The sequence below is a fragment of the Helianthus annuus genome, chromosome 6 (genome assembly GCF_002127325.2).
Source record: "Helianthus annuus cultivar XRQ/B chromosome 6, HanXRQr2.0-SUNRISE, whole genome shotgun sequence".
NCBI lineage: Eukaryota > Viridiplantae > Streptophyta > Magnoliopsida > Asterales > Asteraceae > Helianthus > Helianthus annuus.
Window position 1 is genome coordinate 139,397,376 of NC_035438.2, and position 144,179 is coordinate 139,541,554.

General features: G+C 37.7%; 1 protein-coding gene and 2 long non-coding RNA genes across 8 annotated transcripts; 2 read left to right on the forward strand and 1 right to left on the reverse strand.

Moving 5' to 3' along the window:
• The first annotated feature begins 9,175 nt into the window (after window positions 1-9,175).
• Window positions 9,176-76,174, forward strand: LOC110865905 (GDSL esterase/lipase EXL3). The gene is made up of 5 exons (XM_022115239.2): window positions 9,176-9,531; window positions 72,485-72,615; window positions 75,126-75,359; window positions 75,480-75,735; window positions 75,831-76,174. The coding sequence occupies exons 1-5, from the start codon at window positions 9,228-9,230 to the stop codon at window positions 76,019-76,021; spliced, it is 1,116 nt and encodes a 371-aa protein (XP_021970931.1). The 5' UTR covers window positions 9,176-9,227; the 3' UTR covers window positions 76,022-76,174.
• A 44,895-nt stretch (window positions 76,175-121,069) lies between these two features.
• LOC110865903 lies at window positions 121,070-123,706 on the reverse strand. Of its 6 annotated transcripts, none has more exons than XR_002551055.2 (7): window positions 122,965-123,706; window positions 122,696-122,884; window positions 122,442-122,517; window positions 122,254-122,331; window positions 122,054-122,149; window positions 121,505-121,637; window positions 121,070-121,378 (listed from the first exon to the last, which is right to left on the reverse strand). It is a non-coding gene; the product is annotated as an uncharacterized LOC110865903 (long non-coding RNA). The 6 variants fall into 6 exon arrangements; XR_002551057.2 differs by lacking the exon at window positions 121,505-121,637 and having other exon boundaries at window positions 122,965-123,206; window positions 123,281-123,705; XR_002551056.2 differs by lacking the exon at window positions 121,505-121,637 and having other exon boundaries at window positions 122,965-123,027; window positions 123,099-123,703.
• A 19,021-nt stretch (window positions 123,707-142,727) lies between these two features.
• Window positions 142,728-143,424, forward strand: LOC118479801. The gene is made up of 3 exons (XR_004860859.1): window positions 142,728-142,820; window positions 142,900-142,995; window positions 143,095-143,424. It is a non-coding gene; the product is annotated as an uncharacterized LOC118479801 (long non-coding RNA).
• The last annotated feature ends 755 nt before the right edge of the window (window positions 143,425-144,179 follow it).

Consider the following 144,179-nt stretch of genomic DNA (forward strand, 5'->3'; position numbering starts at 1 on the left):
GTATCATTCCTAAAACTAACCGGTCAAAGCTTAAGCTTAAATAAAAGGCCGTTAGGAATCTAATAGGTTAATTATAAACCTTTGTTCCAGATTAGGAAGCCCGGTAAAAGCTATCACCACTTATCGTTTGTGACTTATACTTGCTCAGGTAAATACATTTTGACTTATTTTCCCTATACGGGCTTGGGGTACGGTATTTAAAATACCGCTTGATCGGGCGCATAAGTCCTGCTCCCTATGGGTGTTCAGTCTTGAATAGCTTGTGTGATTTCGTTTAAACAGTCTTGTCTTACTTAAAGGCTTTGGGGGGTTATTGACCATGTCCCGGATATCCTTGGCATTATCTTACGAGATGGCCACGACCAGAGCACGGGGTGTAGGCGTACACCCGTCGTGTATAACTCTTTGATGTGGTGTGTCAATTAAATCTCTAGCCCGGACAGTAGATCCCGGGCCACCAGAGATATAAGTGCATGTAAATCGTTCACAAGTTTATATTATATAATTATCCCAAGTTAATAAAATATTTATGCCTTGTGCATTTAAATAAATTTTAAATCATTTTCAAAATGAGTCGGTTGATTTGTATTTACCAGTGTAAACTGACGTATTTTTCCCAAAAGATTAAGTGCAGGTACTATACGGAAATAGGCTGGCTGTTTCCTAGAGAGCGTCCACAATAGTCTCGCAAACTCGGACGACATTTATCTGTTGAACTATTTATTTCTATTTTTATTTGATCCGCCTGTGGATCCATTTCAACTACTGTGATATTATTATTACACTTTATTTAAAAGTTGAAATGTTTCTATTCTGCTTCCGCTGTGCATTATTATATTGTGTTGATTGTCTATGACGATGCCAACTACGTCACTGTACCCCACACCGGGCCCACCGGTGACACGTGGAAATCGGGGGTGTGACACGGACACTTATTATAACAGACACCCTGTTTCTTACCAGTATCCTTCTTCTTCTTTGAATTTGTTTCTTCATCTTTAAACGCCTCGAAACCTTCAACTGTTGGATAAATTCTATCCATTACATAGTCACAACCTTTGTAACTTTGCAGCAATCTTCTGATTCTTTCATTCTCAGCTGCTTCATTCTCCAACTCTTTCTTCAACTTTGCACATTCTTCTATGTAAATGTTGATCTCTTTTTGCTTTGTCATCATGGTAGCATTCAACATCTTCATAGCTTTCTCTCTTTCTGAGTTAGTCTTCTCCAGACCATTCACATGCCTGTTCAATACATCATACGACTTTTTCAAATTCTTTACATCAAATAACAATTGTTCTTTCAACTTTTCTAACTCACTAAACCTCTCATATTTTTCTATACATTGTTTACAAGACTCTAAACATTTAAGACAGGGTTTTGTGACTTCAACGATCTTCTCGACTTCAACTCTCTTTTCAACTTCCACAATCTTCTCAACTTCAATGATTTTATCAACTTCAATAACTTTCTCAGCTTCAGTCACCTTTTCTGCTTCAATAATCTTCTCATTAACACTACTATTATCAATTGGTGATTGGTCAAACTCTACTGATTTGTCAGAACTATCATCTGAAGAACCAGAGTTAGATGATGTTTGATCAAAAACGAATGCTCTTTCGGAATTTTCATCTGAAGAACCAGAATCAGTTAATGTTTGATCAACAACAATTGATTCTTCTGAACTTTCATCGGATGAAACGGATTTTTCTTCTTGATTCTTCTTATTCACATCATTGTTCTCCATTTGTTCTTCAAGCTTCTTAATGAATTGACAAATTGACAATCTAGAGTATTCTCCATTTCTTTTTAACTCCAACAGATATGTACCCCATTCTTGTTGAGGTATGGAATTGGCTAATCTCTTAACCCATTCATTTGGTTTTTTCTGAATACCCTTCTCAGACATTAAGCGAACAAGATGAATATACCTCTCAATTATACGCTTTGTACTTTCTCCTTGATATCCTGAAAACAAATCAAATTCTTCCTTTAATACATTTATTCTATTAACTGTTTCACTAGTCATATTAATGAATTTTAAGTCCATGATTTGGAAACACGTTTATCGAGACAGTCACTTAAAATGAAATATCAAATTCAAACTAGATCCCCTTTCAAATGAAATGATTCACCTCGTGAAACACCTGAAACAAACAAACAAAACACAATCAGTTTAAAACACTTATTAAAGCAACTGAATCAAACTGATACTCTGTGCGAACTGATATGACTCGAACTGATGAATATTCCGTGCGGACTGAAGCTTGACAAACTGTGCGGACTGCTATGACTCGAATAAAGTTTCAACGAACAGACTCAGTACGTGCGAACTGATGGACTTTCGGACAATGTAATAGACCTTTGACAATTTTGAACTCCAAAGCGTACGAACTGAGACAGACTTTCAATTGAATGAGACCTTTTCGCGTGATTTGATCACACTAAACTACCTTGATCGGGTTTGAATTCAAGCGTACTGAAACACCTCTCTTGTGAACTGATTCAATATGATCTTTCACTTGAACTTTGAACTGAGCAATTTTTGAGATCACACAAACTTGTTTATAAGACCAATTCTTAAAGACAAAGCCTCTAAAATGCACTTATCCGACAAATGATTGGATCGTCAAATTTAAATCTCACAACTCAATATACCATCTCGTTGATCTTATTAATACTTGTCAACAACAATCACATTCACTACATTGATTGAATACACACTAACCGACAACACTGCTTGTAATATAAGAATTATTGAACCGAAGACATAGGCCAATCACATGTAACTTCTTATTTTAACAAAGCCCACTTTTAAGTCTGAATCATTGATTGGGCCTCCGTTGACACATACATTATCACTTGGCCTAACTATCATTACAATTTTGACCGGTAACTTTTTAACATAAAAATTTCTATTGGGCCACTAATTTGAATGTCGAATTGTGCTAGGGCCGCATACAAACACTAGTGGGTCGGTCAATTTTTTTAAAATCTTCAACTAACTGACACATGCAAGCTTAAACGATTTAACACTTTTTGATTTAACATGGGCCGTTGATTTATTGGGCCGTTGATTTAACAAACATATGTGATTTGGCCACAAAAGATTCTATTATCTGATTGGACCTCAACATATAATGGCTAACAATTGCTATTCCCAATTAACACTTATCCCAAACACATGCAATCTCTTTAAAAAAAACTATAATGATTTTCACATGCCAACTGACAAACATCATATGCACTTATAACAATGGCCGACAATAACATTGATCATATCAAAAGTTCAAACGGTCATGCAATTTCAAACGGTAATGATTTTCAAACGATAAGTTCATTTTTCAAACGGTCAGGGTCAAACGGTGTGTTAACTTCAAACGATGATGCATTTTCAAACGATAGGACATAGGTTTCAAACGATCACTTTTGTTTCAAACGATAGAACACGATGACGTCATCATTTCACGAAAATTTCAAACGGTCATGTATAATTCTATCAGTTTTAGATCGAATTTTAGTGTAAAATTTCTAAGGCTTTGTTAATTGATAAATCTGAACACAGTGTGAAACTTTAAGCCGATTTTAACTGTAAAATTTATCGATTTTGAACAGAAGGTGTAGAAAAACAGATTTTCAAGCTGAATATGGCAAGAACTCCTCGTCCTGAGCTCTGATACCAATTGTAGGATCGTGTAGCGACCTAAACGAGTCGTTCGGAAGAGCTCAAATCCGTTTCAGAGGCGGAAACAAAGAAACGGACGTGAATACAGCTTGAATCACACTTTAAACCTCTTGTATATTGATATTACAGCTTTTACAGTTACAAGGAACACCGGCAATACCTCGGTATCAAATCTGGAATCGTTACAAATGCTAACAGTTTGAAATCTATTTATAGTAGTTATCCTATCGTTTGAACCAATCTCAAACGGCTACAACTTCAAACGAGAGGGCCTCAAACGGCCACCTATTCAAACGATGGGAACATCCTCTCAAACGGTCAAACTCCTTTGCATATAATTCAAACGGTTAGCTATATTCTCATTGGACCTTCATTTGGTGTGCTCCCATTGGACCACCCTTGATTTTGTCTTCATTAATATTGTGAAATATGATGTAGACGGCCAATTTCACTAAATCATTTATCATGATGTCACATGTGATGTCACCTAGGTGATGTCACATGTGATGTCATGCCTGATCGGATCCGCAACGAGACCGAGACTCGATATTAAAACGTAGACGACAGATGACTGCACCAACATATCATCTGTGGTATACTCACCTGTAAGACTGAATATTGGGATCTGGATACGGGAGTATATACTGAGGTGGCACACATGTAAATGTTTAAGTTCTAAAATACTAATTCAGTATCCGAACAGATTGAAAGTTTTGTGAGAATTTAAGTGGATCAATATATCGGCAATCTACACGAATTGTTTAAAAGCTTAAAATGAATTAACAGCTTAACGGTGCTAGTGTTTAGTCGGCAGCTGATATGATCTTCTTGCACAAACTCATAAAAATAATATTTGTATATATTTCATTTCTGCATTTAATTTTTGATATTGCTTTTATGCTTCATATTTTGAAAAATCCAAAAATATTTTCGACAACTGATGTTGAAGAGCTGATATTCAAAATCTCAAAGGCTAAACAAGATGAACAGTTGGTTTGGTTAAATTGGTTTGAAATGTTTAATCAAATTTAGAAATGGTTTAACGTTTGATAAGTTTTAAATGTGAGAAATTTTTGAATGTTTAGTTGATTTATTAAGTTGAATCACAATGTTGTTTGGTTATAATAGAATGTTTTGAGTTATGTAGGTTTCTGATCCTGTTGCTATGGAAAGCCAGGAGATATATCAGAACCTGAGAAGAGCTTAAACTGATAAAGCCAGGATTTGATTTCAATGGTGATAACAAATTCCAGACGGCAATCCCAGCTTCATGATAGGGGGAGTCTGACGAGAGTTAGAGCCAGAGAAAGATCCGGGTACATGATTCCAGGAAGAGTTCCTGAAGAAGACCGATCAAGATTGAAGAGCTGTCATGTTTGAAGACTCTCACTGAAGATTCCGTCAACATTCAAGGGGGAGTCTGTTGGTGTAGTTGTCTGTCGACTACATCTTAGTTCGAGTCTTAGGTTAGGGCAGATTGTATCATACACGGAAATCGAGAAATCATGTTTTAGACATAGTTTCGCTCATATGACACTAAGATAGTTTTGCTTATGTGTCATTAGGATTAGTTTCGCTTATTTGTCAATGTAATGGTTTCGCTCTTGTGAGCATGTATGCATAAGCGAAACCATGTACCCTATATATAGGGGTCACATGAGCGAAACTAAGTGGCAGTTGTGTGGTGGTCTTGTAGGGTACGGCGAAGTCCTGCCAAATCGTCTCCAGAGCTTGTAACTTGTTAATAAGCACAATAAACAGAGACAAATTAGTGAAATCAAGCTAAACAAAGACTGAATCAATGAATTCCGCCTCTGATTCAGTCTGAGCACTCTTCTGATCGACTCGTCAGGTCGTATAACGTTCCTACACACCCATTTGCTGTTGGATTAGACCTTGGTTAACACAAACACTCACAACTCTCGTACAATAAAAAGAAAATCAAAAGGTTTGCTGCTTTTGTATATTAAAGAAAATAAGTATATGAATGAAACAGAAAAGCTGGTTTTTTTATTAAAGAACTCAATATAGCCTTATATAGGGCTTACATGCAACGTACACAAATACTCATTCAAAATATCAAACTAACTACAGCAACACGTGTTAACACCTATTCAAAAGGAAACTTCCTAAAGAATCGTGAGACTCCAACTACAGCCCAAACGTTCACTTTGACTAACTTATTTAAACTTATTTTAATACTTAATTAAAAAATAAACCACTAAATAACTAACTGACCCAGTTGACCCGTACCCGTTGACCCGTCATGTCAAGATTATCCAACAATCACCCTCATAATCTTGACATCAACCCGTTTCTTCAAAGTAGGGTGGTTCATCTTCGTGGATCAAGTTGGCTTCTTCGTTCTTGTGTTTCCACTTCGTGCACTCAGTCGCGAAGTGCCTGAATGCTCCACACTCGTAGCATCTAAATCCACTCTTATCACCTTGACCCGAGCCTCTTCCTCGACCCCTTTCACCTCTACCATAGCCTCTTCCACGACCTCTTCCTCTTCCATCATGTTCACTATACTTTTGTTCGGCCATCAAAAGTTTGCCTTGCTCTTCTTCCTTTTCATCATGGCTTTTTCGTCTTTCTTAATACGCCTTAAGCCTTCCAACCGCTTCATCAAAGAGCATTGAGTCCAAATTGAAGCATTGCTTAATTGAAGTTACAATTTGAAGATAGGATTTGGCGTTGCATCAAGTAGCCTTCTCACCATTTCTTCTTCTTCAATTTCTTGCCCGAGACCCCTCAACTTTTAAACCAATCCGCTCACCTTAGAAGCACCATCATCAACGAGTTCTCCTTCCTTCAACCACAAACCCTCAAGCTCTCTTCTCAATGTTGCAATTCGAGCCACCCTCACTCGATCGACACCCAAGTATCGTGTTTTTAAGCCATCCCACACTTCCTTCGGGTCTGTGTGACTCGACATTTGCAACATCATTTCCTCTGGTATAGCTTGAAATAGGAAGGTGAGTGCTTGTGTTGATTTCTTCGAGTCTGGTTCTACACCTAATGCCCTCGGTTTGATCGTCTCCAAAAGACCAGGTGCATCCAAGATGGATTTAACCTTGTTTTGCCCATACCAGATACTTAGTTGCGGTCAAAGTCGGAACTTAGTAAGACATCGACCCAGCATCTTTTGCTTGTACCATCGCCATTCTTCACTTTCTTTTTTTCTTCTTTGAATCTTGCTTTTTCTTTCTTGCTACCTACTGCAATTTGCTTTTCTTTCTATTTCCTTGTCGTTTCTTGCTTCTATATCTTGTTGTCTTGTTCTTTAACTTGCTGCCTTCTTGCTTCAATATCTTGCTCAATCAAAACTTGCTTACATGCGACTGACTTGCTGCTGATCACTCAAGATCCAGCTCTTTCTTTCTCTTTCAATGAACCAGGTTTGAGCCTAGGCTCTGATACCAAATGTTGGATCAGACCTTGGTTAACACAAACACTCACAACTCTCGTACAATAAAAAGAAAATTAAAAGGGCTGCTGCTTTTGTATATTAAAGAAAAGAAGTATATGAATGAAATAGAAAAGCCGCTTATTTTATTAAAGAACTCAATGTAGCCTTATATAGGGCTTACATGCAACGTACACAAAGACTCATTCAAAACAGTAAACTAACTACAGCAACACGTGCTAGCACCGACTCAAAAGGAAACTTCCTAAAGAATCGTGAGACTCCAACTACAAACCAAACGTTCACTTTGACTAACTTATTCAAACTTATTTTAATACTTAATTAATAAATAAACCACTAAATAACCAGCTGACCCAGTTGATCCGTAACCCACGACCCGTACCCGTCGACCCGTCATGTCAAGATTATCCAACATTTGCTACGCCTAGGACATACTATGCACCGATGATGCAATGTTTAAATTCCAAGACCACCAATTCCAAGAAAGTTGCTAACAAGGATCTACACGACATAGATATTAACTATTCTCACAAACGACAACCAAACAATGATCTTTGAAATACATGGAGGTTGCCATTTTTAAGCTTGGAATAGCCAACTGTGGAAACACAAGGATTCAATTGCCATCCGTAGATAGAAAGATTACCAACAAAAAAAGCCCTTTATTTAAGGGCCCGACACTGACAATTGCCTGAAAAGCCTGAGCATGAATAGGATTGTTAACGTTTACCAACAAGTTTTCGATGCAAAGCCCATTGGTAGTGGCCTCACTCCGATAAACGCTTGAAAAGCCTAGGTGGTTGTCTCATTGGAAATCATATCCTCATTTACAGATGGATTACATGGGTTTCCACCAAAACTGATGAAATATAGGCTAATAGCGATCCTTATTTAAAAACTTGTACCGAGTGATGGACGTTGTTGGTGATACCAATTTGTTTAGTAGTGCAACAAATGTGAAAATATGTGGAAGAAAATAAAAATATCTCAGAGGTTAAATTTAAAATTGTCAGGGATGAATCGATAGAAAATTAATTCTGTTTTAGTATGCATATGTACGAATTCTTTAAAGGTTCATAAATATACCTTTAGAGAGCAGAAATATAACTTCATAATCAATATATCTTTTTAGAGTAAATTACGAAAATCGTCCTTTATGTATGTCACTTATTGCAAAATGTGTATTTTGTCTTCAATAATTACAGAAAACGTACTCGATGTTTGCAAACCTTTGCAAGTTATGTCCTTTAGCCCTAACTCAGTTAATTTTTTGTAGTTAAATCCGACCAAATGGACCCCACATGAGGGTATTTTGGTCATTTTACTATGATGTGGGGTCCATTTGGTCAGATTTAACCACAAAAATACCCTCATGTGGGGTTCATTTGGTCAGATTTAACTGCAAAAATTAACTAAGTTAGGGTTAAAGAACATAACTTGCAAGAGTTTGCAAACATCGAGTACGTTTTCTGTAATTGTTGAAGACAAAAGACATAGTTTGCAATAAGTGACATACATAAAGGACGATTTTTGTAATTTACTCATCCTTTTATTAACACACTTTAAGTTAAGTCAGTGATCAAGTCTGTTTACCTATCAGAAATTATGGTTTAGGATCAAATGCAAAGGTTTTTAAAAATAAGAAGTCGTACAAAGGGTATCAAATGGACTCCGATTGACTTCATTCAAGCGGCATTAGAACCATCTTATCGAACTCTATGATCTGAGACTTTAAGTTTCACTTTTGGATTTATAGGTTGTAGATTTTAGAAATTTTGTTTATTATCATTGTGTCTTTAATTTATTATTGTGTATTTTCTATAATTGCGACATTGTGTCATTTTTGTGACTCATTGTGTATTGTCATAAATTAATATTTAATTTTGGTCATAATTTATATCTTGTTCAGCATTCATTATCAAAGTTTTTCAATATTAATCTATTTAACAATTTTTTAATATAACAGTTTTCATTAAATGTTACATGTACAGGACAAAGATGGAAGTATATGTGTATATATATGTCATATATTCTAGTGTAGATGGATCGCTAGCTCAACTCCCACTTCTTTGAACTTATACAAGTTTCTTTCTAGGCAACTGTTTCCTTGACATGTACTCGTCATACATGATGCAGCCTCTTATTCCTATCAAGCTTTCTTACTCTTCGTTTTCACTAATTATTTTCTTGTCCTCTCCTCTTTTGCTTGGTCATCATGGCCAAGCACGAATTATTCTACCCGAAGGTGTGACTGTGCCCGCAATTATAGCGTTTGGGGACTCCATTGTAGATCAAGGGGCCAACAACAATCTAAAAACTGTAGTTAAAGCAAATTTTCCTCCCTATGGACAAGATTTCCCTGCTGGAATACCAACCGGAAGATTTAGCAACAATAAGACACCTGCAGACATGATCGGTAAATATGTGCTTTCAACATCTTTTTTTTAAACATCTTAATTGAGTTAGCATTGCATGGATGCAGTTACCTTTTCAATGTACGTGGTAAATTTATGCCTATTTGTCTCACGTAGGTGATGGGTATGTCTGTTTTAGTTTCTACTTTAATTCATAACATTATGTTTACCCTTTTGAAGTGCCTTTTAGGTGATGGGGCATTTCTCTTTTAACTTCCCTCATAAAAACACTACGTACGTTTGAACAAGTTTAGGCAAAGAAAACTGAAACATATTTGTTAAGTCTTGTAATTTTTTCCAAATTTATGTTTCTTTCTCTTGTAACTTGCAATTCATACAATCTTTATACATATGTTTTCCTTAAAACTTTTAATTTAGTAACGGTCACCAATGACGGACCTAACTCTTTTCCACTATGGTCGGTTCTTTCAGTGTTTGGGATGTCTCTAACTCAACGTCCGAATTTCAAGTTTGGGTTGGGTCACATACATAAAGCTAACATGTCATTGCATATGAAAAAAAAAACTAATAGTTACAATGAGATTTTGAGTTTAATCATAATCAGGAAAATGTAATTTTTTTTTTCCAATAACCATTTACAAAGAATATATGAGATGCTTATTCGAATTCCATACTCAATTCTATTTTGCTTTTCAATGTGTATCTTAGATGTAACATGATTATGATTGATTTATTTTTTCTAAATAAAATTAAAAAAAATACTGGGGTCGACCTTCAAAAATCTCATAATTTTGTCAAGTAATCGTAATATATATTACATATAAAAATAAAAATAAAAACACCGGTGTCGAAGTAACCCCCCACACACACATGATAACTAAAATTATATATAGTATCAAAATTTATACCTATGAAGTTGTTAAAGTTAAATGTGTTTGTTTAAGTTTAATTAAAAGGGTGAAAGATATTGGTGTAACTAAGTATTTTGATATAAGCAGATAATGCATTTATAAGATTAAAAATGTAATTGGGTATACAATTTTGCAAACAATGGAAATTCTAGTTCAACTACTTTTCATGGGAAAATAACTAGTCTTTTGGCAATGCGACTACTCAGCAGCGATATCTTTTTTTTCGGTATTTATTAGTATAAAAATAGTCAATACGTAGATTGAGATACAAACAAAGTTCATAAACAGTATGAAAAAAATAATATGTAACATATTTGTCAAACATCAAATGTGGTAACATCTTTGAAGGCTAAAGCCATGTGTATCATTCTCATATAACATTAATACGAGCTACTGATTATTAAATTTGAATCTCGTAGGCTTACCTAATATTTGTAGATCTAAGAAAATGTTAGCTGATAATATCTCTTGATATTATTATCTTGACATTATTGGTATATGATTTGTAACTCAATTTGTAATTATTGTGATTATTGGTAATTATTAGATTAGGTGTAGATATATCCTTTCCTTTATTATCTCCTCAATTCCCTCTATAATGTTCGTATATATTGGCTGTTTAGCCTCAATAATAATTCAAGGAATTATACCAATGTACATGGCATCAAGTCAGTTGGCCTGATCTCGATCTTGTCGCCATCCCTTCACTTTTTTTTCCTGTTTGCTTCGTTTCTGTTCATTCCCTTGTTCTGTTTGCATCATGGGCGACAAGGTTGAAGTCAAACCCCCCCCCCCCCACTCCCCCATAGACAAGACAACACTTCATCCCGTCTATACCGTCACCAACATTCAAAACAAGGTGCGTGTATTAGACGGTATTAAAGTCTCTTATCCGTCGTGGGTTAAACTCTTTTTGCCTCATGACAAAGGGTACGAAGTCCTCAATCACATTGACGGTTCGCCGGCACCCGATAAAACATCGGAGGAATTTGCATCATCAGAGAAGATAGACGCGGTCCTTTTGCAATGGATCTACGGAACTTTTCTGATGATCTCCTGGTTCGGGTCTTGGATGTTGAATCTACGGCCCAAGCGGCTTGGGAACGGGTCAAGAAATTGTTCCTAAACAATAAAGGATCTCGCGCACAAACACTTCAACACGAGCTCACAAATCTGACTTTAGTCGACACACCATCTATAGAAGCATATTGTCAACGTATTCGGGAAATCTTGGATTAACTTGCAGCCATTGGGACCCCATTAAACGATAACCAACGTGTCCTCCATCTCGTCCGCGGTTTACCACGTGAGTACGACACCATTGCATCTATTTTGAATCAATCACTGCCTTCATGCGACGATGCTTGTGAAACCCTTCAGTCAGAGGCAAGACGTATTGCGGCACGGGAATCTCGTCCTCCAACCCCAGTGGTCGCTGCCCTCACCACACCTCCTACCAATTCAAACAACCCACCTACTACCAACCGTGACTACCCTTCACATAGGCCCAATGGCCCAAGGCGTGACTCCGGCCCACGCCATGATAACAATCGACCAGCCAAGCCCAACAACAACAACAGCAGTAACCGCGGCCCACCTCCCAACAACCAGGCCTAATGGGCTTATGAGGCCTAACCATCCACTTACGGTATGCACTCCTATGGCCCACCGGCTTTTTGGGCTGCACCTCCTCCCTACTGCCCCCCCCCCCCCCACCTTATCCTTACCCAAAACAAGGATGAGCTCAACCATGGGGCGCAAGGCAGCCAACTCCCTGCACGAAAGCAACCATTTAAATCAATATGGGCCTCGTTCAGCCCAAGCCTATTTAACAGAAGTGGACCCTCTCCAACCAACCCAACACATTGATGCAGTCCACGCTCTTTCCCTCGACACTACTGAAAATGATCCATGGAATTTTGACACTGGTGCTGAGGCTCATGTCACTAATGATCAAGGTAAATTAACTACTTTTTCCTCTAATTCACCGGTTGCGTCAATACTAGTGGGAAATGGCAATAAACTTCCGGTTATTGGTTCGGGCTCCACCATCATCAATACACCTTCAAAACTTTTACACCTTAAATCTGTTTTGTTCAATCCTAAAATCATCAAAAATCTCATTTCTATGCGAAAATTTAATACTGATAATTACACTTCCATCGAATTTGACCCTTTTAGATTCTCTGTGAAGGATTTCAAGGATGGCATGATCTTGAGTCGCCACAATAGTACGAGTAATCTCTACCCGCTCACAACAAATGCTCCCGCAACCGCGTGTTTTTTCTCAACTCAAGAATCATCCTCTTGACACAACCAACTTGGACACCCCGGTCAACATGTCATGGACTTTCTTCGAGCAAAGCATTTTATTTCTTGCAATAAAAATAAAACCTCGTTTGTTTGTCAGTTATCTACACATAAACGTTTACCTTTTTCTGATTCAATGACTCGTACTTTGTTACCTTTTGTAATAATACATTGTGATTTGTGGACTTCACCTATCTTAAGTCATGCAGGGTACAAATATTATATGGTTTTAATCGATGACTTCACTCAATACACATGGGTCTATCCCTAAAGTATAAATCTGAAACATTTGCTAGATTTACCGATTCTCATAAATATATTGCTACACGATTTAAAATGAAAATCCAAACTTTTAAGTGTGATATAGGCGGATAATTTGATAACACAAATTTCAAGAATTTTGCAACCACACATGGCATGCATTTTCGATTTTCTTGCTCTCACCATTCAAAATCTCCACAAACCGACCAAAATCCACCTCTACCACACCACCCGATGACTGTCGAATGGGTAATGCAAAAACCTAATTAACCTAGGTAGCTAGGGTGAGCAGTGTATCGAATCCAGAGGAGTCTGGTGGAAAGGGTTACGCATTAAGTAATGATTAACTAATTGCAATAATGTAAACTTTGTTTGAGAGTTTGATTAAATTAAGAAATACTAAATTAAGTTTTAAATAATTGGAGAAAACAATGGTTCCTCTGGATTTTAAATTCAAAGCCAACTTCAATTATGTGTTTAATCGTGACAATCACATAAACATGATTATTAATTCAATTAATTGGTTATGATTACCTAAGACTGCTTACTTCGATTGTAAAGCAACGGAAAGTTATCATGTAATCAATCAATTGAAATAACCAACCCTAGTCCCTATAAAATATATCATAATTACTAGAAATCTCGGGAATTGAATGAATCGGAAATAAAGTTCAAATAAAATCAATCCATTACAATCAATCAATCAAATCCAAAGGTAACAAGCATCGAATGCTTAGATTAGCGTATCCAAGAATAAGTTTAAACACATAAAATTCAGTTAACTTACAAGAATCCTCCACCCGGAGGAAACCATAAAAAGATTACTCGTTCATCTCGTTCGATTGATCGACAAAAACTTGATATGCGGTTGAAATCATCAACTTCATTATTGATGTAGTGAAAGATATGATCAATGATGGTAAAAAGATCCCAAAATATGTGTTTGGTGTCTCCTACAATCGTCCCAAGAAGTGTGTTATACTGAATGATGTGGTGATCATATATATTGGTGCCCACTATTGTTTTATTCCCTCCTAAAAATCATTCAGCATGTGCGTGTATATGAGAATGATGATGTCTTCTGATAAGATGTGCAAGATATATTATTATATCCCAAAAATTGGTCCTACCGTTGTCTGCGTATCCACTATTCACATTTATTACGAGAATTAGGGTTTAAACCCTTTTAAATCTTTCCCCAAGAAACACATGTGCGATGCTGACTTCCTTCCGCCGTAGGCTACGGTCTACGGACCGTAGCTTACGATCCACAATGGCTGGAATTACATGTGCTCTTTACCGTATGCTATGCATGATGAATAGTAGGTTACGTTTTGAATCTACTGGACACCTTTTTGTCTACATACATCAACCGTAGGCTATGGTTTTACAATAGTAGCTTACGACGCGAACATTGGCTTCATATTTGTTGCGTTTCACTTTCAACTAATGACATACAAGCCCCTAGACTTCGTTGTTTCACATTTCTTGCACATTCACGCTATCACTTCGACCTCGAAATATCTACCGGATGATATCTTTCGCATTGTTTATCATCATCGATAGTTCCTCTTCGTTACCATGTGCTCTAACTTCACCGGTTTACGCATTTTACCTATAAAACCACAAACTTCGTAGTTAACGCATTCAAAGCACATAATCGCCTAAAGCGCACTAAAACACATAAGATAAGCACTTTAACACTCGGGTTTCATCATCTACATCACATCCCCACAATTATCTTTTTTCGTCCTGAAAAATAATTTGCAATGGAATCACAATCAAATCATTAGCTTCCAAGTTATTCGATTATTTTATTAACAGGTCTAATCAAACATTAACTAAGATTGTAGATATACGGTCTTCTTAAACCCAAACGCCGGTCTCCACGCCCTAAATCATGATTCTTTAAGTTCAATTATATTACTCGTCTATGGGTCTCACACTTAAAAACCTTACCGCCACCTAATCCCGTTTCAATCTTTTGAGATTACTTTCTTATATAACAAGCTTTTATATATTTCCAATTAAATTTATTTATTTTCATAAAAAGAAACACATGTGCCATTTAATCGAAATGCTTAGGGTGAAGGGGGTGCTCACCTAATAGGTGAGTCCCCTCTCTTACGCCAAACCAATCCCCGTGTGCCACGTCAACTCCCCTCTTAAACTCCCCTAACACCCCCATTTGATGGCGCCACTCCCCTCTTAGGTTAATTGTTTTTTTTAAAAAAAAAAAAAAAAAAAAAGAAAGAAAAGATGTGATTGGACCTGCACCTTCTCTCTCCTCCCTCTCTCTCGGTGAGCCGCCACCGGTTTCATCCCCCTCTCTCACTCACCGAATGAACGGCGGCACATTGCCTATCGGCAAAATCCCTCCCCGAATGAGGTTACCGACTGCACCCCGTGCAGCCTTATAAGCTTTTTATTTATAACAGGATCCCTTATACTCTCTGCAGTTGAGTTTTACTTTCAACATCTTTTTTTTAAACATCTTTATTGAGTTAGCATTGCATGGATGCAGTTACCTTTTCAATGTACGTGGTAAATTTATGCCTATTTGTCTCACATAGGTGATGGGTATGTCTCTATTAGTTTCTACTTTAATTCTGAACATTTTCTTAAAGTGCATTTTAGGTGATGGGGCATTTCTCTTTTAACTTCCCTCATAAAAACACTACGTACGTTTGAACAAGTTTAGGCAAAGAAAACTGACATATATATTTGTTAAGTCTGGTAAAGAAAACATGTCATTGCATATGATAAAACTAACAGTTACAATGAGATTTTGAGTTAATCATAATCCGGAAAATGTAATGTTTTTTTTAATTTCCCAATAACCATTATAAAGAATATATGAGATGCTTATTCGAAATCCATACTCATTTCTATTTTGCTTTTCAATGTGTATCTTAGATGTAACATGATTGATTAATTTTTTCTAAATAAAATTAAAAGATCCTTGGGTCGATGTTCAAAAATCTCATAATTTTGTCGAGTAATTGTAATATATATTACATATAAAAATAAAAATAAAACAAAAACACCAGTGTCGAATTAACAACCCCCCACACACACGATAACTAAAATCATATATAGCATCAAAATCTATACCTATGAAGTTGTTAAAGTTAAATGTGTTTGTTCAAGTTTAATTAAAAGGGAGAAAGATATTGTAAAGTATTTTGATACAAGCAGATAGTGCATTTATAAGATTAAAAAATGTAATGGGGTATACAGTTTTGCAAACAATGGAAATTCTAGTTCAATTACTTTTCATGGGAAAATAACTAGCCTTTTGGTAATGTGACTACTCAGCAGCGATATCTGATTTTTTTCGGTATTTATTAGTATTAAAATATTCAATACGTAGATTGAGATACAAACAAAGTTCAAAAACAGTACGAAAAAATAATATGTAACATATTTGTCAAACATCAAATGTGGTAACATCTTTGAAGGCTAAAGCCATGTGTATCATTCTCATATAACATTAATACGAGCTACTGATTATTAAATTTGAATCTCGTAGGCTTACCTAATATTTGTAGATCTAAGAAAATGTTAGCTGATAATATCTCTTGATATTATTATCTTGACATTATTGGTATATGCTTTGTAAATCAATTTGTAATTATTGTGATTATTGGTAATTATTAGATTAGGTGTAGATATATCCTTTCCTTTATTATCTCCTCAATTCCCTCTATAATGTTCGTATATATTGGCTGTTTAAGCCTCAATAATAATTCAAGGAATTATACCAATGTACATTGCATCAAGTCAGTTGGCCTGATCTCGATCTTGCCGCCATCCCTTCACTTTTTTTCCTGTTTGCTTCGTTTCTGTTCATTCCCTTGTTCTGTTTGCATCATGGGCGACAAGGTTGAAGTCAACCCCCCACCCCCAGACAAGACAACACTTCATCCCGTCTATACCGTCACCAACATTCAAAACAAGGTGCGTGTATTAGACGGTATTAAAGTCTCTTATCCGTCGTGGGTTAAACTCTTTTTACCTCATGACAATGGGTACAAAGTCCTCAATCACATTGACGGTTCGCCGGCACCGGTAAAACATCGGAGGAATTTGCATCATCGGAGAAGATAGACACGGTCCTTTTGCAATGGATCTACGAAACTCTTTCTGATGATCTCCTGGTTCGGGTCTTGGATGTTGAATCTACGGCCCAAGCGGCTTGGGAACGGGTCAAGAAATTGTTCCTAAACAATAAAGGATCTCGCGCACAAACTCTTCAACACGAGCTCACAAATCTGACTTTAGTCGACACACCATCTATAGAAGCATATTGTCAACGTATTCGGGAAATCTTGGATTAACTTGCAGCCATTGGGTCCCCATTAAACGATAACCAATGTGTCCTCCATCTCATCCGCGGTTTACCACGTGAGTACGACACCATTGCATCTATTTTGAATCAATCCCTGCCTTCATGCGACGATGCTTGTGAAACCCTTCAGTCAGAGGCAAGCCGTATTGCGGCACGGGAATCTCGTCCTCCAACCCCAGTGGTCGCTACCCTCACCACACCTTCTGCCAATTCAAACAACCCACCTACTACCAACCGTGACTACCCTTCACACAGGCCCAATGGCCCAAGGCGTGACTCCGGCCCACGCCATGATAACAATCGACCAGCCAGGCCCAACAACAACAGCAGCGGTAACCGCGGCCCACCTCCGAAACAACCAGGCCTAATGGGCTTATCAGGCCTAACCATCCCGTTATGGTATGCACTCCTATGGCCCACCGGCTTATTGGGCTGCACTTCCTCCCTACTAGGCTCCCCATCCTTATCCTTACCCAACACAAGGATGGGCTCAACCATGGGACGCAAGGCAGCCAACTCCCGGCCCGAAAGCACTCATTTAAATCAGTATGTGCCTCGTTCAGCCCAAGCCTATTTAACAGAAGTGGACCCTCTCCAACCAACCCAACATGCTGATGCAGTCCACACTCTTTCCCTCGACACTACTGACAATGATCCATGGAATTTTGACACTGGTGCTGAGGCTCATGTCACTAATGATCAAGGTAAATTAACTACTTTTTCCTCTAATTCACCAGTTGCGTCAATACTAGTGGGAAATGGCAATAAACTTCCGGTTATTGGTTCGGGCTCCACCATCATCAATACACCTTCAAAACTTTTACACATTAAATCTGTTTTGTTCAATCCTAAAATCATCAAAAATCTCATTTCTATGCGAAAATTTAATACTGATAATTACACTTCCATCGAATTTGACCCTTTTGGATTCTCTGTGAAGGATTTCAAGGATGGCATGATCTTGAGTCGCCACAATAGTACGAGTAATCTCTACCCGCTCACAACAGCAGCGGTAACCGCGTGTTTTGTCTCAACTCAAGAATCATCCTCTTGACACAACCAACTTGGACACCCCGGTCAACATGTCATGGACTTTCTTCGAGCAAAGCATTTTATTTCTTGCAATAAAAATAAAACCTCGTTTGTTTGTCAGTCTTGTCAGTTATCTAAACATAAACGTTTACCTTTTTCTGATTCAATGACTCGTACTTTGTTACCTTTTGTAATAATACATTGTGATTTGTGGACTTCACCTATCTTAAGTCATGCAGGGTACAAATATTATATGGTTTTAATCGATGACTTCACTCAATACACATGGGTCTATCCCTAAAATATAAATCTGAAACATTTGCTAGATTTACCGATTCTCATAAATATATTGCAACACAATTTAAAATGAAAATCCAAACTTTTAAGTGTGATATAGGCGGAGAATTTGATAACACAAATTTCAAGAATTTTGCAACCACACATGGCATGCATTTTCGATTTTCTTGCTCTCACCATCCAATATCTCCACAAACCGACCAAAATCCACCTCTACCCACACCACCTGATGACTGTCGAATGGGTCATACAAAAACCTAACTAACCTAGGTAGCTAGGGTAAGTAGGGTATCGAATACAGAGGAGTCTGGTGGAAAGTGTTATGCATTAAGTACCGATTAACTAATTGCAATAATGTAAACTTTGTTTGTTTGAGAGTTTGATTAAACTAAGAAATACTAAATCAAGTTGTAAATAATTGGAGAAAACAATGGTTCCTCTGGATTTTAAATTCAAAGCCAACTTCAATTATATGTTTAATCGTGACAATCACATAAACATGATTATTAATTCAATTAATTGGTTTTGATTACCTAAAGACTGCTTACTTCGATTGTAAAGCAACGGAAAGTTATCATATAATCAATCAATTGAAATTACCAACCCTAGTCCCTATAAAATATATTCTAATTACTAGAAATCTCGGGAATTGAATGAATTGGAAATAAAGTTCAAATAAAATCAATCCATTACAATCAATCAATCAAATCCAAAGGTAACAAGCATCGAATGCTTAGATTACCGTATCCACGAATAAGTTTAAACACATAAAATTCAGTTAACTTACAAGAATCCTCCACCCGGAGGAAACCATAAAAAGATTACTCGCTCATCTTGTTCTCGTTCGATTGATCGACAAAAACTTGATATGCGGTTGAAATCATCAACTTCGTTATTGATGTAGTGAAAGATATGATCAATGGTGGTGAAAAGATCCCAAAATATGTGTTTGGTGTCTCCTACATTCGTCCCAAGAAGTGTGTTAAACTGAATGATGTGGTGATCATAAATATTGGTGCCCACTATTGTTTTGTTCCCTCCTAAAAATCATTCAGCATGTGCGTGTATATGAGAATGATGATGTCTTCTGATAAGATGTGCAAGATATATTATTATATCCGAAAAATTCGTCCAACCATTGTCTGCGTATCCACTGTTCACATTTATTATGAGAATTAGGGTTTAAACCATTTTAAATCTTTCCCTAAGAAACACATGTGTGATGCTGACTTCCTTCTGCCGTAGGCTACGGTCTACGGACTGTAGCTTATGATCCACAATGGCTGGAATTACATGTGCTCTTTACCGTATGCTATGCATGATGTATAGTAGGTTACGTTTTGAATCTACTGGACACCTTTTTGTCTACATACATCAACCGTAGGCTATGGTTTTACAATCGTAGCTTACTACGCGAATATTGGCTTCATATTTGTTGCGTTTCACTTTCAACTAATGACATACAAGCCCCTAGACTTCGTTGTTTCACGTTTCTTGCACATTCACGCTATCTCTTCGACCCCGAAACATCTACCAAATGATATCTTTCGCATTGTTTATCATCCTCGATAGTTCCTCTTTGTTACCATGTGCTCTAACTTCACCGGTTTACGTAATTTACCTATAAAACCACAAACTTCGTAGTTAACACATTCAAAGCACATAATCGCCTAAAACGTACTAAAACACATAAGATAATCACTTTAACACTCGGGTTTCATCATCTACATCACATCCCCACAATTATCTTTTTTCGTCCTGAAAAATAATTTGCAATGGAATCACAATCAAATCATTAGCTTCCAAGTAATTCGGTTATCTTATTAACAGGTCTAATCACACATTAACTAAGATTGTAGATATACGGTCCTCTTAAACCCAACCGCCGGTCTCCACGCCCTAAATCATGATTCTTTAAGTTCAATTATATTACTCGTGTCACACCCCAACCGATGGCGGAATCATCGGGGCGCGGCACTAGGCGAATCAGATTGCTCAAGAGAATCCATAACAACTATAATGCGATAATAATTATCACATTTGTTATCCTATATTAACAACATTACAATCACATAAGTTATCACAGATTTCTTGTCCTCTTGAACAATACAAATCCGACGACCTAGATTTTATGTGGGTTTCTAGACTTCCTAGCTTGATTTGATGTAGACTTCGACTTATATACCTGCAACATACGTTGAAAATAACGTCAGTACGAAGGGTACTAGCGAGTATACAAGTTTTAACTAGTAAACACAACTTGGTTGGATTGAGGGGTGCACGTCCGAAATTACCCTGATTACATTTCGATAGCGTAAGCGTTGGATAGCGTGTTAAGAAGTTGGGCAGTAATCTGGTAGGAAAGGCTACTGTTCGATCGGATGGGCTGTCCGATCGACTAGCATGTCCGATCGGCTAGCCTATCCGATCAGCTTGCATGTCCGATCGGCTAGCATGTTCGATCGGCTAGCCTGTCCGATCGGCTAGACTGTCCGATTGAATGGGCTGTCCGCTCGGCTTGCATGACCGATCGACTAGCCTGTTCGGTCGGCTAGCCTATTCGACCAGTTAGCCTGTTCGTTCAGCAAGTTTTTGACTAAGTTTCGAAAGTTTTTTAGGTGGTTTTCACTGAGACGGTGTGCTTTCGTGCTAAACAACTGAAATTCCAACATTTCCGACTTGTTCTGATGGCCGGGAATCACCCCGTTCCATCAGGTTTGGCCGGTTTTTTGATGGTTTTCCCTTGTAAATCCCGAAAATCACCCGTTCTTGATTAGAAATCAGATCTTGAACCAACTCAACACTAAGAATGAGTAGAAAAGTCAGTTCAACTCTGATTCGTTCGGTTTTTAAGTTCATTGAGTGTAAAAGAGTTGAAGGAAGGTTGGAAATCCATCTTTCAGTCCTTTCACACATGATTGAATGCAGATTTGTACAAAAAAAACATTCTTAAATCTTGTGGAAATCCTCCAGATCTGAGTTGTTCTTGGTGAAATGAGGCCAAAACATGAAGTTCATAAGAACACCATGATGACATCATCTTAGAACACCTCAAATCCGCTGATTTCACGGTTAAAAATTAGAATTTGAAAGATAGAAAGATGTAGGATTGCGTTTTGATCAAGAAAGAACAAGATTTGGGTTGAAAACTTACAAGAATCGCGAGGAATCGAGAGAAAAAGAGGCAAAAACGTCCTGGCCGGTCGAGAGCTGCCACTTCACTGTTCAAGTGAAGTGAATGGCTATTTATAGGCAAGGAGGATGAAAGGGAGGGAAAGGAAGGCCGTTCGATCGGCTGGCCCAGCCATTCGGCTGGCCTGTCCGATCGGCTGGCCCAGCCATTCGGCTGGCCCACCGATCGGCTGGCCTGGCCGTTCGGCCGGCCCAGCCTATCGACTGGTCCTTCGTCGTTTCGTTTTGGCGTTGCGATAGTTTTGCCCGTACATAAACTTGTATTTATTTATTATCATCATTATTATTATACATCAGTACACGTTAACACTTTTCGATTTCGATTTGAATTGATTTGATTCGATTCGATTAACTTCACCAACACCACAGCTATTATCATTATTTATTATTATTATTATAGATATATATATAGGTCCATACGTAATTATTCATATTTCGATTCACCTTGCGATAATCGGGTTGCGCGTGACCTCGAGTGCGCTTTCGAATATTGCGACGCATCACGGCCATCAAGGAGGGTAGTATCGGTCCTCTCTTGATATCATCGCGAGCGTTGGTATGTTTGATGTGATTTGATATTGAAAATACTGAGATATAGCATTATAATAGATATTGATACATTACGATCTGAATCTCCGGTGCTTGGCGTAACGAGTATAGCGAGTAGTAACAACGCACAAAAGTGCGGGTTGTTACAGTCTCCCCTACTTTAGGAAATTTCGTCCCGAAATTAATCCACCAGTATGGTCGAAAGTGATTGAATACGAATGGAAGTCTCGGTAATAGCGACAAGAGAGCGAGCGTTCGATTTTTTTTTTGAGTTCACATACGAGAGCATTTCGAAAACTGGCGCGAATTGACAACACATAACCAAGGCGATAGTACACACACACAAGTAGAAATAGTTCCATGACACACACATAAGAGTCGTTGGATCGGTCAGCTGGTTGATCGGTCAGTAGTCCGATCAGCCGGCTGTCCGTGGAAGTTACAATCCGCTTGGTCGGCTTGGTCGTCCGAGTGGATGGTTTCTTTCTTGAGGACGCATGATGACTTGACTTTTGAAGTTTTAGTTGCAGCATTTGAAAACATTGAAGTATCCTTACCCCTTCAGTCGGTCAATCGGTCAATCGTTCGATCGGCTAACAACCCGACTGATTGGTACTTCAGCAAGACAAGTTCCCAGCAGGATGTCACGCGTTCGGACTACAGTTCGATCGGATGACATTCCTAACGTGTCGAACATGTTGAAAATCGATTAAGCTTTGAAGTTCAAGTATCCCACGATACGAAGAGTAATCCGATCGGCTGGTAGTCCGATCGGTTAGCACTTCTTTCAATACTTAAGCTTCAGGTAGGTTGGCTGAGTGGGACCCAAGTGCTAGCCGTTTGGCTGACTGGTCGTTCGACTGGATGCCCGATCGGCTAACTATTCGATCGGTCGGCACCTTGACCAGGTCGGCCTATTCGTCTCACACTTGGTCGTTTCGATTGTTTTGTAGCTTTATCGAGGTATTTTGATGACGAGTTAAACCATGGAAACTCGGTCCTTACTTGGTTCTCCTGATCGAACAGGAATCACCCAAATCCGATCAGTGAACGGTTCGGACGGTGTTTCTGGTCTACCCGAAATCGGTGAACCTCGTAGGTAGAATACGGATCTTGAGCTAACACAACTACTGATTGGGTAGTAGTTCGGCACATACGTACACACATACGAATCTTGAAAAGCTAACTAATTGGTATTGTTTGTTTATGAAAATCTTCTCATGGCGCGGTGTTGACTGTATCGATGTCCACATCAGCGCTATGAGAAGGGTTACTTTTAAAAGATCTTGGGGCGAAAAACTCATTTTACGAAATTTTCTCGTCACCTGGTGTTAATCTTGAGTCGATTGTTACACCAGCGTTACCAGAAATCTCATTTTGGTTAAAAATTTCCAGAAAATTTTATAAGAAAAGTCCTCGTTTTCACAAGGGTTTTTAATAGTTGTTAAAACTTTAAATCCTGAGGTCGGCCCTGCATGGCACCTTTCTACGAAAGTTCGACAATATGGGTAAAACACTTGTATATAGGAGACACCAGCGGTGCATCCATCATGTTCTATCCATATGGTTTCCGTTTCGCGGGTCAGTGTCATGCGTGTCGACATAGCATAATTGCGATGACTCGACCCAAACAAGGATGGGTCGACTCAAGTCTCGGTAGATGTATTGGGTAGACTGAATGATGAACTCGTCTTTCGAACTTAGCTTGGCAATATAAGCAAGGGCGATAAACGACAGTTGATGCATTGCGAACGATGGAGACATGCGATTTGATTAGATTGAATACCACAAACGTTAACCCCACGTGGCCCCTTTTCCACGAAATTCTGCTAGTAGGGTTGAAACATCACCATGTTCCAGCCTTATTAGTTTTGTTTCGTGAAGCGAGGTCACACGAGTTATCCTAACACTGATAACACGAATAATAATGAGCGATAGGAGTATCGTTTCGATGAGCTTTGCGCGAAAAACGTTTAAGCATAGAGCGATGAGCGGTTTGCGACACTTGTCTAGCGATCCGCGATAAACGATTCGCAGCAAGCGATAAGCGATAGGCTAATAGCGATTAGACAAAGGTTGATTCGATTCCTCAACATCATAGAATTCTGACTAACATTGAGCCCCACACGGCCTTTTTCCATGAAGGTCCATTGATACGGTTAAAGCGTTGCCGTTTTAAACATATAAGTTTCACCTCGTGAAGCGGGGTCGTGTGTGCTACTTAACTTGATAACACCAAAAGATTAGGAGTGATAGCAATGATTGATGAGCGATAGGATGATTCACACAGTAGAGATCACGATTCACACAATATAATTGATATCGATTTGCGAGATAGATTCAGAGATAGGCACAAAGAGTTATGTGTGCGATGCTTGATAGATTCAGGCAGAACTGCGATTGGGTTTCGATATGGAATTACGACTAGTCTTGCATTGCTTCAATTGCTCTTCGGGGTGAACTTATTCAAGTTCATCGATGTGGCAATTGTGTTGCGTTCGCCGACTTACGAAAGTCTCGCAGCGATGCGATTTAGTTTTGTTACGCCTTGCGATCGATTTGTAGTGTGTCAAAATAATCCACATAATAATAATTATTAGTATAATAATAACAAAAATAGTATAATAGGGCTACGTTCCAACTCCACATGGCACTTTCTTCACAAGACTTCGGTTAGTATGGCGAAACACCGTCATGTTTCCACCATACGCCTCCGTCCCGTGAATAGGTGTCACACTTTGTCAGACATGGTCAAGACGCTTATATATAGGAAGTACCAGCGGCGTATCCACCACGCTTAACCATGCCCTGAACGTAAAGGCATCATTGAAATTTACTACGATCTCCGTGCACTAACCAAGATAATCTCGTGTGCACCCGTGATTAGTTGATTCTTGCACGTATATTGTACCTTATCTCAAGAACGCATAGTAGGGTTGAAATGCATTATATAGTACATAGTGCTAGCATACAGATTCGTGCGCGAATACGAGGATGAAATAGCATCCATATTGCGTCAATTTGATGCATAAGGTTCCACACAAATGTAACGGCGATAAGACGTACGATTACAACAACATTAGAAACAAAGTAACGTTGTTGTGGAAAACTCATGCGGTTGCTGCTAAAGTTCTTCAATGCTGCAGCCCTGAGTGACAGTTCCAGGTATGATGACCATACTTGTTGCAAGTTACGCAGTACTGGCAGCCTGTTCCAGGTGGATGATGATACGTACACCGGAGGCACTGGGGATGGCTTCCAGTGTATGCGCATTCCGCAAGAACTGGAGCAGATCGTAGCGGCTCAGGTTTCGGAATCTCTTCCACGCTGGGTTCCTTTCGCTTGCGGTTGGGCTGAACTTCTTGAGATGATGCAGTGTCGTCGGAGGCTTCGTCTGATGATTCACTTGAGGCGTCGTCGGAAGAATCCTTCGAAGAGTTCTCAGAGGAATCGTCGGAAGGATCTTTAGAAGAGTTCGCATGGGAGTTGTCAGATGAACCGTTGGTAGATTCGCCAGAGGAATCAATGACAATTGCTTGATGAGCCTGTTTGACTGGATTCTGGGAGAAGAATCCACTCAAGACTCGTTTGTCGTTAATCTCTGCAGCCAGTTGATAGGCTTCTTCGATGGTAGCAGGTCTTGCAGCTTCGACGAAATCACCCACACACTCCGGCAAACCGCGAATATACTTCGCGATGGCTTTCATTGGAGTGTCAACTTGACTTGGGCAGATTACACTAAGTTGTTTGAACTTTGTAGTGTAGCCAGCATTGTCACCTTTTTCTTGCTTGATTTTCCAAAATTCGTCTTCGAGCTTCTGAAGTTCGTGAGGAGGGCAGTTCTCTTCCTTCATGAGTTTCTTCAACTCATCCCAGGAGAGAGCATAAGCTGCGACGATCCCACATTTGTTACGTTCGGCGGTCCACCAGTCGAGTGCTCGTGATTGAAATACTCCGGTAGCGCAAGTAGTTTGGAAATCCTCAGGGCACCTACTCTGACGAAGGGTAACCTCGATGGCATCAAACCACTGGAGTAGTTGAGAAACACCTCCTTCACCCGTGAAAGGCATTGGATCACAGGCCTTGAAGTGTTTGTAGAGGAATGCAGGTTCCGTCTTAACGTCTTTCGGGGTTCGAGAGTTGCTGATAGAGTGCACTCGTGTGACAATTTGAGGGATAACCTTAGCCATTTCCTTGGCTATAAGGGAAGCAATCCTCTTATTGTCACTTTGTTTGGCGCGTCTCCTGGCTGTCCTTCTCGAGGTAGAGTTGTTGGAAGGCATCTAGACAGAAGGATTTGGAGTGAGATTCGATCATAATGATTTTTGAGTTCTTGATGCGATTCGATTCGATCAAAACTTGATATAGTATTATATAAACACATAGGAGCCACATAGGAGGCACAAGGTTCCTAAGTTCTCACACAATTGATTTGTTTTATATATATATATATATATATATATATATATATATATATATATATATATATATATATAACTGTAGATTATACCTTTACACATAGATATCGATGCAGAATTCGTGAGGACGTGATGGAGAGAGAAATAGCGAGAGCGAATTCGAGTAATTAGACATCAGTTTTGTTGTGATTATTCGGTCGTTGTTTTAGATTGCGATGGCTGTGCGAGTTGTGCGTTTCGTAAAACAAGGAGCGAAAACTGTTAAATCGAGAAATCGGCAATTCGCAATGTTTAAATTCGTAAACACATAAGCGTAATTGATACCATAGGCGCAAAATAGGTAGAATGCCTTGGATGTTTAGGCGTCGACTACCCAAGTAACCCAACTATACCCAACAAGTTCGTGCACATGCGTTGACCTAGAAGACTTATGCTTCCACTGGGATGCAGCTCCTGGCATTCGTCCTCCTAGTCGTCACGTAGCTCGAGTCGTCGTTATGGTCGAGTCCTTGGTGAGAGCTTTTATAAACCATTTTATAGAGTGGAACAATTGGTTAAGGTATGGGTTTCACCCCTGACTTAACAACTTCGTTCCTAATTGTGATTGTGCTCTTCGAATAAATCCGAGAGTTCCACTAGAATTTCGAAATGGAGACCTTTCGTCGAGATGCGGATGTCACTCCTGGCTCAACGAAGAGTTCTCGTGCTAGAAAGATACGCTGAGTGAGTGATCTTATCGAGAGTTCTTGGTTTTCACACCTGGTCTCAACTGGATCACTCGGTTTTGTTAGGCGAGTATTTTTTAAAATATGTGATTTGTGTATGCCTTAGGAAAGGCTAAGTAACATTCCAGCCTTAGGAAAGGCTCTTCGTGTGATACTGTAGTATGCGGTGTTCACACAAAGTTGTAACTTTTAACAAATTCGATCGAGAGTATCAACTTGGCCCAAACAAACCCTAACGAGTTCGTATGAGTCGGCCTGTTGGTACTTAGACTATAGACTAGGTCAATCCCAAGACATCAACCCGGACTAGGTCGAGTCAGAAAACTTCACCTAATTCCCTATAGTTATGGCTCTGATACCAATCTGTCACACCCCAACCGATGGCGGAATCATCAGGGCGCGGCACTAGGCGAATCAGATTGCTCAAGAGAATCCATGACAACTATATTGCGATAATAATTATTACATTTGTTATCCCATACTAACAACATTACAATCACATAAGTTATCACAGATTTCTTGTCCTCTCGAACAATACAAATCCGACGACCTAGATTTTATGTCGGTTTCTAGACTTCCTAGCTTGATTTGATGTAGACTTCGACTTATATACCTGTAACATACGTTGAAAATAACGTCAGTACGAAGGGTACTGGCGAGTATACAAGTTTTGATAGTAGCATAATAGATAAAAATAAGTGCTGCGAATTCCTATATACATAACGAGATACACAACATACGCACTACAAGACTAATGCTCCAGCTTTGTCTCTACGGCTTAGATTCTCGATTGCTCGAACACCTAAGCTAGACCCCATCGGGTGCTACAGATCCATACTAGTTAAGGCGGGACTCCGCGAGTAAAAGTCCTAGCGCATACATACTAGCATCACGTGTAACTATGCATAAGTCATTCGCAAGTGATAGATTGATTGATTGATTGAACACATTCGATTTGCTTGATTGATTAAACACATTCGATTTGCTTGATTCATTGTAAACGTATGTTACACCGAAAATATGATTAAAAAGGGATTCGAGTATACTCACAGTCGGTGTTTAACTAGTAAACACAACTTGGTTGGATTGAGGGGTGCACGTCCGAAATTACCCTGATTACAGTTCGATAGCGTAAGCGTTGGATAGCGTGTTAAGAAGTTGGGCAGTAATCTGGTAGGAAAGGCTGCTGTTCGATCGGATGGGATGTCCGATCGACTAGCATGTCCGATCGGCTAGCCTATCCGATCGGCTAGCATGTCCGATCGGCTAGCATGTTCGATCGGCTAGCCTGTCCGATCGGCTAGCCTGTCCGATCGAAGGGGCTGTCCGATCGGCTTGCATGACCGATCGACTAGCCTGTTCGGTCGGCTAGCCTGTTCGACCAGTTAGCCTGTTCGTTCAACAAGTTTTTGACTAAGTTTCGAAGGTTTTTCGGTGGTTTTGACTGAGACGGTGTGCTTTCGTGCTAAACAACTGAAATTCCAACATTTCCGACTTGTTCTGATGGCCGGGAATCACCCCGTTCCATCAGGTTTGGCCGGTTTTTGACGGTTTTCCCTTGTAAATCCCGAAAATCACCCGTTCTTGATTAGAAATCAGATCTTGAACCAACTCAACAATAAGAATGAGTAGAAAAGTCGGTTCAACTCTGATTCCTTCGGTTTTTAAGTGCATTGAGTGTAAAAGAGTTGAAGGAAGGTTGGAAATCCATCTTTCAGTCCTTTCACACATGATTGAATGCAGATTTGTACAAAAAAAACATTGTTAAATCTTGTGGAAATCCTCCAGATCTGAGTTGTTCTTGGTGAAATGAGGCCAAAACATGAAGTTCATAAGAACACCATGATGACATCATCTTAGAACACCTCAAATCCGTTGATTTCACGGTTAAAAATTAGAATTTGAAAGATAGAAAGATGTAGGATTGCGTTTTGATCAAGAAAGTACAAGATTTGGGTTGAAAACTTACAAGAATCGCGAAGAATCGAGAGAAAAAGAGGCAAAAACGTCCTGGCTGGTCGAGAGCTGTCACTTCACTGTTCAAGTGAAGTGAATGGCTATTTATAGGCAGGGAGGAAGAAAGGGAGGGAAAGGAAGGCCGTGCGATCGGCTGGCCCAGCCGTTCGGCTGGCCCAACCGATCGGCTGGCCTGGCCGTTCGGCCGGCCCAGCTATCGACTGGTCCTTCGTCGTTTTGTTTCGGTGTTGCGATAGTTTTGTCGGTACATAAACTTGTATTTATTTATTATCATCATTATTATTATACATCAGTACACGTTAACACTTTTCGATTTCGATTTGAATTGATTCGATTCGATTAACTTCACCAACACCACAGCTATTATCATTATTTATTATTATTATAGATATATATAGGTCCATACATAATTATCCATATTTCGATTCACCTTGCGATAATCGGGTTGCACGTGACCTCCAGTGCGCTTTCGAATATTGCGACGCATCACGGCCATCAAGGAGGGTAGTATCGGTCCTCTCTTGATGTCATCGCGAGCGTTGGTATGTTTGATGTGATTTGATATTGAAAATACTGAGATATAGCATTATAATAGATATTGATACATTATGATCTGAATCTCCGGTGCTTGGCGTAACGATTATAGCGAGTAGTAACAACGCACAAAAGTGCAGGTTGTTACAACTCGTCTATGGGTCTCACACTTAAAAACCTTACCGCCACCTAATCTCGTTTCAATCTTATGAGATTACTTTCTTATATAACAAGCTTTTATATATTTCCGATTAAATTTATATATTTTCATAAAAAGAAACATATGTGCCATTTAATCGAAATGCTTATAAGCTTTTTATTTATAACAGAATCCCTTATACTCTCTATAGTTTCAGTTTTGCTATAGTTCCTAAGGCAAGAACCCAAAAGATTCCTAATATTTACGTATATTATATTAATCCTAAGGAACCTTTCAACTGGATGGGCCTACCCACATATCCTATATTAGACGCGTCTTCAACCGTTTTATTATCCCATATATATAATAATTGAAAACCAACAATTTGATTATACCTATGATTTTCCACTTTGTGCAAAAATCGTTACGAAATATTTTCAAATTTTTCAATATTTTTTCAATTTTTTTTTTCCAATTTTAACCAATTAAAGTATTTGTAATCATCAATCCTACCAACCCTCTCTCGAGTTACCGCATCGCGCACTTGGGATACATTGTCCCCAATGTATTGTGCAACTTATAATCCTAAATCGAAAGATACCACCTACACACCATAAACGAATAACAACTTAATCGACTCAACACATAAAAACCACTCCCAACACAAAGGTTCACACCACCAAATAGACAAATAAAAAATAAAATGCAGGATAGAGAGACACATGGACTTGATCAGTAAATCAACAAGTGTTGATAATGGTGCAGCTCCTGTGATTTGGCAAGGACATAAGCATCTCTTGGATTCTTTGATATCTCACCAGGGATGTTGCCAGACATCCCCACACTTGAATCTTTGCATCCATGAGGATTGAACGTAGTAACCTGCCAAAACACAACACACACCAAAACAAAACAAACGATACCATACTCTATATCCCGAGAGCCTACGTTTATAGGTCTTCAGCCAGACCGTACTTGATGTGTTCAAGGTGGTTCAGATGCCCGCTTGCCACCCCACTTCTCTACATATAACCGCATCCAATTACTCGGGAGGTTTGCGGATTCATGCCAATTGGGGTCAAATTTAGCTTCATTACCCTATCCAATTCCACCATCGGGTGGTTTTCCTTCATCCACCCTCTTTCTCACATCCGCCTTCTTCAACCAGCTTCCATTCATCTTAGCAGACTTGTCAAACTCAACACCAATTTCATCCAACCTGCCTTTGCTCACACATGAAAAATACTCATTAGTAGCAACTGTTCTACTCAAATTATCAGTAATATCGTAAGTAATTATTTTTGAAAACACATCAAAGAAGAGCTTACGATTCTTGTAACACATCGTGACCAAGCCCTTCTTGCAATCAATTTGGGCATTCCCTGTATGCAAGAACGGATGACCCAATACTACCTACAGCTGCTCATATGTTCTAGATGGTGCATAGTCTATCACCATAAAGTCTACCGGGTTGTGGAATTCGCCAAGTTAGATCATCATATCCTTCACAATCCCTCGGGGTTGTTTCCAACTCGCGTCAGCTGCGTGTAGAGGACCAAAGTCGTACTGATCATACAGGCTACCGGGAAGCACACTCATCCCCGATCCATAATCCAACAACGCCTTGTGGATTTTGAATTTCTCGACTCGAATCGGGATGACAGGTTCCCCTGAGTCACTTCCACCTCTCTCCTCACTCGTTTCAGTCACACCTGCAATCATTTGAAAAATAGAAGAAGTTAAGAATTTATCATTTAAATCATTTTTAGGAACGAAGCTTACCCCGTTGATTGGTATATTCTTCACACTCTTGGGGTTGGTTTGAGTGTCACTTGGCAGCCTCCCATTCTGTTGCTTCAATGTAGCTACTTCACTAGCCAGTTGCCCCATCTACGTTGTCAGTGATTGGATGGCTTTATCACAACTTTCATCTTTTTGGGCCCTTGCATCATCCAATTGATTTCTCCTTTGCATTTCTTGCTGCATAGCTTTTAGTATTTCCATAACCTCACCATTTCCTTGACTATTACCCTGCTGATAAGTCCTTTGATAGCCAAAGGTGTTTCCCCCTGATAATTAGTCTGATTATGGGGCTGGAAAGATTGGTTTCTACCTTGGAAACCCGAATACCTGATTCCATTTCCTTGCAGCATATGCACCTCATCATACACATATACAATGCTTGGGCACTGATCAGCTATGTGTCCCAGATCTCCAATGTAAGTCCTAGAAAACCTCACATTCAGATATCACGACACCTAAACGAGTTGCGAAAAAACAAGAATAGATGTAGAATATTTAAACAAGATCTATTATATTGATTCAAAGAGCACACGACTTTAGAGAGTTGTCTGTTACTCGCACAATAAGAAAAGTTTACCAATGAATCAAAAACCAAAATAAGCTAAGGAATACCCTATTTATAGTTGATAGGATACCCTAATACAATGGGCTAAGCCTTAACCAATCGACCACATATAAACTAACCAAGCCTACTATTCTAGTTTAACTTGCCCAAAATAAGTAAATCAAGACAAACGTAAACCTATACAAGTTTATGCCCTTACAATATCCCGCTAGGTTTGTGTTGTCTTGGCCGTTCATTCTTTACTTGTGTCTCTTCTTTTGCTTCTTCTGTAGATTAGGTAGCATTCTTCCAACATACGGACCAAAGAGCTGGGTCTCAACACTTGTGTGCTGAGCTGACCATAACTTGAACAGCATAATATGAGAAACTGAACCTGTGAAGCTTTTAGCACAAACTTCATATTAAGGATCACTTCTGATCAGAGTTTTTGCCAGAATCTTGAAATCATTCTCCCCAAAGCGCATCAAATCTTTAGCATCCGTAATCCGGTACTCAGTGTTTTCACATACAATCACAGCCTAACTAGTAACAGGATCATACATCCAAAACTACAGATCCTGTAGGTTGTTGTTGGGAAGTTCTTTAAGCAATGGGACAGTCTTTTTTTGCTTTGTCGCAGGCCACATCACTGTCGTAAAGGGCTTGTTCGTAGCAGGATCTTAAACATCGTCTTGTTCTAGAAGAATGGATTGAGCTAGCTTCATATCTTAAAATACATCCAATTTTGCAGTTGAGGCTTGTAGTTTGATCATGATACGAGGCACGACTCAATTCCCTTAGATCCACAGCCGTCCAAGACTCAAAAGCCTCAGAATGATCATAGTACTCAACCTCTCCATTACCTCTTTTCACTATGAACATTCCCTTTTCCTCATTATATGCCCATATTAGACCAGACCTGTTCCCATACTCGTCCAACCTATCTTTTTCAGTGGTTATGACGTACCTGTATGGTTGATCACCAAATTCTAAGTTCCTTTCTGTACCCACATTCCTCATTACAACCATCTTCTGCTTCTTTTTCTGATTCGCTGTTCGAGGAGGATTCGGAATATAACGATCTATTGCCTCCTCGTGTTCCTTTTGTTCCTGAGCTCTTTCTTCAGCAGTAGATTCCTTAGGAGGATCATCAAACTCCTTAGGGAATTTTCCTTCTAACTTCTGTTTCAAGTCCATAACCATAGCTGTGAGTGATCCCAGATTAGTCTCGAGCTCCTGAATCTTCTGATTCTTATGGGTGATCTCTTCCATCAAGCTGGCAGTTTGAACATCCTTAAATATCTTGTCTTCTTCAAGTGCAGTGATTCTTTTCATCAGGATTGTTGTTTCGTTATCTTCAAGCAACTCTTCACTGTCAAGGCTTCTTGAAGCTTTTTGAGTTCTGTCTTGATTAGGCTCAGCAGCTGCTTCAGATTCTCTAGCAGCTTGTTATAGCAATTCGACAGCTCTAAGTACATTGGCATTAGACGGTCCGTTGCTTGAACCTTCACCTATCTTTCGAGCCGGCATATACATCGCCGCTCTTGGATTCAAGATGAAACTAACTATTGCATCACTAACAGGTATTCTAGTGGGTGGTCGCTTAGAAATCACTGGCATAGTCGATTCTTGACTTGATCTTGTTTCAGTGTTAACCTCACGGCTAATCCTAGGATCTCTTCTGCTACATTTCCTAGGAGGAAGATCAGCCGAGGGATCTTTAGTAATGTTCTCAGTTCAGTAGAAACTATCACAACCAGTTCAGTGTGAGGAGGATTCACACTTGTCGGTTCTTCAGCATTTTGCACTTCTGTTGTGAGGCTTTCAACATTAACCTCTGTCTCAACATCTTCTACGTTCTCATTCACCTCTTCATCATCCATTATGCTTTCCTCAATCACATCCTCTTCACTCTCAATCCCTGTCATATCCACATTTTCAACCGGTTCACTCGACCCATGAGGAGCATCTATGATCACAATGTCAAGCTCATTAGCAACTGTAGCATTCACCGGTTCCTGTACTTCTTTAATAACTTCAGAGAATGCACCAAACTTGACCAATGGCTTCTTGTTCTGATAAGTTACTTGAACGTCAGCTCTTGGTTTCTGATTTGACATTGGGAAGACCATGTGATTCATTATTTTAGTGTCATATATGCTCACAGTTGGCTGTAGCTGAGGGTACTTAGCTTCCAAAATCATCTGAAGAAATCTAAGAAACTTGAACCAGTACTTTTTGTTCAGAGTCTTGACATTCGCCATCATGTCATCGAATACACATTTGGAGTAATTAAACTTCCATCCTTCCACCAATGACACTAACCCCAAAGTCTGCCTGATTGTTAACGTATCAATACAACTCTTGTTCCCACTAATGCACACCAAATACACATGAGCCAAATACCTCCAGTACGGGTGCAATAATTTCTTAGTAGTAGGAGGATATCACCCTTCATAGCTCATCTTGCTTAAGACTTCACTAACTTTCTCTTTTACATGCTCAACCGAATCATCAGCAACATCTCCAAATAGTAACACTTCTCGAATAACTTGCTTGGTAATTACAATCTCCTTGTTTTGAATTTTTTATCTGATCACGTTGTCTCCATTTTTCGTTGTTGCATTGTTCCAAAAGTCGCGTATCCAATCTTCACGTATAATTGGATTCTCTCTAAACGCATGAGCTAGTTGGCAAGTATTCAATCCTATCATCAGCGACTTGTATATCTTGTGTCCTTTTGGAGGCTCAATTATATAACACGTCACTTTTATGCTCTTTTCCCACGTCGGAACATGATTGTCTGCAGCTTGTTTTCTAGTATCTGCACCAAACAGATCAAATTAGACGAGTGTGACAAATATTGAAACTCGAGATTCCCGAGTTTGACCATTAACTTGGTCAAACTAGGTCAACATGTTTAAAAATAATTTTGAGTTTTTCAAAAATATAAATGTTTTTTACAAATACATTTATTAATAAAACGCTCTAAATTATAATTCAACAGAATAGAGTCTAATACTGTTTTTAACATCGGCCCAAATATGAAACAGGCCCAAGTAATATGGAGTGTGCGATCCAGCACATGGGTGTGCGGCCCACACTCCAGTGTGCGAGGATACTTTGGGTATTCCACAGTAAAAACGAGGGGCGGTTTGGTAAACTTAAACAGGTCGCACACTTGGTTTGGTTAACAAAAGTCAATTGCACAACTGATTTGGTCAAAAGGTCAACCGTACATCTTGACTCGTGCACTGGTAATAATCCAATGTGCGAGGGGCATTTTGGACTTTTCACAAACTGTACGAGGGGTATAATCGTCCAAACATGTCACATCTTTCACCCCGCACACTCTCTAAGGGTAGATTGGTCATTTCATAGAGGTGTGCGGGGGCAATTCGGTCATCTTCCACTGTACGGTTCATGTTTCCAGCGCGTACGAGCCACGCGCCGTCTTTGATCATCATCTCTGGCGATGTACAAAAAAATCCGGCACAATTTTAGGGTTTCCAACATCTACAACTTATAAAGGATCCTAAAATTCTTCTAATCTAGGTCCAAAACATCATCGATTTCAATCACAAACCCTAATCAGTATCTAATTTTACCAACTTCAATTATTCATCACATTGATTCTTCATACCATTTGTCGATTCAATGGTCTTCACAATGTTCATTCCTTGCACTCAAGTTCAGAATCAATTTAGAGCATTAACATACTAACCTTTTGATTTTCCTTTCTGAATCGACATATTGAAAAAGACGATTAGAGTTCTTGATAATGAGATCAGTTGAAGAAGACAAAGATGAAGAGAATAGTGTGCGATGTGTTTGATTGTGCGATGAGATTTTTGAAAATCAATTGAGTATTGTGCAGCCGTCAAACAATTAATACCTTACACCTTTTTTCAAACAAATAGGCCCACCAAGTGTGAGGTGAGCTATAACAGACTCTTTAAACCAGTTTTGGATTGTGTGGGACCCACCAAGTGTGCGGTGGGTCAGGCTCGAATCCCAAGACCAAGCATTTCAAAGTTCGTGCAAGATAGTTTTTCAAGAAAACACATTCTTTCTCGATTTTCGAACAGGGTCACATTTTAAGAAAGATATAATATACACACTACACTATTAATTAACCTAAAAACAATATATTCACATATAAAATATCAAACAAACACCCACAATTGTTTGCAAGAACTTTTCTTACGGGATCAAATCACGGTGTTTCAGACTCCTGGACTACACTTATCAACACTAATTTACTTTTTGTGATCTGAGCGATTGCCAGTATATTTTTCCACTTAAACTTATCTCCTTAGGCTTTTTTCATGTAACGATATGCAACTAATTTATCATGTCTTCGATTTAATTTATATGAACGCTCAAATAAATCACAATCAAATCCTGGAAATTTAGTTAGAACACGCTATCGTACATGCAGTTTCCCTACCACATATTTTCACAAGCCTGTTCTAGGATTCTGAAACCTTGACTGGGACTGGGTTGAGAAGAGAATAGAATATATCATTTGCGAAGATGGATATAATATACAGATCAAATGAGTTTTCTCAGTTTGATATAGGTTTTTCGGGTTTCTTTTGGGCACTAGAGTGTAGGATCGTGTTCGGACCCGAAACGAGTCAATCAGAGGCGTTCTACACAATATTAAAGGCGGAAACAGACATATTGTGTGTGATTCAGCAAGATGTTCACTTTACCTGTCTTTTATATTGTTTCTGATACGATTACAGATCTGTAGGCACTTCGACAGAGCTTCGCCGTCGGAAACACTATACTTAATTCCGTTCCAAATGACACGGAACTAATCCTATTTATAGACTAGCTAATTCCACACGAAACATGTACAAACGGAATAACCATTACAAACGAAATTATGCTCAAACGGAATTACATTGTAATTTCGTGCGAAATTACATGTTGTTCATTCCAAGCGAAATTAGTCCTTCAAGTGGAATTAGCTTTTATCTTGATTTCTCGATCTTCGTGCCATGAACCGATGCAAGACTCGATACAAGACGAAGTCGACAGACGTATGCACCAACAGACTCCCCTCAGATGTTGACGAGTATTAAGTGTCGAGACTTCAACGTCTTCAGTCTTTATCGGTCTGACTGTTCCTCTCTGAAGTATCTTACAGTGTAAAACTTCTTCAATCTTCTCTTTTACTCTCCTCTTCAGCATCAACAGACTCTCCCTCTTGACATGCTTTTTCAGTATCAGGATCGTGACCTGGCTCTATTCTCAGTTTTAGAATCCAGTCTATCCTGCACATCCTCTACCACACAATAAATTTCACAAATTTTACATTTGACAAATTTTTTATTACAGACTCCTCTCAAATTCAACCAGAATGATTTTTCAATGATAATTTCTGATGAACCACTTGAAAACAATCATTCAAAATATTTTTGTTTAAAACACTAACTCCCCCTCACAAAATGATCATCATGTTTAGCACTCGGAATTTTGAAAATCAGCTCTTCAACATCAGTTGACGAAAATCTTTTTGAATTTTCAAAAGTTTATGCTAAAACACACCGAAAATCTTCTTGGATTTTAGGAATAGAAAGCAAATCAGTAAAAAAAATATTTACAGACAATATTTTTGTGAGTTTGTGTAAGAGGATCATATCAGTTTCTGAGACAAATCACTAACACCGTTAAGCTTTAAACATTTTAAGTTCTAAACAATTCACTTAGATTGTCAGTATACTGGTCCACTTAAATTTTCACACAAAGTTCAACTGTTTCGAGATACGAGATTAATGTTTTAATGACTTAAACTTATTCGTGTGTCCCACCACTTGAATATACTCCCGTATCCATATCCCAATATTCAGTCTTATAGGTGAGTATACCTAGATGATATCTGTAAAAGGGTTAAATGCGAAACGGTGAGAGCTCAGGTCAAAACTTCCGTTCAGCAGAGAGATGACGGCTCGACTTTTGGTGTGTCCCCTTTAGAGGATATTTTCTTCAACTGCACATGAGTAGCATTTTTCAATGTTTCATCATTTTTATGCTGAGGGCGGCGCTTTTATTTCAAGCAAGCGGAAAGTATTATACGGGGACTAGGCTATTGCTTCCGCAAAATCAGAAGTCCCGGGATAATACCCCAGATATCACTGAGTATAAAGACCTAGTATCTCAGAAAGAGGGACCTTTCAAACAATATTTCGGGGGTTATCCATATATCAAAGAAATGTTCCCCAAGACATAAGCAAGTTTGAAATTTTAGGTTTATATCTCGAACACAATTTACTAGATGTGCAAAAACCTACTGGCATATCATCAATGAGACCGTTTATCACATTTAACATTCCATATCTTTAGCATGTTGTGATAGTCCACTAATATACTATCATTTCCTATTTTATACAACAAAAACTCATTTTTAATTTTTCAAATGTTTTTGGTTTTTATCGGTTTTATCATGTTTTAGGATTTTCTGAAAATTTCTTACTCTCCCTAAAATACAAAAACATCTAAAGAAATTTGAAAACAAACTGTACAAGTAAAGTGACAACCGATTTGGAATCGCCTCAATTCGCCATCCACTTGGCATAAACAATTAGAACTCCCCCTTACAACAAACCATTTTCTCATTATGATTTCAAAACACTTAAGTTTGTTTTAGTCAAAATGATTTTTTGGGAAAATAAGTTTTGTTGTTCTTTAAACCATTTGTAGGTTAGGGGTTCATCATCTTGTTTTTCTTTAACCACTTATAAGAAACTATCAACCATTTGTAGAAAATCAAATACAATTTAATGTCCCCGATTTACCAATTGTAAATATTTTCATAAACCCAAATACCAAGAAATTTTCCGATTCCGGCTCTACACTTACCAACCTGAGAGCTCTGGCAAGTCACAACCTGTAAGATTGAACAATTTTAAGATTCATTTACAAAAACAATTTTTAAGAAAGATGTCGATTCATGTTCCACGATTACAAACTTGGGAACTCCGGCAAGTCAGGTTTTTCAATCAAAGAAAATGTCCACCCAAGCCTGACCAGCCTTGGGTGATAATAACTCATCTGCAGTTGGGGTGTAAGTTGCTTTCTTTGTAGCATAAAAGTCTTTAACCCCTTTAACCTTCCCCTCGATCATCTTTCCAAAAATCTTCTTCACATTCCCATTAAAAGTTTTCTCAACATCAAATTTATTCTTATCAGAATAAAATTGATTCAAGATCTCAACTTTACCAACCTTTGATTTAAAATTCTCAGTCCGCAATGGTGGAAAATGAACATCATCCAAAGGCGGAACTGAGGTTTCACCATTTTTATCAACTTGTGGCTCCTCTGATTTTGGGGAATCAGGTTCATCACCAGATTTTACCTTTGTTTTCTTAACAACCCAAGCTTGATTGTCAAGATTTCCCCTTCGTTTGTAAAACCTTTTCGAACACTCACCAACTTCATATGTAGAATTTTTAAACACTTTAAACTTCTCAGTTGGTGGTTCGGTTTTATCAACAACTATTTCTTTGAGTTTTTCTGAGATTCCTTGTTTTGTGTTGGTTGCCTTTGGGCAGTTCCAGGAGATGTGACCAACTTCTTGACATCTGTAGTAGGTTCTCGTCTCTTTTCTCTGAGCTTCATTTTTCTTCTTTTCAGCAGGAAATTCTTGATTTAACTGTCTCCAGAATGAACTCTTCTTTTCATTCTAAGCAAAAGTACCTGAAACAAATGTTGTATTTTTAGAAATTTTCTCATTTTTGTAATTTTCTGGTGGAATAAAGCCAAGTCCTTTCTTTTTGAAATTACCATTATGGTTTGATTTCTTTTGAAAACCAGAACCAGAATTGTAACCCATTTTCTTGTTTAATCTTTGTTTAATTCTTGAGGTGTAAGGCTTAGGTTTTCAAGAAAGATTTACATCTTTTATTTCAGAAATATTAATTTCTGTCAATTTGAAAACCTTTTTGATCATTTCAGTTTTAACACCTCTTATTGGAAATTCTTTATCAAAATATAATTTGTTAGAATCATTCAAAGTATATGCAACTTCAAATGTTTCGTCATTCAAATTGCATTTTGACAGCAAAAATTCTTTACTATAAACCCGTTTTCCCGACGATTTTGAACTCTTTTCAGACGAACTCGAACTCCCGACTGACAAATACGAACTTTCAGACTCAGACTCCTCATCTTTATCCAACACCTGATCGACCATCTTTTTTATTAACTCAGACTCATGATCTGTGTCGGACGCTGTAAATGTGATATTAATATTGTCTGGCAACTCATCGATTATCTCGGACTCTAACTTTATGTTGACTGCCTTTTTTACTTGTTCCTCATTCATCATAGTCAATGCATCTTCTCTTTCCGAGTTTGTCTTCTACAAACTATTCACAGTTCTGTTCAACACATCATATGATTCTTTTAAATTCTTGACCTCAAACAACAACTTCTCTTTCAACTTTTAAAGCTCTCTAAATCTTTCATCTTTATCTTCACATTGTTTGCAAGATTCCAAACATGTAAGACAAGGTTTTGTGACTTCCACAATCTTTTCAATCTCCACAATCTTCTCGACTTCAACTACCTTTTCTACTTCAACTATCTTTTTAACAACCTTGACTTCTTCCATTTCTTTTGCAGCTTTTCTCTCTTTAAGTTTCTTCAATTTCTCTGCAAAATAAAATTCAAAACTGTCAAAAGATAAATGAGTTTTTCCAATGTTTATCTTTTCAATTTCTTCTTCATCATCACTAGTATCTGTTGAACTGTTTTCCGAAGAAACAGATTCTTTATCTTGACTTTTCTCTTCATCAGTTAACACTGCTATCCATTCTTTCATCAATTCTGGCTTTTGAACAATTTGAGCAATGAAAGCTTTAAACTCCCTATTCTCATCCACAAACCTATCCCAGCTAAATCCTGGAGCCATTTTCTCATCATATTGATCAATGATACTATAATAAGCTTTCTTATTAGCATCTTCGATCATCCTAGCATGTGCCGTTTGTGGTTCCTTTTGTTGATGCGGTTGATGAGTGATTTGTTGATATATAGCCTTCCGATACTAACCATTTCCACCAAACGAATTCTTTGCTCCATTTGCTTCTTGATTTTTACATTCTGGTTTAAAATGTCCTTTCTTCCTGCATCGAAAACAAGTAAATTTAGATTTATCAAAACCTAAAGTAGAGATATTTGCATCTAAGAAATCATTTCTTCCTGTAATCATTTTGAATTTCTCAGCTCTCCTTATAACACTTGCTAAACACCATTTAATGTCCATGAGCTCCAATTCCTCTGCATCAATCTGGTCATAATCTTCCTTGGTTAGCATAGGATTACCAATTCTTCCAGCAATCAATCCTTCATAAGACTCCAAAGCAGTAACCAGTAATGCCATATGACTTTTAACATCTTCTTCAGAAAAATTTTGACCATTTTGAAGATGTAATGCAACATTGCACTGAATCATATGTCCATTACCAACATTTGCACTTTGAACACTTGGAGGATTGACATTTGAAAATCCACTAGTGTTGATTGAATTTTGATTGACTGATCCAGATGAATTTTCTGCACTGAAGGCAGTTTGTATTTTAGGACTTGCTTCAACAGTTTGAACATTTCCTTTATAGTACAATTTGATGTCTTGTTGATTGCTCGAGCTGTTCATTCTGGCAATCTTTTGCTGCTCAAGATCCTGTGCCTCAAGTTTTTCAATAAACTGTCCAATTGACAATCTACTAAACTCTCCAGAATTCTTTAAGATCATGAGATACGTACCCTATTCTTTCTGCGGTAATGCGTCAGCTAACTTTTCAACCCATTCTGCTGGAGTTTTAGTAATTTTCAACTTAGACATAGTACGCACAAGATGACAATATCTCTCAATGAGAGTCTTTGTAGATTCACCTGGCATACTTGTAAACAATTCAAACTTTTTTTTTCAGCAAAGATGCTTTACTCTTGAGCATCTCTGTACTTCCTTCGAATTTCTTCTCAAGTGCCTCCCATATTGAATAAGCACTACCATCATGCTGAAGCAACACAAATATATCTTCTTTGACAGCTTGTTGTAGAAGACTAATCATCATTTTTTCTCCTTTATAACTATCTCTCTCTTTGTCTGTAAATTCTGAGATGATTTTATCAACTTTCAAAGCAGTCTGTGGTCTAACATACTTTGTTTCAATGCTTTCCCAAGCTCTTAGATGATTTGCCTGAACCCAATTCTCAAAACGATTTTTCCATCCATGGTACTCCTCCATTCCCATGAGTTTCAGGGGTTTTTGCAAAGTTCCAGTTTCGTTTTCCAAATTCATGTTTTGAGCAATGGCAGCCGGAGTAGTCGGAGATGTGGCAAACAAGTTGTAGAATTCTTCGTCCATGATTCGGTTCACAACAGGCACTTTCAAACGAAATTAAATCTTCAAACGAAATCACTTCAAACGAGATTACCCAAGCGAAATTAACTTCAAACGAAATTAACCTTCACACAACTTTCAAACGAGATTAGTGATTTTTAAACGAAAATAGGTAATTCCGTGCGGAATTACTCAATTTTCACATGAAATTAGGTTTGAAAGGAAATTACTCAAGCAGAATTCTAATTCCGTGTGGAATTAGGAGTATTTTCAAGCGGAATTATGAGCAACTGATAATTCCGTGCGGAATTAAGGTGCACTTACACGCGGAATTAAGGTGACGTCATTTTGTTCGAAATGTTTTACAAGCGGAATTACAATTTTTTTCAGTTTTAGTTCGAATTAAGGTCCAATTCTCTCAAGGCTTTGTTAAAACACAGTTTCGCTTGTGATATGTGAAATTCAGATCATTTTAACCGTTAAAACTTGTTCACTTGAGAAAAGAAGGTGTAGAAGTAAGAAAACACGATGAAATCAAGCTGAAATCTGCAGAACTCCTCCTCCTGAGCTCTGATACCACATGTAGGATCGTGTTCGGACCCGAAACGAGTCAATCAGAGGCGTTCTACACAATATGAAAGGCGGAAACAGACATATTGTATGTGATTCAGCAAGATGTTCACTTTAACTGTCTTTTATATTGATTCTGGTAAGATTACAGATCTGTAGACACTTCGACAAAGCTTCGCCGTCGGAAACACTCTACTTAATTCCGTTCCAAATGACACGGAACTAATCCTATTTATAGACTAGCTAATTCCGCACGAAACATGTACAAACGGAATAACAATTACAAACGAAATTATGCTCAAACGGAATTACATTGTAATTCCTTGCGAAATTACATGTTGTTCATTCCAAGAGGAATTAGTCCTTCATGCGGAATTAGCTTTTATCTTGATTTTTCGATCTTCGTGCCCTGAACGATGCAAGACTCGATACAAGACGAAGTCGACAGACGTATGCACCAACATAGAGGGCCTCTTTTGGGTGTAATTGATCTATAGCGCGATAATGTACAGCTAGGTCTTTGCTCACACAAAACAGAAGCTAACGTTGCCTAGCACCTTCAGGTCATTCGTCACGCAAAACAGAGGAGATACACGAGTTGGCTAGGAAACATTTCAGAACTAGAATAAAATTGTGTGTATCGGGACGTCACACACATATTCAAATAGCCATGTCCTAATTCTAATTGACGTCCTTTCCTGAGGTCATAGAGTAATTTAGTGTTCTGCACAGAACCAGTTAAAGTGTCCAGTCATTAGGATAAAGCCTACCAACATATCGCCCTAGAGTCAGACCATTTCAATACTAGTCTTACATGAGTCAGCCTTAATCCACATAGTGAAAATTCATTTCATTTCCCTGGTTATATCAAAGGTTTCGCAAAAACTATTTTGAGATTTTGAATTTTTTAATGTTTTTGTATTTTTCTGATTTTTTAATGTTTTTGTATTTTTCTGAGAGACTACATCGCCTTAAATTTTTGCTTAAAATTGAAAATAAAAAGAATAAACGAAAAACAATTTTAAGAAATAAATTTACAGAAGTGAGGAAATATATTTTTTGTGTGACTAAGTTCAATCCTCGAAATCGACCATTTTTAGCAGTTCAAGAAGAGCAGTGAAACGTGCTTTATCAACCGGTTTTGTAAAAATATCTGTGACATTGTCTTTAGTATGTATTTGTTCCATTGTATTGAGTCCCTGGTTGAACGAATCACATATGAAGTAAATTTTTATGGCAATGTGCTTGGTTTTTGAAAAATATACCGGATTTTTCACAATTTGGATAGCTGCATAATTGTCACAATAAATGGGAGTTTGGGAGAAATTCAAACCGTAATCCACCAGTTGATGTTGGAATCCATATGACCTGGGGGTAACATGCTAAAGCAGCTACATATTTCGGCTTCTGCAGTCGACAATGAGACAGTATGCTGCTTCTTGCATTGCAAGGAGATGAGGCGATCCCCAAGAAACTGGCATCCAGCTGATGTGGACTTCATGTCCCTACCTGCCCCTCCAAAGTTACTGTCAAAGAAAGCACATAAATCAAATGGAGATTCCCTTCGATACAAAAGTCCAAGCTTAGGCCTGCCCTTAAGATATCGAAAGATTCTCTTAACAGCATTCAAGTGAGAAAGTTTAGTAGTAGTCTGATAACGTGCACAAAGACACACAACAAGCATAATGTCTGGTCTACTGGTCGTCAAATACATCAACGAGCCAATCATCGACCGGTACAATGTCTCGTCAACAGCTTCTCCCTCCAGATATTCGGTAAGAATTGGTCTTTTTGCCATTGGAGTATTTGCAAGCTTTGCATCCTGAAGTTGAATTTTCCAATGATATCATCAACGTACTTTCCCTGATGAATCAGGACTCCCTTTGAGTCTTGACGAGCTTGCAAACCCAGAAAGAAGTTCATTTCTCCCAGCGCGCTCATTTCAAACTGCTTCTTTATGACTTCTTCGAACTCCTTGCACAGTGCAACACTAGTGGATCAAAATATGATGTCGTCCACATAGATTTGCACCAAGTTTGGTCTTCGCCCACTTTGCGAATAAACAGAGTCTGATCTATGATTCCACGACTGTATCCATTTGCGAGCAGATGCTCTGTCAGATTAGCGTACCATGCACGGGGAGCTTGATGCAACCCATATAATGCTTTGTCAAGCTTGTACACGTGTGCTGGATACCCTGGATCAACAAAATCAGGCGACTGCGACATGTAAATCTCTTCTTTCACCTTGCCATACAGGAACGACGTCTTGACATCCATTTGATAGACCTTGAATCCCATGAAAGATGCGTTGGCCAGAAAGATCTGAATTGCTTCCAATCTAGCCACAGGAGCATACACTTCTTTGTAATCAAGGCCTTCAATCTGTTTGAACCCCTGAATGACCAATCTTGCGTTATTTTGAACAATCACTCCACTATCATCCCGTTTGTTTCGATAAACCCATCAAGTTCCGAGTGATTTCTTTCAAGCAGGCAATCGAACCAACTTCCATACTTGCAATTTTTCGAATTGGTACAACTAATCGTTCATGGCATCTACCTAGCTAGGTTCTTGAAGAGCCACAATAATTATTGTAGGCACGATTTGAGAGATGAAGCATGAGAACAGACATATGTTGATGGTTCCTATCTGACTTCTGGTCAGAACCCCAGCTCCTACAAGTCCAATCACATTCTAAATAGGATGATCCCTTTGGACAGTTGTAGGAATAGCAGCTTCTGGGGCAGTTCCCGATGATGGCAGATTTGTCAGGATCTCAGTTTTGCCGGTTCTGTCTGTTCAATAACAGGTTCCTCCGCCGAATCGTTTGCAACATACTCGTCCGGATTGGGATCATTGAAGAACAAATCATTTTGATTGTTTAGTGAGTCTTCATCATCGGATGAGTCTGAGACCTCCCCTCCATGTTGAGAATGTCTATGTAATCTGGAGCAACCTGTATTTCTGGTGTAGATGTTGAAGATGAGGCTACAGGTGTGCGATCCCCCACAGATGTAGAATCCCCCTCAACTTCAACATCCCCCTTTTCTTCAGCATTATGCGTAACAGTTGAGGAGCGTAGAACAACATTTGAATGACCTAAATTATCTACAGCAACAACAGGAGAATCATCAATAATACCAAATGATTTAAACAAATGGGCATAGTAATAGAGAGTGAATGGCCTCTTTCCAGCATCTGTCTGATTTTCCTCGAGCCACTATACATCGAACGATTCAAGAATCTGTCTTGTCTTCTTGTTGTACACTCTATATGTTGTCTTGTTCTCTTGTGCAACTTTCCCAGCATATTTGATGAAAAATTATTCATATCCTCTAGCATCAAACTTCGGCACTGCATCTAAGTGCAACAAGGTACACGGGCAACCAAAAGCTCTAAAATGCCCAACAGAAGGTTTTTCACCAAACAGCACTTCATGAGGCGTCTTCATGTGTGCATTGTTGATAATCACTTTGTTTTAAACATAGCATGCTGTATTGATCGCCTCATTCTAGAAGAAAACTAGGAGTTTAGAATAGCACAGTATGGTGTGAGCTGCTTTAATCAGGGTTCGATTCCTTCTTTCAGCTACTCCATTTTCCTATGGAGTCCTAGCGGCGCTGTATTGTCTAGCTATTCATCTTTGAGCACATAAGAACTTCAAGTCCGCATTCTTGAACTCGGTGCCATTGTCACTTCGAATTCCCTTCACTTTCTTGCCAGTCTGATTCTCCATGAAGATAATAAAGCGTTTAACCAGCTCTGCAGTCTCACTTTTGTTAGCTAAGAAGAAAACCCATGTAAACCGTGAGTAGTCATTAGTAAGTACCAAACAATAAGACTTTCCTGAGATGTTGAGCACATTCATAGGACCAAAGAGATCCATGTGAAGGAGTTGCATCACACTGTTAATGGTGTACAGACTTAGGAAAATGAGGTTTTCGATGTTGTTTACCCTTAGCACAAGAAACACATTTTTCGAAAGTAATGAAATCTTTTACGGGTAGATCCCTTACCAGTCCCATTTTTGCAAGACGGTTCAGGTTTTTAACATTTGAATGTCCTAAACGACGATGCCACAACATGGCATTGTGTTAAGAGTTTTTTGAAAACAGGCAGGCAATGCTCTCAGCAGATGGTTTGTTCATGTTAACTACATAAGCGTTGCCTTTTTGGTCGGATTTCAACAAAATCCATTCTTCAGGAATAACGATTCCTGGTTTCAAGATGAGGCAGTGTTTGTCGGTGAAATGTGTTGTGTAGCTGTTGTCATATATCTGAGAGATGCTCAGTAGATTATGCTTCAACTCAGGAACGTAGTTGACATGCTTGAAACAGAAATCACCATTCTTTACTGTGCCTTGTTGGGTGATCTTCCCCTTTTCCGCTCCCGCAAAAGCAACAAATCTACCATTGAATTCTAAAAGATCTGACAGTTGGGATAAGTCGCCAGTCATATATATGCCTAGAACAGCCACTATTAATGATCTAAAGTCGAATGACAACCCTCCATAGCCGTTCTTGCACATTATGTATGATTAGTTAGATTTGGGTACCCAGGCCACAGTAGCGATGGGCACACCCTTTTCATTCATGTATGTTACTTGCATCCAAACCATATTGTTCTTAGAGTGGACAGGTCTATCAGTAGTACACAATGATTTGGAAGAAGTGTCTGGAACAGGGCTTTTAGGTCTCCAAACTTGCTTATTGAATTTCAAAAAATTTTTAGTTTTCAATTTAGGGTTTGAAGACTTTAAATTATTATTACGATTCATTTCTTTAGCCTTGTTCCAGTCTTCATTAGAAGGCTTCACCTTGGAATTTAACCTCTTAACAGATTTAGATTTTCTAGTCTTCCCCTGTTTAATGGGTTTAATGTTCCCTTTTGGAGCCTTTTGATGCTCGCCTTCCTTTACTTTTTCAGGACGATGCTAACAATTTCTTGCAATGTGTCCAGCAATGCCAAATGTTTAACATATTTGACATGTTTAACATATTTAACATATATCAGCCTTTTTAGAACTTGAAGACCTGTGTGGATCTTGAGGTCTTGATGAATCAGACTCACTTTGATTTCTACCTTGACTTTTCGAAATGTTGTCATTAGCAATTACATTTTTCAATCTTGATTTAGGTGGAATGTATTTTGTTTCACCAACTTGTTTAGTTTGTGTTACCAATAGATTTTTAGACACATCAACTTTATTAGGCGAAACAACTGAATTCAAATCATCACAAACAGAATCAAAGCAAGTACGAGAACATTCATTGCTCTTAAAAACGGAGCCCATACAATCCAAAGCATCACTCGAAATTGAAATATTGATTGCTTTTTCAGAAATAATACGATTATTTTTCTGAATTTTATTTTTCAAATGAATTAAAGCAATGTCATCATCCTCATCCTTATCTGCCCACTATTCAATAATTACTTCTTCTGCATGTGAAGTAACAGAGTTAGTAACATTCATTTGCTCACAAACAATGTCAATTGAATCCGTAGTAGTACTTTCTGTCTCAAGTGACAGCGTTTGTTCAGTAGTTTCAAAATCATGAGTATTCAATGGTTGAGCAGAGGCTTCTGTTGTTGACTCCCCACACGACTCAATAGAAGCTTCTGAAGTGGATCTGATTCTACTTGTGTCTGTTCGGATTCAACTTCTTCAGGTGATTTGTTACTAGACTCGGCAGAATCAACTAACTCTGAATTTTCACAGTTAGTTGTTTCTGAGGAGTCACATGATGAATCAGATGAAGTAGTTGATTCAGTTTGTTTGCTAGACCCAAACCCTTTGATGAATTCAGCCAACCCATTCATCATAGTAATCTCGAAGTTGATTGATTTCTTTTTAGACTCTTCTTCTTGATTTTGCAAATCAGATCGATTTTGAGAAATACTTGACTCAGTATTATCTAATACTTGGAAATATTTGTAAATAACAGCATTTTTCTCAAAATTTAGGGTCTCAGCGTGTTTTGAAACATCAGGAGGTTTTACGAAAGTTTTATTAAAAACCTATTTTTCTAAGATAATTTCGGTTTTATCTGGCCATGTGATTTTAACCTTCTTTGGCTTGACTGGTTCAACCTTCCTATCCCCCGGTTTTCCATATTCTACATCGAGCAAGTTGGCTATTTCCTCATCAGACATAGGAATAGAGGTGTAATTTTGATTGTATGGTGGAGGTATGCATACAAATCCTAATCCCTTATTCCTTACTCCCTTTTTACTGTATTTTAACTATTGGTTTATCATCTTTTCAACATTTTCACTTGGCCATCACAATTTTATAAAATTAAACTCAGTATTTTCAAAAGTTGATTTTAGGTTATGAAGTTCAACAGTTAATTTTTCTGACAGTTCTTTAAAGTGGAGATGCCTAAATCGCTCCTGACTCCTGTCGTTTTGCAACTTTCGGATATCACGCTTTTGCGCGTCCACCATATCTTTATATCCTTTAATTTTCTTTTTGATCTGATATTCATCAGATTTTGATATTTGAAGTTGCATAACGAGCGAGTTAGCCTGCTCTTTGTAACCACTAAGTTTTTCCCTACATGCACTAGTACGACAGATATTATCTACACATACCGCAGCAATAGAGGAAGTATAGTTGTTCATCTGAGCCATGAGTGCCTGAAATGTGGTGTTCTTAGTGACCTGCAGGTCATTCATCTAGTGTGATCAATCGAATCCACCTCCTTTCTGAACCACCAAAGCATTTCTAGGGTTTTCAGTAGATCTCGAGGAGCTTGTTTGGTTTCTGGCGGCTGTGTTCGAATTTGTACCGTGAGCAGGACGAGTAACAATGACATTTGAGGTAGAAACAACATTGGGAGTTGGTCTTGATGCTGAGCTGAAAGTAACAGTGACATTGGAGCTAGATCTCTCTCTTCGTGGTTGACGGCATTCATGTTCAAAGTGCCCTGGCTCATGGCAGTTGTCGCACCTGAGCTTCGACTTATTCCACCCAAGTTCCTGATCAGCTGATTCCCACTTGATTCTGCCGTTCCTTTTGACAAAATTTTTAGCGCTAAACACAGCCATGGCCATTTGCCAAGTAATGTCCATCTCTTCAATGTCGTCAGGATGGACCTCGTGCAGCTCATTTTAATGCGATTTGATTAGTAGCTAACTTCCCAGCAATGAAGGCATGATAGCAATTCATAACTCCTGCTATGAAAACCATGTGTTCTTCAAACTCCTTAGAAACCGTAATTGGAGATGACCAGTTTGAAGCAAGAACAGATGTAGCAGAAGTAGCAGTAGGTGAGGGAGCAGGTGCATGCTAAACTGGGTTCACTTATTGAACTGGGGATGGAGTGGCAGGAAAGTATTCAGAGTAACCAGAATAGGTGCCAAGGTTGGTAGGAATCAGGATTGTAGATGGAGTGTTTGAGTAGTTGGAAGGGTTCGTAACAGTATTAGGAAACATTTGGAAAGAACCGACCCTTGCGGAGAAACCAATGTCGTGTTTGTGGAAACCCCTGCGTTGTTGTAGCTTGAAGTGTGATTATAAAGTCTTTGCTTGTCATCCATCTCATAAGACTTGAGCAAAGATATCAACTCTGCAAGGCTTATCCTGGTCAAATCTTTGGTTCTTTTGATGAGAGTAACATTGGTATCCCAGTTTCTAGGAAGAGCATTCATCAGCTTTTTGTTGACGACCAAGTTTTGTAGAGGTATGTCATGTGTCTCATCTCACTTATCAAAGAGAAGAACCTTTGAATCTGGTTTTCAAGGGTTTCTCCTAGATAGTGGTTGAACATGTTAAACCTTTGTGTCAACATCTCTCTTTTGCTTTCCTTCATTTCTTCATTTCCTTCATACATAAGTAAGAGAGCATTCCATAATTCTTAAGCAGACTTAGCTCCCTCACTCCAACATCGATTTCCGGTGCCAATGCAGAGTGCAGCATAGCCATAGCCTTTCCATCAATTTCAATTTTTTCAAGATCTTCTTCGCTATATTCTGATTCAGGCTTAATCTCAGTGGTTCCCTTAGCATCATCTACCCCATAGGTAATCACAGCTGGTCCGTTGCAAATAGACCTCCATGCCTTTGGATCCTTCATATTCATGTATTGGATGAATCTGAACTTCAATTCCGAGAAGTATCCCCCTAACAGCAGCCTGGGAATCCTGTTGTTAGTTCCAATAATGTTGTCAAGGTTCTGATTAATTGCAACTTTGTCACTGAACACCACTTGATTAGTTAGTTCCATTTCTTTTTCTTAGTGTCTTCGAGTCTTCGAATCAGCAAACATGCAGCAAGTAATCCTTGAATCCAACCTTCAAGCGATATCCAAACCAACCGAGCCTTTGGAAGACTACGTAGGCTCTGATACCAATTGTAAGTCCAGAAAACTTCACAATCAGATATCAGGACACCTGAACGAGTTGCGAAAAAGCAAGAATATATGTAGAAGATTGAAACAAGATCAATTATATTGATTCAAAGAGCACGCGACTTCAGAGAATCGTCTGGTACTCGCACAATAACAAAAGTTTACCAATGAATCAACAACAAAAACAAGCTAAGGAATACCTATTTATAGTTGATAGGATACCCTAATACAATGGGCCAAGACGTAACCCAATCGACCACATATAAGCTAACCAAGCCCACTATTCTAGTTTAACTAGCCCAAAACAAGTAAATCAAGACAAACGTAAACCTATACAAGTTTATGCGCTTACATCCACAGTGCCCACACATTGGCAATTGTCCCCCCATTTCCAGTGTGTTCCCTACCACCCTCACCGTCACGTGTCAACCTCTTCTTGAAGATTGAGCTTTACGCTTTGAAGTGCTCGCCATTTTCTCGAGATAATCCAAATCCACATTCTCGTAATTTGTGCCAAACGTACCATTTGATATCGAACTGAGATCATGTGCATCCTCTGTTGTCAACCCCTCATGAAACACATTCAGTAATTCCCACATTTGAATACCGTGGTGTGGGCAATTTTTTAACAGCATCTTAAACCTATTAAATGCTTAATGAAATAACTCGCCTGATTGTTGTTGGAAGTTCCTAATATCCCTCCGAGCATCACTAGTCCCCTGAGGTGTGTAGAATTCATCCAAAAACAATTGTTGCATGTTGGGCCATGTGAAGATCGAGGCGGATGGTAATGAATGGAACCATTACTGTGCCTTATCTTCAAGTGTGAATTGGAAGAGTACCAATTTCACTTCATCCTATGTGAAACCTTGACCTCCTACAGTGTTGCAACGGGCATCATAAGCAGCAATGTGAAGGTACGGTTCTTCAGTGGCCAAACTGTGATACTTAGGAAAACTTTGAATGGATTGTGCTCGTACTTCGAATGACTGACCCCTTAGTTACAGAATCACAACTGGTGATGAGTTATTGGAAATCGCGGGTTAGAAGTGACTTTCGATTCCCCGTACCGGTCCCGATCGTATCTTCTAGGAATGCCTTCGGGTTGGTTGATCGGTGGAACTAGATTCCTCGGAAGTGGTCTTTGTTGAACCAACATTTGATGCACCGGTGGTGGCATCGGAATGTTTATGGGTCTTGCATAAACTTGGTGTTGATTAATCGGATCTATTTGATGAACATATTGTTGATACCCCGATGTATCCCGGTTTCCTTTGTCTAAAAATCCATACCCCGTGTTATACCCTTCAGACGTTCCCATATTCATCACTTGTCTCCCACCTTCATTCCTCTAATTGTTATATTCATCATAGATGTCTCCAAATTCCACTGAGCTATTCCGTTGCTCGAGCATCGAAGCTCCGAATGAGAACTGTTGTTGCTGAGCTGGTTGGTAATGTGAAGCTTGGGTTGGTAGAGAAACTGAGGTTGATGAATTAACAGGTCGAGTTTGACTTGGTGGATTGGTGTTATCGTCGGCAACAATCCTCATATACGTTGAAGAATGTTTGATATTAGATGTTTGTGTGAATAACGGGTATTGGGAAGATGTTGGTTGATTTGAGAATGCTGGTAGGTTTTGTAAATTAGGAAATGGTGGCAGAGGCATTGGTGGAAGTTGAGTGGTTGTAGTCGTTTGGGTGGATTGTGGTGGCGATTCAGATGGTATAAAAGCACTAGGTGATGGTTGAGTAGGAGTTGGTGAGAATTGGGTTTGTGAAGTGGTTCGCTTATTTGGATCCGCTGAATTTTCCATTGGTTCGGATGTCAGTGTTGGAGATTGCAGAAGTCTGTTTTCTCGGTGCAAAACTCGTGTCTGCCGAACTGTTCTTTCAATTTCCGGATTAAAAACTAATGGTGATGATTTTCCGGAGTTCCTCGTATGATGCATACACGTAGCAATTCACTTGCACAAACACAGACAAGAAACCACGCGTAATTCTGAACAAGAAAGAAATAAACAGTATTTTTGTTTTTTTTAACTATTTTTCAAAAAAAAAAAAACTTAAGACAAAACACTTTGCGCACGACTTCCCGGAAACGACGCCATTTTGATAACTATCGAACGGGTCATGCAAAAACCTAATTAACCTAGGTAGCTAGGGTAAGCAGGGTATTGAATCTAGAGGAGTCTTGTGGAAAGTGTTTTGGATTAAGTACTGATTAACTAATTTCAGTAATGTAAACTTTGTTTGTTTGAGAGTTTGATTAAACTAAAAAAAATACTAAATTAAGTTTTAAACAATTGGATAAAACAACGGTTCCTCCGGATGTTAGATTCAAAGCCAACTTCAATTATGTGTTTAATTGTGACAATCACTTAGACATGATTGTTAATTCAATTAATTGGTTGTGATAACCTAAAGACTGCTTACTTCGATTGTAAAGCAACGGAAGGTTATCATATAAGCAATCAATTGAAATTACCAACCCTAATCCCTATTAAATATATCCCAATTAGTAGAATTCTTAGGAATTGAATGAATCCAAAATAAAGATTAAATAAAATCAATCCATTACAATTAATTAATTAAATCCAAAGGTAAAAAGCATCGAATGCTTAGATTACCGTATCCACAAATAAGTTTAAACACATAAAATACAGTTAACTTGCAAGAATCATCCACCCAGAGGAAACCATAAAAAGATTAGCCGCTCATCTCGTTCGATTGATCGTCAAAAACTTTATAGGCGGTTGAAGTCATCATCTTCATTATTGGCGTAGTGAAAGATATGATCAATGATGGTTAAAAGATCCAAAATATGTGTTTGGTGTGTCCTACAATCGTCCCAAGAAGTGTGTCCGACTGAATGATGTGGTGATCATAAATATTGGTGCCCACTATTGTTTTGCGCCCTCCTAAAAATCATTCAACATGTGTGTGTATATGAGAATGATGATGTCTTCTGATAAGATGTCCAAGATATATTATTATATCCCAAAAATTCGTCCAACCCTTGTCTGCGTATCCACTGTTCACGTTATTCTGAGAATTAGGGTTTAAACCCTTCTAAATCTTACCCTAAGAAACATATGTGCGCTGGTGCCTTCCGCCGTAGCTACGGTCTACGGATCGTAGCTTAAGGTTCGCAATGGCTGGAATTACATGTGCTCTCTACTGTATGCTACACATGATGAACAGTAGGTTACGTTTTGAATCCACTGGAAACTTTTTTATCTACATACATCAACCGTATGCTAAGGTTTTACAATCGTAGCTTACGGCGCGAACATTGGCTTCATATTTGATGAGCCCCTAGACTTCATTGTTTCGTGTTTCTTTCACATTCACGCTAGCTCTTCGACCCGAAACATCTACCGGATGATATCTTTCGCATTATTTGTCATCCTCGACAGTTCCTCTTCTTACCATGGGTTTAACTTCACCGAGTTACGCGATTAACCTGTAAAACCACAAACTTTCGTAGTAAACACATTCAAAGTACATAATCTCCTAAAACGTACTAAAACACATAAGATAAGCATTTTAACACTCGGGTTTCATCCTCTCCATCAACACCAGACAGCCCACATACACCTGGGCCCAAGACCACCAAACACCATTACACAGTCCGCATACCACATCGCCATCTGCATAACATCCCTTCTTCCATGACTCAACTGCCCAAGACCCAACAGCCCAAGACCCTATAGCCCAACATCTCAACACGTCTCCACATATTCCTAACCCTCCTTTACCCGACCATCCACCTGAAAGCTCCGCAGCCACTGACCTTCATCCCATGCAAACTCGTTCCCACTTCGGTATTTTTAAACCCCGCTAATCGTTATCCCTCCTCATGACATCCACACTTTCCATCTCACTTCTACCGAAATCTCATTTAACCGCACTCACTGACCCTAACTGGAAAGTTGCCATGACTAACGAGTATGAAGCTCTACTGGCAAACAATACGTGTTAACTTGTATTGCGTCCGCAGGGCGTGCCTATCATCCGATGAATGTGGTTATTCAAACACAAATTTCATTCAGATGGTACATTAGAACAACACAAAGCACAGTTAGTCATTAAGGGGAAAAATCTAACAATAGGTGTCGATTGCGGTGAAACTTTCATTTCGTGGTTAAACCCACGACAATATTTACGGTCCTCAGTCTTTTAACGTCTAGATATTGGGCCATACGACAACTCGACGTTAAAAACACATTTTTGCATGGACACCTCAAGGAAACGGTTTATATGTTTTAGCCCCTAGGTTTTGGTTCTCATGATCATTCTAAACATGTTTGCAAACTAAAAAAATATCTTTATGGTCTTAAGCAAGCACCTAGGGCTTGGTATTACCAGTTTGCCGGTTACATCACCAAATGTGGATTCAAAAGTAGCATTTGTGACACCTCCTTATTTATATATCATAAAGGTCATCAAATGGCCTACTTATTACTATATGTAGAAGACATCATCATCACGGCTTCGAAAACGTAATGGTGGTCTTTTTCTATCTCAGTCTACATACGCATCAGATATATTGGCTCGTGCAAACATGTCCAACTGCAAATATGCTAGTACTCCAGTCGAGGGATTCTAAACTTAGTACTGACACTGGTACACTTTTCTCTGATGGCTCTTTATACAGAAGTTTAGCCCGTGCCTTACAATACCTTACTATTACCATATTGGATATATCTTATGTGGTTCAGCAAGTTTGTCTATTCATGCATGCCCCACGAGAACCGCACTTTCAATTTCTCAAACGAATCCTACGCTAAATCAAGAGACTATCTCCAATGGTCTGTTTATTTCCCCCTCCAAATCCGCGGACCTCACGACATATTCTGAAGCGGATTAGGGTGGTTGTCCCAACTCGTAGTGATCAACCTTTGGTTATTGCGTCTACTTAGGTGGAAACTTAATATCTTGGTCCTCCAAGTGCCAACCTATCATTTCTCGGTCTAGTGCCGAAGCCGAATATTGAGGCGTCGCCAATGCAGTAGCTGAAATTAATTAGATTCGTAATCTCCTCCTCGAACTTCACCTACCAGTAGGACATGCCACACTCATTTATTGTGACAACACATCGACTGTCTATCTTGCTGAAAATCCAGGTCAACATCCACACACTAAACATATCGAAATAGATATTCACTTTGTTTGAGAAAAGGTTCGTCTTGGCACTATTAAAGTCCTCCATGTCCCAGCCAATTACCAATACGCCAACATCTTCACCAGAGGACTACCGAAGCACGTCTATCAACGTTTTTGGTCCAGCTTGTGCCTTTGGTCTTCTACGGATCAAAGTATGGGGGGACTCTTAGCCGATAATATCTGTTGATGTTATTGGCATATGCTTTGTAAATCAATTTGTGATTATTGTAATTATTCATAATTATTAGATTAGGTGTAGATACATCCTTTCCTTTATTATCTCCTCAATTCCCTTTGTATTGTTCGTATATATTGGTTGTTTAGCCTCAATAATAATGCAAGGAATTATACCAATTTACAAAATACACACCTTTATGGTGTGACATAATCTTTTGCCCATAACACATCCACAAACATACATCTTTAGTTATGTCTGGTAAACAACACACCTTTATGGATTGGATTCAGTTTCTACATGTGAGACATATTAATATATAAAGGAAAAGGTACTGGCACGTATTTATAATTAGCAGTGTAAAAAACATAAGATGATGGAATGGAAACTAATTGTGATGGTATTAAATCTCCTTCCTGAGTTAATGAATACTACATTTGTACAACTTAATTAATGTAACTAAATTCAGAAGAACAAATAATTAACTAATTGTGATGGTATTAAATCGCCCCTCTGAATTCGCACAAACAACAAATAATTGACCCATGTAGCAAGTTCCTCTTTTGTAAGTTCTTCAGTGTAGCAAGACGAACCTGTTCAGCCCTCCACGCGAAGATATTAATCTTCTTCGGTACTCATATAACCCGTTCATATGGAAAAAAAAGGGTCGCCTATTTGCTGAAAGCCTCCCGACATGATGCAACTGAGAAGTCTCCACCCGAGTTAAGAGACCACACCTACTTGTCTTGTCCATCCAGCCTTGATAAACCATCAAATACTTGATGCAATTTCATCCATTCCCCTTGTTCTCTAGAGCCCTATATCTCGTGCTTTTAGTACCAATTCCTTGATCGCATTTGAACTGTTGCATTTTTTGTATTTTCTAGATTGAAAAGTGCCAGAAAACGGTCCATTAAGAGATTATCTTCATGCCACCGATCAATGTAGAATCTGACCTCATCACCCCTCCCAATCTTTCCTTTGATTAACAAGTTAGCATTTACATTTTGTTCCAACAATTCCTTACCCATTTTGTTAATTCCATTCCATACCCCGGTTATGCCTTTTTTAATTGGTAAATATGCCCGTGATCATTCTTAATAATGTATGGCATCAATTACCTTTCCCCACAACCCATTTTGTTCATTTTTATACCTCCACCACCAATTTAGTAATAAGCTTACATTCATGTCCCTTAACGATCCCAGACCGAATCCACCCTTATCAATCGACCCAATTACCATTTCCTAATAAACCCAGATCATTTTTGCTTTATCTTCACCCACCCCCCCCCCCAAAAAAAAAAAAAAATCTTCTCCTTAAAGCCTCTAAGGTGTTTAAAACACCTCTTGGAGCTTTATATAATGAGAAGAAGTATAATGGCAGACTATCCAAGACATATCTTAGTAAAGTTACCATCCCCCCAATGGATAACATTTTAGCTTTCCACTTTGAGAGTCTAGACTTTAGATACTCAACTACCCCTTTCCAGTGGCGACTTTGGTTTATTTGCTCCAACCAAAGGCCAAAAATATATACATGGAAATTCCCCCACTTTACAGTTTATAATTGTCACACCCCCAAAATCCACAGGCGGAGTATCACCGCCTGGAGGCGTGACTGACCAGGATCAAGCCACCAATCATATTGAACAATGTAAGTAGTAAATGTAATTCAACCAACAATATGAAAGGTGTTCAAAACAAAAATATAGTTCAATGTTTAGCGGAAGCATAAATGTAAAACCCGATATAAGTAATAAGTTTGAAATGTCATAAATGTTTAACATGGCATTTACGATCCATGCCCCACAACGATTGCCCCTCCCTGTGCAAGCTCCCTGAGTACCTATTGACCTGCAAGGCATGTAACAACGAGTCAACAACAAAGCTGAGCGAGTTCACAGCTAGTTGTTTAGTTATAGTATTCGTCTCGTAAATCATATGTTCGTTTTGTAAACCATGTATCGTATTAATTCGTATCGCGGTCTCCCAGACATGTTTACGAAGATTAGTGGGGGTTTCCCATGTGTCCTAGACTAGTTGTATTTGTATTTGTATCGCGGGCTCCCAGACATGTTTGCGAAGATTAGTATTTGTATCGCGGCCTCCCAGACATGTTTGCGAAGATTAGTATTTGTATCGCGGTCTCACAGACATGTGTGCGAAGATTAGTGGGGGCTTCCCATGTGTTACTAGTCTAGCTGTATCTATAGGTGACCTTCCCCTAACGAGGTCAGTGGTACATATTCCAGTAGCGATGAAAGTACAAGTATCATTCAATCCCATTCCCAACCTCGGTAATCCCATGCCTTGGTAAGAGTGTGAACTCACCTTGGTTTGCTCGGCAGATAAACAAAAGGTCACTTGAGCCATTTGTGGTCAACCACGTCCTAACATGGTTACCATACAGTCAGGTCTAGGTTTAAGTAATGCACGTATATGTTCTACACGTATTCTAACAAGTTGCATACAAGCAATGGTCATGGCATACACGTATAAGCATGGCCGTTAACAGTACATACAAGTTCAACAGTAGAAATCACGTAACAAACACGGCCCAAAGGTGCAGTCCAATTATTTAGGCCTGTAACAGAGATAGTCCAAATAGCAGGTGTGATTGTGTGGTCTCGAGTCGAGACCAGAGTTCTCGAGTCGAGACAGTGTGGTCTCGGGTTGAAGTCTTGGTGTTCTCGAGTCGCAACTAAGGGTCTCGGGTCATGCATTTATCACTCGAGACCGGGTGGTCTCGAGTCAGGTCTCGAGTCGTAACAAGACCCGCAACCGTGGTCTCGAGTCTTGTTTGTGTGCCGTTAAGGTGTGGTCTTGAGTCGAGACAGTGGGGTCTCGACTCGCAACCCTTGTCGAGATCAGAAGATGTAACAAATTTCCTTAATTGCAGCTCATTATTTCCGTAACATCAGCAAGCATCTTTGGCAGTTTCAAATCAGATCAAACAACATTCAATTCAGCAATCATGCATAATCATACCACCCTAATTGTAATCAAACCAAGAACAATAATCATTGAATCATTCAAATCAGTGATTTCAATATCTAATATGCCACCCTAATCATTCCAACTTGATTAATTAAGCAACGATCATACGTATACATGCAGCCGATTAAATTACATCCATTCGGTTCTAGATCTAAATCATGCAATCCAATTTATAGAGCATCATCACATAAATCCTAATTCTAAACCAAACACTAATCTCATGATCATCATGTGGGTTCGGATCAATCGTTCAGAGACAACAATCACACATACATCATTTAATCATATATTCATAGTTTATCACAACATCAAAGATCAATCATCATGCATAACATCAAGTATCATGTATTAAGCCAACTACTATGATGAAACACTAACTGAGGTTTGATCGATTCAAGGGCTTCGAATGAAGGAAGGGCTGCCGTCGAGTTGTAGAGAGAGAGGAAAGAGTTTTAGGGTTTTTGTGTGTTGGTGTTTTGCAAACAATCAAGAATTAAACCCCAATACTATCTAAGTGTAGGTGAATAAGGGGAGTGGGCCGAACCTAACATTGGGCTGCCCTCATGGTCTCGAGTCCAAGTATAGTGAGCCGAGAGAGAGAGGTGTGCGACCCAAAGGGCTTGTGCGATCGGACACAATTTCACATTCTAAATTCCATAACACATAACACATAGCATACAGACCGTAATATTCTATTACAATCAAACACGTCAACTAGTCACGTATTGCTCATACGAGTTTCAATAAAACACAAAGAAAGGTTCTGGAATACGGGTTGTCACATTATCCCCATGTTGAAAGAAATTTCGTCCCGAAATTTAGCACGTACTCACTGAGGAAGCTAGTTAAGTTGCATGGTTTTCCTGGTTTTTCTGGGGTGTCACATCCTTCCCCCGTTGGTTTGGAATTTCGTCCCGAAATTCCGCAGTAGCTTCAGCCTCAGTAGTGGTTGTACTGTTCGCGAATAATTAGGGATACTTTTGTTTCATCTGATCTTCGCGTTCCCAGGTGAACTCTGGGCCATGACGGGAGTTCCAACAAACTCGAACAAGAGGTATTCTGGTGTGCTTGAGCACCTTAACATCCCAGTCCGTGATTTCGACTGGTTCCTCGACGAATCGCAACTGATCGTCGATAGTGAGCTCCTTCAAAGGAACTATGAGGGTCTCATCTGACAGACACTTCTTCAGATTTGACACCTGAAACACGTTGTGAACTCCACCAAGTTCTGTTGGCAGGTTCAGTTTGTAGGCCACTTTGCCTGTTCTTTCTATGATTTCGAACGGTCCGACATACCGCGGATTGAGCTTGCCTCGTTTGCCAAAACGAACTACACCTTTCCAAGGTGAGACTTTTAGTAGCACTCGATCCCCAACCTGGAACTCGAGTGGTTTCCTGCGCTTACCAACGTAGCTTTTCTGACGGTCACGAGCTGCCGCCATTCGTTGTCATATCTGTGCAATCCTTTCAGTAGCATCAACTACAAGTTCTGGACCCGTGATCTGACTATCACCCACCTCTGCCCAACAGAGAGGTGATCGGCATTTACGCCCGTACAGTGCCTCAAATGGAGCGGCTTGAATGCTGGTGTGGTAACTGTTGTTGTACGAGTACTCCACTAACGGGAGATGTTTTTCCCAGCCGTTGCCGAAGTCAATTACACATGCTCTAAGCATGTCTTCAAGGGTTTGAATAGTGCGCTCAGACTGCCCATCCGTCTGAGGGTGATAAGCTGTGCTCATGTCTAATCGAGAGCCAAAAGATTTATGCATTGCTTGCCATAGTTCCGAAGTAAAACGTGCATCACGATCTGAAATAATGGAGGTTGGCACCCCGTGCCTCGAAACCACTTCTTTTAAGTAAATGTCTGCTAAGGTAGAGAACTTGTCTGTTTCCTTGATAGCCAAGAAGTGTGCAGACTTTGTGAGTCGATCCACGATTACCCAAATAGTATAATTTCCACGTTGAGATCTAGGCAGGCCAGTAACAAAATCCATGGAAATTTCCTCCCATTTCCATTGTGGTATCTTTGGTTGCTGGAGTAGGCCTGATTGTTTCTGGTATTCCGTCTTGACTCTCGCACAAGTCAAACACTTGCTAACGTAAGTTGCTATGTGGGCTTTCATGCTAGGCCACCAATACGTAGTTCTGAGATCGTGGTACATCTTATCCAAACCTGGATGTACCGAGTAGCGAGACTTATGTGCTTCATCCATTACAAGCTCGCGTAAGTTGCCATAAAGTGGGACCCAGATGCGTCCTGTTATGTAATAGGCGCCGTCTTCCTTTTGCTCAAACCGTTGCCTTGAGCCGCGTAGGGCTTCAGCCCTGACCTTTTCTGGTTTCAATGCTTCTACCTGAGCATCTTGTATCTATGCCGGAAGACTAGACTGGATGGTAAGTTGTAATGCTCGTACGCGTCTAGGTGCAGTGTCTTTTCAACTGAGGGCGTCAGCCACTACATTGGCCTTTCCTGGATGGTACTTGATGGCACATTCGTAATCATTCAAAAGTTCGACCCATCGTGACGCATGTTCAATTCCTTCTGCTTGAAGATATGCTCGAGACTCCTGTGATCGGTGTAGATAGTGCACTTGGTACCGTACAGGTAATGTCTCCATATCTTAAGCGCGAAAAAACAGCTCCCAGCTCTAAATCGTGCGTAGTATAGTTTCGTTCATGAACTTTAAGTTGGCGTGATGCGTAGGCTATGACCTTATCCCGTTGCATCAACACACACCCAAGACCCTAAATGGATGCGTTGTAATAAACCACAAAATCGTCCGTGCCCTCTGGCAATGAAAGAATAGGTGCGCTACAGAGCCTATGTTTTAAGTGTTGAAAAGTTGTTTCCTGTGTATTACCCCAGCGATAGGTGACACCCTTCTGTGTCAGTAGTGTAAGCGACTGTGCAATCTTTGATGAACCTTCTGTAGTAGCCTGCCAAACCCAAGAATTGGCGAATTTCTGTTGGTGTGCGCGGTGCAGGCCAGTTTTTAATCCAGTCAACCTTGGATGGATCAACATGAATCCCATCCTTGTTTACCACGTCACGAAGCCAGAAGTCGCATTTCGAATACTTGGCGTACAACTGTTCTGCTCGAAGGAGTTCCAAAATAAGCCGTAAATGCTGCTCGTGTTCCTCCCGACTCTTAGAATAGATCAGGATGTCGTCGATGAAAACAATGACAAATTTGTCTAGGTAAGGCTTGCACACTCTATTCATAAGATCCATGAAAACCGCAGGTGCGTTTGTTAACCCGAATGGCATAACTAGAAACTCGTAGTGGCCGTAGCGAGTTCTGAATGCTGTTTTGGAGACGTCCTCATATCGGACTCTCAGTTGATGGTAGCCTGACCTCAGATCTATCTTCGAATAATAGCTCGACCCTTGCAATTGGTCGAACAGGTCGTCGATGCGTGGAAGAGGATAGCGATTCTTCATGGTCACCTTGTTGAGTTCACGGTAGTCAATGCACATCCTGAAGGTACCGTCTTTCTTTTTCACAAATAATACTGGAGCTCCCCAAGGTGAAGAGCTAGGACGAATAAAGCCCTTATCCAAGAGCTCTTGTAGTTGTGCGGATAGTTCTTCCAATTCTGATGGAGCTAAGCGAAACGGTGCACGAGCTATTGGTGCTACTCCAGGAGCTAGTTCGATCTGGAATTCGACCTGGCGATGAGGCGGTAGCCCAGGTAAATCTTTAGGAAACACTTGAGGAAAATCGCGTACGACTGGGATATCCTCTAATCTCTTCTCTTTCATTGATGCGTCACTAACAAGTGCTAAGATAGCGGTGTGGCCCTTTCGTAAACACTTCTGGGCCTTCAGGAAGGAGATGATGCCAACCACGGCACCACTCTTGTCGCCTTGAACTTCGAGAGGTTCTTTACCAGAACGGGGAATACGAACAATCTTCTCCTTGCATAGGATCTCTGCTTGTTGTTGAGATAACCAATCCATACCAATGACGATGTCGAAACTACCCAGAACTATGGGAATGAGATCGATAGAGAAAGTCTGACCAGTGAGGGTAAGATTACAACCCTGAACTATGTGTGTGGCCTCTAGACTCTTACCGTTAGCTAATTCTACGACATGTTTGGTGTTCAAAAGTGTTGGTGTGCGCTTGAACATTTGAGTAACTTTCAGAGAAATATAACTGGTATCCGCACCCGAATCAAATAATACAGTAACATAAAAGTCGTCAAGAAGAAACTTACCCATCACCACGTTAGGATCATTCCTTGCATCACCCTGACCCAGCACAAACGCTCGACCCCTGGCGCCATTGTTATCATTGTTTCCCCCGTTGTTGTTCCCATTGCCCTAATTATTGTTGTTGTTGTTCTGATTTTGGTTTAACTGGGGGCAGTCTCGCTTGAAGTGGCCTTCAGCACCACACTGAAAGCATCCCTTGTTGCCTCGCTGCTGTTACTGCTGCTGGTTTCGTGGAGCTGGTGGTTGTTGTTGCTGGTTCTGATTCGCAGGTCATGAGCTCCTGCAATCTTTAGCTTTATGACCCATCTTGAGACACCTTTGACAACGACCCTTGTTGCACTGGCCATTGTGGTGCCTGTTGCATGTATTGCACCTTGGGAGGTTTCCTTGATATCCACCCTGCCTTTGACTACCAGAAAATTGCTGATCAGGGGTCTGGTAGTTATCAGTCTTTCGCTGCTGTGCCTGGGACTGAGCTGTAGCTGAACCCTTGCTGGAATCCCCATCCCATTTCCGCTTGTTGTCACTGGGAGTAGCGGAAGTAGTAGCATTAGTAGCACCGATACGTTTGGGCAGCTTGTTCTGTTCCACTGCCTGATCTGTGAGGCGATGAGCAAGATGAGTAATCTCCTGGATTGTAGCAAGGTTGGCCGATGTCACATGACTTTGAATTTCTGGTACTAGTCCTTTGAGATATAACTCAACGCGCTTGATAGGAGGGTCCACCATAGTTGGACACAAGATGGCCAGCTCGTTTGACCTTTTCGTATACGCCTCAATCTCTGACCCCGTCATTTTCAGATTAAAGAATTCCACTTCCAACTTGTGGATGTCATCACGAGTGTAGTATTCCCGCTTGATTAGTTCCTTGAATTCGTTCCAAGGGGTGGCGTTAGCAGCTGCCAACCCTAATATCTGAACTTGCGCATTCCACCAAGTCAGCGCAATGCCTTCGAGAGTACCAGTGGCATACTTTACCCTGCGAGCCTCAGGGCATTCACACATCTCAAAGATGCACTCAAGCATTTCAAACCAATGGAGGAGTCCAACTGCTCCTTCAGTGCAACTGAGTGTGCTAGGACGACAGGCCATGAAAGTCTTGAAGGTGCAAATAGGTGGCTGAGCATGCTGACCTCCTGCTTGTGCGGCTGCTAGTGCCGCAGCAACTTGTTCGTTAATCAGAGCCGTCAACTGGGCTTAAGTCATGTTAACGAGTCCAGCCATGATCTTCATACCAAGGCAGCATAAGTGAGAGAGGTTCGCGAAAAATGTGATGACAGAAGAGAGTAAGCACACAAGTATTCTCAAGCAATAGTGGTTACATTTATCTAAGCATACCATGAGCAAAGTTCTATGTAATCTAGCAAGTAGGAAATGTAGACATGAATAGTATCACCTATAGTGTTGAGTCTTGCACGTGGAGCGAAGCGTCGTTGTGGATCGTTGAGCACTGTACAGGTTATAGTCTGGTTTTAATAAAAACATTTTCCCCTTATTAAAACCAAGTTCACTATAACCAATGGCTCTGATACCAATCTGTCACACCCCCAAAATCCACAGGCGGAGTATCACCGCCTGGAGGCGTGACTGACCAGGATCAAGCCACCAATCATATTGAAAAATGTAAGTAGTAAATGTAATTCAACCAACAATCTGAAAGGTGTTCAAAACAAAAGTATAGTTCAATGTTTAGCGGAAGCATAAATGTAAAACCCGATATAAGTAATAAGTTTGAAATGTCATAAATGTTTAACATGGCATTTACGATCCATGCCCCACAACGACTGCGCCTCCCTGTGCAAGCTCCCTGAGTACATATTGACCTGCAAGGCATGTAACAACGAGTCAACAATAAAGCTGAGCGAGTTCACAGCTGGTTGTTTAGTTATAGTATTTGTCTCGTAAATCATATGTTCGTTTTATAAACCATGTATCGTATTAATTCGTATCGCGGTCTCCCAGACATGTTTGCGAAGATTAGTGGGGGTTTCCCATGTGTCCTAGACTAGTTGTATTTGTATTTGTATCGCGGTCTCCCAGACATGTTTGCGAAGATTAGTATTTGTATCGCGGCCTCCAGACATGTTTACGAAGATTAGTATATGTATCGAGGTCTCACAGACATGTGTGCGAAGATTAGTGGGGGCTTCCCATGTGTTACTAGTCTAGCTGTATCTATAGGGGACCTTCCCCTAACGAGGTCAGTGGTACGTATTCCAGTAGCGATGAAAGTACAAGTATCATTCAATCCCATTCCCAACCCCGGGAATCGCATGCCTTGGTAAGAGTGTGAACTCACCTTGGTTTGCTCCGCAGATAAACAAAAGGTCACTTGAGCCACTTGTGGTCAACCACGTTCTAACATGGTTACCATACAGTCAGGTCTAGGTTTAAGTAATGCACATATATGTTCTACACGTATTCTAACAAGTTGCATACAAGCAATGGTCATGGCATACACGTATAAGCATGGCTGTTAACAGTACATACGAGTTCAACAGTAGAAATCACGTAACAAACACGGCCCAAAGGTGCAGTCCAATTATTTAGGCCTGTAACAGAGATAGTCCAAATAACCGGAGTGATTGTGTGGTCTCGAGTCGAGACCAGAGTTCTCGAGTCAAGACAGTGTGGTCTCGGGTTGAAGTCTTGGTGTTCTCGAGTCGCAACTAAGGGTCTCGGGTCATGCATTTATCACTCGAGACTGGGTGGTCTCGAGTCAGGTCTCGAGTCGAAACAAGACCCGCAACCATCGTCTCGAGTCTTGTTTGTGTGTCGTTAAGGTGTGGTCTCGAGTCGTGACAGTGGGGTCTCGACTCGCAACCCTTGTCGAGATCAGAAGATGTAACAAATTTCCTTAATTGCAGCTCATTAATTCTGTAACATCAGCAAGCAACTTTGGCAGTTTCAAATCAGATCAAACAGCATTCAATTCAGCAATCATGCATAATCATACCACCCTAATTGTAATCAAACCAAGAACAGCAATCATCGAATCATTCAAATCAGTGATTTCAATATCTAATATGCCACCCTAATCATTCCAACTTGATTAATTAAGCAACAATCATACGTATACATGCACCCGATTAAATTACATCCATTTAGTTCTAGATCTGAATCATGCAATCCAATTTATAGAGCATCATCACATAAATCCTAGTTCTAAACCAAACACTAATCTCATGATCATCATGTGGGTTCGGATCAATCGTTCAGAGAAAACAATCACACATACATCATTTAATCATATATTCATAGTTTATCACAACATCAAAGATCAATCATCATGCATAACATCAAGTATCATGTATTAAGCCAACTACTATGATGAAACACTAACCGAGGTTTGATCGATTCAAGGGCTTAGAATGGAGGAAGGGCTGCCGTCGAGTTGTAGAGAGAGAGAGGAGAGATTTTTAGGGTTTTTGTGTGTTGGTGTTTTGTAAACTATCAAGAATTAAACCCCAATACTATCTAAGTGTAGGTGAATAAGGGGAGTGGGCCGAACCCAGCATTGGGCTGCCCTCATAGTCTCGAGTCCAAGTATAGTGAGCCGAGAGAGAGAGAGAGAGGTGTGCAGCCCAAAGGGCTTGTGCGATCGGACACAATTTCACATTCTAAATTCCATAACACATAACACATAGCATACAGAACGTAATATTCTATTACAATCAAACACGTCAACTAGTCACGTATTGCTCATACGAGTTTCAATAAAACACAAAGAAAGGTTCTGGAATACGGGTTGTCACAATAATGTTAGCCACATTCTATACCGCCCCATTCCCCACCCCAATACTAAAAAGTTTTGATTTTTGGTGACTCAATTTCATCCCAGATATTAAGTAAAAATTTCTCATTAAACATACTATGTTTCTTATACTATTTTCCTCCACTCCCCCATGAACACCACGTCATCCACATACATAAAATGAGTAATAGAAGGTCCATTGTTTGGTAATTGTATACCTCTTATTAATCCCATCATTGTAGCTTTTTTTAAAAAGACGTGAGAGCCTCCATTGCAATTATAAAAATAAATGGCGATAATGGATCCCCCTGTCTTACCCCCCGATAACATTGAAGTTCCCATGTAGGAGATCCATTAATAAGTACCGAGGCTCTCGATGATTTCGATCATAATACCCCTCACCCACTTTCTCCATATCCCCGGAAAACCCATTTGTTGCAATACCAAATCAATAAAATTCCAACAAATAGTGTCGTAGGCTTTCTCAATATCAATTTTGAAAATAAACATTTTTTTTGTTTTCTTTAACCAAGAAATAATTTCATTCAAAATCAAAGGGCCATCCAAGATGTTCCTATTAGATAAGAACCTATATGGCATTCAGAGACGACCGACCCCACAACATTTTTAATCCGATTTGCAAGCATTACTTTTGATATACACCCAATAAGACTAATCGGACGAAAATCGTTAAAAGAGATAGGATCTGTACCTTTTGGGATTAATGCCAGAAAGGAGGAGCCACAGCCTCTACTTATTTCCCCATCCGAAAGAAATTTTGTCATGATTCCAAGAAAATCGTCCTTGAGTAGGTCCCAGAAATGTTTTATAAACACAAAATTGAAGCCATCTGGTGCAGGCGCCTTGTCACTTCCATAGTCCCACACTGCCTCTTTTATTTCTTGTATTGAGAATGGCACCACTAGACCGTTTACTTCTTCAGCTGTTAACTGTTTCAAATCTGGACAAACAAAACCCGACCTACATGGTCTAGTCTCTTGGAATTTAAAGGAAAAAATTTTTCGTGCCTCATGCTTTATTTTTATTAGGTCAGAGACCATAATCCCATTTATTCTCTTATTAAGTGTGTTTTGGTTTACCATTCCATGAAAAATAGATGTATTTTCATCCCCTTCTATCGCCCATTTAATCATATATATTTGTTTTAAATCGCTAGCTATAGTGGAATTCAATTCACCCAAAAGACGTTTGCTTTCAACCCAGGATGCTTTTTCTAGATCAGTTAGTAATCTTTCTTCTATTACCCTATCTAACACATCAATTTTTTACAAGATCATTTTTTTAGCGTTCTCCTTATCCCTTTCGATCTCCCACCATACTTTAATTGCATTTTTAACCGACCTTAGTTTGGAAGCTAAATCTACATCCAGGCAACCAGTTGTGACATAGTTATTCAACACATTTGTAACCACCTCCCCAAACCCGTCCCGCCCAATCCATGGATTGTAAAAAAAAAGTGTGATGGGACAGTGATCCGATTCGCATCGCGCTAACGCCAACACAGTTGCATCAGGCCATTTGTTCCAAAAATTCTCACAAACCAAGAATCTATCTAGTTTACTCATTTTTCCCCGTCATCCGATACTCTGGTATACTTTCTACCGCCCATCGAATATTCTAATAATCCATTATCTTCTATAAAATCATTAAAGGCCTCTGCGCATCTTAGAACGAATTCCGTATTGAGTCTCTCCTCTACTGATCGTACAACATTAAAATCACCCAGTAATACCCACATTCCACCCCTAGTTCCCATGATGTTTGTTATCGACTCCCACAGTTCCTTTTTTGCTCCTAAACCCTGTGGTGCATAAACATTAATCACATGCAAAACTTCATTTGTTCGGCCTAACGTACCTGAAACCACCATAAAATTACGTTCTCTGATGACCTGAGCTTATGAAGATATCAGGGTCCTAAAACCATGCCAACCCTCCTAACCTCCCATCTGCATTAACCCAATCAAATTCCAATGGCCCTCTGCCCCATAACCCTTTGTATTGAATTGTTGATCCATCGCCATCCATAGTCTCCTGAATTGCTACAAAGTCCGCTTTATGTGCCCTCAACACATCCCCAACTGAGAGTATTTTTGCATCCTCTCTAATGCCTCTAACATAGAATAAAGAAACTTCATTGGGCCAAATTCTAAACACCTTCCTCTCGAATTGCATTTTCGATATCAGCACCAAAACTTTCGAAATTGATTCCCACCGCTTCACCAACTTCCACCATGTCCCTAACCTCCGAATATATGTCCGCCGGTTCTTCCATGTCTTGCATCGTACCTCTAAAATTGTGTATCGGAATTGTGGGGACAAACGGCACATGATTAAACCCAACCCGGCATCCGATCTTTCGGCCCCCGTTACAGTAATTTCAGGTTCAACGTTCAGGCTATTTATGCAAGTGAATGAGAACACAATGTCATTCCTAGTCGGATCTTTGCCAATCGGTCTCCTTGTTGTAGCTTGATTATTTCTGTCTCCATTACGGTTTACCGGCGGTCTGTCGTGATCCTTATTACCCACAAATAAGGCGTGGAAAGCTTTTGTTTAATCCTAACAAGCGACATTTTAATTATTTTAAATAAATTATTTATGATTTTTATACTTCATTTATATTCGGTACTTAAAAAAATCCAGTGGCTTTTGTTTCATCCTAAAAACCGACGTTTTAATTATTTTAAAAAAATTATTTATGATTTTTATAGTTCATTTACATTCTGTTAAATTTTTCTTTAGCGAAATAAAATAAATAAACTGAATGGGAAAACTTTCACCGGTTTTTTCAGCTGAAGAACTAGCTGAAGAACTGGGAATAAAAGAGATTTTACCAGCATATCTTGATCCATCCCTTGATGATAAAGTGTTTCTAACTGGTGTAAGCTTTGCTTCTGGTGGCTCGGGATATGATCCCCAAACACCAAAGATAGCGGTAAACATGCAACTAGCATGAACTATTTCTACACGCTATTTCTAGTTGTTAAACGTACCTCACTCCTACATTTTTACTTCTCATACCTAATTTTAAAGTCGTTATATAACTAATAAAATCTCCCTTTGCATATTAAAATAAAACAAAACATCCTTTTGGTTTGACGTTTTCAGGGGTGTCTGGGGTATGTTTACTCGGTCCTTTTTTTGTGTGTCTTGTGCTAGTGTCCTTGAATTCGATTTATAGAAACCGACTAGAACGTTTTGAAGCGCGCAGGATTGATGTGTACCCCCGTTCACCCCCATTTCCTTGTTCCATGTTTTCTGAGTGCACAATTAGCACATGTTGCCATGCACACCACTCTCCCACATTCCATGAATATTCCTTATTATTTGGCATATTCCTTTTAATTGTTTGTTAGTTTTTATTAGTGGGAGGTAGTTTTATATTTCTTTGTAAGCCTATAAATAGGCAAGTATGTTTAATGTTTTGATTATGAATGAAAAATATTAAAAGGAGAGTTATCTCAAATTCTTGTTTCCTACTATTTTCTTTTGAGCTTAATCCACTCAATGGATTATTTATCTATCAACCGATTGGTTCGTATTAGCCCACGTACCCATTAGGTTGTTAGGGTTTTGTTATGATGTCTATTTATTTTGTAACTGAATCCTTCAAAAATAGTCATTCAGTATTTCACCATTTAACATAATATCAGAGCCTTAGGGTTCTGTGACTTTTCCGCCACACCACCGCAAAAAACAAATCCTAGTTGTCGCAACTGAGTGCAAACACTAGACAGGGTGGTATGCCACCATTGCCGTCGCCCTGTTCCAGCTTCGTTTTTCTGTTCCGTTTTTTCTATTTACTATATTTTCCACTTAATAAAACTTCATTATTGGTTTAAGACTCAACTCTTAGGCCACTTGTTTCTTTCACCAACCCCTCAAAGACGAACACTTTTTTTTTCAGTGGTGAAGTTGTGGTTTAGGGAGTAGCATTTATATGCATGACTTTTGTCAAATAAACCCATCTTATCAATTATTATTGCCCATAGTTAAAGCTGGAGACGTTTATCTGCAACTGAACAACTACTAAAGTGCCTCACTATATTAGGAAAACATTTCATAATTCATATTTCCCAGTGGCTTTTGTTTAATCCTAACAAGCGACGTTTTAGTTATTTTAAATAAATTATTTATGATTTTTATACTTCATTTATATTCAGTAGTTAAAAAAATCCAGTGGCTTTTGTTTCATCCTAAAAACCGACGTTTTAATTATTTTAAATAAATTATTTATGATTTTTATACTCCATTTACATTCTGTTAAATTTTTGTTAGCCGAAATAATATAAATAAACTGAATGGGAAAACTTTCATTGGTTTTTTCAGCTGAAGAACTGGGAGTAAAAGAGATTTTACCAGCATTCCTTGATCCATCTATTGATGATACAGAGTTTCTAACTGGTGTAAGCTTTGCATCTGCTGGCTCGGGATATGATCCCCAAACACCAAAGACAGCGGTAAACATGCAACTAGCATGAACTATTTCTACACGCTATGAAATTCAATTTTTACAGGGTTGTTAAACGTACCTCACTCCTCCATCTATACTATATAATAAAAGAAATCTGATTTGGGACACATGTTATTCAATGAGGGCATCAATAATTTATAGATCAATTTTAAATTTTAAATTTTAAATTAAAAAGATTTAAATATTATATTCAAATTTTATTTTGATTGAATCTAAAGTCTAAAATAATGTTACTTGTATTTAACTATGAAATATATAAAATGCTTTTAAACTATTGTTTATGGATATTCGAAAGAGCCGACATTATTGATTATTTCTTTTATTTATTGTCACTTAAGTAAAATATTATAACACTATGGATTAACTTCGATTATAAATCTATATCTATACTATATAATAAAAGAAACCTGATTTGGGATACATGTCATTCAATGAGGGCATCAATAATTTATAGATAAATTTTAAATTTTAAATTAAAAAGATTTAAATATTATATTCAAATTTTATTTTGATTGAATCTAAAGTCTAAAATGTGTTTTAAATCTAATCTATAATTTATGGATTTAATTTTGATTTGAAATTATTAAACAAAAACCCATAAAATTAGTAAATGATGGGTCTTGCACAGATCCCATTTATCAAATATTGTTTACCAATAAAATAACAAATAAACTAACATAGATAAAAGTCGAAAGTTCTAGAAAAGTACTAAAAACTATAATATTAAGATGTAAATGAAGGAATAAAACATATATTTATTTTTAATCATAAGCTTATTATGTTGATTCTAAATATGTTACAAATTAAATACGAAAAACACTAATCTTATAACTTTTAAAGTTTCTACCACAAAGATGTGACTTGAACAAAATCACATGAATCAATTATATGGATTAACTCATGAAAGAGTTATAGACCCATATAGACAAAAAAAGGTTATGAAATTTATTATAATGTAATGACATTTTATTCGTAAACTTATTTGTTTCTTTAGGTTGAAATAATAGCATCAAAAAATATAAATGTTTTATTCAAGTCAATTTATTTTTAACCATTAAAAACAAACTTTACAGTAAAACAATATTAAAACTTATTGTTGAATTTTTTTTAATTTTTTTTGTAATTAATAAAGTATAAATTAGTAATATTTGTGTGCATAGAGATATGTACCTCATGCTTTTGGAGGTTTTCAAAAAAAAAAAATTATGTTTCACTTCTAACCCAAAACTATTTATTTTTCTACTTTTAACACCAAAGTTCTCATATATTGAAATTTAACCTCACAAAATTTTGTACTTTCAACTTTGGTCACCACACTTTTCATATTTCGCGGATTTTTCGTTTTAAATTTTGCGAGTTAACACGGCGTTACTTGTGTGTGGTTCAACGGTTTAACATTTCGTTTTACGAGTTAACACAGCTCAACGTGTGTGTGTGGTTCAACATTTTTATGTCGTCTATCGTTTCCCCGTGTTGCAGGTTCATTACAACGCGCGGGGTCCTAAATCGACTTAATGTATTTTTAGATAAGTTAGATATATGTGTTTTAAAACAAGGTAAACTCTTAACATACATATTTTTTCCTATTGTAACTAAGATGTAGAGGTCTGTGAAAGGTATCTTCACATTCGGAATGTCATAACTTTTTTTTTAAAATTTAGATTTACTTAGTTGTCGTATGGTGTCTCATGTCGTTATTTTTATTTTTTTCACTTATATATATGTTTTATTGGTTTAATTGTACATGTAAAGTATTACACTATACATAGTATTTTCTCAACTATAGTTAATTGGTTTTATTGATTCAACTTTTGTCTATTCATTTACATTACTTTTATCTGTCTAGAAGTCACTTTTTTCAGACCTTTCAAATGGTATGGGACATATTACATTATCAATAGTTTTTATTGGTTTCCCTACTAATTGTGATAAAAGTAATTATTTCGTACAATTCATATTGGTTTATAGATTTGAATACGAGCATACCTTGTATTAATGTTAATGATAGCGAAAGTGAGGAAACTATATTTGAATGGTAGAAAATATAATATTATGCCAACATTAACCCGTCAGAATAATCTATTATCAGATAAAAATCAGACACGTTACCTTTGAACAAGAAAATGTCACAATAAATATTAGTAGTGATACAAAATTTTAAGTTCTTATAACAAATCCTAAAACAAATAACTGATCATATTATTATTATTATGAATGGCTATACAAACTTCAATATTTATTTTGTATTTGGTTTGCATATTACTCTATATTATATATACTTAGATCAGAATATTATGAACATATTTTTTTATTTTACATTATAATTATGATCCACCCCGTGTGTTACACGGGGCAACAACCTAGTATTAAAATAAAACAAAAGATCCTTTTGGTTTGACGTTTTCAGGGGTGTCTTGGGTATGTTTACTCGGTCCTTTTTTTGTGTGTCTTGTGTTACTATCCTTAAATTTGATTTATCTAAATCATTTGTATCAGGATGTTTTGTCATTTGATGACCAGCTAAACCAGTTTAAAGAATACATTGAGAAACTTAAGGGTATGGTTGGAGTAGAGAGAACACAATTCATATTAGAAAATAGCTTCTTCTTGGTGGTTGCTGGTAGCGATGATCTAGCGAATACATATTTTACTGTTGGCATTCGGAGATTAGAATATGACGTCCCGTCTTATGCTGATCTTATGGTATCTTCTGCTTCCAACATCATACAGGTAGTAACATTGTTAACTTCTTTTTTGTAGTAGTTTTCACTTTTCCCACCCATATTTTGGTTTACTAAACACTGTTTATTTATTTATTTACTTTATTTTTTTGGTTTTTACACATTGAAGGATATATACAAACTTGGAGCACGAAGAATAGCAGTGTTTGGAGCACCCCCGATTGGGTGTCTGCCATCACAAAGAACTCTTGCTGGTGGTGGGCTTAGAGCGTGTGCAGAAGAATATAACGAAGCAGCACAAATATATAACAGCAAGTTGCAACCGGAGACCGAATACCTCAATAGCACTCTAGCGCAATCTAGGATCGTCTATATAGACATATACAACCCGTTGCTTGCTATTATTGAAAATCCTCTTCAATATGGTACTTGACATATTTATAACTTTGATCGTGGTAGTCATACTTTTTTAACTATCTTGTATTAGTTGGTTTAACGATTTCATTCTCTCATACTTCAGGGATCGAAGTTGTGGATAGAGGTTGTTGTGGCACGGGGAATATAGAGGTCGCGATTTTGTGTAACAAGTTGCTCCCTACATGTCCTGATGATTCAAAATATCTATTCTGGGATAGCTATCACCCTACAAACAAAGGATACACCATCCTCGTAAATCAAGTGCTAGGAAAATACGTTGATGATATCTTTTAATTTTACATAGAGGTTAATAATTATCCACACTATAAACGTTTTTATGCCCTTAAATGTAGGTGGGGAACCTTGTTTGTTGATGTGCTGTCACATCTTAAAGCTGTATTTCATGTAAGACATTTATGTTCCTATTTAATTACATTAAAACAATTTATCCTCAACGTTTTTGTAAAAAAAAAAAAATATCAACTGAATACCCTAGTTATGTCATGCAATAATATTAATAACCTTGGATGCTTGGGTAAATAAGAAAATGCAAAAGTTTATTAAGGATTGGTTGAATTAAATAAACATAAATGATATTAGGAAGCAAAAAGCACACAAAAAAACCAGAGAGTTGGAATTGGTTACGAAAGTAAGAAACACGCAATCACTTTTGGTTTCAGATTTTGTTATTGTGTTGCAAGATGTGATCGGTGATAGCAATGTTTAATCGGCTACATAGAGTTAGCTTATCTTGATCTCGCCACTGACCTAGAGCGTGATCCATGTACTTAAGCATCAACTGTCTGACCTTAAATACCTATTGGGTACTAGACATGATCTTGGGCGTACTATAAATTAACCACCGAATCAACGCAAAATTGATCATACTAAAATGACTACAAATCACATGCATATGACTTACACCCGTTCAAATTCTTGAACATAATTACCATTCAAGTAAGTAGGATTACAACTTGTTAACTCTATGCTTGATATAAATATTTGATTAGTTATATAGATAGGGGAAGGTTCAAATGAAAACCACTAGTTATTGTGAAAACTCGAAAACTAATTAAAAATGAAAAAAATAACATACCAAAAAAAAAATTTTTTTTTGCATACCAATTTTTCGCAGCTTTTCATATATAAAAAAAATTTCAAAAAAAAATAAAAATTTTTTTGTAGTACACATGTGTAATACTACACATGTGTATGTGTAGTATTACACATGTGCACTACAACAAAAAAATTTTTTTTTTTTTTTTAATTTTTTTATATAAAAAAACCTTGGATTTTTATAAAAAAAATTGAAAAAAAAATTGTGTGTTTTTAGGCTTTTTTTTAGTTAGTTTTCGAGTTTTCACAATAAAATTGGTTTTCATTTGAACCATCCCCTATATATAATACGAGTTGTATAATACGAGTTGACGCAGCCCGCGCGTTGCGACGGGATGTAGACGAATACCTGCCATAAGAAAAACAATAATAACGATTATCCATGCGCATTCTGGTTCTCCATTCCAGTCACATAAATGTAAGCCTCTTTGATATTTTCTTTAATCAGATTTATGTATCATTGAATTGTATAACTAAGACGCACATTTCAAAAGGTTTTTGGGTGATAAAGAAACAACACCCAAACAAAGCATATTTGATTTTGAAAAAGTCAAAGTGGTTATCAAAAGACATATTCATAGAAACTCGATGTATACCAATACCATGATCCCGGTTTCGATATCTATTAATTTTTGTACCAAACAGAAAGATTCGGCGCAAATCATGATCCCGGTTTCGATCACATAAACGTTATTTGTTTCTTTGAAATTTAGGCATTGTTCTTAGAGTTTCATTAAGGTAGCGTTTGGTACGAAGGAATGGAAGGTGGAATGGAATGGATCATTCTGATGGAATGAAAAGAAACATGTTTGGTTATCATGTGGTAATGGAATGGAGCATTCCAAAGGAATGTAACTCCTTTCAAATATAATAATTTCCATTCCTTAGTATGTAGGTGTTTTTTTTCCATTCCTTCAAGGAATGAAAAGAAATATGTTCTTATTCTTATTATTGTTATTATTATTATTAGTATTATTATTATTATAATACTTTTATTTGTATTTGTATTTGTATTTATATTTATATTTATATTTATATTTATTAATATTCATACAAATATTAATATATATCAAAAATCTATTATTAATTTTTTATCATTAATATATTATTATTATTATTATTATTATTATTATTATTATTATTATTATTATTATTATTATTATTATTATTATTATTATTATTATTATTATTATTATTATTATTATTATTGAGGCAACTATATTTTTGTTGTTTATAATACAGTTGTGTTTCGTTACTTCATCTTTTTTTGTTTATCAAATTGTACAAAGTAATGATTCATTCTATTCACATAAGAGTAACCAAACATCACAATGGAATGGAATGATCCATTTCATTCCGTTGTCCATTCCATTACCTCGTCCATTCCATTCTCTCATCTATTCCATTACCCCATACCAAACAAACCCTAAAGGACTAAAGGACTGGTATTGTTGTTTAAGTGGTGATAGTCTAAATTCATAAACCAATATGTTTTCGTTGTGCAAATTATTTTCATTTAAAGTGGTGATAGTCAAAATTCATAAACCAATGTTTTCGTTGTGCAAATTATTTTCAACAGAGGTTTCAAACTCAATTATCCTTTTTGATATTACAAATAACACAATAACACGTATTTTCTCTAAGAACACATACGTTCTCTAAAGGATATCATAGTTCATCAAGTCCATCTATATCATCTTCCGCAATTACACTCAGAGAAATCGTTTTTATAAAGCTCTAATTTTTTTTTTTTTTTTTTTTTTTTTGTGATTACATGAACAACAAGAAAAGGAAAACATAAAAATATTTTGATTATCAACCAAATTATATAATTTTTGAAAAGAAAACAACTTTAATTATAACAAAGATAATGATAACAAACTTCAAGTGTATGTTAAATGCCCAAGTATAAAATGTTATCCATTGAATTAACGTTATAAACCACAAAAGAATAAATTAAATATAATGTTTTTATAAAGTTTCAACTTTTTTTTGTCATTACATGAACATCAAGGAAAGGAAAACATAAAAATGCCTAAGTATAAACATATGTCGTCTACAGACTGTTTCAAAATAAGAACATAATAAATGTAATCAATAAATGAAGATTTCCTATTGTTAACGGATGTCAAAACAAATCAGAAAAAGATGTGTTCTTTGTCAAATAAAACAAATACAGAAACATATAATCATAAAGATTTAAGGATCAGATGTGCACTTTTACCCTAATTGTGATTCGAGGAGAGGCAATGAACCAGTTTACCCTAAGTGCAATACAATGTATGGGAAAATGATAAACACTTAATCATTGATTCAGTAAAACAAAGTGTAGAAAGAGAATACTATTATAACCATATGTATGAGAAGAGTAATATACATAAGCATTACACTAACTGTCATTCAAGAGGATTTGTTTTGATTCAAGTTAAGCGATTGAAAATGGAATTTAAGATGGTTGAATCGAATGAACAGAGTTAAAGGAAGTGTACCTTTATACTTCATCAAATAAAAATAATTTGTGATAGGATGTGATAATTAAATAAGAATAATTAATGATAGGATGTGATAATGTGTGATAAACTTATAAAAAAACTATTCTTTTAACAAATCAAGCGGTGGCAACCGGTAACCTTCAAACACGAGATAGAGATTCAATAATCAGAATATTATAACCTCAGATTAGGATAATATGACATGAACCGATAATCTCAAAACCAATTATACTTTATCAAATAATCCGGTGATAACAGTCAACCGGCGGTTAATAGACGCGACTTTTAAACGAAAGGGTACAAAATGAGGAGACTTGTCTGTTAATTTAGTTAAAGTGGTGTCCGTAGTTGGTTTTTGTAGTATTACAAAGAGGTATGTTTATGTGGTTTTTTTCTCAAAAGTCACAACTGTTCATTCTAGAGAGGCAATCCAAGTTGCTTTTTGTAGTTATATATAATTAATTTTCTAACCGACATGACTTTTAAACGAAAGGGTCTAACCGAGTTTATAATATAAAATATAATTTTATAACTGACACGACGAGACTTTTAAACGAAAGGTATAAAATAATTTTCGAACCAACGCAACTTTTAAACGAAAAGGTATGGCCCAAGTTTATAATATAATTTTCTAAATGACGCGACTTTTAAACGAAAAGGTATGACCCTAGTTGGTAAAATCACACCTTTTCAAACGGTATGGATTAAAGTAACATCACACATTTTCAAAGGGACGTGATGTTTAAACAAATGAGAAATAACTCAAGTTATTTTTTAGTTATATCACACCTTTTCGAACGGATGCGATGTTTAATCTGGATCATCCATCCCCAAGTGTTAGGACCTTCTTCTTTCTTTCTATCTTTACCTGTTCCCTGTTTAAGCTTTGGGCATTCTTCTTTAATATGACCCGACAAGTAACAATTATAGCAAACCCATGATGGATTGGGGTGTTTGTAAAACGGGTGTCCTTCTTGTGTGTAATTATAACATCCTTTCTTGCCCAATAAGCATTCCTATTTGTGGGGCTTCCCACATGTCGTGTAACCGGGGCCCCACCCTTCAAACTTTCTTTCTTGGCGTGGTCATGTGACCTTGGCTTTTGAGAGGGGCTTTGGATTGCACTTCTTTCTATAGGCCTTTCCTGTCCTTGTTCCTCTTGGCTCTTCAACTCGATCTCCTTGTCGCTTGCCCAGTTTATAAGTTCATTCAGAGTTTCACACTTTGAGGGAGTAAAAAACTCCCTGAACTCGGCCCTCAACATATCACTATAACAACTGATCTTCATCATTTCCGTTCTCGTTAATTCTTGGCAAAACTTCATCTTATCGAGGAAGATGTGCGTGATCTCATCAATTGTTTCCCCCTTCTGTTGACGACGTAAAAATTCTTCTTAAATCCGGTCTATGGCTGATTCTAGCAACGATACTTTAAGAAGGGTTCCTTGAATTCTTGCCACATCAATGTTTGGAGTTTATCGTCACCCAACTCCTTACAATAAGCATCCTACCAATCTTTTTCTTGACGTTGGGGTTGGCCCGTAGCAAACATAACTTGGTCGTCCTTCTCACGACGACTTCGGATACACACCCATTCTATGTTGGAGATCCACCTTTGGCATTCTATAGTGTTTATCCCCCCATTGTATGGCGATGGGTTATATGCCATGAATTCTCTATACGTACATCGGCGGGCTCCTTTCTTGTTTTGAACCTCTCTTTTTGGTTCGTTTAAATCATCTATCTTACTAGACATCATAGTCTCCACTACCTCCCTTACATGGCTCTCCATCTCTTGTACAATGCTGGGAATATTGGCTTTTAAAGCATGTCCCTCATCCTCCCAACCATTCTAGCCATTTCTTGTTGTTGTGCTAGCTCGGTAGCACTTGTGTCTCTTTCATTCGTCATCTACACAAACATACTTGAATTAATTTCATACAATTTTATTCCACATAACTTTCAACTTTTCATTCTTTTCATTCTCATAAAATATGGATCTTTAATTATCATACTTCATGCAGTTCTAATATAAGTTTAAAATACATTACCTTTGTGTTTATAACTTTCTGATCCGTATTAGTCTTCAACTCCATGAAAACTTTGTGAGGACAGTTTCGGTGCTCCCGAATGCTCCAACTGGTTAGTATGACTTCATATCTCGTGCAGAATCCGAGAATGAAGGTGACTTGCACAAGAACAAACTAATTAAACTGGTTTCTATTCAATATTTGAAGTTACAGAACCACGAAACCAAATGGATAGAGTTTCCCCTCTATTCCACACAAAGTTGCAAATGACAAGACTTGACTCCATATTTATAGGCATGTCCCATTCACAAGAACTGACTGGGACGAATGAGCATTATATGCGAATGACACCTAAGGATGGATGGGATGTCCCGTCCGTACGAACTGGCATTATCATTACAAACTCGTCTTGTCCTATATTATCAACTACGACTCGATACATTGACAATTATGAACATGATTGACGGAAGCAAGAGACAAAGTGAATTCACTGACTCCCCATTGAATATTGCTGCAGTCAATCTTTGCTATGTCGTAGCCAATCTTCATTTTCTTCTGAGTCTTCAAAAGTCTTTGACATTTCTGAATCACAGACTCCCCCTTACTTCAGATTCCCTCTTAGCAATCTCCCCCTTACTTTAAGCAATCTGTATTTGACAATTTAGAAGCACTTATGAGGATCACTTGTGAGCTTTCTTTATGCTTTGACATTGATTATCAAGCTCCCCCTAACAATCAACTTTCTATAAGATCTCATTATCATATTTAACTTTAACGCACGATTATCTTCATGAACCCTCTCAGATAATCAAGTTCAACTTAATGACCTTGATTATTCTATTATCTACCAAGTTCAACTTAATTACCTTGGAGACAATGTCAAACAACTTTTTAAATTTTCATTTTTAAAAATTCAAGTTTCAAATTAATGAACTTGTGATTTTATTAAGACATGTTTAGCATATTTAGATTTTGAAATTCAGCTTTCCAACATCGGTTGTCGAAACATAAAGTGAAATAAAATCTTTTTGTATTTTACAAACTTTATGCTAAAACACACGTAAAATCTTTTTGTGATTTTATCTGTAGTGAAATGTAACAACAAAATATTTACAGACATATTTTTGTTGAGTTTACATCATATGATCATATCAGTTTTGACACATCCCCATGCACCGTTGATCTATATAAACTTTAAGATTTAAACGATTCACTTAGATTGTTAGTTTACTGATCGACTTAAATTTTCACAAAAACTTCAGTTGATTCAAAATACGAGATTAATATTTTAAGAACTAACTTAATCGCGTGTCCTACCTCAGAATATACTCGCGTATTAAGATTCCCTAGATTCAGTCTTACATGTGAATATACCTAAATGATATATGTCTCTGGGTTACTGTGAGGCCTTGAGAGCTCAGGTTAGAACTACCATTCACACAAAGAGATGAAGGCTCGACTTAAAGTATGTTCCACTTAGGAATCTTCTAAACATCTGCACTTGATATATATCTTTCGATATTCTCAATTTTTATGCAGTGTAGGGGTTTAAGCGCGAAAGTATTATATGAGATCTAGGCGATTGCTGACGCAAAATCAGAAGACCAGGTATAATACCCCAGATATCAATAAGTATAAAGACCTAATATCTCAGAATCAGGCAATCTCTCAAACGAAAATTTTTGAGTACTAAGTCCATATATCCGAGAGATGTTCCCCACGAAATAAGAGAATTATTGATTTATGTTTATATCTCGCAATCAATCTATTAAGTGTGTAAAAACCTACTGGCATATTATCAGTGAGACCGTTTATCACTTTTTATCTTTCCATTTCTTTAGCATGTTGTGATTGTCTACTGATGTACTATAATTTCCTCTTTTTACATTAACTCTTTTAATTTTTTCATGTTTTTGCACTTTTTTAAATTTTCAAATGTTTTTGAATTTTTAATATTTTTACCCCCCCCCCCTAAAATCCAAAACATTTTAAAGAAAAATTTGACAAACCGATGTTGACAGCTTCATTTCGCCATCCATTTCTACTTTACATTCTTTGTTTAGTATTTTTCACCCCCATGATCACAAAACATTGACATTTTACATTTTAAAACCATTTTTAATTCTTGTTTTATTATGTTTTGTTTGTTCAGCTGTGAGGGTTCGGCGTATTCCTTTTCAAATTTCAAATTTTAACAATTTTCAATTAAAACTAAACACATCCTGTTTTAACCAAAAACACAGGATTTCTTCTCATGTGCCAGGCTATTCCATTATACATGTTGAACTTTGAACTGACTCCTGGGACACCTGTACAAACATCAATTCAATCACTTGAACAAAGCAACCCAGGCCTGCTTGACCTTGGGTATTTGACACAGTACGATTCATTCAGTTTGGAAAAAAAAATTATTTTTCACAAAAACTTTTTCTTTCTCGATTTCAACTTTCTTGGTTGAATCAAGTTTCCACTTCTCTCCATCATAAATATCTTTCTTTTTTACCACCCAAGTTTGTCCATTTGAAAACATTCTTGACATAAAATCTTTAATCATTTTGAATGTTTCTTTTTGACGAGTCATTCTTTTGTTTCCAAATTTGTTTTGGTTCAAATTTGGGTGTTTTCTATTTATCAACTTCTGATTTCTTTTTCTCAACATACACAGGCTTTAGACTTGTGGACATTTCCTACCAATGTGTCCAACTTGTTTGCATTTAAAACATGTTTTCTGTGAAACATCCTTGGCCTGCTGTTGTTGTTGTTTCTTTTGAGCATAGAACTCTTCATTAGTCTGTCGACAAAATTGGGGTTCTTTCTCTTTTTCTGAACTTGTTCCATGAAAAAAATTCATCTTTTTCTGAAAATTTTGCTTTTCAAAACTTTTCTTTTGATTCTTTTTCTTTTTATAGCCCAAACCAGCTCTTATATTTTTCTTTTGATAACGCGAATTTCCTGGTTTGTTATAAAAAGATTTCTTTCCTCTCAACTTTCTTGCTTTTTCTTCAAGATTTTCAAATTCAAAAAACTCAATTTCCACCAATTTGAACACTTTTTTAATCTTTTCCACAATCACATTTTCAATCAGAAGTTCAACATCTGAAAACAATTTGGCAGATCCAATCATTTGATATGCCAACGTTATAGGATCATCATCCGGTTCTGTCTCAGATTCAGACTTTGAATTTTTCAAATAATTTTTGTGAAAACTCTCTTCATCTTCATCTTGTGATGTGGAAGTTTCATTTTTGGTGGAATCATTTTGATTTTATTCTTTCAAAACATTTTCAACGACATTTTTTACCACCTCTGATTCACTAATATCAGATTTGTATAAATCACATCAATATCATCAGGAAATTGATCAACCTTATTTATTGCGTGTTCCACCTTTTCATCATCATAAAAAGTATAATTTCCCTCCATCAGTGGTGGAACCTGATGATATTCTGACCCTATGCCTTTTTTAATATTTTTCTTTTCAGAATCATTCTCATCGGGTGAAATATTTAAAATACGTTCAAGGATATATGAAGAAGCATGATAGCTCTGTAATTTATTATTCTTCTTTTCTTTTTCAGCCAATTCATGTTTTAGCACAATAATTTGATCAAAATAAAAATTTACTGTTACTTGTTTATCTTTGTAATTGGCTTCAAGATATTTTTTTTGTCTCAGCAAGTTTTATGTTTCTTTTTTCAAGATCTTTAAAACTTTCCTTCATTTTATCATATGCTTCTTTCATCCCGTGATGTGAATATTTAATCATATCATATTCTTTTTGAAACTCTTGAATATTATTTTCTTTTTGAATACACTCGTTGCATTTTGCTGAACACTTCTGCTTTAAAATTTCATTTTCTTTTTCAAAACCATTGCATTTTTGTGTCAGCTCATCTTCTTTTTGTTTCAAAAACTTTTCTTTTTCAAGAACTTCTTTACATTTTTGAATCAGAAACAGTTCTTTTTCTAAAACTCTGACTGAGTTTGATTTAAATATTCTTCAAATTCAACTGCTTCTTTACATTTTTGTTCAAGAAATTCTTCCTTTTGAGCAACTTTGACATATGTTTTGTTTAAAATATCTTTTTTTTTTCTCAAGTACTGTGCGTTTTTGTTTGAAAAATTCTTCGTTTTTCGCACAGACTTCACATGGTATTATGTCAAACTTACTCTCAATTTTACCATCCTTACCATCTTCATCAACAATCTGAGCTTCCGTTGCTTGATCATCTTTCATTACCTTTTTCTTCTCTCTCTTTTCTCTGCTAAATCCGATGCTGTTGATGTACATTTCTGCAAAATTATTATAAATTTCATCAACAATAGAATTAGAAGCATCAGAACTTTTAGAAACTTTATCAACACAACATTCTTCTTCATTAATCGCCTCCTGAGATTCTTCAATAATCTCAGCCATCATTGCTCGTCCTTCAGGTTGAGATAACGTATTATTCCAATTGAAACCTTCATCTTCGTGTACGACAACTAATGCTTTGTTTCTTGATTTTGAAGATCCAACTTCAGTCTATAGTCTATTCTGCTTAGAATAATCACTAAATGGATTGATGTTGTCTTGATTTTCTTTACCTGTACATTCTCTTTTGAAATGTCCTTTTCGTTTGCATTTGAAATAGGTGACTTTTGACTTGTTAAACCCCAATTTAGAATCAGACGCAAGCATACACTGTCTCCTAGTAATCTCAGTAAATCTCCATGCTCTTCTCATAATACGTGCCATGTTCCACAGAATATCCATTAGTTCCATTTCTTCTGGATCAATCTGGTCATAATCCTCTTTTTTCATATTACAATTTCTGATTTTTCCAGCGATAAGACTGTCATATGATTCAAGAACTGATCTCAGAAATGCAATCTGCTGTTGCACTATGGATTCATTCAGACTTGAGCATTTTGCAGATTTACTATGACATTGCATTGTAGCACATGAGACTGATTGTTTCTTTGATTTAAGTTTTAGTTTGATCCTTGTGTTGATTTTGAATTTGGAGTTGAGAAATTTGAATCATTGCTTGAAAACGTTCCAAATCCATTGCCGCTTAAGTTGCTGAAAAACCAGAAAATCCAGATGAACTTTCTGCACTATATGCTGTCTGTACTTTTTGGCTCTGATTATCTGATGAACTACCACTTTTGTATTACAGACTTACATCTTACTGTTCATTCTTTAACATTCTTGTTTTTCTCAGTTCTAACTCGTGTGCTTCCAGTTTTTAAATTAACTTGTTAAAACTAATGGTCTCGATTTCCATATTGTTTCTCATGATCAAGATAAACGTAGACCAATCATTTTCTTTTGGAAGTGCCTCAACGAGCTTGTCAATCAAATCTTCTCGATTGTTTTCTATCCCTAGCAATTTCAATTCTTTGATCAAATAACAGTATCTTTCTATCAATTGTTTCACTGTTTCGCGTTTTAGACTTGTGAATTTTTCAAATGCTTTCTTCATCAAGGCTCTTTTGCTTTTCATCACCTGCTCATTTCGTTCAGCTTTATGTTTTAATGCATTCCACATTGAAAAAGCAGTTCCATTGTGTTGTAACAGAGATAAAATACTGGCTTTCACTAATTGTTGTAGAAAATTTATCATTTTCTTTTCATTCTTGAATTTTTCTTGTTCCTGTTCATCATATTCTATCATTGATTTCTTTTGACCATTATTATCTAAGAGTTCACTATATTATCTTAAGATTGCATACCAACACCGCATATGGTAAGCTTGAACCCAATCAGCAAGCCACTCTTCCCATTTTCTATAATCATCTAAGTTCATTAACCTAGGTGGTTTGGATGATGTTCCATGTTCGTTTTCAAATCTTAAAGCTTGAGCTACCCAATCCAGCATTGTTGTGAAAGCGTAAAAAAATCCAGAATCCATGATTAACACCTTCAAAAATCAACACACGATCAAATTATTTTGATAATGAGAGATATGTATCACTTTCGTATGAATGAGATATGCCACTTCATACGAATGTGACAAGCATGGTTAGACTAAAAACAAATACACTCTTTCGTACGAAATGAACTTGTCCGTTTCGTACGAATGTGATGATTCTTCAATAAAACTGATCGACTATTAATCACTTTCGTACGAATGTATCTTGTACGATTCGAACGAATGCGAAACTTCAAGTTTTGTTTTTCATGGTCTTTCAAGAATTTTCTATGAATTAGTTCAAATTTTGATCTGAATTTTTTAAGGATTGATTAGGTTATGATTTCGCACAACAAATTCAAAAATCAGTCAATTTTGTCCGTGAATTCCACCATAATTTTGCGTTTTACGTTTGAAGAAGATGAGTAGAAGAAATGTGAGTAGAAATAAGATGTAATCAGATTCAAATCAGCTCGATTCTGCTTCTGTCTTGTGTTTTCAGTCATTGAAACCTGTCACACCCCAAATTTTCCACGTGTCACCGGTGGGCCCGGTAGGGGAGTATCGTGATGTAGTTGATATCATCATAGTCAAACAACACAAATTATAATGCACAGCGTAAGCATAAAGATAGATTTATTTCAACCATCAAATTGTAATATTTAAGTATCACAAGTAGTTGAAACAGATCCACAGGCGGATCAAAAATAAAAAGGGAAACTGTTCAACTGATAATGGCATCCAAGCTTGCGAGACTCTAACGATGCTAAGGAGTGGCCAGCCTATTACGTGTAGAACCTGCTGATGCGTGTTTGGCGTAATATGTTTTAGGTATATATTTTAAGCCCTTTTTTACACTTTAGCCATGTTTTAAATTTATAAAACACGATATTTACTAACACTAAACACACATATGGGCAAGTGCACCCATCGTGGACGTAGTATAGTGTTGGTAAGATACCGAGGTCGTCCAAGGACACAAGAGCTTTTAGTACCGGTTTATCCTCAACGTCTAATCAAATCAAAATGTTAGAAAAAAAATTTTAAACTAAGAAAATAAAACTAACTAAATGCTGAAAAATAAAATAAAAATAAAAAACAGATAGACAAGATGAATCACTTGGATCCGACTGGTGTGTTAGTATAACCTTTGATTATTTTCGCACTTTTGCACTTGTTTAAGAGATTATCTTAGTTATTGTAGTAGGCCCCTCTTTTGAAGGCGACGTTACCCTCAACCCAGTAGTTTGAGTCAGCAAGGACACAATCCTAAAGGGTCGGATTATTGAAAGATAATTAATTAAGTTATTAATGCAAATTATGGTAGGCTCCTCTTTTGGAGGTGACGTTACCCTCGACTAAGTAGTCTGAGTCAGCAGGGATACAGTCCTAAATAGCCGGGTTATAGTATTAATAGTAGTTAACTTATGAGGGGATCAAAGAGTTTGGACCCCCGCCATCCAATACCTTTGGGTATTGAAGGAGGTCCTACTAAATTTGACCCAGGTCCCTTGCAGGACCTCTAAACGCTGAACAAGGGCAAGACTCTTACCAAACCGTTCCCTTAACCCCCGACCAGGTAGCCAACATACCTCCATATAGACCGTGGAGATATGAATGGTGAAAATCTTTTATTTTATATAGACAGTAAAATAATGCCAAGACACGACGGACAAACGATAAGGAAGAATCACCTTCAACATAAGAAACTAGTTATTAAAGTCATTAATACAAAACCAATTAAGAAGTGCAAAAGATTAAAAATAAAAAGTATTATACTAAACACTTGTCTTCACCAAGTGATGTAAGAGACTTAGGCAAACATGGCCTTGATTGTCAAGAACTCTTACGATCAATCTTGGATCCCGAGACGACTCACACACTCTATGATGGACAATGGATGATGGTGGTGGATGATGGTGTTGTGATGGTGGTGGGTGGTGGATGAAGTGTGAGAGAGGTGGTGTGCCAAGGGATGAGTTGCAATGGTTCCAAGCACTCCTATTTATAGGCTCAACAGAAGCCTGGGCACGGCCCCGTGTCCGCTGGGCACGGCCCCGTGCCCGTCTGACACTATCTCTCTTCATTAATTGTAATTCGCAATTACAATTAATGCTCCTGCAGTACTTTGGCCACGCCCCCGTGTTCACTGGGCACGACCCCGTGGTGAGCAATAAAAGCTTCTACAGGTTTGTCTTTTCTGCTGCTTCTTGGGCACAGCATGGGGCGTGTTCAGTCTTCTGCCTTCTCTGTTTTGCTTGGGAGGATGCTGTCAAGGGGTCGGGCAGTCCACTTTTGTTCCCTTTCTTGTATTTATGTTAGATTTAGCTGTCCTTTTGCTTCTTTTGTTAATTTGAGCTCATTTAATCCTGAAAATACAAAAGGAAGACAAAAATACACTTTTTTCAACATTAGTACTTAAAAATGGTTAGTTTTATGTCTCATTTAATGTAATTTATATGTTGCATTTTACACACATCAAATATCCCCACACTTGAATTTTTGCTTGTCCTCAAGCAAAACTCTTTAATATGTGGCTTACACTCCCAAATGGAATGGGTAGAAGAGAAGGTTTTGGGCTTGTCATAGAGTGTCGGTATTTTCCAAGATTGTTTAGGTTTTATTTTTATTTATTTACAATCCTATTCGTCATGATTTATTAAAAACTTTTCATAAGGTAAATTATTTATTAAGGCATAACATGCCTTTCTAAAATTCCATTTATATACAGGTTCACATACCTCACGGGGGAAATCACTCACACTCGGCCGAAGGTGTATTTTTAGTAAATCACTCGAGAGCGGCATGGAACTTATTCCTACCATAAGCTTGCCAAGCAATCAATCCTCCTCCTTTTTAACTTTATACCTTTGTAAATATCAAGAGGACTTTTTGGGTGAAGGGTTAGGCTTGGGCTAAAGGTGGGTAGTTGGGTCAGTGGTTAGTAGAAAAGGGCGAAAGGCGTAAAAAGCGTCGGTTTTTGTAAAACATTTTGTTTTTGTGACTTTCTATTTTTAATGAAGTATTTATTCAAACAAGCTTTTGTTTGAGGAGCTTTGTTTGTTTATTTCCAACTTCATTGTAATATATATATATATATATATATTTACAGTCACACAAAAACCGAGCTTGTTACTAAAATAAAAGGTAAAAATAAAAAGGGTTTTTTGGTGGGTAAAAAGGGTTTTGGGTTAAGAAATGAAAAGGTTTAGGCTCAAAGGGGTTAACTAGGGGAATTTTTGGGTAGGTGTAAAGAAAAATAAAAATAATGGTGTTGAAAGAAAAATGGTTAGTCCTAATGCCTCCATCATTTACTTACTTGGGTTTAAGTTGGTAAGGACCGGGACTGAATTGTCATGGCAAGTTCTAGAGTCGTAAGAACCAAGCGGCTATTCACACAAGAAACGAAAAATGAGCATTTAGCGTAAAGATGTATATTTGTATGCTCAATAAAGGCTCAAAACTCAGTTTTGTGGGAATGGGTTTTTACGTGATCAAGTATATATAATCAAATTTTAACTAAGCTTGTCATGCCGTTTCATAATTTTCTTATGTTGGTTCTTTTTATCACGACGCTATTGGTTGTAAATTTATAAAAATATAACCTTGTTAGACTTAGAATTCCCAACTTAAACTTAGACAAGTAAAAAAAATGAAAATTTTTGAAAAAATTTGGGGTGATTAGCGGTTCCAATAGAGTTTTGTGTAAGGCTTGTCATTAGGACTTGCAAAATTCAAGGTTTTAGCATCCCCCCCCACACTTAAATTACACATTGTCCTCAATGTGTCCCAAAAATAAATTTTTAGGTTGACTGAATGTGTAAAATGGTGTTAAAAGCAAAATTTTATGTTACTGGCAGTCTGGACACGACCCTGTGTTCAACTGCCAGTAATGAAAACTTACAGAAGATGGACATGGGGGCGTGTTGGCTGGGCACGACCCCGTGTCTGGCAAAAATCTGCAGAAAAGCAAACAAACAGCAGATCTGGGAGGTGGGCACGGGGGCGTGTCGGCTGGACACGACCCGTGTGGACTGTCTGCTGGGCTGAAAAACAGGGTTCTTTCTCCGGTTTTCCTGTCCTGGCTTTGTTAGTGCTAATGATTAGCACTCTAAGCCTCAATTGTACCTGTTTTACCAATAAATACCACACCAAGCAATACCAAACGTCCTAAATTACCGTAGTTAATCATCCAAACCATAAATTAAAAGAAAAATAAAGCAGAAAGTAAAAAGAAATTAAGGAAAGTAAATTGTCTAAGACTCGGCACGCAGGCCGTCAATTATTTTGATAGATAAAAGGGGACTTTAACCTGTGGGCTCGCCATTAACCCGCTCCTGCTCCTTCTTCACCCTCCTAGTCCATATCTTCATCACTGTCATCACCTCCTACCCCATGTCCCGCCATATACTCCCGGATGCTTCCGATGTCGTCTTGGATATCGTTGATGTTTCGCTCGATAACTCCGATCCGGTGATATGTGTTGTTGGCAAGGTTGTAGGTGTCCCTAGTGCACATGAGGTTCTCCTGCAAAAGATCATGTAAACTTTGAAGGTTAGGAAAACCGCCTCCTTGGGAGGAGGATTGGCCGGGATCACCATGGGGTTGATACTGGTAGTGGGGAGGTGGAGCGTGAAGGACTAGTGCCTCCTATGGTTTCCATGCATGGCCTTGCATCCTTTGAAAACTCACTGATCCGTCTTCCGCCTCATAGATTAGGTTCATGGCGCGGCAAATGTGTATATCGACACGTCCCGACCATGGGCTTCTTTCAAAAGACCTAGGAATGCGTGTGAAGTGCTTGAAGAGGCGGTACACCCATCCCCCAAAGAAGATAGGGGTTGGTGCATGAGCAAGCCGGTTCAGATGCATGTTTCGAAGCAGGAGATATGGAACATTGAGGGCCCTTTGGTTGTGGATGCAGTGAAGGACTACCAAATATTTTAACCCAACAACGCCGCTACTGTCATGTCTTTGGCTAAGAGAGTAAGTGAGGAGTCTATGAATGTAGCGATAAAGCGGATCCCGCAGCTTAGTACTCTTTGTGCTGCTGGGGTTGTAGTGTCCTTCACCAATTTGGGCCCATGCGGCTTGGCGCTCATTTTCATCCCTATCTCGCAATCCCCCGGTGTTTTCCTCATTTCCCGAATCTTCTTCCGTATACAGTCCCACTATTGCCCCGAATTGCGCCATAGAGATAGAGTACCTTGTCCCACCACATCGAAATGCAATCCCCTCATTGTCAAACGAGTCACACCTTGAAGTGAAGGTGAAAGTACTGTAGAATTCCATAGTGCATTGATGTACCGATCGAAGTCGAGTAGTCAAGGAAACCCTTAGTGGTCCGGTAACAAGGTTGTTGAATCGGTCTTGTTTGAAGCATCTCATACCTAGCCCTAGCATCGAGCTCATTTGCGTTAAATCTTGTGAACTTCGACATCTAAAAGAATACACCAAAAGTTAGCACGAAACAGTGAGATTTTCGAAAGAAACATCAAATAGTCAGCTGGACACGGCCCCGTGCTCAGCGGGCACGACCCCGTGTCCAGGCGTCTGTTACTCAAAAACTTCATTTTTCGACCCGGTCCCGAAAATCTGAAAATTTTTTGCCAAGTAGGTGCGGTTTCCCCCGAAAATGAAACCCCAAGTGCCGTTTTTCCCAAAACAAACTGTTTACCCCTTCAATTTTATCTTTTTCTGTTCAAAAATAAGGGTTTGAGGTTTTTGTGAGAAATCGGGCAAATCTATCAACAATACAAGTGTATTTACTTCCCATTACACTAATCTAAACTAATGCTAACAAATTATTTCAAAAATTTGAGGTTCGATCCGGATGAACTTCAAGAACCCTAGATTTTTCCCCAAATTTTTGATGTTTTAACTACATGCAAGTAACTAATCTAACTACTAATGATGATAGAATCATACCTTGATGCTGTTAGATCTAGAGGTAACGTCGAAAATCTGCAGAAAATCGCTTCAGACCAGAGCTTTTTCGGGGAAACGGAGCGTGTGGAATGATGTAACTGTTTCGAAAAGGGGGTTTTATCCCGACAGTTGCGCGGACACGGCCCCGTGCCGAGCAAAGTTTTGAAATTTTTTTTATGTGTGTGCTCATGTGAGTGCCCGTTTTTCCCAATAAGCATGGTTAAAAGACTTACCGCTTTCGATGTATACTCACTTGTTCGTAACATACCAGGTATGATGTGGATGCTTTTTATTCGTTGACCGTTTGAAGCGAGATCTCTTCTTCCTCATCCTCAATGGATCCTCGATAGAGTTTTAGCCGTTGGCCATTGACTTTGAATGGAATCCCATTTCGAGCTTTAATTTCTACTGCACCGTGAGGAAAAATATGGGTGATGGAAAAAGGTCCTGACCACCTAGATTTTAGTTTACCCGGGAATAATCGAAGTCGTGAATTAAACAACAGAACTTGGTCTCCTACTCGAAATTCATTAGGTTTAATATATTTGTCATGCAAATTTTTCATTCTTTCCTTATAATTTCAGAGTTAGAGTATGCATAATTCCTTAGTTTGTCTAATTCATTCATTTGACAAAATCGATTTTTACCTGCAGTTTCTAAGTCTAGGTTTACACTTTTTATTGCCCAGTAGGCTTTGTGAGCTATTTCTACTGGCAAATGACAACTTTTTCCATAGACGAGCTTATACGGGGTTGTGCCTATAGTGGTTTTATAAGCAGTTCGAAAGGCCCATAAAGCATCATCTAGTTTATCAGCCCATTCCTTTTTATTTAAACCTACGGTTTTTTCAAGTATTCGTTTTAAACCTCTGTTAGTCACTTTGGCTTGTCCATTTGTTTGAGGTTGATATGCCGATGAGACCCGGTGATAGACCCCATATCTTGTTAAGATTTTTTCGAGTTGGTGATTGCAAAAATGGGTACCTCTATCACTTATCAAAGCTTTAGGTGTTCCAAAACGAGAGAATAATTTTTTCAGAAATCTTACCACTACTCTTCCATCGTTTGTTGGAAGAGCTTCGGCCTCGGCCCATTTAGATAAGTAATCAACCGCCACAAGTATATATTTGTTTCCTTTTGACGGTGGGAAGGGTCCCATGAAATCGAGTCCCCACACATAAAAAATTTCACAAACGAGAATGCTGTTTTGAGGCATTTCGTTTTTGGAAGAAATATTACCTGATCTTTAGCAAGCATCACATGTCCTTACAAGATCTTGCGCATCTTTGTAAATGGTTGGCCAATAAAATCCTGAATCAAATACCTTTCGTACCGTACTAGCGGCACCATGATGTCCTCCATATGGACCTTCATGACAATGGCGGAGAATTCTTCGTGCTTCGCCACCATGGACACACCTTCGGATGAGTTGGTCAGCACACATTTTGAAAAGATAAGGGTCTTCCCAAAAGTAATGCTTTACATCGGCAAAGAACTTCTTTCTTTGATGATGTGGCCATCCTTTGGTGACTATACCGCTAGCTAAGTAATTAGCGTAGTCGGCATACCATGGTTCTTGTCTGCTTTCCACCATTTCCAAGGATTCTGTTGGAAATTTTTTGTTGATCTGTTCGTCCCTGGTTGCCTCCAAAGCTGGGTCTTCTAGGCGTGAAAGATGATCTGCAACAGTGTTTTCTGCTCCTCTTTTGTCTTTGATTTCAATATCAAATTCTTGGAGGAGTAGAATCCATCTGATCAAACGTGGTTTTGCGTCTTGTTTCTTGAAGAGGTATCGGATAGCTGCATGATCTGTATAGACTACAGTTTTAGAAAGAACAAGGTAAGAACGGAATTTATCAAAAGCAAATACCACAGCTAGTAACTCTTTTTCAGTAGTTGTGTAATTTTCTTGTGCATCATTAAGTGTTTTACTAGCATAATAAATTGGGTGGAAATGCTTTTCTTCTCTTTGTCCCAAGACTGCTCCAACAGCAAAGTCACTTGCATCACACATGATTTCGAAAGGTAATTTCCAATCAGGTGCTATCATGATAGGTGCATTGACTAGCATTTCCTTGAGGGTTAGAAATGCTTGATTGCAATCCTTGTCAAAGATGAAAGGTGCATCTTTTTCAAGTAATTTTGTTAGAGGTCTTGAAATTTTTGAAAAGTCCTTGATAAACCTTCTATAAAATCCGGCATACCCTAGGAAACTTCTGATTGCTCTAACAGAGGAGGGTGGAGGTAATCGAGAAATAGTGTGTACTTTTGCTCGATCAACTTCCATTCCTTCGCTCGAGATTTTGTGACCGAGTACTATTCCCTCTGTTACCATGAAATGGCATTTTTCCCAGTTAAAGGCGAGGTTAGTTTCCTCACATCGGGATAGCATTCGTTCAAGGTTATCGAGGCATTGGTCATATGAATCTCCAAAGATAGAAAAGTCGTCCATGAAGACTTCCATTGTTTTTTCTATCATATCATGGAAAATGGCTACCGTACAACGTTGGAATGTTGCAGGTGCATTACATAGACCGAACGGCATGCATCGATAGGCGAAAGTTCCGTAGGGGTATGTGAAAGTCGTCTTTTCTTGGTCTTCAGGTGCTATTGGAATTTGAAAACAACCTGAAAAACCATCCAAGAAAGAGTAAAATTTATGACCGGATAGTCGTTCTAACATTTGATCAATGAAGGGCAAAGGAAAGTGATCTTTCCTCGTTGCTTCATTTAATCGTCTATAGTCTATACAAACTCTCCATCCTGTGACGATTCTTGTTGGTATTAATTCATTCTTTTCATTAGTTATTACCTCATACCTCCTTTCTTCGGGACTACTTGGACGGGACTTACCCATGGACTATCGGAGATAAGATAGATTAGTCCGGCGTCAAGTAGTTTGATGACCTCATTTTTAACCACTTCTTGCACATTGGGATTTACTCTACGTTGTGGTTGTATTACTGTTTTGTAGTCATCATTCATTAAAATTTTGTGCGTGCACATGGAAGGACATATTCCTTTGATATCTACAAGCTTCCAAGCGATCGCATTTTTGTGTTTTCTAAGAAGATTGATTAATTTTTCTTTTTCTGTGCTACTTAATTTAGACGAAATAATTACAGGTAAGAAAAGCATATTCCAAACCTTTTGGAAGTTCTTTGAGCTCAATGGGTGGGTCTTTAGGAGACGCCTTATTTTGTGGCTCATCTAGATCAAGAACTTTAAAGGTTTGTTCTATGGCGACCTCTTCTTCAACAAAATGGTCAACTTCTTCACTTGTATCGGGTGGTTCATCTTCATCTTCAATTAGGGGGTCATTATTGCCAAAAGGATATTTCACTGAACGCTCAAGATCTATGCTCCTTTTGAATACCCCTAACTGAAGAGGTAGATTGTTAAACTTCCGGTTTTTCAAAGCTTCATGAGTTTTTACAAAAGGTTTTCCCAAGACTAGAGGAACGTCATCGAGGATGACAAAGTCGGTTGGAATAACCATTTGATTTGTTTGAACCAAAACATCCTCAACCACACCGATTGATTTTATTACTTTCCGATTAGATAGAAAAATGGGTATTTGAAGTGGAGAAAAATCACTAATACTTAATTTTTCAAAAATGTAGTTAGGCATTATGTTAACACAAAGATCTTTATCAATGGTGACATTACTAATAAATGAATTTTGAAAAAAACATGGAACCGGTGTAATGTTAATTTCAAAAGGATCTTCTTTTATTAGTGAAGTTTGATCATTAGTTAACTTAACACTTACCATTTCTTCAATTTTAGTGTTAGTGTTTAACTCTTTTAAAAACATAGCATGAGTGGTTACTAAACAATGATTTTCAAAAGAAGGTGGCAAGAGATTAATTTCTTCAAAATTAGACTCTTCTTGAATTTTAACGTTATCGGCTTCACCTTTTTCGTTGTTTAGCTAATTTGTCGGTTTTTCACTTATTTGTTCTTCCATTTTTAATTCCTCAATTATTGTTTCTTCCTTTTTTAATTCTTCTCTCACGCGGGACTCCTCTTCCCTTGCGCGAGATTCTTTTATGCATCTTTCGATAAATTTAAGGTTTTCTATTATCCTATCGGCTATGTCGGTGATAGAGTAAGGATCGGGATCCTCAAAGCTTGAATCCGGTTGTTCGATCCTTGGTTCCTCATAGTACCCATATGAAGTAGATGGTTCACACCATTGTTCTTCATTGTAAGCATATGATGGATAAGGGTCGAAATTTTGTTCTTCATAGTACTCATATGAGGTGGGTTGTTCACGCCATGGTTCCTCATAACAAGTGTATGAAGGTGGTGGCTCATATCTTGAGTCCTCAAAGTATGAGTATGAGGGTTCATACCTTGGTTCATCAAAATATGAGTATGAGGAAAAAGGTTCATACCTTTGGTCTTCATAGGATGTGTATGAAGTCGATGGCTCGTACCTGGGCTCCTCATAATAGTTGTATGAATTGGATGGTTGAAATAGGTTACAATATTGTACCGAGTGTGGGTTACCACAATTAGTGCAATAGCCTCTCATATAATCATCCTCCTCATAGGTGTAGTTGTAGCCTCCTAAGTATTGATCCATAAGAATCACTCAACAGACCACAACTGAGTCTCGGGACCAGAAAACAAAAACAAAGACGGAAACAGAAGCTGGACACGGCCCCGTGTTCAGTGGACACGGCCCCGTGTTCAGGGTCTGTATCTGGCGTTTTAATTAAAGTTACTGGTCTCGTTGGACACGGGGGCGTGTTTAGTGAGCACGGCCCCGTGTTCAGACTCTGTATCTGGGTATCTAACTAAAAATGTGCAGCACGGGGGCTTGTTCGGTGAGCACGGCCCCGTGTTCAGGCTACTGTAAATGCAAACTAAACTAAAATGTAGAAAAATGTGTGCGCGTTTTAAAAAGGTTTTGAAAAACTGATTAGGCCGTCAATTTTAAGCTTTCTTAAAATCCTTGTGTCCCCGGCAACGGCGCCAAAAACTTGATGCGTGTTTAGTGTAATATGGTTTAGGTATATATTTTAAGCCCTTTTTACACTTTAGCCAAGTTTTAAATTTATATAACACGATATTTACTAACACTAAACACACATATGGGAAAGTGCACCCATCGTGGACGTAGTATAGTGTTGGTAAGAGACCGAGGTCGTCCAAGGACACAAGAGCTTTTAGTACCGGTTTATCCTCAACGTCTAATCAAATCAAAATGTTAGAAAAAGATTTTTAAACTAAGAAAATAAAACTAACTAAATGCTGAAAAATAAAATAAAAATAAAAAACAGATAGACAAGATGAATTACTTGGATCCAACTCGTGTGTTAGTATAACCTTTGATTATTTTCGCACTTTTGCACTTGTTTAAGAGATTATCTTAGTTATTGTAGTAGGCCCCTCTTTTGAAGGCGACGTTACCCTCAACCCAGTAGTTTGAGTCAGCAAGGATACAATCCTAAAGGGTCGGATTATTGAAAGACAATCAATTAAGTTATTAATGCAAATTATGGTAGGCCCCTCTTTTGGAGGTGACGTTACCCTCGACTAAGTAGTCTGAGTCAGCAGGGATACAGTCCTAAATAGTCAGGTTATAGTATTAATAGTAGTTAACTTATGAGGGGATCAAAGAGTTTGGACCCTCGCCATCCAATACCTTTGGGTATTGAAGGAGGTCCTACTAAATTTGACCCAGGTCCCTTGCAGGACCTCTAAACGCTGAACAAGGGCAAGACTCTTACCAAACCGTTCCCTTAACCCCCGACCAGGTAGCCAACATACCTCCATATAGACCGTGGAGATATGAATGGTGAAAATCTTTAATTTTATATAGACAGTAAAATAATGCCAAGACACCACAGACAAACGATAAGGAAGAATCACCTTCAACATAAGAAACTAGTTATTAAATCATTAATACAAAACCAATTAAGAAGTGCAAAAGATTAAAAATAAAAAGTATTATACTAAACACTTGTCTTCAACAAGTGATGTAAGAGACTTAGGCAAACATGGTCTTGATTGTCAAGAACTCTTACGATCAATCTTGGATCCCGAGACGACTCACACACTCTATGATGGACAATGGATGATGGTGGCGGATGATGGTGTTGTGATGGTGGTGGGTGGTGGATGAAGTGTGAGAGAGGTGGTGTGCCAAGGGATGAGTTGCAATGGCTCCAAGCACTCCTATTTATAGGCTGAACAGAAGCCTGGGCACGGCCCCGTGCCCGTTTGACACTATCTCTCTTCATTAATTGTAATTCGCAATTACAATTAATGCGCCTGCAGTACTTTGGCCACGCCCCCGTGTTTACTGGGCACGGCCCCGTGGTGAGCAATAGAAGCTTCTACAGGTTTGTCTTTTCTGCTGCTTCTTGGGCACGGCCCCGTGCTCGCTGAGCACGGGGCGTGTTCAATCTTCAGCCTTCTCCGTTTTGTTTGGGAGGATGCTGTCGAGGGGTCGGGCAGTCCACTTTTGTTCCCTTTCTTGTATTTATGTTAGATTTAGCTGTCTTTTTGCTTCTTTTGTTAATTTGAGCTCATTTAATCCTGAAAATACAAAAGGAAGACAAAAATACACTTTTTCCAACATTAGTACTTAAAAAGGGTTAGTTTTATGCCTCATTTGATGTAATTTATATGTTGCATTTTACAAACATCACCTGCACTTAATCTTTTTGGGGAAAATACGTCAGTTTACACTGGTAAATACAATTTAACTGACTCATTTTGAAAAGGTTTTAAAAATTGATTTGAAAGCACAAGGCACAAAACTTTTTATAACTTGGGATAATTAATAAACTTTAAACTTGTAAAAGAATTACATGTCTGTTACGCGTTTAGTCGCCCGGTTCGTGCCGGGTTTAAGATTAATAGACACACCACATAGTATAAATCCTCGGCGGGAAACCAACGGATTATATCTAAATAAATATGGACACATTGTCGGGTGTACGCCTACACCCACGTGTCAAGGTCGTGGCCATTTCATGAATGATGCCAAGGATATCCGGGACATAGTCATTAAACTCCCAAAGGCGTAAAACAAACAAGACCAATTTTCAAACCGGTCACATTGATAATACCCAACTACTAATGAGTTAGGGTCAATTGCCCGACCAAGCGGTATTTTATATACCGTACCCCAAGCCCGTATAAGGGAAAATAAGTTAAAAGTATTTACCTTTGCAAGTATAATTCACAATAAGCAAGTATCTTTTACTGCATCTCCTATTCTGGAACGAAGGTTTATAATAACCTATTAGAATCCTAACGGGTCTTTAATTTAGCCTAAGCTTAGACCGGTTAGTTTTAATAAAAGAATATGGTTCAATCGCATGGAAGGCGAAGACCGGATTAGAATGTTGTTTAGACCCAACAAGTTTGGAGACTTGTATAATATGGGCAAACTAAACACATTCTGGATTTTGAGACAAAGATGATATGGTTTGACCCGTTTCGGCTAATATGCGTAAACTAGTTACATAAGCGGATCCGAACGCGAAAGTGCGTAACGGGTATCCATATAAATCATATACAAGTTTCCTGAGATTATATGCACTAAATATGTTGTGATATCAGTAAGATATGTCCTATTATGCCCAAAATAATTTTAAACTCAAATTATGCCTTGTAAGGGCGTTTTGGTCATTTTAAAGGGTATAATAGAGTTAAACTAGTAACCTGAGTTACTTATCAGATTAAATCAGCAAATATACTTAGTTTACTATGTTATAACAGCATAGTATCAAATATATGTGAATTTTATTAATTGTAACCATCGTACGCACCGGAAGGGCATTTCGGTAATTTCACATAAGCCCAAAAGGTCAAAATTGGAAACCTGAGTTTTAAACTTTAGTTTACTGTTATAATATAAATTTTTTACTGAATATATCAGTAGGTATCAACTCTTATATATATAAACTAGTTTTGATACATACTATGTCGTAAAAATGCGTAAAAAGGCGACTTGGAGCCATTTCTGGGTTTTAAAAGAAAAGCTGATATTTTTATAATTCCAGAAGGCTCAAAATAATATATTCATCATATTAAATCAGTAGAAAAAGGTTTGGGGTCAAAAGGATTTATAAAACTCATTTTATAGCCTAAAAGGGCATAATCGGCAATAACCGAATTAAGCTTAAAACTCTAACTTATGCTCAGCCTAAAAATAAATAAAAATCTCTAAAAATCCCAAAATATTATTATATATCAGTGGGTATAAAGTTTGATATAAAAATTTGGGTTTAGATAGGCTATATGCTAATTATGCTAATTAATTACTTAAGAGAGCTTCTAATTACGCTATTGAGCATAACTCTTAATCTAGACCTCAAACTGACGTCAAATTTTAGGTATAAGTTTATAATTCAGTAACTAAGATTTCTCCCCTTTTATATTTTCAAAAATCACATTTTATGGTCATTTGGGCATAATGGTCAACATATAGGCATTTTACGGAATCATGCATGTGAATATGATATCTAATGAACCAAGTTGTATAATCACAGGGGGCTATACTAACGTGTAAATAAGTCCAAAAGAAGCTCTAAGGCAATCCTAAACTTGACTAAAACGGGTCAGAACTGAAAGTCAAAGCGAAAGTCAAACTATGCGACTTTCGGTTCCAAACCGGGTCTAATCAGAAAATTGTCGAGTTGAACATGTTGGAACATGTTCTTATATTAATTACCAAGTTATATTAATGATCAAACAGCTTGCATGTATCCTACATTGCTAATTATGAGTTAATTTAGATTTAAGGATTCTGTTGACTTTTTAAAGTAAGCTTTGACTCGACAATTAACATGGTTAGAGTGGGAATCTGGAAATACCCTTTTAAGGGTTTGTTACCCACATAATTACCTACTTATAGGTATTTTGTAATTCGAGATTTGACTATGTAATTATTGACTAATCTCGAAGTCAAACCTTAATTACGACGGTTTGACTTTTAGCTAATTAACTAAGCTAAAATGGACTAAAGAGGATTAAGGACACTTACAAGAGTCCTAAGGATGCTTATGGAGCCTAAGAGAAATGGTTGTTGTCCAGGAGCTCCAAAGATGTCTTGAACAAAAGTTCCAAGTGAGCAAGTGAAATGGTTACAACTTCATGCCCTTATATAGTGAACCTTATGGTCCAAGATCATGCCAAGATTGTCTAGGATGGTTACAAGATCATCCCAGATGTCCCTATGTGGCTAAATACTGCCTAGAAAATCCCTAGTTTCAAAAACCATGCTCATAAGTCGGTGCAACAGGCTGAAAAGGCAGCTGTCCATTTTCTGCTGCCAGCGACAGGCTTACGGACCGTAAGCCTAAGCTGTTGCGGTCCGTATTCAACTCTTGCGGACCGTATGCTTGAACGGTTGCGGTCCATAACTGACCTTTGCTGAAATCGCCCAGGTATGCATCTTACGGACCGTAGGCTATGACCCTTACGGTCCGTAACCGATGGTCTGAGAACAAAAATTTTGCAAACTTTCAAGCCTTGACCATGCAATCTTACACGTCCGAATCCATGCCATCCTTTTCAGTTGTGGGTCCTTTTTGATCAGCCATTGCATGCTTGCATGTCCCTTACATGCTTTTGGATCTTGTGGGAGGTTAAAGTTGACGGAAATACCAAGAATTCATCTTGGATTCTCATAATGGTTGAACATGTTAATTAACTACTTTCAATTCCCTTTATACAAAGGTTTAAATCAGAATTTTAGTAGTAACATTCCTAATGATCCAGTTTCCATATAAAAGATGGAATTTTATTTATTTAGAAACAACCGGTTAATATATCAGATGCTTATCAAACGATTTAAGGATCTTGGGATTTATAATTTGGGTCGCTCAGAGGTGTTTTAATAACATGTCACCCTTGGGTCGTTCAGAGGTATTTTCAATAACATGACGCCCCTCTTTAAATCCTACCATACATCTTTATTTGATCCGGGTTCCTGACACGTTTGTCTGACATGACACGTGTCTTTATTTTATTGGACAGGAATTTCCGAGGTGTTACATCCTCACCCCCTTAAAAGAAATCTCGACTTCGAGATTTACTGAAATAATTGAGGGTATTTTTCTTTCATTGTGGATTCTAACTCCCATGTATAATCGGGACCTCTACGGCCATCCCATTTGACCTTGACAATAGGCACATACTTCCTTCGAAGCTTCTTTACCTGTCGATCCTCAATCAACACAGGTTTTTCCACAAATTTCAAGCTCTCGTCTATATGCACATCTGTGTGTGGTATGACTAGTGATTCATCAGCTAGACATTTCTTCAGGTTGCAGGTGTGGAACATATTGTGAATACCACTGAGCTCTTCAGGTAAGTTTAACTTATAAGCCACTGATCCTACACATTCGATGATCTCGAAGGTCCTATATACCTTGGGCTTAACTTACCCTTCTTACCAAATCGCATCACTCCTTTCCAGGGTGATACTTTTAGCAGAACTTTATCACCAACCTCTGCCCAACAAATGGGCGTTCTGCACTTTCTACCATATAGTGCCTCGAAAGGCGCAGCCTGAATGCTGGTATGATAGCTATTGTTATAGGAGAACTCGACCAAAGGTAGGTGCTTATCTCAGCTACCTCCTAAATCAATCACACATGCACGCAACATGTCTTCCAGGGTTTGAATGGTACGCTCACTTGCCCATCCGTCTGAGGATGGTATGCCGTACTAAAGTTCAATTGCGTGCCTAGAGACTGTTGGAAACTTTTCCAAAAATGAGATGTGTATCTAGTATCCCTATCAGAGATAATAGACACTGGTACCCCATGCAGAGATACGATTTTATCAACATACAGTTGGGCCAACATGTCCGAACTGTAAGTCTCCTTAATTGGTAGGAAATGCGCTGACTTAGTCAGTCTGTCAACTACGACCCATATAGTATCATTTCCCTTCTGCGTCTTAGGCAACTTGGTGATGAAATCCATCGTCACCATTTCCCATTTCCAAGTGGGAATTTCAGGCTGTTGTAGCAAACCTGACGGCATCTGATGCTCAGCCTTGACTTGAGCACACGTCAGACATTTAGCTACATGGGTAGCTATAGACTTTTTCAAGCCTATCCACCAATAATTCGCCTTCAAATCCTGGTACATCTTATCAGCTCCAGGATGAACGGAATATCTGGAACTGTGGGCTTCCTGAAGGATGACGTCTCGAAGTCCTCCATAAACAGGAACCCATATTCTTCCTTTTAATCTCAGGATTCCGTCCTTGCCATAGGATAACTGTTCTTCAGTCACTCCTAGCTTTTCATTAGGATAGTTAGCTTCTGACACAGCTTCCTTCTGTGCAGCTAACAACCTTTCATTCAGGCTGTTCTTGATTTCAATGCTCTTGGCATTGATCCTTATTGGCTTCACTCTTTCCTTTCTGCTCAAGGCATCTGTGACTACGTTGGCCTTGCCTGGATGGTATCTTATTTCACAATCATATTCATTCAGAGTTTCCATCCATCGTCGCTGCCTCATATTCAAATCCTTCTGGTTGAACAGATGCTAAAGGCTCTTGTGATCGGAATAGATCACACACTTGGTTCCATACAAGTAGTGCCTCCATAGCTTTAGTGCAAATACAACGGCACCCAACTCCAAATCAGGGGTGGTGTAATTCATCTCATGCACTTTTAAATGTCGTGATGCGTAGGCAATGACCTTGCCTTTCTGCATTAGAACACAACCCATCCCGTTGTGTGATGCATCACAATAGACTACGAACTCATCAACTCCTTCAGGTAACGTCAACACTGGTGCGTTACTCAACTTTTGCTTCAAAATATCGAATGGCTCTTGCTGCTTAGGCCCCCAATTGAACTTGCTATTCTTGCGAGTCAGCAAAGTCAGGGGTGCTGCAATTCTTGAGAAATTCTCGATAAAGCGTTTGTAGTATCCTGCTAGTCCTAGGAAACTACGAATCTCCATAGGCGTCTTTGGTTCCTGCCAATTCATGACAGCTTCAACCTTAGCGGGATCTACTTGGATACCACGCTCACTGACTACATGTCCAAGGAATTGGACTTCTCGAAGCCAGAACTCACACTTAGAAAACTTGGCATTGAGCTTTTCTTGTTGAAGCAGTTTCAGAATGCAACGGAGATGCTTCTCGTGGTCAGCTTGACTTTTCGAGTAGATGAGGATGTCATCGATGAAGACGATAACAAATTTATCTAGATAGGGCTTATAGACGCGATTCATGAGATCCATGAATGCGGCAGGTGCATTAGTGAGCCCAAAAGGCATCACTAGGAACTCGTAATGACCATAACGAGTCCTAAACGCAGTTTTGTGTACATCTTCATCCTTGACCTTCAATTGATGGTAGCCTGACCTTAAATCAATCTTGGAAAAGTAGCTCGCTCCTTGAAGCTGATCGAACAGATCGTCGATCCTGGGCAGAGGATACCTATTCTTTATAGTGACATTATTAAGCTCACGGTAGTCGATGCATAAACGCATCGAACCATCTTTCTTCTTGACGAACAAGATTGGCGCTCCCCATGGAGATGAACTAGGTCTAATAAAACCTTTGGCTAGCAGATCATCTAGCTGCGTCCTCAATTCCTTCATTTCTGTTGGTGCTAGTCTATAAGGCGCTCTTGCAATAGGTGCAGCTCCTGGAATGATGTCGATTCTGAATTCTACTTGTCTATCTGGTGGCAACCCAGGTAGTTCTTCCGGGAAAACTTCAGGGTAGTCAAAGATGACTGGGATGTCTTCAATCTTGGGTCTCTCCTCACCAATGGTTACCTGTGCCATATAAATGACACAACCCTTCTTCAAACATCTGGATGCCTTCAGCATAGTCACTTGCTCAGGCAATCCATGCTGAGTATCTCCCTAAATGGTAAGTGGTTCACCAGACGGAGTCTTGATCACCACTTGTTTCTTGTTGCACACTATCTGAGCTTGGTTACGTGATAACCAATCCATGCCTATTACTATGTCGAATCCGGCTAAGTTAAAGGGTAATAAGGACAGAGGAAAAGAGTGGTTCCTAATGGATATGACACATCCATCTAACACAGTAGAAACTGTTTCCATGGTTCCATCAGCTAATTCCACCTCATATTTCACACTTAAGGCTTTAACAGGTAATCTTAACAACTCACAAAACTTATTATCTACAAAGGATTTATCTGCTCCAGAATCAAACAATACTCTTGCAAAAACATCATTAATGAGAAACGTACCGGTTATGACGTTGTCGTTCTGGATGGCCTCCTGAGCATTCATTTGAAAGACCTTGGCGTTGGTCTTTTTCCCTTCCTCAGCTTTCTTTGCCAGCTTTGGGCAGTTGGTCTTGATATGCCCTTTTTCATTGCAACTATAACAAGTTGCATCCTTCAGCTTTTTGCATTCAAGGGTCCTGTGCTCAGAGGACTTGCAAATCCCACATGCCTTAGGCTGGGATTGGGACTTCTGCTCAAACCTGCACCTCCCGAAATGGTGCTTCTTGCAAATCTTGCACTTGGGTCTATCACCCGATTGTTAATCACTTTTCTTAGATCCCGACCTTTTCTTATGGTCATTGTTTCCTTTACGCTTCTTATCTAAGCGTCGTGAACCATCATCTTCACGCTTTCTCTTCTCGGTATCCGCATTTCTTAGTGATCTTTGTCTAACTGCGTCCAGCGTAAGGGACAGAGATATGTCAGCTACTGATCTGAATGTAGCGGGCCGAGAGGCCTTAATACTTGCTTTTATTTCTGGGGCCAATTCCCCAATGAAACGGGCTATCCTCTTCGGTTCGGGGGTCACTAAGTAAGGAACCAACCGTGACATAGTGTTGAAGCTCGTGAGATAAGCCTAGCAATCCAGGTTCTTCATGACCAGAGATAGAAAATCAGACTCTATCTTTTCAACCTCATGCTGAGGGCAGTAATTCTCTTTGATAAGAGCAACAAATTGCTCCCAAGACATGTTGTACAATGAAACCTTTCCCGAAGCTTGAATTGATGATCTCCACCATGCTAGGGCTTCACCCTTAAATGACTGGGATACAAACTTTACAGTGTCCCTTTCAGCACCACCACTAATGTCCACAACAGTGTCCATTTCATCCAGCCAGGTCATGCAATCCACAGCGCCCTTCTCCCCAGTAAAATCTCGGGGCTTACATGAAACAAAGTACTTGTATGTGCAACCCTTGGCGCGAGGTGCATCATCGAACACTATCTTTTTAGGGTGAACACTGTTCTCATTTGATGAGTGTCGATCATCATCTTTCTTAGACTCATCCTTTTTAGACTTAGGCGGGGTAGGTGGTGGTTTGCTGTGAGCCTCAGAATGGGTCCTTGGCTTAGAGTGTGGTGTAGATAGGGTTCTACTTTGGGTCCCAGAGGACTCATTGTACTGTCTATCCAAAGCTTATGTGATAGCATTATCCACTAATGCTTGCAGCTCCGCACCAGTTAACTGTATTCTAGTGTTATCGTGGTTTTACACCGGATGACTATTGACTTCATCCGACCCAGCCATGTAGCTTCAATTGCTGCATATAGAAATAATGGGCAAGGTTTTATTTAGAATCTTTTACAGTATTTTATATTCTATTAACCATGGTTTTAAATTGCCATTTTAGGTTAATTTGCTACAATTTTAGGATCTTTATTATTACCCTAAATTATGAAATAATAGCACATAAGGCCTAGCCACAAGGGCAATTTATTTTAATTATAAACCAGCACTTTGCAGTGTCCAGGTATTTAGGTTTGAAGCACAGTTCATCACCTTTTCTTGACAGGGAGTCGTAAGCTACCACTGTCCTTAGTCCCAGAGGACATTTAATTATTGCCCACAGGCACTTCGCCTTTAAGGGGCGGTTATATAAATAACGGAATTTAAATTAACCCTTTTTAAAAGATGGCCTGTGTGACTTTACTGATTCACAGTTTGCCAAGAATGTTAACATACTCAGAGATGTTAACAAAATTTGGAATCCTTTGGACATGTTCTACCGTCTTGGTCATGTCTACAATGACACGTGGCTAGGTTTTACCCCCAAGATTCTTTTAATAATTAACGCAGAGCAATCCTAATTTGAGATGTTACATTGGATCTAAATCTTAATTATGGAACTGCCATCTTGGCCTTGTCTTAAGATGACATATGGCTAGGTCTTGTCCTTTTTAGATTTTACCATTTTAATATAATGGCGGATCTTTTAATTATTTTCATTTATTTCATGTTTTATGCACATAATTAATAATAGGCAAAAATGAAAATTTAACTAAACATCTCATAAATAATTCTTCAAACAAGTACATTTTGCCCTAAACGGGACTTCTACAAAAATAACATGCCCGCGCAGGGGCGAAAAACAAACAAATAAACCCACGCAGGGGTCATCTAAAAGACATGCCCACGCAGGGGCAGAATACATAAAGATAAGCCCACACAGGGGCTGAGTACAGAAACAAAAAGTCCGCGCAGGGACTGATTACAACTAAACAAATAAACAACAAAGGTCTTTAATGACCCCTTCTCTTGGACTTCCCTTTGAGTAGGTCCGACACACCCTTGAAGAAGCCTCGGTTGCTCTCCCGCACCGTTCGAATTTCCTCTTCACAGTGGTCCAATCTATCGACGACCTCTTGCTGGCGCTCCGGCGGGATCAGTTGCGGCTGCGGCGGCTGATACAGAGGTTGTGGAGGTGGCGGACGCTGGTACCCATAAGTTGGGTAACCAATGGTCCAAAGACCACCATAGGGTCCCTCTGGGTGACTAGCATTGTAGTCCCATGCCTCCTGGTATGGGTCCACATTAGCATAGTTGTAATGGGTATGCGCCGGCTGCTCAAAAGGGTTATACGCCGCTGAATCGGCGTAGTTAGGGATTGGGTTGTCAAAACCCACTGGTGGCGCCATAGGCGCAGAGTTGATCTCTGGGATGGGGTTTGATGGACCCCCCATCTGTGGTTCTTCTTCTTCCTGGAGTGGCGGGTAATGACTACCACTCGAGGGCTGAGGAGTGCTAATGCGAACTCCTCCTCGCACGGACATCCGTGCGTTTGACCTTCTCCGCCTCGGTGGCTCCGGAGGCGGTTGTTGTTCCACTGGTGGTGGTGGTGGCGGAGTGACTGCCACAAATCGAGAATCCTCGGAAGGATCCTGCTGCTGTTGCTACTGCTGCTGCTGGTAAGGCGACGAGTGCTCCGAGGGCGTAAAGTACCACTCGTATTGGGCGAATCTCGCATGGTAGCTGTCAGGACCACGGTAAGGTGATCCATGAAAAGATGACCCATCGGAAATTTCAATGGGGTGGTTCGGTGTTCTGGACGCAGGCTCCACGGGATCCGTGTCTTCATCCATGTCGTCCGCGTGATCCCCTGAGAAATGATCCTCAGGTCCTAGTGGGTTAAAACCCACAGGTTCTTGAAAGATATTAGCCGGGTTGAATCGGCTCTGGAAGACAGGTGTAGGGTCGCCAAAGGAATGGTGTGAGTTCGATCTTTGCAAAGGTATAAAAGAAGGTGGTTGGTTGTTGGGCTCGTTCTCCGAGTGGGGCCCAAAAGAATGCAAATACGAAGGTGAGGAACTGAGGGAGACCGACCGCCTCCCGGGTTCGACGTAGAGCCTCCATGGCTCCTGCGGGCTAGTACTCATGGTAATTGACGGTGTTCGCCGGTGCGAAGGCCCGGCTTCATGATCGTGGCCCGTAACTGGGCCCTTGCCTCATCCTCTCAAAAACCTTGGTGGCATGGTTGACCTACATACATGATTACGATAACGACCAATATATATAAAAATAAAAGACCGAATAAAACAAAAACAAAATAGAATTTGTCCTATGTTCTTTGTCTAGACTCGAACTCGAGGAATGTGCAATTTGTGCACTGAGATTAAACACAAATGGCTAGTGTTTAATTCACTCAGTGTTAGCTCTGATACCAACCTGTCACACCCCAAATTTTCCACGTGTCACCGGTGGGCCCGGTGGGGGAGTATCGTGACGTAGTTGATATCATCATAGTCAAACAACACAAATTATAATGCACAGCGGAAGCATAAAGATAGATTTATTTCAACCATCAAATTGTAATATTTAAGTATCACAAGTAGTTGAAACAGATCCACAGGCGGATCAAAAATAAAAAGGGAAACTGTTCAACAGATAATGGCATCCAAGCTTGCGAGACTCTAATGATGCTAAGGAGTGGCCAGCCTATTACGTGTAGAACCTGCACTTAATCTTTTTGGGGAAAATACGTCAGTTTACACTGGTAAATACAATTTAACTGACTCATTTTGAAAAGTTTTAAAAATTGATTTGAATGCACAAGGCACAAAACTTTTTATAACTTGGGATAATTAATAAAGTTTAAACTTGTAAAAGAATTACATGTCTGTTATGCGTTTAGTCGCCCGGTTCGTGCCGGGTTTAAGATTAATAGACACACCACATAGTATAAATCCGCGGCGGGAAACCAACGGATTATATCTAAATAAATATGGACACATTGTCGGGTGTACGCCTACACCCGCGTGTCAAGGTCATGGCCATTTCATGAATGATGCCAAGGATATCCGGGACATGGTCATTAAACTCCCAAAGGCGTAAAACAAACAAGACCAATTTTCAAAAGGGTCACATTGATAATACCCAACTACTAATGAGTTAGGGTCAATTGCTCGACGAAGCGGTATTTTATATACCGTACCCCAAGCCCGTATAAGGGAAAATAAGTTAAAAGTATTTACCTTTGCAAGTATAATTCACAATAAGCAAGTGCACGTATCTTTTACTGGATCTCCTATTCTGGAACGAAGGTTTATAATAACCTATTAGAATCCTAACGGTCTTTAATTTAGCCTAAGCTTAGACCGGTTAGTTTTAATAAAAGAATATGGTTCAATCGCATGGAAGGCGAAAACCGGATTAGAATGTGGTTTAGACCCAACAAGTTTGGAGAATTGTATAATATGGGCAAACTAAACACATTCTGGATTTTGAGACAAAGATGATATGGTTTGACCCGTTTCGACTAATATGCGTAAACTAGTTACATAAGCCGATCCGAACACGAAAGTGCGTAACGGGTATCCATATAAATCATATACAAGTTTCCTGAGATTATATGCACTAAATATGTTGTGATATCAGTAAGATATGTCCTATTATGCCCAAAATAATTTTAAACTCAAATTATGCCTTGTAAGGGCGTTTTGGTCATTTTAAAGGGTATAATAGAGTTAAACTAGTAATCTGAGTTACTTATCAGATTAAATCAGCAAATATACTTAGTTTACTATGTTATAACAGTATAGTATCAAATATATGTGAATTTTATTAATTATAACCATCTTATGCACCGGAAGGGCATTTCGGTAATTTCACATAAGCCCAAAAGGTCAAAATTGGAAACCTGAGTTTTAAACTTTAGTTTACTGTCATAATATAAAATTTTTACTGAATATATCAGTAGGTATCAACTCTTATATATATAAACAAGTTTTGATACATACCATGTCGTAAAAATGCGTAAAAAGGCGATTTGGAGCCATTTCCGGGTTTTAAAAGAAAAGCTGATATTTTTATAATTCTAGAAGGCTCAAAATAATATATTCATCATATTAAATTAGTAGAAAAAGGTTTGGGGTCAAAAGGATTTATAAAACTCATTTTATAGCCTAAAAGGGCATAATTGGCAATAACCGAATTAAGCTTAAAACTCTAAGTTAGGCTCAGCCTGAAAATAAATAAAAATCTCTAAAAATCCCAAAATATTAATATATATCATTGGGTATAAAGTTTGATATAAAAATTTGGGTTTAGATGGGCTATATGCTAATTATGCTAATTAATTACTTAAGAAAGCTTCTAATTACGCTAATGAACATGACTCTTAATCTAGACCTCAAACTGATGTCAAATTTTAGGTATAAGTTTATAATTCAGTAACTAAGATGTCCCCCCTTTTATATTTTCAAAAATCACATTTTATGGTCATTTGGGCATAATGGTCAACATATAGGCATTTAACGGAATCATGCATGTGAATAGGATATCTAACGAACCAAGTTGTATAATCACAGGGGGATATACTAATGTGTAAATAGGTCCAAAAGAAGCTCTAAGGCAATCCTAAACTTGACTAAAACGGGTCAGAACTGAAAGTCAAAGCGAAAGTCAAACTATGCGACTTTCGGTTCCAAACCGGGTCTAATCAGAAAATTGTCGAGTTGAACATGTTGGAATATGTTCTTATATTAATTACCAAGTTATATTAATGATCAAACAGGTTGCAGTTATATTAATGATCAAACAGGTTGCATGTATCCTACATTGCTAATTATGAGTTAATTTAGATTTAAGCATTCTGTTGACTTTTTAAAGTAAGCTTTGACTCTTCAATTAACATGGTTAGAGTGGGAATCTGGAAATACCCTTTTAAGGGTTTGTTACCCACATAATTACCTACTTATAGGTAATTTTAATTCGAGATTTGACTGAGTAATTATTGACTAATCTCGAAGTCAAACCTTAATTACGACGGTTTGACTTTTAATTAATTAACTAAGCTAAAATGGATTAAAGAGGATTAAGGACACTTACAAGAGTCCTAAAGATGCTTATGGAGCCTAAGAGAAAATGGTTGCTGTTCAGGAGCTCCAGAGATGTCTTGAACAAAAGTTCCAAGTGAGCAAGTGAAATGGTTACAACTTCATGCCCTTATATAGTGAACCTTATGGTCCAAGATCATGCCAAGATAGTCTAGGATGGTTACAAGATCATCCCAGATGTCCCTATGTGGCTAAATACTGCCTAGCAAATCCCTGGTTTCGAAAACCATGCTCATAAGTCGGTGCAACAGGCTGAACAGGCAGCTGTCCATTTTCTGCTGCCAGCGACAGGCTTACGGACCGTAAGCCTAAGCTCTTGCGGTCCGTATTCAACTCTTGCGGACCGTATGCTTGAACGGTTGCGGTCTGTAACCGACCTTTGCTGAAATCGCCCAGGTATGCATCTTACGGACTGTAGGCTATGACCCTTACGGTCCGTAACCGATGGTCTGAGGACAAACATTTTGCAAACTTTCAAGCCTTGACCATGCAATCTTACAAGTCCGAATCCATGCCATCCTTTTCACTTGTGTGTCCTTTTTGCTCAGCCATTGCATGCTTGCATGTCCCTTACATGCTTTTGGATCTTGTGGGAGGTTAAAGTTGACGGAAATACCAAGAATTCATCTTGGATTCTCATAATGGTTGAACATGTTAATTAACTACTTTCAATTCCCTTTATAAAAAGGTTTAAATCAGAATTTTAGTAGTAACATTCCTAATGATCCAATTTCCATATAAAAGATGGAATTTTATTTATTTAGAAACAACCGGTTAATATATCAGATGCTTATCAAACGATTTAAGGATCTTGGGATTTATAATTTGGGTCGCTCAGAGGTGTTTTAATAACATGTCGCCCTTGGGTCGTTCATGGGTATTTTCAATAATGACGCCCCTCTTTAAATCCTACCATACATCTTTATTTGATCTGGGTTCCTGACACGTTTGTCTCATATGACACGTGTCTTTATTTTATTGGACAGGAATTTCCGAGGTGTTACAAAACCGGTCTCCAAGCTCTGATACCACTTGTGAGGACCGTTTCGGTACTCCCGAATGCTCCGACCGGTTAGTATGACTTCATATCTCGTGCGGAATCCGAGTATGAAGGTGACTTGCACAAGAACAAACTAATTAAACTGGTTTCTATTCAATATTTGAAGTTACAAAACCACGAAACCAAATAGACAGAGTTTCCCCTCTGTTCCACACAAAGTTGTAAATAACAAGACTTGACTCCCTATTTATAGGCATGTCCCATTCGTAAGAACAGACTGGGACGAATGAGCATTATGTGCGAATGGCACCTAGGGACGGATGGGATGTCCAGTCCGTACGAACTGGCATTATCATTATAAACTCGTCTTGTCCTTTATTATCAACTACGACTCGATACATTGACAATTATGAACATGATTGACGGAAGCAATAGACATAGTGCATTCACAAACTTAGTTTGACACAGTTTAATTTATAGGTTTCGTTGGCTTTACAACACATTATAGGAGTTTAACGGGGCCTTGGAACGTGTCTAACATAGTTTAATACAACGAAACACGGAAAACAACATTTTTCAGGTGGTCGGTGACGCTGTTTGGCCGTTGAACCTGCGTCGACAATGCCTTGGCGCGTCAGATAACCCACCTGCGTCAGCGACGACCCTCAGCCCCATCACCAACACCACCTGCAAACCAAACTCGTTTTCTTTTTGTTATTCGGCCGTTTCTCCGCGTTTCATGTCTCGTTTCGGCCGTATTTCAATGTAACAATCTTAAGGAGTTCCCACACCTACCATTCTATTCACCCACTCCATAACTATTCTTAATATCAAGTTTTTACCTTGTTTCCTTGATCAAGTCTTGGACCAAATACACACTTTATACGAGCTTTCAGTTTGAGCTCAAGCATTCCCACCCATGCTTGTAAACCTTAAACCAAGGCTCTGTTACCAACTTGTAATGCCTGAAGCCTCAAGCGTCAAACACATTCTAACAATGACAAATCTAGGTCCCATTTTGACCCTTTTAAAAACATTTTTCATAATAATATCTAGAAACGACTTAAGTTGTACATGATCAAGTTAATTAGATACATTTGACGTAAACGAAGTAACATATTCACCAAAATAAAAGTTTTTAAGTAACTAACATAACAACCAAAGACCTTGAACATAAATTCTATATGACCTAAAAGTTTGACCCGTTTGACATCATGGCATCGCCAAATAGGTTAGTAACGACTACACAAACATTCCCAAATAGGTTAGTAACGACAATTTACACAAACATTGTTTGTTTCAACTTCTCCTTCCAAGAATCAATGGTTATACTTTGAGAAGATTTTCATTCTTGAGGACAAACTAAGTTGTTTCATGACATAGTTCCCCCTATTTCATCCGAAATCATTCTTCTGGTTGTCAAATCATTTTTTTCATACAAAATGACCAAATTATATAACCCAATAGCAACCCATGATCCATGCCTTGATTTTCATTCTATTACCATTCTTTACGCAAATAGACCCATTTCAATGGGTCAACTTCATACCACTAAGTTACCATTTAAAAATCCAACTTTCCGCATAAAATCTAGACTAATTAAACATTATCAACTATTACCAAACTAACTTGAGAGCTAGAAGAACTCACCTCAATCTTGCATTCTTTGTTGCCTTGTATTGCAAGATCCTTCTTCTTTCACTCCTACACTTAATGAATTCATACCTAGTTTTCATGAATTCATTCATTTCATTACATGCTTATACAATCAAGATTATATCATAATCATCACATACAAGGATTTTTACATTCTAAGCACGGACATGACAAGGGGTTGTCATAAAATGACATAAATTTACGTTCAAGCATTTGATCAAACACTTTGTGGGCATCCATATTAACATTCATTCAAGTTGTCTAAATATTAGCAAATTGCCATGTTTCCACTAGATATCATATGTCATTCATCATAATAACATTAAGTCATCATACGTAACATTAGCAACATTTCAAAGGTTGTAAACTTTCGATCGTTTCCGCGTTTAACAAAATTTTAGATTTTATATACGAAATACATAATTGTACGATCAAGCAAGACGATATTCACGACAATTCTGGAACAAAATCCATGTTACATATGCCTTAATACCCTTCATATAACCTAAACAAAGAGTTAAAAGGGTTAAAAATGGCAAACAAGTGATAATACAAGTCCAGGGGCCAAAACTTTTAAAAATGAAAATATTTTGCATCAGAAGGCCTTGTGGACCGTAAAAACTATAGCCTTGTGGTCCGTAAGGAGTGCCAAGATGCAAAATGTTTACTTGATCACCAAGCATTTCCACCTTTCTCTATGGTGTTGACACCTTGCATGCATCTTCCCACATTTGATCTAGTTAGGACACTTGTGATGACACTAATCAAGATCCTAATACCTCTAGTAACACTTGTCAAGCTCTCATCACTCATGGATTAGTATAAATAGGCACTTGTTCTTGAGTTGTAATCACACCAATCTTTTTTTTCTCACTCAAAAACTCTCTTGGAGCTTTCTTTTTCATTTGAAGCCTCCTTTCTTGAGTTTAAATCTTCTTTCAAACACAAGTAAGTGTTTCTCCTAGTCTATTTCATTTATTTGGCTAGTTATGAGCCAAAGTTAAGCAAAATTTACTTTTGCTTTGACTTTCGGTTCTGACCTTTTCGGTCAAGTCAAAGTTCAAAATGAACTTTGCTATATGATCGTAATAATGAAGGTGTTAATACCTTGATATTACACCCTCAGATCATCACGTTTAGTAGGCGAAATGACGAGTCAAACTTTTATGAAATTATAGTAAAAAACGCATAAAATTTCATTTTACGACGAATCAGTTTTCAAATATTAAAACCTAAAGTATTGGAACAAAATAAGTTTATATAACATTATTAGACATGTTATCAAATGTCTAACTCATCGTTTCTAGTTTAGTGCTCCATTCTTATTTGAAAGTCAAGCAACTTGACTTCTACTTTGACTTTCGAATATGACTCGTTTGGTCAACCTTAGGATCCAATCAAGCCCAATTATGTGACCATAGTAATATAGGGAATAACCCTATAAGGTTATACCTAATGATCATATCATTTGATGGGTTAAATGACGAGTCAACTATAAATACTTTAAAAAGGACAAAAATACCCTTTTCGGATAAAATGGTTTAAAACTTATATAATCAACATTTTTACATCAAGACTGATTATATAACTTAAATAAACCTATTTTAACATGTAAGACTTCTCATAGGACTTATTCGACCATCCGGACTCGTATTTACGCATATGACCCGTTAAGGCGTAGTAGACCATTTTAACAAGTCGTAACGGGTCAAAACACTCCTAGACACTTTCAAATCAGAATGTAAGGTTTGATAAACCATCTTATACAAGATCCTTCGCTTGTTTGGTTATAAACCACATTCTATCCAATCTTCCGTTTATGACACGATATACACTAACTATATAACAATCTGAATTATTAGGAAGCACTTGAGCTTTGGTAGCACTATTAAGCAAGTCATCATCAATCAAGTGAGTACATAGTCCCCACTTTCACATTTTCAAAATGATTTGGGGTGATTCATATGTGCCTAATGTTTTCCGAGTTTTCAAAAACTATAAGGTTTATATATACAATATGCTTTCAATTTTTGTGAAACTTGGTGGGACGTCATTCATAACAAGGGTACATTCATTAACTTTGGCAAAGCCAATCGGTAGTATGTTATGGTACCATAGGATTGACAATCCCGTTTCCAAATTTCCAGGGGTTTGTGGGGAAGTTTGGGGAACGACAGAAACTGTGGATTTGACAAACCCTTTGGTGCTTTGTTCGACGAGAAAAGATAGGCTTGAATGTATTCACCATACGACCACACTTGTTTACATAAAACGAAACTATTGGTTTATACAAAACATGACGACTGGTTTTACATCATGATAATTGGTTTATACAAAACATGACGATTGGTTTTACAACATGACGATTGGTTTATACAAAACATGACGATTGGTTATACATAACATGATGATTGGTTTATACATAACATGACCATTGGTTTTAAGTATATATATATAAACCATACAATTTACGAGAAAGCAATTGTTTGCTTAGATGGTTTTACAAAGAAGGCTTTTGTCAGGATTCATGGCTACAAGGTTTTCTTCAATATTTCAACTTTTATAGTTGGTTAATCTTATTGCAATACCGAACACATTTGATACAAGTTTGGGTTACAAGGTTTTTACTCATCGACTCTCGTAGTCGGATGAGGTTTTGCCATATGAATTCATAGCCATGAATTTGACCACAAAACCTATGTTGCTCACCAACAATTACTGTTGACCGTTATTTTGACATATGATTTTGGTACATATGTTTGATGCTTATGCAGTATGCTACACGCAAGAATAGACTCGGGCCTTAGTTTTTCTTTTAATCTAAAAACAATTGTTGTGTTTTGTTTGTGTTCGAAAGACAATGTAAATTCAAATAATCAATACAATTAAACATTAGTACCATGTGTCGTGTCAATTTGTAACGTGACTCCTCGACGATTCCGTCACGGGTTGTTATACGCGGTCGGATTGTTACAGCATATCTCCATAATGTATTTAACTAACATCACAAATTCTAACCTAAAACCCCAATTTCACGATCATGTCTAAAACGCACATCACCATACATGGGAGTTTTCACATATAACATGTGCTTACAAATTTTTTACACATACTTTCACTCGTATAGTGATTCTAAACGAAACTCATACATTAATTTATGTCATAATTAACAAAACTCATTTCAATTTGATGTTTTTAACATTCTCAACATACTAGAATTTCACCGGAAGATGAATTGCAACGTACCTAGTGTTTAGTAACTTTAAATGGTCAAGAAAGAAGGCTCATGCATTAACAGAACCACCAATTTCCTTCTCAATTTTCTGAATTTATCAATTGATATTTATGGGAGCATGTTCTCTCTTTCTCTCTCTATGTCTCTGAGTCGATACACACACATATTGCACTATATGTTTTTAATTTCCTTCTTCTAACTAAAAGATGACTTTATATAACTAGGTTAAATACTCCTAGTTACCATGTTTCATGCTAAGTACATAAAATTTTATTAACACCATAGTTAACATTAAGTAAGTTAGCGTTTCTAGTTACCACTTTTCATACTATGGTATCTAAATAAACATGATCGAAATATATATATATTTGGGTCTTACAACAGTGCAAATGTTTCCTCCATTAAATCAAGATCCTCCACTTTCTACAATAGTTCATTCAATAAAACATTATTTTTCTTAATTACCTCTTCACACCTTTGTTTGATAGCCGCCTTTATTAAATCATATGAACCTTGATTCACCGTTCTCTCTACTTGGTTGAGGAATTTTCCTGGATTTAGTTATGTAGGTAGGTAAGGTTTACTAATCACATCTCAACGCAAGTAGTAGACTTTATGGAATTGTTTAGATGTCTAGGTTCACACAATTAATACAAACTTATGCACTCTCTTCTATACTTGCCACATATACATGAAAAGTCATTTCCATCCATTGCCAGATAAACACTCAAAATTCTATTATTTACGCATGAAAAGAACCTACACAAGACAATACAATGCCCAAGGTGTAAACAAACAAAGAGGAATAAGTAAACAAAAACAAAAAAAGAAGATATTTTATTTTCTGTTTTAATAATGTTTAAAGCAAATAGTAACAAACAAAACAATATTATACTAAACACGCTAGCTCCCTGAAAATGACGTAAATAACCTAGAGAGAGAGTGTAAGTCAGGCATCATATCAACAAGGAGAACGTGTCAGGTAAAAAACACATCTATAAAAAAATGAAAAGTTTGATTAGAGATTGGGTGCATTAAAGAGTTATGAACATAGAAAAACGCAGCCACTTCAGATTTTGGGTTCGGTTAATTTGTTGCAAGACTCAGTTTATGAGAATAATAATTTTCAACTACATCAACATAGCTTATAATGACCATACCATGAACCCAAAGCACGATCAATACACTTATGCACCAATTGTCTGATTCTAAACTTAACCGGCCAACTAGAGTGTACCGGGTATGACCGGACTGCATACCATAAGCTGTCTGTGGATTTAACACAGAAATCAATCAAATTCATCAAATGCATATCACATTAATGTAACTAATACTCATCTGATTCCCGTTGGACGCCACCACCTAGCCCATCATCCATCAAGCCCACTTTCATTATATTTATAGCACAACTGCTTTGACAAATATGACTACTACAAACACTAATAAGTATTGATTCATGCCTAGAGCATTTCTATTGCTATTGAAATCCATATCTCTTATCTTTAAAACTTATTTCTGAATTTTGTTTAATATCCTATAACTCAATCGTTATTTTTGTCCTTATATACTTTTTTATTACCTATTTCCCTTCTTCCATGCTTCAAGTACAAATCCAATGCTTCAGATACAATCTTTTAGTTTTAGAAATGTGAATAATGAATCTCTGTGTTTAAAGATTCATGGTGAAAAAATCTTAGTATTTTAGAGTTAGGAGATGGAAAAGACACATGGAAAAAATCTCAAAAGTTTAGAGATGGAATTTCCAATGTTAGTTCTCTAATTACATTTTTCCATACAAAAATCATTGAACTCCTACATTAATTATATAATATAATATATAGGTCGTATTTTAGTTCGACAATTCTATGACCCCAATTACGTCAATCCACCAACACCAACATGACTCACACTCCTAGTTATCAATAGATATTATTCGATCAGTCTCACTATTTTTGTTAGACTAGTGGGAGACCCGCGCGTTGCGGCGGAGTCGATAATACCGGGCATGAATATATCACCAAGTCGCGAGGGTGAAGGTTAAAAGGATAGTGGGAGTTTGACGAAAGCTTTGCATAACTCACTTGGGTTACCGAGTTGACCAAGTGAAACTAATATTTGACTCAGTTAATTGTCTTAAATAACCCTCGTTAACGACAAGAGATTGTCTTGTGTATTCATATTAACCTCAGTAACTTCTTTGTAAAATATAATGACAAGATAAGACAAATAAGTAATTTTATGTTTCTAACACTTTTATAAAAGTGAATGCTGCATTTTCAATGGCACATGATGTATTATATCTTCTTCGGCACACGAAGCACTAACTTGCTCATATTATTTACTTTTCGATGTAATAGATATATCAATATGTAAATGAACATAAAATGGAGGTAGCATCATAATAGCGAAACATATTGATGATAAAAAAAACAGAGGGCACTCTTTTGACCCATTTAGTAGTATAATCATATCCTATGCATTATGTGCTAATATAAAAGTTTGAAAAGTTTTAGGACAGAAGGATCTGAAAGACAGCCATACCGCCTTGCAGCCATCAAGACGCTCCAGTGAGCTTCCAGTAGGATCGGATCGGCAAATTTTGGTCTAAACAACTAATATTGTCCTGAAAGAGTGCGAGCTTGTATCTTCATTTTTTTCATCTAAGTCTTGTGCAAATGGTGCAACCATGTAATTAGCTTTGACCTGACCTGAAGAACACATGACGATGTGAATCCTAAATTTAAAAAATCACTTCAATAAATGCTTGCATATAGAAACAACAAAGTAACTCCTCTTGTCTTTGAAGATATTTCTTGCTTAAATTTAATTTTTACCATCAGGTAATGCTTGTTTTATTTCCATGTTTCTTCTTCCCATCTTATAAATTTTCTCTTTTGTTTTCTAATTGTTTGCCTTCGATTAGGCTTCCTAAGATCTTCATCAAAACGAGAGACACAAAAAAAAAACCTGGATAATGAAAAGAAAGTTACGACGACCAGTGACTTTAAGCATATTTCATATATAAAATGGTAATAATAAGTTTCATAACATATATATCAGTTATCTTTAAGGGTGAAAAAGTGTTTTGAGGGTCAACTCGGCCCATTCCAGCTGGTACGAAACAAAGACAACCATAATCCGTGTTGACCCGTTACCCAACAAGGGAAGCGACACAAGAGAGAAGGTTCGACACGTTAGTCAACCCAATCCATTTTGGCCCATTTTAAACCTATCCCAAAGAATCTACAATAAAACAGAAAAATACTTCAAATAAGTTGTTTGCAGCTCAACCCCACTTGGACTGACCCGTTTCGATCCGAACCTATCTCGGTCCATTATACAACTAACCCAGACCACCTCTAACGAAAATATAAATTACTAACCGTGTATTTATGTTGAAGCTTCTTTATAAGCAAGGTTATACCAGGCTGAAAGCATGAGATAATAAAATGTTTTGGGTCTCGTTTGACATTATTCGTCTGTAAATAAATGACCCCAGCATAATCAACTTTATTGAATTTGATCAGAATTAATTTCAAAATAGAAACCAATTTCAAGATTTTCTTGAAAAGAAAGAACCTACCCTTTTTTATCACAACTTCTGATACTAACGTTAGACCCTTAGATTGTATAGCAGTTGGTCTTGTAGAAAGCCTACATTCTGTATTAAATCCAATCAGTTTCGGTAGGCTACGGTTTGGCTCAAGGAGATGGAAGTTGAACAAGTGAAACTTTAAGCACCAAGAAAACAAATGCATATAAAAATGATACCTGTATACGGCCCACATCTGAGCTATAGAATATGAGGTCATGTTGGTACGTACTATGGAGCAAAGTAGTCATGTACCTTGACAAAGAATGAAAGATAACCCACAGTGCGTATTAGATAAGCCCTTAAAGAAGTATATATAAGAAGCTTGCTAGCGAATCAGTGTTACCACTTATCAGATTGACATGGAACCTATGAATCCATGAAAATATGTTCTATTTTTTTATGCTTTAGTTAAGCAAAAAGATGTGGTTACCAGATCAACATGAAGCTCTATTTCAACTTCCCTCCTATCCTTCTTTCTAGGCTCACTGAAATCATCATGGTGAAATGTATCATAAGCTGAATCATCAAAAGTATCTTGAAGCGGTATATTTTCGGTAATTTTTCCTTCTTCAAATTCATTAACCAAATTCATTAACGGATTCCTCTGAACATGCTAGATCTACAGAATTTTAAAAGAATTAAACTAAATTGCACTACAAATTTGCACCTAAATTAAAAAAAGGGATGTAATTGTCTTACAGCTAGCATTACGAGCATAATTTGCAGCTGACAACAGTTCTTCACGGTCATCATCAAATTTCCCTAAAAATATCATTAAAAACCTGTTATATTATATAATTTATACAAAATCCTTAAATCCAGTAGCAACATACCTGTACAATTAGAACCATATCCCTAATCCGCCGTCTTTTATAATGAGACTCAATAAAAAAGACAAACCCATACCTGGTATTTCTTGTCATAACAAGCCTAAGGTTTCTCTGGCCGTAGTGGTTGGTAACAATCGTCAGTGCACAACCAAACACATACATAAAATGAATGAATTTAAGGTTACCTGTGATGGGATGCAGAGATCACCAAGGTTACCAGTGTTCCGACGACTGTACGACTAACCGGAACCCCACGAAAGCTGAATATAACAAACTGAAGAATCTGTCATACCTTGTTTGCGTAAAGGGTTGCGGGGGGGCTATATAGGGTGAAATCGAAAACGTAAAACGAAATTGAATGCAGGAGTGCAATATTGAAAGGGAAGTCCGACGGTCCCTGAACACCACATCTTCAATTGCATTTAAAATGAAAATTGAATCGATGCTGGTATGAATAAAGCCTAATTGAAAGAAATGGGATGCAAGGAGAGGAGGATAAAATGGGAAGAAAAATAAAAAAATATAGGTTTTATTTGAGACTTTTAATCTGCCATCTTAAAAAATGGGTGTTAAATTACTTTTATGTTCATAGGAGATGTATTATATAGTTATATAGATATGTTTTAAATACACATATTTAGATGTTTATCTTTCATACTTTGATATTCTATTATTAATTTATTCATCAAATGATAATTGTTCTTGGTTCCCCTCATACGCATGTGTGATTAATGCTTAAAGCTTTCGCCATGTCGTGGTCAACCCATCAACAATGTACCTGACCTATATAAATGGATAGTGTTTTTAATGAGAAAAGGACGTCTAAACAATTCACCTACATATGCACTTGGTCCCATTAGCCATGTGGTAGTCAAATCATCAATTATTTTTTAAAGGCAGTGGGATATGTTCCATTAATCAAAGGGAAAATTACCAGACTAGCCGCTTGACCAGCCATTTTACGAAAATAGCCATTTGACCGGGCTTAATGGACCTTCCCATCGAAGTGAACTCCCATTTTTATGCACCTTCAATCCAGCCACAAACAAGCGGACACGTGTCCCTCTTACCTGACCAGGCTTTATGCACCTTCAATGTCAGCCAAGCCGCTACAAGTACAAGCCGAGCCGCTTCGCCCCCTGCCCCACAAGTACAAGCCGAGCCGCTACAAGTACAAGCCGAGCCGCTACAAGTACAAGCCGAGCCGCTTCAGTAGTATTTTTTTTTTAAATTTCAAAAAACATCAAAAAAATATCAAAATACATCAAAAAAATATCAAAATACTCTTTTCTCCATTTTTTTTATGAAGGCCGTCTAAGAAAAATATAAAAAAATTTATACACATACTAGCTTATATCTTTTAACTAAGAAATATCGTTTTTAAATATTGATGTGGACAATGTTTCTTTTTCTATCCATATTTTTTATTGTTTTCAGGCCAAATAAACATTACTCAAAATTACTTATCTTTTTATTAATTTGCAGGTATCAAAATTATTTAATATTGTAATATTTTTAGGATTTATAAGACCGTTTTGTGTAATATTGATATAAGTATAATGTTTATTGTTTCTAATTCATCTCTTATCAAAATAAAGAAATATGTGAACAAATCAATTTGATTGCTATATATGTATAAGTTATGTTAGTGTATATGCAAAGGTTCAAAAAATGGTAGACAACAAATAAGTTCGGTGACTTTTAATATAACCTGTACATTTATATGTAAGTTAGATAATATTTTAAAAAATATACATAAATTACCAATAAAAATATATATAAATTTCTGATATAAATTACCGATATATATCATGATTAGTTATTTAAAAAATTATATAAACGATATTTTTTAGTTTTTTTCCTGAATGTCTTGATATACATTTTATTAAAATTATAAAAAAACTATTATTTTTTTATTCATAGGTTAAAATTATAAAAAAACTCACTTTTTTATAATATAACCTGCACAAGATGTAAAACTATTATTTTTTTATAAAAATGTAATGTCTTGTTCGTAAGTTAAAATTAATATTCATAGGTTTGAAAATAAATATTTTTTTATTTGTTTCGAAATATATATAGTCTTATGGATGTGTGCATATTTTTTTTAAAGTAATTGTTCGAAAAAAAAAAGAAAAAAAAATTAAACTAAACGTGACCAAAGTATGTATTCAAACAAAGATAACGAGAAGACAAAAAACACATGTGTGCAAAATCCAGATGTTATATATACTTACGAAATTATACATAAAAAACACATGTAAAGGCTTGGGCATGTGTTGAAAGCCCATAAATTCAAATGAAACGGCTTGGGGGTAGGTGGCATGCTGAAGCGGCTTAGATCCAGGGTGTAGCGGCTTGGGCATGGGTTGAAAGCTCATAAATTCAAATGTAAAGGCTTGGGGGTAGGTGGCATGCTGAAGAGGCTTAGATCCAGGGTGTAGCGGCTTGGAATGGGGCAAAGCGGCTCGGCTTGGCCATGAAGCGGCTCGGCTGACATTGAAGGTCCATTAAGCCCGGTCAAATGGCTATTTTGGTAAAATGGCTGGTCAAGCGGCTATTTTGGTAATTTTCCCTTAATCAAATTGGACCAGCCAATACGTACACAAGAAAAAAACAAATTTTAGTAGGCAATAGAGAAAAATGCCCGGATAGTCCCTGTGGTTTCGTCTTTTTTCACCTATAGTCCCCAACTTTCTAAAACTACCTGAATAGTCCCCAAGTTTTCATTTTTTGTTCCCGGATAGTCCCTGGGTCTAACTTCAGTTACTTTTCTCTGTTAAAATGATGTGAAATGACAAAAATACCCTTTCCTTAAAAGGCCAAACCATAGGGACTATCCGGGCATCTTCTTCATTTTTATTTATAAAACCCCACCACCACACTTCATCTTCAACCCCCACCCACCCACACCACCACCACCACCACCACCACCATCTACCCCAACTTCACCATAACCACCACTGCCACAACCATGCCCGCTGCAACCACCACCACCGCCATCATCACCGCATGTATCATATGCTTCTATTAATGCTATGCCCGGATAATTTGCTTCGTCATTTAAATCACCAGCAACTCACGTTCATAAGTTTTGTTACTGAAATCTGATTTTGGACTGTCTGTAACAGATAAGATCTGATAAAAATTGTGGTCATCACGTTCATAAGTTTTGTTACTGAAATCTGATTTGATTCATAAATTCTGGTAAATCGAATCTGTTGGTTGAATTTCGATCAGTTTCAGCATGTTGTTCGTGTTAAATCGGTCGATTTCAGACTGAGTTTTGATTGCTTTCGGTGAAAAGTGTTTAAACCGGTTGTATTTCAGTGAATTTCAAACTGAAATAGTTTGTTTTCGGTGTGTCGTTTGATGATTGCAAACATTTCGGTGTGATTTCAATAAGTTTTGGTAAAATATTAATCAGTTTGAACAAGTTTCATTGATTTTCGGAACGAAATCTGATCATTTTGAATAAGATTCATTACTTTCAGATTCTCGACCAGTTTTGGACGATTCGGAAAATTTTCAATAAGTTTCAGAAGTTGAGTTTATAAGAGTGGTAGTTGATTGAATTGAAGTTGATTTTGGAATTACAGATTGATTTGCTTAAGAATTTGAGTTTTTGAAGTTGTTTGTGTAGCTGAAATAGTTGCATTGCATTGACTGTTGTTTGTTTTTTGAAGAACAAGTAGTAGAGATGCAGGTGGTATAAAATGATATCAGTTTTGTGTTGCAAAAAGAATATTAAAGTATTGAGTTGCTGGTGATTTAAATGAAGAAGCAAATTATCTAGTTCATCAGCGATGGTTGTGGTGTAGGGATGAGCATATCGGTATCCGATACCGAACCGATACCGATACCGCCTAATACCGATCCCGAATTTCACCCAAACTAGGTACCGATACCGATACCGAAACATGTCGGTTAGGTATCGGTACGGTACGGTATCGGTATTATACCGTATTTTGAGGGTCGGTATCGGTATAATACCGATACCGTACCGTACCGATACCGAAAACGACAAAAAGTGGATACCGATCGGGATACCGATCGGGATCGGGATCGGTACGGGATCGGTACGGGATCGGTATGGGATCGGTATTCGGTGGCATATGATCATCCCTATTGTGGTGTCATCAGCGATGATGGCGGCGGTGGTGGTTGCAGCGGGCATGGTTGTGGCAGTGGTGGTTATGGTGAAGTTGGGGTAGATGGTGGTGGTGGTGGTGGTGTGGGTGGGTGGAGGTTGAAGATGAAGTGTGGTGGTGGGGTTTTATAAATAAAAATGAAGAAGATGCTCGGATAGTCCCTATGGTTTGGCCTTTTAAGGAAAGGGTATTTTTGTCATTTCACATCATTTTAACAGAGAAAAGTAACTGAAGTTAGACCTATGGACTATCCGGGAACAAAAAATGAAAACTTGGGGACTATTCAGGTAGTTTTAGAAAGTTGAGGACTATAGGTGAAAAAAGACGAAACCACAGGGACTATCCGGGCATTTTTCTCTAGGCAATATTAATATTACAACAAACTAGAGTACTAGACCATTCTAATTCTTGTCTTTTGAATTTTTTATACCTAATGGAACCCTGCTCTTTAATTCATTTTTTTACAATTAGTTTCTTACATCATCCCGTTTTTTCAAATAATTATTGTTTACATTAGATAGCTTTATATTGGGGTGGCGTCTAATACAATTGGGAGTTAACTTTTGAATGTACATACATCTAAAATAATTATGATTGCATCATAGTAACTATTATTATCCAAACAATTTTGATGTTGCATAATAATAATTGTTTTAGCTTATTCTTTTTTTTTACCATTTATACTATAAAAAGCAAAAGGAAAGCCAACCAATTGGCCTTCGTTTTTTTGTCAGAGGAGATCACAAACAAGAACAAGCCAAGGAACAAACGCCATTAGTTATCATGGTTGATTTACAAGTGTTGGACTTAGGCCTTTAAATAAACCGAACGTTTATGAACTGTTTGTGGACTTTGTTCGGCGGGAAGTTTGTTTATGTTCATTTAATTAAACGAACGAATATGAACACACATTTTATTCGTTCTTTTACGTCCGTGAACGTCCGTTTATGTTTTTTCATTTATATTCGTTTATTTACATTTGTTTATGTTCGTTTATTTACATTTGTTTATATTCGTTCACTTATGTTTGTTCGTATATGCTCGTTTCAATTTAAATCCACAAGTAGTTATCTTTATACAAATACTAAACATAAAAGGAACCTTCTAACTACTTATATAAATATAACTAATTGGTAATTGGACTTTCTAGTAAAAAATGGGGTTTTCAATGAAATTTATGGTAATTAATCACTAATTTATATAAGAAAATTAGTTTATGTTCTTTTATGTTCAATAAATTATGTTCATTTGTGTTGGTTTATATTTCTTCAACTATGTTCGTTTGTGTTATTTATTGTTCTTTAAATTTTGTTCGTTTATGTTTGTTTGTTTGTTTATATTCATTCACGTTGTTCGTTTAAGTTTTAAATGGACGAACATAAACGAACACGAGCATCCCCATTTTTTTAATAAACGAACATGAACAAAAAATGTGTTCAGTTATATATTCGTGTTCGTGTTATGTTAAACTTAAATGAACGAACAAAAAAATGCCTATGTTTGTGTTCGTTCGGTTCATTTACAGACCTAGTTAGACTAACATCCACATTATATTTTCATGATCAGCGAACTCTCTAGTAGCCTTCCTTGTAAACCAATCGTGAATCATAAGAAAGCAAATTAAAGACAAACCCAAGAAAATTAACATCGATCCCTAAGAAAGCAAAGAGGCCCAAAATTAGAAAAAGTGATTGTAAGGCCTCAACAACCCAACGAACCCACTACTTGGTAAATGTCACCGATGTGCACAAAATGCAACATATAAATTACATCAATTGTGGCATAAAACTAACCCTTTTTAGTACTAATGTTGGAAAAAGTGTGCTTTTGTCTTCCTTTTATATTTTCAGGATTAAATGAACTCAAATCAACAAAAGAAGCAAAAAGGCAGCTAAATCTAACATAAATACAAGAAAAGGAACAAACGTGGCATGCCCGACCTCCCGACAAGCATCCTCCCAAGCAAAACAAAAAGAAAAAAGACTGAACACGCCCCGTGCTCAGTGAGCACGGGGGCGTGCCCAAGTATCAGCAGAAAAGACAAAGTGGTAGAAGCTTCTATTGCCCACCACGGGGCCGTGCTCAGCGGGCACGGGGCCATGGTCAACTATAAGATTCGCTAAATCCAGGCAAATCTCAATAGTACAGATATGCTTCTGCACACGGGGTCGTGCTCAGCGGACACGGGGGCGTGGTCAACTAATGCAGACAACATTTAATGAAATTGCAATTAATGAAGAGAGAGAGTCGGATGGGCACGGGGCCGTGCCCGAGCTTCTGTTCCACCTATAAATAGGAGTGCTTGGAGCTCTTGCAACTCATCCCTTGGCACACCACCTCTCTCACACTTCACCCACCACCCACCACCATCACAACACCATCATCCACCACCATCATCCATTGTTCATCATAGAGTGTGTGAGTCGTCTCGGGATCCAAGATTGATCGTATAAGAGTTCTTGACAATCAAAGGCCATGTTTGCCTAAGTCTCTTACATCACTTGGTGAAGACAAGTGTTTAGTGTAATACTTTTCATTTTTAATCTTTTGCACTTTTTAATTGGTTTTGTATTAATGACTTTAATTACTAGTTTCTTATGTTGAAGGTGATTCTTCCTTATCGTTTGTCCGTGGTGTCTTGGCATTATTTTACTGTCTATATAAAATAAAAGATTTTCACCATTCATATCTCCATGGTCTATATGGAGGTATGTTGGCTACCTGGTCGGGGGTTAAGAGAACGGTTTGGTAAGAGTCTTGCCATTGTTCAGTGTATAGATCCTGCAAAGGACCTGGGTCAAATTTAGTAGGACCTCCTTCAATACCCAACGGTATTGGAGGGGGGTCCAAACTCTTTGATCCCCTCATAAGTTAAACTACTATTAAAACTTTAACCCGGCTACTTAGGACTGTATCCATGCTGACTCAGACTACTTAGCCGAGGGTAACGTCACCTTCAAAACAGGGGCCTGCCACATTATGCATTAATAACTTAATTAATTATCTTTCAATAATCCGACCCTTAGGATTGTATCCTTGCTGACTCAAACTACTGGGTTGAGGGTAACGTCGCCTTCAAAAGAGGGGCCTACTACAATAACTAAGATAATCTATTAAAAAGTGCAAAAGTGCAAAAGTGCGAAAATAATCAAAGGTTACACAACACACGAGTCAGATCCAAGTGATTCATCTTGTCTATCTGTTTTTCCTTTTATTTTATTTTCAGCATTTTAGTTAGTTTTATTTTTCTAGTTTAAAAACCTTTTTCTAACATTTTGATTTGATTAGACGTTGAGGATAAACCGGTACTAAAAGCTCTTGTGTCCTTGGACGACCTCGGTATCTTACCAACACTATACTACGTCCACGATGGGTGCACTTGCCCATATGTGTGTTTAGTGTTAGTGAATATCGTGTTTATAAATTTAAAACTTGGCTAAAAAGTGTAAAAATGGCTTAAAATATACACCTAAAATATATACACAGTGACACGCATCAAGTTTTTGGCGCCGCTGCCGGGGACACAAGGATTTTAAGAAAGTTAGGAATCAGCGGCCTAATCATTTTTTTGATTTTTTTTAGGATTTTCTTAGTTTTTCAGCTTCTGCCGAACTCAGCTCGGGCCGTGCCTGTTGAACACGCCCCGTGCCCAATCATTGGAACTGGCAATCCTGTTTTAAGTCAGACAGTAAGCTGAACACGGGGTCGTGCCCACTGAACACGCCCCCGTGCCCAAGATTCAATTATTGAAAACAGAACCGTAAGATCCCGACGGTTGGTAATTTCTGACACAAACATGAGTGATGATGATATTTTTTACTTTCGGCACTCTTATGGTACGTGGTGTCAATTATGTGGTGGCGGTCATAAAGAATTAGAATGTTATTTTCTAAATTATAAGCCCCACTATATAGACCCATCATTTTCCTGTAGCCTTAAGAGGGGCGAAAGGAAAAATAATCCTTATCTCTCCCTCGAATGCGCTCAACCAGATATTCTAGGAGAAATGCTCCTCGACGAACTATTTCAACTAGAAGATCTAGTTCTTAATTGGTTAAAAGAACTTAAGATGGATTTCCTTAATTCATCTCAAGACGATGACCAAGAAGAATTGTTGGGTTCGCATTCAAATAAAAACAACCTCGTTGCTCCGAACAATACCTTCCACTCTAGCAAGGACTTGGACGATAGTCGTCCCTGTGCCGATTGTGCCGTGAAGGACTCCCCATCGACTTCGTTCGATGCATACATAGACCTGAGCGATTCGGCATACACCTTCTTTAATGAGAGCCCGGAAAAGGGTTGGACTTGTCCACCTACATTTAGCATAGGAAGCACCCTCACCGACAACCTCTTGCGTTCTCGTCTTAATCTAGAGCAATTAAGGTATCTTAGGCACTTTGGGGTTGTTTCATCCAGTAAGGAACCGCCCGATCCGGATAAGTTCCTTGAAAATAGACAATCTTCATAATCAGCCTTTCGACACGGGGCCGTGCCCAGCCAACACGCCCCCGTGTCCACCAAAAGATTCCTTTCTGACTTTACGTCAGAATACGGACAAAATGTGTCAGGATCTTGCCTGCACACGGGGCCGTGTCCAGCATGCTGTCGTTTTCTATAAATGCAACCAAGAATCCTGCCCATTTGGACCATCCAGGGACAGAGATTTGAATGGATCTTCTCTCCTACCATCCTACGTATGTTCTAAAAGAAGGTTCCAACAACCATCTTGTCCTTTCCTCTTTTATCCATTTCCTTCTTCTTCATCTTTCTCCAAAACCTCCATTGAAGCTTGAGATTTCAAGCTTTATTGTAAGGATTGTTGAAGTTTTGTTCAAGGAATCTTGTTAAAAATAAGTTGCATAACATTGTTTTAAGTTATTATTACTCAAAAAGGCTTCACAAATTGGAAAAATAACTTAAAACTTCGAGATTCCTTGATCCAAAATTCTGCAGAAAGGTGAACACGGGGCCGTGCTCGTTGAGCACGAGGCTGTGTCCAAAGTACTGTTTCATTAAAATAAGCTATTTCTGGTTTGTTTTCATAGAATGTCAAGTTAAAACAGTGGAACATCTTCTGTACATTCAAGAAACAGTCGAAGAGGGAGAAGGCCTTCCATTGAAGCTACCCTTGTACACTACGTCATGGCACTACGGGAATCTCTCGATGAAATGACTTCGGTGGAGGAGGACCTAATAGACCGTATAAATTATCTTACGGTGGGGCTGGAAAATAGTTTTCAAGAAATTAACCTCTTGCACCAGAGGTTAAATATTGTTGTAACACCTCCCATGGAACCAATCCTCCCTCAAGAAGATTGGAACCTAGCACTTGGAGTCAACAACCCTACCGGATGGGATGACATTACAGCGGAGCCTCCCCTTGAAGATCTACAAGAAGTCCTGGTGGAAGTTGTACCTCCTCAAACCGACGCCAACGAGCCCGCCTTCTTCCTCCCAAGGGAGATAGAGGAGTGGCTCGACGACGTATGAGGAACCCATGCCTGGAGAAAGGAGTTTTTTGAAGCCACATCTAACCAAGAGAATTATCTCTTCGGAAATTTTTCTAATTAGAATAACTTTTAGGCTAGAACTCCTTGGTTTAAGCTTCTTGTGCTCACCTATCTAAATTATTAACTTCCTAGGATTATGTATCTCTCTATGATTTTAATAAAATGATGGTTTTAGTGTTTGAATGATGTTGTGATAAATAAAAAACACTTGGGATGGTAAAGGATAACAAGGGAAACGAGAAACATAACCCCATGCACGAAAACAGGGCCATCCGACAAAAAATTCTTCATTACAGTAAGTTCAGCACGGGCCGTGTCCGCCCAACACAGCCGCGTGCTGCACAATCTGCAGAAAACACCCAGTTCAGGTAACTGGACACGGGTCGTGTTCACTGAACACGCCCCCGTGTCCAGACTTCTGTTTCTCTTTACTAAATTTTGTCACTGGCACCTGAACACGGGGCCGTGTCCAGAGTGCCAGTAACATAAAATTTTGCTTTTAACACCCTTTTATACATTCAATCAACCTAAAAACTTATTTTTGGGACATATTGAGGACAATGTGTAATTTAAGTGTGGGGGGATGCTAAAACTTTGAATCTTGCAAGTCCTAATCAACAAGCCTTACACAAAACTCTATTGGAACCGCTAATCACCCCAATTTTTTTCAAAAAATTTTCATTTTTTTACTTGTCTAAGTTTAAGTTGGGAATTTCAAGTTCTAAAAAAAGGTTATATTTTTACAAGTTTACAACCGATAGCGTCGTGATAAAAAGAACCAACATAAGAAAATTATGAAATGGCATGACAAGCTTAGTTAAAATTTGATTATATATATTTGATCACATAAAAACCCATTCCCACAAAAGTGAGTTTTGAGCCTTTATTGAGCATACAAATACATATCTTTACACTAAATGCTCATTTTTCGTTTCTTGTGTGAATAGCCGCTTGGTTCATACGACTCTAGAACTTGCCACAACAATGCATTCCCGGTCCTTACCAACTTAAACCCGAGTAAGTAAATGATGGAGGCATTAGGACTAACCTTTTTTTTTCTTTCTACACCATTATTTTTCATTTTTTTTACCACCTACCCAAAATCCCCCTAGTTAACCCCTTTGAGCCTAAACCTTTTCATTTCTTAACCCAAAACAATCACCCTTTTTACCCACCTAAACCTTTTTATTTTAACTCTTTCTTTTAGTAACAAAGCTCGGTTTTCTTATGACTTCTAAAAAAATTGATGAAACCAAATAAACAAACAAGTTCATCAAAATTAACCTTATTTGAAAGAAATGGTTCATCAAAATAAAAATAAAATTGTGAAAAATAAAAAGTCTTTAAAAAACCGATGCTTTTTACTCTTTTCGCCCTTTTTCTAACCATTAACCCAACCACCCACCTTTAGCTCAAGCCTAACCCTTCACCCCAAAAGTCCTATTGATATTTACAAAGGTATATAGTTAAAAAGGAGGAGGATTGATTGCTTGGCAAGCTCATGGTAGGAGTAAGTTCTATGCCGCTCTCGAGTGATTCACTAAAAAAAATACACCTTCGGCCGAGTGTTGAGTGATCCCCCGTGAGGTATGTGAACTTGTATATAAATGGAGTTTTAAAAAGGCATGTTATGCCCTAATAAGTAATTTATCTTATGAAACATTTTTTATAAATCATGACGAATAGGATTGTAAATAAATAAAAATAAAACTTAATAAAGAATCTTGGGAATCCCGACACTCTATGACAAGTCCAAAAACCTTCTCTTCTACCCATTCCATTTGGGAGTGAAAAAGCCACCTTATAAAGAGTTTCGCTTGAGGACAAACAAAGATTCAAGTGTGGGCGTATTTGATGTGCACAAAATGCAACATATAAATTACATCAATTGTGACATAAAACTAACCCTTTTTTAGTACTAATGTTGGAAAAAGTGTGCTTTTGTCTTCCTTTTGTATTTTCAGGATTAAATGAGCTCAAATCAACAAAAGAAGCAAAAAGGCAGCTAAATCTAACATAAATACAAGAAAAGGAACAAACGTGGCATGCCCGACCTCCCGCCAAGCATCCTCCCAAGCAAAACAAGAAGACAGAAGCCTGAACACGCCCCGTGCTCAGTGAGCACGGGGGCGTGCCCAAGTATCAGCAGAAAAGACAAAGTGGTAGAAGCTTCTATTGCCCACCACGGGGCCGTGGTCAACTATAAGATTCGCTAAATCTAGGCAAATCTCAATAGTACAGATATGCTTCTGCACACGGGGTCGTGCTCAGCGGACACGGGGGCGTGGTCAACTAATGTAGACAGCATTTAATGAAATTGCAATTAATGAAGAGAGAGAGTCAGATGGGCACGGGGCCGTGCTCGAGCTTCTGTTCAGCCTATAAATAGGAGTGCTTGGACCTCTTGCAACTCATCCCTTGGCACACCACCTCTCTCACACTTCACCCACCACCCACCACCATCACAACACCATCATCCACCACCATCATCCATTGTCCATCATAGAGTGTGTGAGTCGTCTCGAGATCCAAGATTGATCGTAAGAGTTCTTGACAATCAAAGGCCATGTTTGCCTAAGTCTTTTACATCACTTGGTGAAGACAAGTGTTTAGTGTAACACTTTTTATTTTTAATCTTTTGCACTTTTTAATTGGTTTTGTATTAATGACTTTAATTACTAGTTTCTTATGTTGAAGGTGATTCTTCCTTATCGTTTGTCGGTGGTGTCTTGGTATTATTTTACTGTCTATATAAAATAAAAGATTTTCACCATTCATTCCACGGTCTATATGGAGGTTTGTTGGCTACCTGGTCGGGGGTTAAGGGAACGGTTTGGTAAGAGTCTTGCCATTGTTCAGTGTATAGATCCTGCAAAGGACCTGGGTCAAATTTAGTAGGACCTCCTTCAATACCCAACGGTATTGGATGGCGGGGGTCCAAACTCTTTGATCCCCTAATAAGTTAAACTACTATTAAAACTTTAACCCGGCTACTTAGGACTGTATCCCTGCTGACTCAGACTACTTAGCCGAGGGTAACGTCACCTTCAAAAGAGGGGCCTACCACATTATGCATTAATAACTTAATTAGTTATCTTTAAATAATCCAACCCTTTAGGATTGTATCCTTGCTGACTCAAACTACTGGGTTGAGGGTAACGTCACCTTCAAAAGAGGGGCCTACTATAATTAAGATAATCTCTTAAACAAGTGCAAAAGTGCGAAAATAATCAAAGGTTACACTACACACGAGTCGGATCCAAGTGATTCATCTTGTCTATCTGTTTTTCCTTTTATTTTATTTTCAGCATTTTAGTTGGTTTTATTTTTCTAGTTTAAAAACCTTTTTCTAACATTTTGATTTGATTAGACGTTGAGGATAAACCGGTACTAAAAGCTCTTGTGTACTTGGACGACCTCGGTATCTTACCAACACTATACTACGTCCACGAAGGGTACACTTGCCCATATGTGTGTTTAGTGTTAGTGAATATCGTGTTTATAAATTTAAAACTTGGCTAAAAAGTGTAAAAAGTGCTTAAAATATACACCTAAAATATATACACACCGACACGCATCAGTCACACCCTCATCATATACAGAAACCACGGTGGTGACTTCATGTTAAGGTGAGACCAAGACAATAATTACGTTGTTTAAGATTTAAACCATCAAAATAAACAAGTTGTTCAAATAATCAACATAAAAATAAGTAACGTCTGTTCTATTGATATCTAGGCAATCCTGTATGATCTTTGTCTTTTTACTAGATTTTGTGTAGGCTACCAGATCCAAACTTGTATTCTTTGGATACCATAATTCAAGATTAGATATTCCTTTTAGATATTTGAAAACTTTTTTTACTGCTTTTAAATGGGATATTTGGGATTGCATTAATGTCTCGATAGAAAACATGTTGCAAACATTATATCTGGTCTACTAGAAGTTAGATATAGCAAAGAACTAATTCTTGTATAAGTTTTAATATCCACATATTTACCATTAGGATCAAAATCTAATCTGATTCCTGTTCCCATGGGAGTTTATCAATACGAACAGTTTTCAAAAGAGTATTTTTTTAGAATTATTCTGATATACCTTGATTGACTCATAAATATACCACCAGAATGTTTTTTAACTTGAAGTCCCAGAAAAAATTAATTCTCCCATCATGCTCATTTCAAAAATAACTTGTCATTAATTTTACAAACGTTTTTGCAGACTTCTGGATTTATTGATCCAAACCTAATATGATCAACATATAATTGAACTAACAGAGCGTGACCTTTATGATTTTTAAGAAACAGTGTGGTATTAGTGGTACCTTTTGTGAAACCTGATTTTATTAAAAAAAAACTTTATAAAGTTCCATACCAGGTTCTAGGGCTTGTTTCATACCTTACAAGGCTTTATTTAGTTTAAAAGCATGTTTTGGAAATTTTGGGTCAATTAAGCCTTCTATTTGTTGAACATAAACTTCCTTCTCAAATTCACCATTTGGAAAAAGCAGATTTCACATCCATCTAATAGACTTTGAAATCTTTTAAAGTGGCATAAGCTAGGAAAATTCTGACAACCTATAGTCTTGCCATAGGTGCACATGTTTCATTGTAATCAATGTCTTCCTACTAACAATATCATTTTACCACTAACCTTGCTTTATTTCTTGTTATGATCCCCTATTCATCAGATTTATAACTAAAAACCCATTCAGGTCATATTATTGATTTTTCTTGTGGTTTCAGAACAAGATTCCATGCTTTACTTTTCTTAAATTAATCAAGTTCTTCTTGCATTACTTGTACATAGTTTTAGTCTTTGAGTGCCTCTTGTACTGTTATAGGTTCTACCATGCATAAGAAACCAACATATCGACACTCATTTGTAGTAGCTAAGTTGGTCTTTACCCCTCCGTCCATTCTACCAATGGTGTTGGTTGCTGGATGATCCTTTGTCCATTTGCTATTACTGAATGGATTTATCAAATCTAGTCTTATATCAGATGAAGATGAAGTGCTTTCTCCTTCCCCCAAATTTTCTGTGGGGATGGGATCTAATTGGGGCTTATTATTTATACCATAATTATCCTCCCAATTATAACCAAGAAGTTCCTCAAAGAATTCATTTAGAAGGTACAGATTATTTTCTAGATTTTCTTTGGTTTGCACAATACAATTATCCGAAGATTGTAAATCTAATCTATCATCAAAGGCTACATACATGCTTTCTCTAATTGTTTTGGTATTTAATACAAATACTCTATATGCTTTTGACACTAGAGTGTATCCCTTAAAAGTTCCTTTTTCAGCCTTCTTGTCAAACTTTTCCTAACTATCAAAATCATTAAAGATGTAACACCTGCAACCAAATGTGTGCAACAATCTTATTCAAGGTGTTTTGAAATTGACTATGTGATAAGGTGTTTCATGATGTCTTTTGTTGATGATAGTTTTGTTTTGAGGAAAGCAAACATTTGCTATAGCTTCTGCCCAAAAATAAGTGGGTGGATTTGCATAAGCAAACATTGTTCTTGATGCTTCTATGAAAGTTTTGTTTCTACTTTCAACATCTCCATTTTGTTATGGAGTTATGGGAGCTGAAAATCATGAGATATTCCTTTGTTGATTAGGAATGACTCAAGTTTAGCATTTTTAAATTATGTCCTACCGTCTAATCTGATCCTTCTAAGTTTTATTTTAAATTTTCTAAATTTTCTTTATAAAATTAATGTTTAGATCAGGTGTCTCACTCTTAAGTCTTAAGAATTCAACCCATGTGTAAAAGGAGTAGTCATCTACTATGACCAAGATGTATTTTTTTCCTACGAAAATTTATGTACTCACAGGCCCACACAGATCCATGTACAAGAGCTCTAATGTTTGAGATGTTGATGACTTGGAAACAATTTTATGAAATCCTGTTTTAGATTTTCCTAGTTCACAAGTTTCACAATGTTTATCCTTTTTATATGATATTATTGGTAAACCTCGAACCAGATTTTTGTTGGTTAGAGTTCTCAAGTTTTAAAATTTAAATGAGCCAATCTTGTGTGCCAAATCCAACTATTCCCTTTGTTGTTTTGTTAAAATAAGCACAGTTGACGGTGCTCAATATTTTCATTAAAATCAAAATATTAAGTAGATTTTCTGCTTCTTTTACCACTAAGAGAAACTTTGTTGTCTGCTAAACCAATTAGCAGACAATAATCATGTAACACGGTTATCTTAAATCCTTTGTCACAAAACTGTCCACAATTAAGATGGTTGTATTTTAAACCTTCTATATGTGCAACCTTTTCCATTTTTAATGTACCACATTGTACATTACCATACTCCAATGTTCTACCTTTAACCCTATTACCAAAAATATACAAATTTACCAAACATAATTGTTGGACAAGCTCCTTTCTCTAGTCATGTGCTTAGAGCAGACCCGCTGCACATGAGGGGCCTGGAATGAAATGCTTGGAGATTTTTAGGTACCTAAACTTTCTTAGGTACTCTGGTGGAGCTGATCTCTTTATAACTTCCATCTGATAAGCTATTAGAATCAGAATCCTAATCTAATGGTGAATCATTGATAAGTTTGTTGTTTTTGGAAATGTGATCTCTGATCAATTTTAGAATCTTAACACGCATGCAACCCATCTTATCTGACTTTTCTAATATTTTAGATTCAAGTGAAAGTATACTTTCTTAAGTTATATTATGTGTCCTTTTTGTTACTCTGAACAATATCTAGATCTTTGAAAAAGTTACTTTTGGAATTTTCACTCTTATATAAGTTCCTTTTGGTATGTCTAAGTTTTCCTCTAAATGTTGTTTTGTTAAATTTAGTATCTGATTTAGAGCGTGAGCCACTACAATAAAAATGGCTTTTTAGGACCTTTTCTGTGGTACGCTTGTAAAAGAGGGTACTAAAAAACTATTTAATAGGACTAATGAACTTTTGGGGTCCTTTTATAATATACTCTACTAAACTGGTTTCCTAAAAAACTATTTAATAGGATGGATGATTTTTTAGGGTCCTATTATCATATAATTTAATAGGACACTTAAAATGTAGATTCTAATAAAGTACTTTATAAGACATTTAATTGTTAGTGTCCCATTATGTGGTACTGTGTTAGGACACTTGATCATCTGGGGTCCTATTATAACATAACTTAATAGGACATGTTGTAGTTAAGTCATAAATGTTTAGTGTTATAGGACCCTTTCTAGTAGAAGTCATATTAGAACTTAACTTAATAGGACACTTGACACTTGGATCTTATAACTTTAAACTTTATAGGAGGTTTAATCACTGTGGTGTTATTATAATACACCGTAATAGGACACTTGATTATAAAACATTAGTTTTATAGGATGCTTATTCGCTAGAGTTTTATTATAATATAACTTAAAAAGTCACTTTACACTTGGGTCTTATAAATTTAACCTTTATAGGGCGCTTAATCATTGTGGTGTTATTATAATACACTATAATAGGACACCTGATATTTGAGTCATAAAACATCAGTTTTATAGGACGCTTATTCGCTAGAGTTCTATTATAACATAACTTAATAGGACACTCGACACTAGGGTCTTATAACTTTAACCTTTTATAGGACGCTTAACCATTATGGTGTTATTATAATACACCGTAATAGGACACTTGATATTTGAGTCGTAAAACTTAAGTTTTATAGGACGTTTATTCGCTAGAGTTTTATAATAACACTAGGTTATTGACCCGTGATTACACAGGATAGTAGTAAACAAACAATAATTTTGAAACTAAAGTTTCATCATTCATCCTGCTACATTCATTTCCACCCTAGGTTGTGGTTTTCTCTGGTTGAAAGTGGGACACAAACTAAATCATTTTTTTAATGGCCAACTCAGATGGAACGTGTTAATTTTTACCTTCTGAACTTGCACTAACTACTTTGTTAAAAGATATGTATTTTATTTTTAGTTTTGGGCAAATACTATAAAAAACCAACATACTTTCTCTTTTTCTCATAAAATTCCCTAAGCTTAATTTTTGCGTATTAAAGTCCATCCGCTTGTTAATATTGAATATAATTGGGAAATTAAAATAAAATAGTGACTTGCAACCGGTTGCACCGGTTTTTTCTGCTTACGTTTCTTTAAAAAAGAATATTTTCAAGTGGGAATAAAATGCGATCAAAAATATATTAAACCCTAGCAGATGAAACGGCAGGAACACAAATGATCAAAGAAAACGAGACAAGGAAAGAATGAAGCGTCTTATGTAAAATCGAAGAAGCAACTCGAAATCGATTTGAGGTATGTGACTGAATAAGTCATGTATATATCAATATATCACGTACTATTTAATATTTTGGGATCGGCGTTTGATATCCCAGTTTTTATCTTCACAGTTTGAAAAATTAATTTGATATCACTGTTTAAATTGATTTGTTGTTGGGTTTTGCACATAAAGAAAATAAAAATTATGGTTCCAGTCCTCTGGCAAGGGTATAGACGATGGCAATATCATAGTTTTTCACATATTTGTTGGTTTTGTCAATATATGATATTAATTTGCTTTTCTCAATAAAATCTATTAATTTGACGTGGTTTAAAAATGATTTTTTGCTTTCACATATTTGTCGCTTAAATTGCCAGTTGACAGCATGGATTTTTTTATTATGGATTATGATTTTTTATAGAATGGAGTCATGCTCAAAAGATGATGGTTTTACTAACACTACTTCGAAGCATGTACAACGCAATATGAGGAATCCTCAGTTTCATAGTCGATGAACCTTGAACAGGAGGATCTTGTTATCACTTTAAAAAGGATATATAATCATCATGATCCTTTTTCGAATAAGCTTTGTTATTTATTTATGAGATATGGATTCTCCATGTGAGCATGGTATATTTTACATATGTGCCCCATCAACATTGAATTGAATAAGCTATTTAAATTTAAATTTAGAGAGAATTCTATAGGTCATTTCATAATAGTATTTAAATTTAACAAGTAGAGGGACTTTAATATACAAAAATTAAGTTGGGGGACTTTTGTCAGAAAAAAGAGAAAGTATATTGGTTTTTTGTGGTATTTGCCCTTTATTTATTTGGGCCTTTTATGAATGATTAATGAGATTTTTCTTTTTTGTGTACACAAGTAATGGAAGATAAAAGTATGCAAGGACAAAGCTTCAAAAGACATATGAATGATTATGAAAAGAGTAGAATGTCAAGGGTTCAAGAGAACCAAAAAAATTACAAGCTTTGGGATTGTCTCCCGTGTGCTAACATCCAACATACATTTGCTCCGTAGTCCCTGAAAAGATATACTAATTTAGCACAGAAACGATTCATTGCTCCGACTGTCTCCCGTGTGCTAACATTTTCAGAATCTCATATGCAAAAGGGAAAAGTAATTGATACAAGAGGGAGATCAAATGTAGCTAAGAGAAAGTTATTTGCAGTTGACAACAATGATGACCACGAGGAGCGTGACATGAGATTTCATGGTACCTATATTTGTTTTTCAAATATTTTATGTATGATACTCAATTAATATCAAGCCTAGATTCAATTAACTGTTTTTGATTCTTACTTTTTTGTAACTATAGATATCAATGAAGAACAAGACGATGTTGAATTTGATGATATTGAAGATATCGATATGAATGAAGCTTATGAAGAACAAGATAGTTTTAAAGATGATGGAGTTAAAGATATTGAAGACTTAGAAAAGGTGAATGATTTAGAAAATCAGAACGATGAACTGGTTGAAGAAGAACGTGAAGTTCTAGAAAATGAAGAAGAGCATGAAGTTTCACAACAAGAAAATGAAGCAGGTTTATTTGATCTACTTGATTGCTTCATTTTTTTGTTAAATCATATATTGTGTGATAAAGATGAATATATAAAAAACTTGTATTCAGGGCCAGCTCACCTTTGAGCCCATTCTGAAATTTCACTTGTCTACTGAAGATGGTAAGTGAAAAAAACAAGGTGAATCGGGCAAAGAAGAAGATGGTTCAAGTAACGGGTTAAAAAAGTTATGCTCGAGTCCGTGAAGAGCTAAAGGTGACTGTATGAGATAGTGCAATTGTTAATGTAGCATGTCGATATCCATTGTTAATACTTATTTTCTTTTTATTCAAAGGCATCTAAGGGACAAGATCCAAGTCGATTGGAAATGTTTCATGCATGTTTCTCCAAAGATGGAACTACCAAAAATTTGGAAGCTTCAAATGCAATTGTAAGTAATATGCTTATATATTCATAAAAATATTTTTTCTATGTGTTCTTGATGCTGTTAAAAATACATACCTTATTTTTGTTACTAAGTCTAATATAGGCACAAATGCAACAACATAGTTCTAATCTTCCCGAGGGCTCGATCGATAAGCCTGGACCAGATGATGTTTTTTCTAAAGTAATGGGTAATGATTGAAATGGTGATGTGGTTATGTATGGTCTGGGTGTTCATGCTGCTAATGTTTGGGGTGTAATACCAAGTCGTTCGGCATTTCATAGAGAAAACATCCAATTGAAGTCTCAATGTGAAGAACTTACTAGTACCGTGGTCCAGTTACGAGCCCAAGTATCAGAGATGGAAGGGTCGAGGGGTGGTTCCAGTGTTCAACCTCTTGCATCACAACATTTCCCCAATGTAACCAATGGACATCAACATTTATGGGTATCTTTCTATATAAATCATTAGTGTTCCACCTATTACATGACCACAATAGTAATCTTCTTCATCTTTAGTCCTATTAGTAATCCTATTACATGACTAGGATGGTGATTGGGATGACATGTGGGATAAAACTAACAATGGTTAGTCTTAAGTTAACTGGGACCATTAGGAAAATATTTTAAAAATGTGGGATTATTATGTACCAGGAGTAAAGGTGGGATTATTGTGTATAAGATTGTAAACGTGGGATTATTAAAAACCTATTTTCTTTAGTTTTTGTTGATGCAGATTTTGTGTTCGATGCTTGTCGAATAGATTAGATTTTATTTTACGTTGAATATGTAACAGTTAGTGAAACGGTCAAATGAATGTGTATTGACCCGCTCGTTTGAAGTGGTTAAACGAGAGGGTTATGTGTTTGACCGTGTGTGTGTGCAAGTGAAATGGGTATGGGTATAAATACCACCCTTGTCTTTCATTTTCACCAGAGAGAGTTGTGAGACAGGGGAGCTCATTTGAGAGTTCCCTTTGAGCTTCATTGTGTGGGGGAGGGATCACCACTTGGTCTCTCCCCGGATGTATACTCCTTTGGTATTAGTTCGGTTAGCTTTTAATCGGGCCGATTTGTAATGTATTACTACCGATTAATACAAAGAAGTTGTGTTTATCCATCTCTAATCTCTCCCGTCTTGAACTAATCTCACACTAATCACGGTTTCGGTCCCGAAACACGATCCTATAAT

Coding starts and splice junctions, on each gene's coding strand:
- LOC110865905 (XM_022115239.2), top strand. CDS start 9,228: ATGTACTCGTCATACATGATGCAGCCTCTTATTCCTATCAAGCTTTCT. Junction 9,532..72,484: donor GACACCTGCAGACATGATCG/GTAAATATGTGC, acceptor TGGTTTTTTCAG/CTGAAGAACTGGGAGTAAAA. Junction 75,360..75,479: donor CTGCTTCCAACATCATACAG/GTAGTAACATTG, acceptor TACACATTGAAG/GATATATACAAACTTGGAGC.